Below are 144179 nucleotides of genomic sequence, written 5' to 3'. Positions count from 1 at the left end.
ATATACATGTGTCTAGGAAAGTAGAAAAGCTTCAAATTATACACGAATTCGAATTAAAGACGTTCGATTTATCCAAGTTTGACTGTATTACATCTGGTAAAAAACAATATATTGAAGATGATAATCGATAATGATTGTTGTGAAAATTTTAATTAGTTTTATTTTAATGACAGCTTAGTGTGTATGCATCTTCTTTGTTGAGAATTATGTCATATGATTTTTTTTTTTTGTCCAATGAAAATGCTGTGACAATAATCAGAAATGACGAAAGATTTAGACTTTTATTTTTTCTTCTGGTTAATCAGATAGAGGCTTCCATTTTCCTTTCATGATTGCTGTACATATAAAGCTATACATATACAACTCTATATCATATATGGCAACGTTACTTTTAAAAAGTAACGAGTAAAAGTACAAGTATTTTTAAAAAAAGTAACGAGTAAAAAGTAAAAAGTTCGTATTTTGAAAAGTAACGAGTAAAAAGTACAAGTAAAAGTACAAGTACTAAACAAAAAAAGTAACGATTTAGAAGTAGGGGAGAGTGGGGTCAATTGTAACAATTTTTACTTAACTATTTTTAACTAACAAAAAATCCAATATATTATTAATATTAANAGAAGATGGACAAGATTTTTAAATTTATAACTCATAATGATATATGTATAAATTTTACGATGTTTATTAAAATTTTTTATGTATCCCTAAAAGTTTTAATTTCTTATGCAAAATTTGATATTTTATAGAAAATAGATTTGATGTTTCGATAAAGCTGATGTAACTAAATTATCTTACTACAAGATGATATACATGCTAATTTTTATTATCTAGCATATTTATCCTTATTAAATTTTTATTGGAGTAGTTTATTTCATCAAGAATTTTTTTATGCAATTTTAATGCAAATGTTTGTATTTTGAATGTAGTGTTTGTTTATTTCAAGTACAATGTCAATGTTGGGTTCATGATAAGAGATATCATAATTTTAGAGATTTGAAGCCTGATAATATGCTTATCTCTGCATCTGGACACATTAAACTGACTGACTTTGGTCTATCAAAGATTACAATTAGTAGGCGTAAGTTTTATTTTTGTTATCTGTCGTTCTCTTATGAGATGAATCAATTCTAGTAAAAATGTATCTTGCATGTTAAAGCTATTAATGTTTATCTCTTTAAATCAGGGGTGATTGTATTCTGGGTTTTTCGTATCTTTCTTCTGGGTCTGAAAACTAGAGGCGGGACTTGCGATTTTTGCACGAATATCAAAGAATTACACGTATTTCAAGACCATTGGTCCGCAAATCAAGAGCTTATAATTTGACAAAATTTTGAATCTTTTACTAAATCCCTTTAACGAGACGTTTACATACATTTTTCCGCCTATTTGATTCTTTTGGTTTGGCTAATTTTTGATATTTTGAATATTTGGAACTGCGCTGGTATCTCCTAATATCGCGATACTTATTCACACGATTTAAAAGACGTGCATTGCAATTCCTATTCATGTGATTTAAAAGTTCAATATCGTGATTTAAAAGTTCAATATCGTGATTTATATTTACACGTTTTTAAAAACTAATATCGCGTTTCGTATTTACGCAATTTAAAATATTTGTATCTTCGCGTTTTTTAAATCCAATATCACAATTCATATTCACAAGTTTTTAAAATCCAATAAAGCCCTTTTTGGAAGAAGTCAGTTTTTTCTTGAATTAATTATTCTAAAGGTGTGATATTCTGCATTAGTAGCTAATTTAATTATAAATGTTAATTCAAAAAATTATGTTAAATATAAAGCATCTAAGGTATGTAAATTGATATTGTTTTTTCACATAAAATTTTCAGGGTTTTTCCAATTACCCCTGTTAAATGCTTCGTAGGTTTTAAATTTTTTTCCATGATGGACCAATTCTAAAAAAAAATCTATTTGCTATATTATAGCTATTGAGATTTCTGATATTCTGGGTTCACCATCCTGTTATACTCAAGACTCCAAAGAAGGTCTTCCAAATAGAACTCCCGGGCAGCTGCTGTCTTTAACCTCAACATTTGGTTTTGTATGTTTCTTATTTCCATTAAACACATAGCTGCCAACTCTGCTGGATTTTCCAGTACACTACAGGATTTTGTCAGTTTTGTTCTGGTCTACTGTTTTATTTAAAATTCTCCTGGTTTATGTACATTATAGACATTTTCCTAAAATTGAAAAAGTTTTCTAAAAAATCCCTATTGAAATAGAATTTTTGTGCAGATTATTGCTTGCTTGCTTGAATATTTAAATAAATATTAATAATACATAATGAAGCAAACCTCATTTATCAAAATCAGTTCAAAACTTTTTTGTTCTGAAATTTGTTTTTATACAGAACTCTTTAAATTAATTAAAAACATCTTATAACTATCTTTTATGAATTAAATGTCTATTAATATTCGAATTTATGAGATAACATAATACATAACATTTCAAGTATGTTTAATGTCCATCACAACTGGAAAATATTGTAGTTTTTCAATTTTGATGACAATAAAAATCCCTAAAATTCCTTATGTGTAAAATATTTAGTACATTATGCAACAAATATCATGAAATTTATATTATTTTCTAAAATCTACTTGATTTTTTCTTATCCATTTGGGTCTTATGTAAACTTTTATTTTGATTGAAATATTTGATTAAAAGCAATAGTTTCGAGGAATCTATTTAGAATTTTTATTATCCAAAGTCGGACAAAAATGATATTGTTCAAGAATGACATTTGACTTAAAAAATAAAATTTAAGTCAATCAAATTCTTAGTCAAACTATGTTTAATTAATTTTGTGAATTACATGTTTATTTTTGAGGGCATTTTCATTGTCTGAGCATTGAAAGGCCCACTTAATATTTTCTTCTCATTGACTTTCATGAAATTCAGTTTTCAGTGTTGGCTGGTATAGTTTCCTAGTATAAATTTATAATGTTCGAACTTGGTCACATTTATTATTGCAATATATTTAAACACTGTTTATTCACCGTTTACCGTGGCAGCTCAAAATCCACCCATACATGACTACCTACTTGACAAGGAAGTAAAGACAGCTTGTTTTATAAACAAGACAAATGTTATATTGATCAACCTATCTTAATATTTCAGATTGAATTAAAATGTTTCAACCTTGAAATTTAATTTTTCTCTCTTTTTAAACTTTCTGTTGTTCAGTAATTAGAAAATATAAGAAGCAATTGACATTTCTGCAATAAAAGTGTTATGGCAATAAAATTGAATTGTTTTGAAACTAAAATCTTTTACAGGGTTCCCATAGTCCTTAAAATTTCTTAAAAACTGCTTAATTTTTATTTTGGAAAATAAGAGTCCTTTTAAGTACTTAATTTTGGCACAAGGTTTTTAAAAGTCCTTAATATTTCAGCATCACTATTCTTGATAGGAACAATTTTTTCAGTCTTACAAAAATATTTTTTAAAAAAAAAGTCGTTCTTTTATCACCTAAAATGAGACCATGCATCGAGGGTAGAGCATTTTAGAGACAAAAAGGGATGTGTGTGAGTGGGCTACAGGCAAGTTGAAGAGAGCATGACCTTTCATTAATATGTTGGTTCTTTCATTAATATATTCTTCCTTTTGCCTAGAATGATACTCTATAAGGAGAGTGAAGCATTCTAAAGGAAAAGAATACAGTGTGGACAAGGGAGATATGGCACATGGAAGAGATCATGCTTTTTTTTAGTAATAATTTCAGAATGGTTAAGTTAAATACCGTTTTCAATATGTTCTTCGTAAAATGTTTCATTATTCTTTTGCAAAACGTTACCTGATAAGGTGATTATTTTCTAATAAAAGGATACCACCTTCAGTTTTAAATTGCAAATTTGCGATAAAAATGAAGTATTAAATCAAGTAGAAAATAATATTAAGCATAATAGATGATGATAAAGAAATATTACAAGTAAATGTCTATAAATGATAAAAAAATAAATAATTTTTCAGCATTTGTTAATTATCAGTTTTCGAACCATTGGAATGTGTTGATGCTTTTGAAAATTCTTTTTAGACCCTTTTATTTACATGTTTTACCCAGAACTAATATTAAAAAATATTGGTTCGAAAATTATAAATCTTCTCAAACATAATTGTATTTTTATTCTATAAAAGTTTTTTTAAAAATATTTATTGCAATGAATTTTTAAAAAAATATTAAGTTAAGCTTAGTGAGAAAAAAAAGTGGAATGATTCAAGGTGCTTAGATATTAATATGACCTGTTTTTATTTGAAATAGGACTTAATTTAACATGACATAGATAAGAAAACTACTCTCATGCATAACTTTAATTCAACTTTTTAGTATTAATTCTTTTAATATATACCCTTTTAAATAAAACAATTTATTGATGGAAAAGAAAGAATTTTTTGACATAACTGAATAATTATCATGATTGGCCCACAACTGAATATGTGATGCATGTCTAGCAGCGAATTATGAAAACTTGTTTTAATAATTTTTTCAATAATTTTCCCAAATTTCTTTATTTACTCTTTTTTTTAATGCATGAAAACAATTGCAAATCTTAATTTCTGCACTTAATTTTACAATTCAATTTCAATTAAATAATTAAAAATGGAATACAGATTAGTTTCATAGATGTTGTTAACCCTTAATAATTTGTAAATATTGAAAAAAAAAAGAAAAAAAAAAGAAAGAAAAAAAAACCAATCCGGGTTTGCACAAATTGTCTGGTCTTATTTTGGTGAACCCTGTTAATGAATACAATTATATCAGTACTTACTTTATAATGAAATTGTTTTTTTTTTTTTTTTAATTTATTGATTTTTTTTAAAGGAAGGTAAACAATTGGCACTGTCACTGATGGTATCTGTATATTCAATGATAAACAATCTCACTACGTTTAAGATCCTTAATTTTTTTGAAAAAGGTCCTTAAAACTCCTTAATTTTTGCTTTGTTAAAAGAGCGGGAACCCTGTTTTATCCAACTGTGCATATCTTTTGTTTTATATTGATTAAAAAGAGATTATTTTCGTTTCAGGCATGTAATTCAAGCATTTCTAATTCTGGCAGTCCTTTCACGGATGAAAATATTACTCGCCATGGCACATTTGCTTCAGATTCGATCAATGCTGTGCATAATTTATCGATTGAGAACAGTAGGAATAGGAGTTGTTTCAGTTCTGTTGCCTCTCCACTTGCATTGAAATTTGACACTCCCGACAGATCAATATCTTCTGGAAGTGGGGAAAACTTTGGTGAATAATAATGTTTTTTTCTTCATAAAAATCGTTCACAGTTTTTGTTATTTTTTTTCTATCATTGGTCGGACTGAAAAGAAATTTATATGTTTCTAAATTTTGATCTTGTACTAAATCCCCCTATCTTGATTAATATCATGATCTCTTATTGATTTTTCTTGTGTCTACTCATGCATCTCTAGCAATAAATGGTAAAGATAATAACAAAAATTGATATTTAATTATTTTGTGCTAAGTATTAAAAAAATTTTTTTTTTCCATTGTTACTTTTTTTTGTGATGAGGTAAAGGTTTTAACTTATACAGTAATCCCAAATCTAATTTTTCCTTTTTTTCTTCCTATGAAATGAATTCCTATGAAATCCTGATAAAGGAATTTTCTCTAATCAATCCAATATTTTTGCTTTTTATTTTTTTACATCGATTGACTGATAAAATGTCCTGTGTCTTGAGCATATTGAGCAATTGGTAATAGTTTGCATTATTATTTCATGAAGTATGCTGAATATTTTTCTATCATGTTGCAGTTACGAAGTTACAACTCTGAGTATTTTGATAGTTTAATGCAGAATTCAGTATGAGACAAAAGCAATTTAAGTTTAGATTTTTGAAACTTTATTCGAAAAATTTGAAATAATATTTAGAATGTTTGCTAGTTTTGTCAAAATTTTCTCTAACTGTTCTAGTGTTGAAAGTTTCTCATGCTTAATTAAAAGTTGCAAAGAGTTTTGCTTAAAATTTGGACCATAGGTTTATTTTTGTTGCCTGCAGTTTTTGAAACAGTGACAGAAACTGAATCAATCTTAATAAAATTTATTAATAATTTCATTTTGTAACTGATATATGTAAGTAATTTAAGTTAAATTAAATTTATTCGGGTTGATTTTATACCATTTAATATTTTGTTTACTAATAAATTTAGGAAAATATTGTGAAAATATGAGACTGAAAATTTTAGCACGAAAATTTATAAAACCTGGGGAATGTTGTCCATAACTTTGCAGAATATCCTCTAAATTTCAATATTGCTTAATGAGCAGTGATGGCTCAGGGGATGGTCCACTCTCCTCCTAATGAGGTGAACCAGGTTTGAATCCTAGCGATGACCGATGGATGCGACTTGACTTGCCACAATGCTGTTATGAAATTTTCCCATTGGTACACGAACATAGGTTAGAATCTATTTGCTATCTGTCTAATTGTCGGAGTAACACAAATACAGACTAGTTCCATCAAAAACTCATCCACAAAGTCAAGTTTGTGTTGGCAATTAGTATGCCATCCCCTATATTGGGTAATTCTCAATTATTAATTACTATTAAGTAATTTTCCTATAAGAAACCGGAGGGCAAATATATATAGTTGATAGTATCAGCCAGTATATCAGGAATGAGCTTTTAATTAATTATTTGAAATTTTTTGAGATGACTAAATTTTGATTTGTATTTTATACTAGTCTTCAATCATAGTTATGTTTTCTACTACTCTGCTCTTTTGCCACTAACAAGAAACAGTTTGTCCCAATGCTTAATCTTGAAGCTCCCTTGTTTTTTTTTTTGGTATAGTTCAACACTACAAGACTATGGAGTTGAACATTGATAGACATAAACTCTTAAATGGATGGTTATGAAATAAAATAATGCTGCATGTTATTCAAGTTTCACTGAAATTTTTTCTTCATATGAATTAATATTTTTAAATTTTTATTTTGTAACCTTTGATGTTTTATTTTAGATTTGTCTGAGAGCAAAATAGATGAATCATTTGATCACCACTCTAGCCAAAGCTCATGTTCCAGTTACACTCCGTTAGTTCCCAGAGGGAAAAGAAAATTTCGTAATAATCGATCAGTCCGAAATTTAAGGAAAACTCGGTCACAAAGTTCATTAACATCTCCTGCTTTCATAAATTCCAAAATTAAAAGATTAGGAAAACAAAGCTTAGATTCTGGATTAGAAAAAATTATCAAAAGAAAACGGTCTTCTAGCGGCAGTAGTGACCACAGTTTACGTCATCTCAAAAAATTGAGGTCCACTGGATTAACCACAGTTCTTTCAGAGCTAAGATTCAATGCAGAATCTAATATGTTTGAAGATTCAAGCATTTCTTTGAACCCAAATTCATCCATTGACTCTGATAGAAATGTTTCTGGAGATAGTGTATTTCTGAATCATAGTTTCTCCCCTAAAAACTGCCACCCTGAACTAAGAGAGACTCACTCACTTCCCCAAAGTATTTTGCAAACACCTTTTGCTGGATTGGATCTACCAAAAAAATCTGTTAACTTCTGCTTTAATAGTCAGAGTAGTAAAGCTAGTCCAGCCGATGTGTTACGGTTGAGTTTAAACACGAGCTGTGGGTCTGAGAGAATGCAATTAAAATCTGCTTCAATGTTCTCCACTCCAACAGAGAAGAGGCGTCCTTCCAACCGGATATTTGTAAGTATTGTATGATATTAATTATTTTAAGTTTTGTTCATTGAAATTATTTTCCAAAAAAAAAAGAAGAAAAAAGTAAAATTATGGTAGATGGGTACTTTAATGCTAGAGCTGCACAATGGGCTATTGGCGACGGTCTGGGAAACATCCCTCAGGTTGATCCAAAGACATGCCATTGCAATTTTCATCCTCTACAAAGGGGATGGCTCCCCTGATTTGGTAGCCTGGCGAAGAAGACGAGCACTTTATGGTACAACAGTTTAACAAGGACCTATACCTTGCACCCTCGATCCATCAAGGTGGTCACCCAACTGCTTACTGACCGTGGCCAGTGATACTTCAGTGTTCTATTGGGAGCTGTTTTTTTACAATCAGTCCGCTGTGGGACTGAAAAGGCCATTTACAGAAAAGCTAGTTGATTAAAGAAAATCCTATGTAAAATTATTCAAAAACATTTATTACATTACATTATCTGATATCTAATAAATATCTGGATTACTGATCTAATGCTTTAAACCCTTATTAGCAAAAAAAAAATAATGAACGGAAGCATTGAGTACCCAAAATTCTAGCTCCACATTTTTGGGATTTTAATTGGTAAATACAGTAATCTCCGTTTAATGTGATTACTAAGGCCCGGATTTTGATGACATTTGCATTTTTTTGCATTTTTGGACATTTTTTGTCCTTTAGAGCATTTTTTTAGATTTATAGGGCATTTTTCTTTAAATTTTGGGGCGTATTTTGCATTTTTTAAAGTTTTCGGTTAATTTTTTCCAATTTTTATTATTTTTTTATCAATTTTCATTATTACACTGGCTTCCAAACAATGAAGAAAATCTATAGGATATTAACAGGTGAAGCAAAATCTTTTCAAATTGTGGAAGAATTGTCAGCAAGTGAGACCGTCTTTTTCAAGTACACCCCTATAACATCAGTAGACGTTGAAAGAAGCTTCTGCAGGAATGAAAATTTACTTTCAGGCGCTCGTTTACTTACAGAGACGCTCGTTTACATTTCAAATTATCAAAAAAAAAAAATTAATAATCCAATGTAATTCTGATATTTAGTAATATTATGAGATGGGAGTTGTTATATCCCTCAAAGTTTCTCTACAAAAGAAAAATATTTTGGTGTCAATATATTTTCCTTTTTTTGTTATTTTAGGATATAAAACATATTTTTCAAACTTTAATAAACGTCGAAGAAGTATTGCATTGCTTTATATTTTTTAAATGACTCATAATAATTTTAAAGAGCAAAACATTTTTTAATTCAATATTTTCACTTTATTTAAGGCATTTTTTGCGCAAGTTTTGCATTTTTAAGGGCATTTTTTGCCCTTTTTAAGGGCATTAGTTGAGATTTTTTAGGTCTTCAAAATCCGGGCTCTAGTGATTACGGTTGATGTTATCAACCGCTTTTTGTTTTCAAAACCACTTGGTCAAGGCTTTCTTAATTTATTTTGGTGTTAAAGTTACCATTTTATGTGATCATTACATTGTTTAATGTTATAGGTGTTTTAATTTATTTTTTCAAAAATCATCTTAATCTGAATACACAATTCATAAAGAAATATTCACTATTTATTCAGAAGGAACATGTTTTTTTCTTACCTTTCTTTATTGTTTCAATATCCCGTAGCTCTCACATTAACGAAATCGGAAGTTTGCTAAATTGTTATGGGAAAAAAGATGTATGATGAAACTGACTAGTTCTCAATATCAGATAAAGATTTTGTGCCAGCTCCTTCAAATGCTAAAATGGGGAGAACAAGGAAAGCATTGATTACAACGCCAGTCTGTTTACTTTAAAAAACATTGTTTACAATCAATTTATAAATGGGCTCCTTAGGAAAAATTATAGACAATTGATGATTAATTTTTTTTTAGTTATGTGTAATTTTTATATTTTGAGGGAAACTGCAGTACATAAATATAAGGGGAAGAATTAAAAAATTTTTTTTTGAAGTCAGTATCTATGACTCTATTTTTGCGTTGCAATAAATGTTTATAATAGCTTTTTGTGTAGTTGTAAATCAGATTGATCCATGTTTTAGGCTGATTAGATAAAATTAGAGAATATATTTTTATGTTGCTATAAGTTCTATTTTTGTTTGGCAACACGTATTCTCTATAGTAGGGATGCAAAACCTGCGTCCCACGGGAACTTCTAAACGCAATAAAAATATTTCTTTCAATGTGGTTTTTGTTTAAACATAATAAATTTTCTTTAATTAAAATATTTAGTTCAAATTTATATTACTATAAAATGCCTATATTTTTTGCACTTTTATTCTGTAAATTTCTTTTTGGTTAAAATTTACATCCCCCCCAGTATATATATTTGATAAATTAATTATTGTGAAAAATGGAAAAAGTTTTCTAAAAAAAGTGTCAGTTATTTTTAGTTTTAAATAAATTCAAATAATTAAAAGTATTTAATTTTCTGCAAATATGTTATTAAGTTTACGGATAGAAATATTCAGTGCTTAGAACACTCATATTTATACAAAAATTATCATATTTGATTCTCACATGACTAAATATGCATACGGTCCTTCGTTATTCTACTTGCTGTGAAAGTGGCCCTTTACTCTAAAAGGTTGTGCATCACTACAGCTTATTTTGATGTTGTGAATTGCCTTGATCCATGTTTCAGGCTGAATTGGATAAAATTAGAGTTGGAGATTTGAATTCCTTGCCTGGAAATTTATAAGAAAAACACATTAAATGGAATTAATCAGATTTTCCCACCCCCAGTTTTCATTGGCATGGAAGTGTAATTAGCAAATTTTTTTTCTGTCATTTTAACTTATTATATAAAAGCTGATAAGTTTAATTTTATGCCCTTTCTAAAATTTATTAATAAGTTTGATGATAACTACACTTGTTTAAAATATTATGTTTTAAAGCTAAATTTTTTAAAATTGATTTAATCTATTTGATTAAGATAGAATATTGCTTACAAGCTTATGTTAGTGTCTTTATTTTAGACCCCTCTGCAAAGTGTTCGAACCCCATTTCGAACACCTAAGAGTGTAAGAAGGGGGCCTGAGCCTGCATCAAATGAAAGGATCTTAGGCACTCCTGATTACTTAGCACCAGAGTTATTACTTCATAAAGAACATAGTAAGAATTTCGAATATTTTTTATTATTGTAAATTCATTATATAATATTGAAAAACTTTTATTATCTGAGTTTTATTCTGGTCGATATTTCACAAATGGTTTTTAAGGGAACTATTCTTTCTTCATGGTTAAAATTAAAAAAATAAATTAATGAAGTCGAATCTGGAAAACCTTCCAACCTTAATTTGTAAATTCAATATAGTTTATTTACAAAATATAATATTTTACAGGAAAAAAATTTTCCAATGGATATTTAAACTTTTAATATTACAGGGCTGATTGTGCTCTGGAAAAAATCCGGATTTTTTGCTAGCAGTGATCCAGAAGTTTCCGGAGATCGAAGGTCCAGACGTTTCAAAAAATCGCTCATCGCAGCAGTTTCCGAAAATCAAATTTTCAAAGGTGGAACTTAAAAACACAAGTTATTTGTTTGTGAGGGAAAGCCAGATACTTTATAAGCTTATATTCATGATTAATATTCATTTTTTATCAGTAAATAGTTGTTATAATCATAAACTCAAGAAAGAAAGACATATTTGTAAATTTTAATTACTTCTCCAGGTCATCATTGGTATATGTAAATGGTATAGGTGTGTGTAAAATTTTAAATATATTTTAAGTAAACCAAGAAATATTGAGAAAAAGGGGAAAAAAAAACTTGCTTAAATTTTTTTCAAATTTTTCAATTTAAACTTTTTTTTTTTTTTAAACAAGAAATTTTCCAGAATTTTGACTTGGGCTCACAATCACCCCTGATATTATTCTTGTTTTTAATAATAAAGCAGTTTTTCTGACAGATAAAACAGTTTAATAAGATTGTTTTTTTATGAACTTTTAAACTTATGTTTTTTATATTTTAAAGGTTTCCCTGTTGATTGGTGGGCTTTAGGAGTTTGTTTGTTTGAATTCTTAACTGGTATTCCACCTTTTAATGATGTCTCTGCTGAAGCTGTCTTTAACAATATATTAAGAAGAGGTAAATGTATAGTTACTTATTTTAGAAGTAAATATACACAATCTCCTTGAAATTTTACAGTGTGCAAGGTGTCTCAGAAATATTGCCATAAACTTTTAAAGAAGGTAGGGCTTGTCCCATGACCGAAAACTTTTTGGCAAAATTGTAGCAGTAATAGAAGATTTGAAAATACACAAGAGAACCATTAAATTACGGCTTGGGATATAATTTGTTTAGTTTTCAATGTATTCTATTTGGTTTTTATTCCTATTTAATTAATGGTTATTAAAATTTTGCATTAAAGTAAAATTTATTTTTCCTGAACCAATAAATGTAGTTTAAATGACGGACAATGTGAAACAAAATAACAATATGAAACAAAGGCGGATGGACATTGTGAGTTTCAAACGCAGTTATATTGTTTTTATGAATAGTTTTAAGTTTACTATAGATCTTAATTTAGGTATGTCAAGTGTAAAGGAATGTTACCTGGTGAAATAATCTAGGTACCACACATTGAGAACTGATAACTGTGCCTGGTTTCCAAAAGTGACAAAAATCATGATTTTTTTTTTTTTAAAAACGAAGAAGATTATTTATGTTTTAAATCTGATTTTTTCCCACATTTACTAATAAATGCTATGTTAAATAGTGCTAAATATAATTTAAGAAAAATATTAAATCTAAAATACTTTATATCTCTAACAAAACTGGTAAAAATTTTAAAAGTTTATTACAAACTAATCATGGAATAAATTAAATCATAGCTTTTAAAAATTTTTTTTAAAATTAAAGTTCAATATCCTCATGAATTTGTAAAAAAAAAAAACCCACTTTTCCGGTTAAATTTAATTGAGGAATATGTTTAGATCTTGAAAAGCAAACAATTATTCTTGGTGGAACAATTCTCTCTTTATTATTTATATACACAAACTATTTGTGTAGTAAGTTTGAAATAAACATAAAACTGAGTAAGTATAATTGAAATGTGTGTATTAAGCAACAAATTATTTTCTGTACAACTCATGAATAATTATAATTTAATAGTATCAGGCAATATTTGTTCACATTTAGTCTATTTATTATTTGTATATTTTGAACATCAACTATTATTTTATATACATTCCCCTCTTATTAATTTTTCTGGATAAAATTTGCATTATCAATAAAATCATTATTTAAAAAACTTCGTGACCTTAAGAATATGTGTATAAATTATGCCCCTTTCAAAGAGCCCTGAGACACCATATCTATGTTAGAACTGTTCAGTATTGGTGCAGTTTTAGTTATCACCAATTAAATCAATATAATACTTGATAACTATATTAGTATTGACACTTATTGCATAACTATTCCACATTTGAGTTTTCTGCAAAATATATTTATCTGCGGTAGCAACCTAAAGCTGAAATTTTTACCATTTTTTTTAATAGTGCAAATTTCCCATCAATTTTACTTTTCAAGATATAACTGTTTTTTTTTTTAAAATAAATATTACCTAATTATTCCCTTATATTTAATGTAAGCCAATTTCTTATTCAATACCATTTTGTACATAGGTGGGAATTAAGTTCTCCTGCAAAGTTTGTCTCCTAAAAGTAGTGAAGTAGTTACTACAATTACAAAGTAATTTGTAGTCACTACAAAATATAGTTGAAGTTAACTACATTTGTAACAAAGTAGTTGTAGTGAACTGCAAGTGTAGTTTTCCGACCACTGTGTTTTTGTTTCATTAATTTTTTGTTTCAGAAGAGAATCTGCAGTTTCTATTTGAGGAGCACCCTAAGAGTTTCTTTCTAGAAGTTTGTTTCTTTAATTCGTGTATTCTTAATTTTCCTGAATCAAATTTTTTTAAATTTTTTTTTTAGATATTCCTTGGCCAGAAGGAGATGAAGCTCTCTCAGAAACTGCTAAAAATGTCATTGATCTGTTACTTACACCAGATCCAAGCTCTCGTCCTGGAGTTAAAGGTATATTTTGTATTTATTAAGAACAGTAATCTTGATTAAAAATAATAATCTACTAGGGACTTTTCATCAATTTACTATTTTTTTCCTCACTTTTAGGATATATTCTTGATAGTTAAAAGTAAACGCTTAGACTTGATATGTTAATTTATGTAATCTAATTTTCAACTTAAGTTAGAAAATCAATCAATCTTTTTTCTGAATAAGTATGCTAGCTCACTTTTGAAAAAAAGAAAGGACAGATAAGCCTTATTTTAGAATTTTTTTTTAAATAAGTTCTGCCATCGACAGATTGAAGCCATATGCCATTAAAGTTTATTCTGCTGAAAAAAGTTCAACTTAAATATTATTTTAATTTGTTAAAATGTATCATAATGTTTTAATATGTAAAATATAAAGTTCAATGGCTTTTTATTAATTTAAAATTTCTAAAAAGATAAGAGCTATTTTTGTATTAGCATTAATACTTTGGTGTCCAATAATTTAGTTAAAATACACAACACTTTAGTAAGATTTGAAACTGAACAGTTTTTTTCTTTCTTTTTTTTTCCTTTTTTTATTTTTAAAAAAAGTTGTCTGCTTCATTTTGTATTTGTAAACAAGTGGATCAAAAGCTTGTGGTCAGCATCAACTGTTAGTCTTTCGTTTTGATTTTTGCAGTCTAGAAAAATTAACTTCTGCAGTTAAACTTGTGAAACAATGCTCATTTTTACAGTGTTTGCAGTTAAATTCAATGTCTTGCAATTTTGTACTAATAAAAAGTTAAAAAAAAAAAGATTCAAATTTTGAAGATCATGATGCTACATTAGCAATTTTATTAACAAAATCAATAAATCAAAGTATTATATTTCTATTTTGTCTCTTTATGTACCTTTATTTGTGCTGTAATAAATTGCTCTTTAATCTTGTACCCATATTTCTTAAGACTTATTTGCTTTAAATACTTTAATTATTTATCATTATGCTTTTCTTTTCATTACTTGCACTTGGATGGTGAAATTAGCTATGCATGTGTGTAAATTCTACCAGATTCTTTAGATCCTATTTTAAAATAGGATCTAAATACATCCTACAAATATTAAATCTGTACTAAATACGTCATTTTATTATTGCAAATTTACATACTTTTATTGATACCCAATGATATTTTTTGTTTGTTTATGTGATTTTCTATCAAGGACAAAAAAGTATATTTCTGCTTTGTAATATTTATAAATTTTTTTTTTTAAATCTTAAAATAATTTTAGAGTTGAGAACATGGCCTCTATTTGAAAACATTGTATGGGAAAACATCTTGAACATGGAAGCTCCTTTCATTCCCTATCCAGACAGTAATACAGATACTACCTATTTCGATGGTATTTATTACATATATTTTGCCTTTTATGAATTCTATTTTTCTATATATTGTATATATTTCACATTTAATAATTAAAAAGAGGATACCAGAATGCAAACAGGGTGAGTAGCGTTTTTAAAAAGTGCTTAAAGGTGCTTGTTTTTTATTTACGTTTTTTAAAAGCCCTTAAAGGTGCTTTTTTAATTCTGGGTTTGTAGAAAGTGCTTAATTTTCTATCTTTTAAAAAGAGATTTTTTTCTTTGCCATATCAATTGTCGTTTTAAATTACAAAAGAAATGCAGATCTTCCGAATTTTCTCTGCAATATTTATCTGAAACTAGTTGTTTTATCGTAATAATGTAAAGTTTTTGAAAATATTTTTGAATTTTATTGATTTTATGTTTATAAATTAAGAACTTTAAACAATGGAAATTTTTTTTTTACTGAACAGATCCTAATTATGATTTTTTTGGAAAGTGATTAAAAGTATTTGTTGAGTGCTTAAAATGTGCTTATTTTTTGTTGAAAAATATGCCTACGCACCCTGACAGAAAGGCATCGCTGGAAATGTATATAAATGTATAAATAAAAATATTTCTTATATTATATAGATATAGTAGACCTGAAAATAACAACTCGCCACATAGGAAGTCATGAAAAAAAAAATTTAAGAAATGCCGACTTAAATATAAACAACTGCTCCTTCTTTTTCCATCATTTTTTTGAATATTTTTTAATGTTAAAAATACATCAATGCATTTCATTAAAATGCCTAATGTCTCGATTCAAAATTTAGCAATTCACATATTTCAAAGTTGTACCGTATACAATACAAATGTATGCCGCTCCAAATATTTTTAAATAAAGTTCTTTGGAAGTTAGTATGTTTTATTAAATGTTGTCACATATTTATATTAGTTTTATTGCTGAATTAACTTCTTATAGCTGAATGAACTTTTTATATATTATTTCTAATGTGATTGAATAAAAAACATAATTTATTTCTAGCAGAAATTTTTTTTTAAGAAAGTGAATATTAAGTTAAAGGACCTATCAATATCAGTCTCCGACTCATTAGGTTTGAGGAAAAAACAGCTTCTATGTTATTGTAGTCTACCAGCCATTAACTGCTAATTCAAAATTTAAATGTTCAGGTCTAAGACATGTGCAACTAAGTTCTGATTCCTAAACTCAANATCATTTTAGCATTACCTCTCGAGGAATTGATGCTTTTAGCTCAGTTGTCACACACTGTTACGTTACATCAAGAATAAGAATTTTTTCATAAGGTTGGTTCACAATATGATTATTAATGTTCAAAGTTGAAACGTGCAACTTTGATGCATTGTTCCTGCATCTTTTGTTTTCTCATATGTATGGTTTTGTTAAAATGGTCCGGTCAGAAATGCTATTCTTTGTAATGTTAATCCCATTTAGATTGATTTTAAAAGTGGCAGATTCCTGTTTTTATCAATCAAAAAATTATTTAATTTTGGGGAAGGAAAAAAAAAACAGTTTGTCCTCATGCTAATGATGAAGAAAATGTGGGATTTGTGTTCTTAACAGCTTGAGGAAAATGTCTCAAACAGCATCAGTTGATGAAAATGTTGAAATTTGTGGTGTTGTCACTTAAAGAAATGGTTGAAGAAGTGCAAATCAATACAGATAAAAAGAGGTAATGGAACCACAACCAGTGCCAACATTTGGGAATGCCTTGAAGTCTTTAACCAGACAAATTGTGGCACATGGTGGAGAGATTGATGTCTAAACTTCTAAAAGTAGAAGAGCTGAAGTGAGCTCTTGTTCACTGGTAAAAATGAATGAAGCTATGTTAAAATTAGTTTGTAACTTGATACATTTTTATTTACTGATGTTATAATTATAAAATAGTATACAATATGCAAACTAAAAGTTTACCATTAAACAGCTTCTCATTTTATTTTATTTAAATATACAGTAATATATATTCCACTTTGTTTAAAATTGAATTGCTACTCATATTGGTGAAAAGGAAAAAAATATTGTCTGTAATTTTTTAATGAACTGAGATAGCTAAAAAAAAATTCTATTAAAAATAGAAGGAATATTACATAAAATGTTTCATATAAAAGATATTGTTTCCAAGCAAATTGTCTTAATTTAAATTTTTTTTCTTTTTTAAAAATGTTAATTCTTTGGCGAGTACAATAAAATTCTGCTTATCTAGTTTCAATAAATACCAGCTATTGCAAAAATTGACAAATTACTTGTAGATATTTATTCCTAATTTTTAATATATAAGTTATTTCAAAAATAATTTATTACAACTTCAAACTAATTAAATTTTTTTCAGCTCGAAATGAAGCCCAACATATCAGAGTGTCCAGTTTTGATTTATAAATCAGCATTTCTAATTCTGTACCCATGCCCAGAAGCTTCTTTTAATGTCGCTATAATTATTTTTTACACACACTATTGTTGTACATAATATTTGTTTCATATGTTTTAGATTATTGTATGAATTATAGATATATTTTATTGCACTATTTTTTATTTTTTTATGCACTGTTTGAGTGTGAAAATTATGCAAACAAAAAAAAAACCATATTTATATCGAAATTGGTGTTTGAACTGCTAGTTTCTCTCTAAATTTTTTGTATATATATCCAAAATATAAAATCACAAATTTTTAAATAAATATTTATGAATTTTTGAATTTGTGTTTTTAGTCTAATTTTTTTATTTATTTTTGCCTATACAATTGCTTTCACAAGTATACTTTTTGTAAAACAAAACAAGTAAAAAAATTTTTAAATCAACTATATATTCAGTAATGTACAGTGCGCAAAATGAAAAACGGACCACCATGAATAACTTTTGATCTAATGATCGGATCTTCACGTTCTAGGACTCAATGTCTGGAGAGGGTGACCTCAAATATGCTAATAAGTTCAGACGATATTTTAAGTTACGAAATCAGGTACAAAAACGTGCCTTTTATTCAATGGATTCAGATTTCTGATCCCCAGAATATAGGGGTTAATTTTACTTAATGTTAACTTTTAATGTTAATGTTCTTAACTTTTTAATGTTAATTTTACTTTTTGCGTATTTCGTTATATCTCGAGAACCTTTTAAGATAATTGAAAAAATTATTCACATAATTATAAAATTCGTTTATTCAGAGATAATTCCATAAAAAAATAACTTTTAGTAAATTCTTACTATTTTATTTAATAGTGGTCGAAAAAATTTTGAATTGTAAGGTATACAACTTTTCACATCATTTTAAAGTTTACAATTTTAAATGGCATAATAGGAAATATGAGCGAAATCGGCCGGTTCCTGAAAAATTGAATTTCAAAAAAGACAGATACTTAAAATTCGATTGCTCATAAATTATTCGCCCGATTCAGCTCAAATTTTGTATTTTGCCTTGTAAAATTATATTCTTTAAAATTATACAAACATTTGTATACCTTAAAATTCAAAATTTTTTCGACCATTATTAAATTAAATAATAAAAAATAATAAGTATTTACTAAAAATCTATTTTTTTGCATGGAATTATCTTTGAATAAACAAATTTTATTATTGTGTGCAAAAAATTTTAAATTCGCTTTAAAAGTTCTGGAGATATAACAAAATACTCAAAAGTTAACATAAAGGGGTCCAAGCTTTGAACCGCTCTCCTGACCAAACTATTGGGACCATATTTTCCAAATTGAGGCTACCCCTCATATTTTGGGGGTCAGAAATCCGAATCTGTCAAATAAAAAAATGTATGCCTATTCAGAGAAAGTATATTTTTATGTCTGATTTCATTACTTAAAATAACGTCTGCACTAATTGGCATATTTGAGATCACCCCCTCAAACATTGGAGACATGAAGATCAAAAGTTATTCAGATCATTAGATCAAAAGTTATTCAGGGTGTTCCATTTTTTATTTTGCACACTATACATAAGTGAAAATATGTGGGCTATACTGAATGTACTTTACGTTCAGTGAAGTAAATTATTTTTAGTGCATATCATTATAATACAAAATACAAATTTCCTAAAAAAATTATTTTGTATTATTTGGAAAGCATAGTTAGCAGCATTCTTTTACAACTATTCTACCGTGCAATTGAAGAAAGAAAAAAACACTTAGTGCTTTATGATAGATTTTGAGAAAAATGCCTTGATAACTACTTTCTAGTGCTAATGCTATGAACTCTAATATAGAATCTAAATAAACTGATAAAAAAAAAATTATTTTTGAAAGCCAACGATTACGAGCCAAAAAAAATTTATTTTTGACATCCCTTTTTAGCCATAAGGGTTATAGCTAAAAAGGGATATACTCAAAACAGGCAAACCTTACGATTTATTTAAGTTGTAATATTAATTTTCTTAAACTTATTTAAGATCTTTTAGAATTTTATTACAGAAAACTCTTATGAATGGTAAAATTGTGCATAAATTTAAGCACAAATCACAATATTAAAACTTCCTAGAATATCAAGCGTGTTCACACATCGTAAACGTAACATAAGTAGTGGGATACACCGGAAGTTTTTTTTTGTACATTTCTTTTGGTTATAAGAAGCTTTTGTTTACATTCAACCAACTTTCCATTTCCCCTATTTATTTATTTTTTATTCCTTCTTTTTAGTGTTTCAGAATTAATAAATTATTAAATAGGGTGTGTTTTTGATTTGTCATTCTGTAAACTTTTAAAGAAAGTTGCTATTTTCGATTAGAAGTTAAAATTCGCTTTCAAATTTGGTACCACTTAGTGTTTTTCCACTCTAAGTCTATTTTTGAATAAAACAGAAAGTTATATTAAGTTTTGAATTTTATACAAAATATTAATTGTTAGGTGGATACTTTGTTTGCATCGCGCTAGAGCTGCGCAATGGGCTATTGGCAACATCCATAAAGGACCATACAACTGGAAAACATCCATAAAGATGATCCGAAGACATGCCATCACATTTTTTCATTAATTGCTATTTTAATCGATAAAAAAACAAACGATCCTTTAAAATACGAGAGTTGTCGATACAACGGTGTCAATGTAGCCTAGAAATATGATATCCGGACATTAGAGTGGCGCTATTATCGATATGCTCAGTATGTAAAATCATCCATTCAGTTGAAGGGATAGTTGCGGGCAGTGACGTTTATACTGCTCTAAATCATCTATACAAAAAGTTATCAAAGGTCGTTTATTATTAAAATCGTAGTTGCCTGTCGCAAAGATGCATTGCAGTGCTATAAAGGATTATGTGAAGCTGAGAAAGTATTGTTCCATAAGATGGGTCAAAGAGCTTTGGACTGACAAAACATTCCTTTCTGAGCTACATGTTGACATCGTGAATTCTTTTCATTGACCGTCAAGGAACTGTTCATGAACTATCGGTCCCGCAGTGGACTGATCGTTAAGACACGGTTCCCAACAGATCACCGAAGTCAAGCATCACTGGCTGCGGTCAGTGTGCGGGTGGGTGACCACTTTGTTCAGTCTGTAGGGACCGAGGGTGTGCGGTATTGGTCCTCGTTAAACTGTTCTACTGTAAAGTGTCAACTTCGCGTGCAGGTCGCCGGGCTACCGAAGCGGGGGTGCCATCCCCTCTGCAGAGGATCAAAATTTTGATGGCATGTTTTCGGTTCAACCTCCCAGACCGTCGCTAATAGCCCATTGTTCAACTCTAGTGCGACGTAAATGAACTACAGCAAAAACAACATGAACTATCAATTGAAGTTGGGCTCGGTCATCCAATGGTATGGCACATTCTGAATGGACTGAGCTGGCTGGCTTATTCTATAAGATGAGCCTTGGGCTGGCAGGTCTCAGACTGCGAATTAACACCGATTGGCAGAACATTCCTTTCTCAACTTCATGTTGACATCGTGAATAGTATTCTTTTCATTGACCATCGAGAACTGTTCATGAACTATCAATTGAAGTTGGGATCAGTCATCAAATGGTATGGCACATTCTGAAGGAATGTCTTAACATTTGAAAAATTGCTTTCAAATGGGTTCATCAACTCACTGACGTGCAGAAATGACACTGGTACTGCACTGACTTGTTCAGCCTGTATAAAAGTGTCAATATAAAGTATATGAACCAGGTTCATGATCAGAAAGTTTTGTTAGGAATCCAGTCGGGTGTAAAGGCTATGCTGATTGTGGCAGGCGGCTACAAGGGTGTCATTCCTACACAAACTATGCCCTCAAGAAGTTGTGAGTTACTTCTTGCGGCATACCTTGCCTAAAACTAATGTTGCATAATCGATTACTATTGTCAATTTCTACAGCATCATTTGAACTAGGATATTCGGAGTACGCAGATTATGGAACTGTGGTACACGCATGACGATGCTCATTGTCTTGTTGCATGAGCTGCAAATGATCGTTAGTGATGGCGTTTCGAGACGCGTTGTAATAATACCTTCCATATTCTTCTAAGCTGAAGGGAACACCTTCGAGGAATACGATTTCCCGATGCCGTCTGTGATCCAAGCAGGTAGACGTTCCGCCGCAGGCATCAACAAATAATACCTTGCCAACCGACTTCCCGACATCTAACAAAAGGTACAAGACTTTATTAGGAAGGAATGTTATGTAATTTTATTTGTACTTTCATTAAATAATGTTTTCTAGGTGTGTTGGTCGTTACTTCATTTATCAAACCTCGTAGATAATTAAAAAAAACTTCCAGGAAATGTACAGCGTTTAACATTCTGAATAACATTTGATCAAATGATCGGATTTTCATGTACTAAAATGATATATCATTGTTCGAAGGGTAATTCAAATATTAGGGTAAACCATAAATGGTTTACCCTAATTTTCTGGAGTGTTGAAGCCTTTTTATGTCAGTTTTTTCTTTTTTGTATTATGACATATTTTTAAAACTATTTTAGCGAATGAAAAAATTATTTCACACAAAATTATGTTTATTATGGTATGATTAGAAAATATGAGTTCGGCAGTTTTCTTAGAATGGCAGTTGTAAGCTGCAGTTTCTTAATGATAATTTTATTTTTTGCGTATTTTGTTATATCTCAAGAACTATTTAAGCAAAAATATAAAAATTAGTCTTTTCGAAACTAATTCTTTGCATAAGTGAATTTTAATGCTTATTTTTCATTCTGATAGTCGAAATTAAATAATGATAATTGAACATTTTCTGTTAGAGTTGTAAAGTATATAAATTTTAACATCATTATAAACTAAGTAAAATATTTCCGCAAATTCAAGGAAATGAATGTTAACGTCTATCAGCTCTATGCTGATTTCAAGCAAGCGTATGATTCAATAAATAGAGAATTGATGCTACAGACCTTGCACGAGTTTAACAACCCTCATAAATTAATCAGGTTGATTAAAATGACAACTTAATCTACTAAAGCGAAAGTAAAGGTACAAAACAAATTGTCCAGGGAATTTGATATTGTGACTGGATTGAGTCAGGGTGACATTCTATCGACGTTGTTGTTTAATGTATGCGTTGAAAAAGTTATGCGTAACACAGTATCAAATAGAGGAGGTACTATTTTTAATGGAACGAAACAAGTCCTTGCTTTTGCCGATGATGTAATATTGATAGTAAGAAGTAAAAATGCACTTGTTGATCTTTTTTAGGACTTAACCAAAGGAGCTAGCCTTTTTGGTTTAGAAATAAATAGTGATAAGGCCAAATTACATGATAATGGATATGGACGCAGAACTACAAATTAATGAAATGACAAAATTTAAAATAGTTAGAGAATTTAAGTACTTGGGTTCAGTTGTCACTGAAAACAGTGTTATTATGCCAGAGAATAAGCAAAGACTAAATGCTGGAAATCGCAGTTATTTCGCAGCTAAGAGATTGCTAACATCAAAAGTAATAACGAGGAAAACAAAGCTTCAGGTTTATAAAACTATAATCAGACCAACCATTATCTATGGATGGATCAGAGACATGGACTCCAACCCAGAAACAAGAAAAAATGCTGACAAACTTGGAAAGAAAAATTCTTAGAACTATTTTTGGACCTGTCAAAGAGGGTGATCTGTGGAGAAGGCGATACAATTTTGAAATTACAAGACTATTTAAAGGAAAAGATATAATAAATTATGTAAAAGCAAAGAGAATTCAATGACTAAGACACCTTGAGAGAATGGAGGAAAATAGAGACACTAAGAAGATATTCAAGGGGCAGGGCCAAAGGAAAAGAGGAAGGCCGACTAAGAGATGGTTAGACGAGGTGGAAAAAGATCTTAAGACTCTAAAAGTCCGAAACTAGAAGCAAAGAGCTAGAGACAGGCGACTTAGGAGGAAAATTGTTATTGAGGCCATGGTCCAACATGGACTGTAATGCCAAGGAGTTAGTTAGTTAGTTAAAATATTTCCGCAATAGCCCGTTTTGGGTCAGGGGTTTAAGATTTAACAATTTCGTGATCAAAAGCATGAAAACGCATGGTTAGTAATGCAAGCAGCTGTTACTTCCCAAACAAGCTGATATTCTTCGATAAGAAAGTGGGTTGATCATTACATATTTTATAATTTCAAAACACGAAATCCAGTATTTGATCGAAATCGGTCGAATAGTTTCTGTGTAATAAAATTTAAAAAAAAAGAAGTAGTATATTTAAGTTCTCATTTTTGAAGAAAAAACAGTTTTGTTCAAATTTTGGTTTTTGTCAATCAAAGTTTAGTTTAAATTAATGCTAAAATTTGTGCTCCTTACAATTCAATAAAAATTCAATAATTCTTAAAATAATAGACAATTATGAAAATTATTTTTCTTTGGGATCCTCTTTGTTCAAACCAGTTTTGTAATTATGTGCAAAAATATTTGATTCGCTTAAATAATTTGAGAGATGTCGCAAAATATGTAAAAAGCATAATTAACATTTAGAAATTCATAATTCCGTCGCTTTCTCTGACAACTATCGCGGCTGACTTTCCGCCTATTTTGAGCTTGGGCAATCACGAATTCGTAGAAAAAAGTATGTTTATTCTGTTAATTGGCATATTTACGTCCTACTTACTAAGTATTAAGATGGCTTAGTAACATGTGAAAATCTAATCATTGAATCAAAAGTTATTCGATTGCCCCGATTTTTTCCTTTTATGCTCCGCATTCATCACTTTTTTAGGGAAACATCGATGATACTTTTGAAGAATGTACTTGAAACTAATATTTTAACGCATTGTTGACCGGTAGAGAGTTAGCTTGTCAGCCCAAACGTTGTAGACTGATGACGAGTTAACTCGATATTTGAAGAATGTACTTCAAACTAATATTTTAATACATTGTTGGCCGGTAACGAGTTAACTCGTCCTTTGATGCCCAAATGTTGTTGACTGACGACGAGTTAACTCGTTATTGCTCTTGCATTATCTACTTCAAGTTATGAAACCCAGGGCGATATAGAATATTGCAATAGTTTACTGCATTGTGTTTAGTCTAAGAGCTTTGCTCATTGTGTATCTGAAATAATAGCGGTTGACGTGCCGGTCAACAAAGGGTTAACAAATAAAGAGAAGTGGACAACATCAATTTCAATACCTCAAAGCATGAGCGAAAAATACTTTAGGGTGATGCTCGGGGACGTCATCACAAAGCTTTTTTCAAAGCTTCTTTACACCTCTAACTGGCCGTTCATTCCCATACTTCTGCAATAGTATGCACACATCACCTCTGCGCATCCTAACGCAAGAATTCGCTACCTGTATGCCTCTTTCTTACAGTTTGCTTCATCAGTGTGTGACCTGTTGCTTTACTTTCAGCAGAGCCCTCTAGTAATAACAAAAAGAAGCAGTTAGTTCCTGTTGAGTTATAGACACCCTATAATTTATTTTTTAGTGTCTCTGTAGGGTTCGTAGTTGTCCTGCTGAAAAACACACTCTACAACAAAAAAATCGACGCACCAAGAAGGAGTTGTTTGATTGAAACGAAAATTGGTGGATAGGAAGACAATGTAGAGAATAGTAAATGATTAAAATTTCAGAACAATTGAATAATTTATTGTGGAGTTACAGTAACAAGTTCAATAAGGTGTTGACCCGTCTCTAGCCTGGATACAAGCTGCCACACGGCGTGGCATGGACCGATAAAGCTCCCGGATGGTCTCTTGCGGTATTTCCTTCCGAATTCGATCCAATTGTCGAACGAGGTCAACATTCCGTGCCAGATGCAATCGCCTTCCCATCATATCCCAGACATGCTCGATGGGAGAGAGATCTGGTGATCTGGCAGGCCAAGGAAGAGTTTGACAAGCTTGCAGACAGTTCATAGCAACACGTGCCGTATGTGGTCTGGCATTGTCCTGCTGAAAAACCAGCCCAGGGCGCTGCAAAAGGAACGGTAGCAAAACAGGTCTTAGGATGTCGTCGACGTACCGCTGTGCAGTAAGTGTACCTCTAATGACGACCAAAGGGGTCCGGCTGTCAAAGGAAATGGCACCCCAGACCATAATGCCTTGTTGAGGGCCGGTGTGGCGTGCAATAGTGAAGGCAGGATCCCCCCTCTGTCCTGTGCGTCTCCAAACACGTCCTCGATGATCGTCAGGACACAGTTGGAAGCGAGATTCGTCGCTAAAGACTATACGTCCCCAGTCGGGATCATTCCAGCATGATCGAGCCATGCACCACTGTAATCTGGCAATCGGATAATTGCTTCTTGGTGCGTCGATTTTCTTGTTATAGAGTGTATTTTGTCGTGATGTTCCTGATTTTTAAGTGTTCTGAATATCACATTTTTTACGAATACAAATGTGGATTTTAAAATAAATTTGTAGAACCGAAAGATTTGGATTTTAGATCCAACATTTTTTATTTTAATTAAAAACTCGAGTGAAAGTTGCAAAATTCGAGAGTTTAAACTTCGCAAGGGTTCCCTAATTATATATAGGATTCAGGCATATAGTCTCCCCCGTATGATTCAATATTTCAAACTTTTTGGGAATACAGTCATTTATTGAAAAAAGGAACACAATTAACAATTTTGCAATACCAAATTTTTATAGAATTGAATTTCGTGGTTATACGCTTATTTATTGATTTCAGCGAATGGAATAGCAAATCTTGAAAGGTGGAGTTCGGTAGTTTTGAAAATATTGATTCGTTTATTTCATTTAATTTAAAATATGTTCGATTTCAATCAATACAGTAATCACATCATGGAATTTTTAAATTGTGAATTGGACGCCTGCAATTGACGTAATCGTCTGTAAATCCAGGCATTTGTCAATTCAGAAGCCAATCAGGTTCGACACACACGCGTGACGTCGCTTACAGATATTCCAATTAAATCTCATAGCTATGTAATATCACTTCACTTCTTTTCGAGTTGCAAGTACCCAATTACAATAAAACAAAGCGCCTAGCGGTTAAAGACAATTTCTTAAATGAAAATCATAAAAGAAAAGGATAAAATTATCATCTAACTAATAACTAAGACTAATGCCGCAGCAGGGCGCTGTGTCCGTGCGATCAGAAAGTCTTGAAAAAGACAAGCAATGACTTTTTACATACTCCAGCATTACAGTTAAAAAAAAATTCTATGTACCATTTTGTGTCTCAATATATAATTCTGTTTATTTGTGTGAAAAAGCAAACTAAAGTTTCAAGCTCTTAATAAACAAATAAGATACAATTCTTTCGGGCTATCATTAGCATAAATTTTATTGAAGTAGAGTTATGTTTTCGTTTTGTCTTTTAAACATGTTCGATGTGTTTTAAAAACAATAACTTGTTTTCATTGACTGTTTCCTCAGAATCAAAGTTTTTAAAAGAGCAGGTAAAAGATAGCTAAATTTTTTTCAATTATCCATCACCATATTCATATATTTTGTTAATGCGATTTTTAGATACATAGTTTTATGAAGCTGGAAATTCTTTATTATGTTTACTCAAATTTAAAAAAAAAAGTATTTTATTAGCAATTAAAAATTTATATATTTGTACATAAAAAAACTACATTTGTCGCCAAGCCTATAACTTTTTCCAAACGAATGAAACTTACATTAGATCATAAAGACTTGTGTGCAGGTACACATTAAAAAAAAACTTTTAGTGCTATTATTATTTGATATCAATTCATAAACTTTCACTATTACTCAAAAGCTGAAAAAAAGCATACTGTCTGAGACATTTTTTGTGTTCTTTGGGGCTTTAGAAGAAAATTTTATTTTTGGAATTAAATTTAAAAAATAAATTATAAGAAAACTGCAATTTAAGGAGGATGAAAGGATACAATGATACAAAGTGAGGTCAATATTTCTCAATCTCCAGCCTTTTACTATTTTTTATTTTTTCTTGCTCAACTGGAGTCAAATTTTATGAATTTGTTTTGCCTTTCAATCTTTTTATTACATTGGTCATGAAAATGTTCTGCATGAATGGAGAGTTCGATCTAATTAATAATTAGTTAAAATAGTTTGGAAAAATTAATTGCATAAAAACTTTATGTTTTGAGAGTAGTTATTTTCAAATACTAATTTTTCACTTGAAAGCATAGCAAATTTTGGCTCTATTTTTTTCCTACTAAGTTTTGAGTACAAATAAGAGTTTGTAAATTTTTATTTAAAATAAAAAATTTAAATTTGCTCAAAATTGTCCTGTAAAAAAAAGAAAAGAAAACTTTTTTAAAATTTTCTGTATGCTGGGATCAAGAATTTAAATAAATGAATACTTGTAAATAAGAGTTTAGTATGTATTGTTCTTATACTAAAATTGGAAATACAAACAACTTATAAAATACATCCTAAATTCGTTTAAAATATTATGTAAAAATGCTCGTAACTTTTAATTGTTTCAAATACTAAGTAGAAATACAGGTAAGTTTTAATTCATTTCGAATATTATTTAAAAATGCACGCTACTTTTAATTCGTTTGGAATACTAAGAAAAAATGCATGTAAATTTGATTTCATTTCGAATATTGTTTGAAAATTTACGTGACTTTTAATTCGTTTCGAATACTAAGTAAAAAGGTGTGTAATTTTTAATTCATTTCGAATGTTACTTAAAAGCTCTCATGACTTTTAATTCGTTTCGCATATTAAGTAAGAAGGCATGCAGCTTTTAATTCATTTCGAATCTTATTAATTCTTGAACATTTTATTAATTCTTAAAAATGCACGCAACTTTTAATTCGTTTCGAATGCTAAATAAAAAAGCGTGTAAGTTTTAACTCATTTTGAACATCATATAAAAATTCTCGTAACTTTTAATTCGTTTAGAATATTAAGTGAAAATGCTCTTGGCTTTCAATTCTTTCATTAAGGTCACTATTTGTCACTTACATCTTCGGTGCCTTGGTTTGTTTTGGAGTGACCAAATATACGATTTCACTTTGAATTGTTCATGAAAAAAATAATAAACTGTGAAATGAAAAAATAATGACTGTTTCATACAACTTAAAATATCATTTGCACTAATTAATTAGCATATTTAAGGTTTATCCCTCGAAAGTTTGGAAAAATTATCACCTCCAGATAAAGCTCTATATCTTTACATCTCCACTTCAAAAACCGAGGTCAGGAACAAGGAAGAAAAAGGCTCATGTAAGCTGTATGCAAGTTAACTTTGAAATATAAGTATGTTTTTGTATTCCATTTTTAAAATCCTGATACATCAAATAGATTTGTTTAGAACATCAAGTATTCATTATCATCAAGTGCCAAAATTAGTTAAAGCTTCCGTCAACAGATAGAATGATTGACGAAAAACATATATTTTTTTTTTGCTGCTTATCAAACCATTCTAACTGAAGTATTTGCGCGAAATATCATTCTAAATATTGTCTGCTCTATGCTGTTGTTGCAAATGGTGATTACTTTAAAAACACTGTTTTAGGGTTTTTCTCAATTAGCAGCTTCATATCTGTTGATGAACTGCGTTACTAAGTGTGAAATTTATTCGGAATAAATGATATGGTTTCCTGAGCAGAACTCAGTAAGCCGTACATTTCTATTACCTTCCGTTCTTCACTCACCTCTCTCATTCCGTTCCAAATTTTCGATCATATTTGGGATACTCGTTAACCATAACCTAGCTCGGTAACAAATGTTATTTATTTTTCTCTTGTAATGTGCTTTGTAGTTAAACTCTGGATGCATGTTCTGTTTAGTGTCTCGCCATTTTGTTAAAAACATTTTCATGAAGCGAAAAATAATACGTGCAACACAAATTACGTCATCAAATATTTCAAGTGTATTTCCAAAATGTTTATGTTTTTGTTTATTACGCCTACCAATTTATTTATTATTTTGAAAAAGCATGCAATTTTTGACAAATTCGTAGTTGTATTTCGCTTTAAAATGACTTCATTTTCTTCTTTTTTGTGAATTCAAGAAAAAAAAGGCATCTTTATTCAAGCAGTAATAAAAGTTTTCTAATTATATTTGCTCGTGTAATTTAGTTATTTATGCGTATATTTCATACATTATTTTATATATATTCATGCAAATAAATAGAACATATGAAATGTAAGTCTTAAAACATACATATTATAAACGTATTACTTCAATTTTCGCCCACGATAGATAAATCAATGTAGAGTAAGTGCAATATTTTTTATTATTATTCCATAACGCGTGGCTCTTAATAATCACATTTATAATAATCTATTTCAATAATTATTAATAATAGGTTGCAGTATTATTTCTTCATTAATAAGAAATTGTAACTATTCGTCCGTGGAAAAATTTAAAGCTCCGAATTTGAGAACACATTGTCTTACATATAAATAGTGGTCTAATAATTCTATTTTATAAAGTGCATTACCGAGCGTTGAGACATATTTTTTCAATCTATTTTGTTTTCAATTTATACTAGGAGGCTTCGCCCCCTGCTCGCTGGCGCTCGCCAACCCCCGGAACTGCTTTCGCAGTTCATTTCGGATTGCTTCGCAATCCAATGCNGACATATTTTTTCAATCTATTTTGTTTTTAATTTATATTTATTCATTTTTAAAATTACTTTTATTCATTTTACACATTATTTTTTTTTCATTGGTTATATTATTTATATCTATGTACACACTATTTATTTAATTTTTTTTCGCTCTTTATGTTTAGTGTACTTTTTGTATTTATTCTTATTTTATGTTTGTTTTTATGTTATGTTATGTTTATTTTTACGTTAGGTTTATTAAATTCAATTTTTCAAATAAAAACAGCAATGATAATTAACCCTCCTGCGAAAGATTCTAGAAAAGAAGAAGAAGATAGCAGGGGATCTCATAATGCACCTATGGAGATAAAAGAACTGCCACCTACAGCTAAACTCTTGGAATCACCTAACAGTATTTTTATTTATTTTTTAAAAATTTATTTAAACCTTTACGTCTGTATTCATCAATGAAGATTATAGTTTGTCTATAAAAAGAACTCCCCTCGTTACGAAGTCTAAGACCGTCTGCTGAAACATTATAGGGCATTTATAAGAGGGAGTTTCTTTCTCCCCTGGTTCCCCTTCTCTCACTGACTCGAGACAAAACCTATCTTAAATATGGACCCAACAACCCTACTTGAAATAATTAAACCTCATAACTATGATCACCGCTACTGCTCCAAACGAATGACGCGAGGAGTTCTTTACATAGACAGACTATACCTGCAGGAATCCGTAGTAATAAGTTAAGAGGACGCTTTAGCAGAGGGAGATCCTGATCTCACTACTCTATTCCTACTACTATGATCACATTACTCTTACTACATCTTGCTTGCTCCATTCCTTTACTTATAAATTGTCTTTCTCATCATATGCGCAATCTTACTTACTCTATTCCTCTGCTTATACTTGTCTTTTTCTTCATAAGCGTTATCTTACTTACTTATGTTCCGCAGTGGACTGATCGTCAAGACACGGTTCCCAGCAGATCACCGAAGTTAAGCATCACTGGCTGCGGTCAGTGTGCGGGTGGGTGTTCACTTGGATCAGTCTGCGTAGGGACCGAGGGTGTGCGGTATTGGTCCTCGTTAAACTGTGCTACCGTAGAGTGCTCGACTTTGCTTACAGGTCGTCGGGCTACCGAAGCGGGGGTGCTATCCCCTCCGCAGAGGATCAAAATTGTGATGGCACGTCTTCGGATCATCCTGAGGGATGTTTCCCAGACCGTCGCCAATAGCCCATTCTGCTGCTCTAGTGCGACGTAAATGAACAACAACAACCTTTACTTATGCGTTGTCTCTCCCTTCATATGCGCAATCTTACTTACTCTATTCCTTTACTTATACGTTGTCTTTCTCTTAAGCGCAATCTTACTTACTCTATTCTTTTATTTATACTTCGCTTCACTCTATTCCTCTTCTTACGTTTTATCTTACTACACTCATGTTCAGTTAAGGAACGAGTAGTGGATAACTTATGAAATAGAGAACGAAATCAAGTAGAGTTTTATATGAAAATTCATTAAAGTATTTCATTCATTACGTAACGAATGAACTCAAGATTATGAGTCAATGTTAATGGGCGTCAGAGCATGATTGTCCAATAGCGATGCAGCAAAACGGCACTTGTAAAAGATTTAATATGGGATAGGACCACTCCCTGACGGAAATGCATGTCTCGCAACAATTTTTCCGATTCAATTATTATTCGTTTTTCCCTATGAATAGCTATAGTCTTTAACAAATGCTGTAAACATTTAATTCAATTCTAAATTTCGGTTGGGAACGTTTCCTTGATCAATGTTTAAACGTAAATTTTTTGTCTGCTTATAGAGTGCTCCTTAACAGCTTAAATATTTTTATAAAACTTAAGTATGTTTCGAGTATGTTTGTTAAAAAATAACTTAATTTGAAAACGTTTCGTTAGAAAGTGACTTAATTTGAAAACTTATTACTGAAATTCAATTTCTATGGATGGTTAACCTTATGAAGCAAAGCGCAAGTAGAGTTGGTTAAAATTCGCATTAAGACTTCTCTTTTTTTAAATTTATTTTTATGTTGAAGCTTACAAAACATGTTATCCTATACTGTTATATCCCTCCTATACTGTTCCTGCACTGTTTAGAATATAGTTTATACTTTTTACCATTCAGTAGGTTAACTTCAGCTCAAAACATAAAAGACCGAAAATAACACTCAAAACATGGTAAACTTTACACTTTATTTATGTCATGATATTAATTATTTTCAGTCGGTATGACTTTCAACATTTTAGATTTTTTTTAAGAAATATCTTATGAATTGCCTAAAAAGTTGCCTAGAAAATCTATTGAAAAGTCTATGCTAAATATTAAAAAAATCTTTTTTTAAAAAGTTAGCTTATCAGTAATAAATATTTGTATTATTTGTTTAAGATTTTTAGACACTTTGATGAATTTTGCTTCTATGAGAACCCACTTACAGTTCAGTAAACATGCTAAAAAAAAGTTTGTTGACGTAGGGCATAAGGCACTGGGGATGCGATTGTTCTTGTTTTCCAGTGGCGCCATCTATGGCAAAGAATTCGACTTCTGCCGCACCCGTTTACAGGGCGGACCCATTCATACAGATCTTAATTTTAATCTAGATCAGAGAACGACCAATCTACAATCCAGATCTCCCAGAGGTATAATTTGTTATGGAAATATGGAGGGCTTTGTGACCCCGCAGATTTAACGTGCGCCAGTCACTATTTACTACACGGGGAGTCCTCGACCTGCTGGATTTGATCTACTCTCACGAAAGTGAGTCAAACGCCTTCCAACCAGGCTATCCCGGCTTTAAGATACTCTTGCTCGGTAAAGACCAGAAACTTTATTTAGTACATGGTTCAAAATCTTTCTAAATTTTTTCCTTACCCTCTCGTTAAAAAGAGTAAAAGTTTATTTTTTTTGAATAATTTTATACCATTAATGGTTTTGGGAATGTTTTTAAATGTGATAATTAACAAGTAGACCTTTGTTAATTCGCGCACTTTTAAGCAAGCATCAAAACAGGTTTACGTTGATGTGAATTAGCTTATTTATTTGTGAATTTTTAGGAGCAGCCGAAAGAACCAATGTGAATATCCGTGGCGAAGGTGGCGCCGATGTGCTCGTTGCCGGGCCAGGTATATTCAATGTGCCTTTCACAAGGTTAAATGTTTCTCTCCTAGATGGTACGTAACGCTTTATTTAATGTTGTTTTTTATTTTTTTTTTAGTAAACATGTCTATTCAATAATGATCCGTGGTAATTTTGATTAATCGTGACTAAAAAAATGGAGCCCACTAGTTTCCTAAATCGGTTTGCCCAGATCTAACAAAAAAAGATAAAGCGTAACAGGTGGTTTCAATTAGAGTGCCTAGAGTAAGGCACTCTAGTTTCAATCATTGTTTATAGAGGGCATAAGTAAACGGGAGTAACTGTACTTTTTTGACAGCATTGAGATAGCCTTATATGTAACAACTAAGTTATTGATTTAAATCAGCTTTGGTTTATATTAGTTAGTAATTGAAATAATGCTTAGAAATTCGACAAAGCGTAGCAGACAGCTTCAATCATTGCTTACAGAGGGCATTACTAACAAAACGGAAGTAACAATATCTTTATGACAGCATTAAGATACGTAACAGATAAGTTATTGATTTAATTCAGCTTTGGTTTATATTAGTTAGTAATTGAAATAATGCTTAGAAATTCGACAAAGCGTAGCAGACAGCTTCAATAATTGCTTACAGAAGGCATTACTAACGAAACGGAAGTAACAATATCTTTATGACAGCATTAAGATACGTAACAGATAAGTTATTGATTTAATTCAGCTTCGGTTGGTATTAATTAGATATTTAAATAATGCTTAGAAATTGTCAGTATCTTAAGGTGCAAAACTTTTCGCCACTGTTTAATCAGATATGTTTCATTTTTCCTTTATTAATATTCTTTTCATAAAAATGACAGTTTACGTTTTATTTTATTCATTTATTTATTCACTTCTTTTCACTTTAGGAATGGTTTCTTTAGACGTTTTGGGTAGCTGTTTTCTTTTCATATTGCAATTAATAATGATAACTATAGGTAAGAAAATTCCAGTGTTTTGACCTTTAAAGTTTAACCGGCACTATTTTTAATGTTTAATTGTTATTTAAAAAACTGTTGACTATGACTTGTTTTAAATATTGTAATTTTTCTTAAAAATAATAACGTAGCCTTGCATTTTTATATTTATCCTTGAATATAAATTTTGATTTGCAGAAAAAAATCTTTGTAAAAAGGAAATTAATAGCTTAATTATTTACTAAACTCTTTCTTAATTATTACTATTATTATGAAATTAGAATCGATATAGATACATAATCGATATAAAAACCAATATACCATAAACCATTAATCTAAAAACAATATGCCAATCAAATCAGACTATAAACCCTTTTTCCTTTACCGCTGTTTTGCGAACCCCAAGGGGTCCTTGAAGTATGTAAAAAAAGGGTTGACGAAAATATGATAGTAATGATGGAATTTTAAATGAAAAATGTAATTGTTGATACGGGCCGATAAATATAGAGGTGGGGTGTTCCCAGAAAACTGTGGATATTAAAATGGGGTAAACTTGACCTACTTATAGTGGTGCTTCGTTTAATGTGGTTTCATATACAGGGAGTTCCAAAAGTGTTCGATTATTTGAAAAATCAAATTAAGAAAGCCTGAAAAAGATGACGTTTTGCTTTGGAAACCAGAAATTATTTTCACCAAATGTTAAAATTAGTTACAAAGCTTTCTAATAGATGGCACAGCAGACTCTAAGAGCTATCTAACTGTACTTCTGCATCATATCTGAACAATCCAAATGAAATATGTTCACGTGTGTCTGTTAACTTTGCCCTCACACTATACCATCTTGCTGCCGCAAACAATAGCTGTTTTGAAGAACATTTTTTCCCCCACAGTTTTTCTTAGTAGAGTCATTTGTTGATGAACTTGAAAAAGAAGCCAAGCTGCCTAACCAAAAAGCAACAAACTATATATTTTGTATATCTTTTTTTTTTTCATTGATTTTCCCAATCATGATCACCTTGTATTCATTATTATAGGGATCGTATTTATACATGATTGTCCGGCTCAACGATATATTCCTATCTTCCTAATTGTTTTTGGGGTGTGTGGTATTATTCAAAAGTGCCTGAGCTTTTGGCCAAAAATGATAGTCTGTTACTACATCGTCGATGTTTTTCAAACGATATGGTTCATTACTGGTAAGTTTCTCAAAGTTCATTTAATATTTTCATAACTATTCGATGAAAGATAACTTTTTCACTTCAGTTATTTTGTTATATAATCTTATTTAGGTATAAACTATTCGCGATCGAAACGCTCTTATGCGCCATCTGGGGAATGGACCGGTTCCGCGGCATGACCCTTCCCACTTCCCTCTCCCCAGTTGTATAGGAATGTATTATGATATTTTACCCTTTCTTAATATTTTTCGTATTTAATTGTCACAAATATTTTTTTTAAAAATTTCTACGACACTTCCTTTTGGAGCTATGTTCAATGTAGTTTTCAGTTCCATATAGTTTCCTAACTTAAAAGATTTTAATCTATTTGAAAATCAAGACAGGAACTAACGTACTTCCTTCTCCTATGACTCTCCACTCGCTAATGGTAAAAACATGCGAAGTGCTGCCAAAGATCGAAAGTTCTGTACTACGCCACCTGCAACCCATTTCAATCACCAATATTGGTTAAAAACGGTTATTTTTTTTATGTTGAAAAAATATTTTTTCTTCTGGTCAAAGCTAAGTAACACCGAGTTCATAACTATGTGGACCGTACTCGAGGAAGGAGGTGAAAAAACAGGGATTGCTCAGGGTTCGGTTGAAAATCTTCTTTAAAAAAGTAAGTTTTATATATATATATATATATATATATATATAAACANNTATATATATATATATAATGCAAAGAATTTTTCTTCCTTTTTAAATGCTTGGTTGTTGTTGTAGTTCATTTACGTCGCACTAGAGCTGCACAATGGGCTATTGGCGACGGTCTGGAAAGCATCCCTGAGGATGATCCGAAGACATACCACGCAAAGTCGAGCACTTCACTGTAGAAAAGCATAATGAGGACCAATACCGCACACCCTCGGTTCCTACGTGGACGAATCCAAGTGGTCATCCACCCGCACCCTGACCGCAAACAGTTATGCTTGACTTCGGTGATCTGCTGCGAACCGTGTCTTAACGATCTGTCCACTGCGGAGGTACCGCTCACTAACCTTGGCTTTTCATTCACCATCATTTCTTAAAAGTCGATATTTTTTTTTAATTTAAAAAAGAGTATATTCTTCATAAAATTTATAATACATTTATAATTATTATAATTTTATGTAAGGACATTTTGCTAATAAACCGAAACTAAAAACGAAAGCGAAACGAAATAAACGATTGCAGAATTTAAAAAGTAACGCTAGGGACCATGTTTTTTGTTGCAAGTTCGAAATTATTTTTGCTTTTAAAGCTACAGATTTTTTGAAAAACTAAATTTTTAGTCTATTTTATGTATAAGTTTAAAAATGTTACACATAACAGAGGATCGCATGAATGTTATGACAAACTTCTAGGGGAGTTAGGGCACATCATCAGGAATGCATAAGTTGTTATCGTGCATGGCTAAAGTTATTTTTATGTTGTGGTCTGTTCAGAAACACGCGAAGAGAAACAGTTTATAAAGAGGAAGCGCCTCTAGTGGCATGTGATGATATTTCTGGGTATGAGTTCTAAAGTAGTTTTAATCCTGGTGGTGCGCACCTAACTCCCCCAGACGTTTGTCGCAACATTTATGCGACCTTTTGTTATATTTGTGGATTTCAAACTGTTACATATCGACAAAAAAGAAACTAAAAATGCTGTTAGAAGTTGTAGTTTGAAGGGAGAAACTGATCGCAGATTTGAAGCCAACGATACGAAAGTATTGTAAGATCTGTTAAAAAATCTAATTAAATCTAAAAAATTGTACCACAGTGTAATCAACTGTACTTGAAAAAAAAATTAAACTTAGGTATATAGATTGTGTGATCAATCTTAATGGTTCAAAGGATTGGCACTAAATATGTTATTAATTAGTGTTAAGGTATGAATTTTTAAAATATAGGATCAGACATAAAAACGTATCTCCTCTTGGTTTCTTGACCATCAAATTATGGGAGATGGCTGTGGTTTGAAAAATATTGCAACCATAATTTAGTTTAGAGTACAAATTTAGACCTCTTTATGTTTTCTTTACAATATGCTAATTTCGCTATATTTCGCGAAATTTTAAAACAAATCGAATCTTTGACTTTGGACCATTAAGATTCGCACTTAAGTGTTTTGCAATTCTATCACTAGAACAAAAGTAATTTAGTGAGATATCTTGCTTTATTTTATTTATTTATTTATGTATTTTTATTTTTATTTATTTGTTTTAGTTCACTGTTTAACTCTTTTCTATCTTACCATTGTAATCTATCTTATTATTTAGCTTATCATTGTAATTTATTTTAATTCCTCTTCCTATTCCATGTAAAATATAACTTTCAGTAAATATTTATTACTTTTTATTATTTTATTAAATCATAGTCGAAAAAATTTCGAATTGCAAGGTATAAATTTTTTACATCATTTTAAGGGATGTAATTTTATATGGCAAAATACAAGTTTTGAGCGAAATCGGTCAAATATTTCCTGAGTAATTGAATTTTAAAAGTACAGTTTCTTTAAAATTCGATCTCTATGCACACTGTACATTTCACGAACTTAAAAAAACATAATATTGGAAAATTTAAAAACTCATTGTAATTCTTTTGCCAGCCCTTCCTTGGGTTTGAATTTCGACTACACACAAACGCATCTGGACACACACCTTCATAATGTTATGGTGGTGTTGTCATAATAGTATGGTGGCTTCATAATGTTATGGTGGTATGGCTGGGTTCCGTAAATTTAGCACGTGACTGGAAACATAGACGCCAGTAGCCCATTGTGCAGCTACAATGAGACGTAAATAAAGTACCTACCTCCCAGCAGGAGTATTTCTCAATTTACACATCAAGACTTGCGCAGTCAGGGTTTGGCGAAATTTGTGCTTAAAAACTGGCCTTCTCAGGGCCCTTATCTAACCCCATAGAGCGCCTTTATAATGAATTAGAACGTAAGATATGTAGCTAGCCAAATCGTCCATCTCACTGTCATGCACCCACTTCAGTTCTAATAATGAACGCCTGGAAGTAAATTCGTACCCAGATCGCAGGCAACCTTTTACGGCAAACATCGTATCTTCATTTGTTTGGTGTAAAAAGATTGGTTAATTAATCATTTTTCAAATTTAGTAGAAATTTTATTATACCGAGCTTGTTTCTTTAACTATTAAACAAATGCATGCAAAACTTAGCAAAAAACATCATTTTTTTAGCTTTTACTGTAAATTTTGTTTTTGTCTTTTTTCATTCTAGCTTTGTCTAGGCTCTCAAATGTAATATTTCATTTGTGTTGAAATCATAATGATTCACTTTTAAAGTGTTTAAGAAAGTATGTAAAAAATATATAAATAGTATATAAAAAGTAAGTAAAGCCTGCTCAAATAAATCTTGTTTCAGTGATGGTCATAAAACCTAAAATAAAACTTGAGAAGGTGAAATCCTCCTAGGTTTGAGAAAGCTGTCAACTTTTGACTTGCGAACGACGATGCAGCCTCTATACCAGAGGATTTTCTAACCTTATTTTGTAAAGGCAGATTTAATTTCGATGTAAAAGGATTGTTCAAGCGAGTTTATAGTGCGAACCTTACAGCAAGTAAGCTACACTAGTTAAATTTAACGTAAGCTTTATTTGCTAATCATTAATAAACCTTGTTGGACTTTGTGATAAAAGTTGTTGTCGACATTAAAATCAATGCTATCTGGGTATGGCCAGCTTTCAGAAACTAGTGGTGTCTTTCATGTGAGTCCAGGTTGTCCTGAGTGCAAAAGGGGGACCATCTTTTTTGAGTTCATACTACTGGTTGTCCGGTTACTTTCACTATATAGTTTATTGCTTTATTTTTCATTCAACTTCTTGCATTTTATTTTTCTGATTTAGGTTGCTATTGGATATACACTGTTCACGCAAGATGGGACAGTGTTGATCACTGCAGTGAGACTTTTTGTGACAAGACAGTCTACTTGTTCGCGTTTTGGTTGGTGTCTGTCATATTATTGATTGTTGGTGTGATTATAGTTATCCTCGTTGTATTGATCATATGCGCAATTATTTGCTCCATTTTTCTAGCTCTCGGTGGAATGTTCGGAAGACGTATGAACGTGCGGGTTATTTCTTGAGCTCTATAAAAGAACGAAATAAACACTGTTTCTTTTTTAATTTCACATTTTTATTGTGTTTGTAAGCAACTCAGAGCGCCAAGTGTTGTTTGGTCCAGGTAAGAAGACGATTGTCCTTTGGCGAGTTCATTTTGGTGAGGGATGTCATTGTGCTGAAGAATCGCAAAATTGGTTCGTTTCTTTTATTTTCCTTCGGTTTTAGTTTTTGGTAACCCCTATTTTAAACGATGGACTCCGTACAAAAGGGTGTACCATTATTTGACCTTCAATCGTCCTCTTACAATGGCCGGACAACTGGAATGAAATCAATTACGTTAAACTCTATTTGAATGACTTATACACCGAAGAGCCATTACATTAGGACCACCTTTAGCCCTCAAAACTGCTAGCAACCGCCGTGACATTGATCCCACAAGGTGCTGATAGGTAGTCTGAGGTATCTGGTACCAAGCGCTCACCAAATGGTCCTGTAATTCCCTCCCATTGCGAGTGGGTAGCGTGGCAGCACGAATTTGGTTTTCCAAGTAGGATCACAAATGCTCTATTGAATTAAGGTCAGGTGATTTTGGGGGCTAAGACATGACTTGAAAGTCACTGGAATGTTCCTTTCGACCCTTATGACATGGTGCATTATGCTGTTGGTAAACACCATCCCCCGCAGACAAAAACTGTTGCCATGAATGGGTGAATCTGGTCTGCAACTATGTTCAAGTAGCTTACAGACGTCAGGGATTGTGGGCCCTAATGTGCCCCATGAAAACATTGTTCCTGGTCGAGAAACCATGAAAACCTGAGCGAGCCCATTGTTATAGATGGAGGGTGGTCATAATGTAATGGCTCTTCGGTGTATATCGTGTTGCAGTAAATGATGCCGCACACTATTCTGTACCTTGTGCATTCTTAGTGGACCTTTAAAATATTAAGAAGTGCCTCTTTTATATTTAATATTTTGCTACAAGTATAATTTCTAAAAATCTCATTTGTTTTCTGTTTATAAATGATACATTTACAAGATACACAAGTCTTCCAATAATTCCTAGTTTTATAAAGTTTGCATTATACATGATGCGAGTTTTCTGTACTATATGTTTAGAAAAATGCGGCAACGATTGTAGAATTATGTACAGAATTGTAAAGAGTAGAACAAAGTAAAAGAATTGACAAATTTTTCTTGAAACTAAATTGATGATGCTGAAAGTTGCAAATTTTATGTGTAGTGATTTTTATAAATTAAAATATATGATCACAGACATGAAAGCAGATGCGCAAAAACATTTACAAATAATTTAAGAATTCTCTTGGGTTCTTCTGGACGATGATGCTCTGTTTGAACGACTGCTTGGCGTCGGACTCGATGAAGTTGGCGGTGGATTCGACATTTGAAAACTATTTACACTTTCAGAATCGGACGCATCTATCATATGTTCGATAATCCTGGATCGTCTTTGGGATCTAAAACTTCCTTGGTTTGACCACTGGAAGTCCACTACATTGCCGTTAATGAGTGGTGTAGGGGGTCTTGTGAGGGACTGGGGTGTAGTAACTCCTAACATACGTTGTTCAGATCTCCTTCTCATTGCATCAACCGCATCTGGATATTTACTCTTTCTTCTTATAGCATTAGCAAATTTCTTGTCTGTAAGAAAATATTCAAAACATGTTACAATAGTCAAAAGAAGCCTAAATATTATTAACTCGTTAGCCAGAAAAGTATACTGGGTGTTCATAAAAACCACCCGTATTGTATATTTTTAGAATGTTTCTCGAAAATGGGGACAAATTCTACATATAGTAGAGTTCACAAATTAATATTTGACCTACTGAGTTCTTAGCTTAAAGAAATGTCGGAAAATATGATTTTCATTTAGAAATATGTAGCTTTGCAGAAAGTAGGCTCATAAATATAATGAAGCATTTAATTAAAAAAAATTCACTTATTAAACTTAATCATTTTTAAATTTTTTTTTAATTTACTTAAAAAATTAATTTTTACCATTTTTTGCATGTTGTAGGATATTTTTTAGTTTCTTCACATTTTAGTCAGGAAACAAAACCAATTTAACTCAAATTGTATGATATTTATTATAAAACCGTCCAAAAATTTACTTGAATCAAGTTTCTTACCTTTCTTAATTTTGTTTATTTATTTGCAGTTAAAAGCACCGTCCAGCGTGTGTAAAACAAATCATTATTCTACATAGACAATCGCCTTGTGCAGCCATACAAACAGAAAAAATATAAAATATTATTTTCTAAGCAGCAAAACTATACTATATATTGTCAAATGTAACAGACGCTGAGTCTTGTGGATTTAAACTTGAAAAGAAATCTGGCAAATCGCAGCGAAAAAGAAGGGATGAAAATTACTGAAACCAGTAACCAGTTTCGTTGCTAGATAAATCTAGAAGGTGTGTAATCGCCTTTCAAGTCTTCGATATTTCCTCTGGTAATCAAAGAGGTTTCAGTGTTATTAGTCCTACCTTCCTCAGTAGTGATTCATTAAATTTCAACAACCATTTTGCAGTTTCCTCACTTTATCTGCTCAGAACCAACGTCCAGTATATTAGACAAATATATAGGAACTTTCAACTGAAAGATTGGTCATGTTTCCCAATATACTGATATTTATCTTGAAGTGCAACCTGTATTAATACTGGCATTCTGATGAGGTTTTCACTCAAGTCATAAATAGATTTTGTATACCCAAGTCAAAATTTTTGATGACTTTCCATTAATGGACCAACATAATCTTGATGGTAACCGTCAATAATTCCATCATGAACCACTATACTTTTCGATGGTAAGCAACATAACTAATCATCACCCCTGTGTAGGAATTCGAACTGATTTATGATGGTCCAATATAAGAATAACAACTTGTTTGTTCATGTTAAACCATCAAAAATTTCCATCATTGTTTCCTAGAAATCTCACGTTGGAATAATCATGGGCCACCATCACCTCAATGTAGGAATTCGGACTGATATATATATAGGAATGATGGACCAACTTTGTTTTGATGGTATATTTCTGCTGAGCCATCAACAAGAATAATTATTAACAAATGAAAAGACATTGTTGTACCATTATGGACTATCACAAATTTCCATCATGGGTTCTTAGAAATCAAATGTTTGAACGATTATGAACAACCATCATTCTAATGTAGGAATTCGGACTGATTTATGACGGTCTAACATTAAAAAAATCTAAATTGTTTTGATGGTATATTCTTGAGAACCAACATGAATTTCCATTAAATCATCATGGAAATGTATAGATGGTACCATCCTGGATTGTTGAACCATGAGAATCGATTTTCTCTTGAAGGTTAACCATCATGGTATTAAAGTATCATTTTCCATCATCGAATGATGGAAGTTTGTGGGCATATCAATAACCATGAATGCATAATGGAAAATGTTGGTAGATGGTAACCATCAAATGATTTTGGACCATTGTGAATAGCACTGAAACCAACATAAACCATCAAATTGTTTTTGATTTGATCATCAAGAATTTTGACTTGGGTATTTAGACACAAGAGAGCATTTACTAGAAATTCTCACAGGTTTCTAATTCATTGGCCAGTGTGTGTAAATAGATTGTTCCATTTTGTTGGTCTAGAATTTGAGCGTAATTTGGTTTAAAAGCAGTGATGAAAGTGTATAAATCAATAATGACCATAAATTATGTAGTTTCCTTTTGTGGTAAATTTAACAAGACAAAATAGACAATGAGATATTTTAGCAATAGAAAGCAAATAATATTGATATGTAGGAGTCTAATTTCGGGTGCTAGGTTGCCAAGGAACCAAAAAAATCGTAGTTGGCATCCAATACTTTTGTAAAATTTAACATTACAGAAAAAATTTGCTTCCCGATTCCTATATCATTACATGCTTGATACTAAGGATTTTTACTGGTTCTTAGAAACTTAGCATTTTTATAGACTTCTTTGATTGATATTTTTATTTTTTCTAAAACGATATTCTTTCGATTATTATAAACTGGAAGAAAATTCCTTCACATTAAATGAAAAAAATAACATTTCCTCATTTAAATAAAAGTTAATAAAATTTGGTTTTCGAAATAAAGCAGACGATTCTGTTTTCATTTGTTGTGCTTAGTCAAAAGAAAGCGATAAAACGCTAAAAGAAAACGATAAATTCAAACTTCGTTGTTTGATTAAACTACTTATTTGTAAACTATTGTGTTGGTGTCAATAAAAATATGTCTTATTTTTTCAATGTCTCACTTTATAGTCTAAATTTAGTATATTTTTTATAAAATTGAAATTCAAAACTTTTTGTTCAAGCACTAAAAAAGTAGTTAAGTTCTAACCGACAAAATAAATAAAAATGAACGAAAGAAAAATTCGATTCAAAAAAGCATGTTAGCGCTTTCTTGGAGAACGGTTATAAACAATGATATAGGAAAATCAGACTTAAAAATATTCTTGACCTGAGAACATTTTTTTCCCCAATTGAACTTTACTGAGAAACTTTTTCTGTACTGGATAAAGTTACATTTCAAAAGGAAATTAACTTTGTTTCAGCCTGAAAGTATGTAAGTAACATTGATTTAATATTTTTATTGAATGCAAAAAAGGATTAAATATCAGTTAAATCTATTATGTATTTGATAAAGATCGTATGCGTTAGTTTTTTGTCTTAAGCAATTTTGATAAGGAAACTTAATCTTAAGAATTTTTTTTTTTTTTTTGCGATCATAGAGATCTGTAAAAAATTAAGATCAAATCAACTGTTTTATGGCGTTTTTGCTTGCACAAAATGTTATATTTTGCTGAAATAGTATTTTATCATACATTCTAATTTAATTAAAAAGAACTTAACAATTCTTTTCTGACAGTTGTCTGTTGTCATTTGACTATGTTACTTTACATGATAAAATTTGAATTCACTGAAAGTAATTAGTGAAAACTACTTTTCAATTCTTTGAAATAAAATTTTCTATTGAAAGCTTATTTCCGTATACCGTATTTTCGTATTTATACAAAATGCCGTTTAAAGTCTGTATTCACCCGCTTAGCTGTATCTATTATGACAATAGTGGTGTCTAGGTATAGTAAAGTAGTTAAACCTTACAAGTCTATGTTTGTTTATTTATTTATGTGTATTATTTTTGTCTACTTAGATTTATTTATATCTCAATATGAATATTTGCTTGTTAAATACTAGTTAAATACTATACTAAATATTTTATTAAAACTTACTTATAAAATTTTTGTAGGCATGATATTACCTGTAAATGTTTTGCAAGTAATTTTTAATAGAAAATTAAAAAAAAAAAAAAGGAAAAACTCGAGGAATTAAAAAAATCAAAGAACGAGTTCGGAAACAATTAAAACTCTATTGGGAGCAGAAAGTCAATCAACTACGAATATTGGGTTATAAATACATTACAGTAATTTATATCAAAATAGAAAAATGGTGGGGCATAATGAAATTTGCAATTTTAATATAAGAGGTATATACAAGATTAATAGCATAATTGTTCGCTATATCTTCTATTTATATTCGTTCACTTATTGATTTAATAATTTATTAAATAATTCATTTTATGATTCATTGATGCTCTGTTTTGCTCATTCATTGATTCGCTAATTAAAATGCATGTTAAATATTTTTTTTCAATAAATTTTCTATCCGATATTGAACAGCCGAACCGATTAAGAGTTTACGACTATCAATGTTCAACTCCGTAGCCTTGTTATTTTGAACCCAGTCCAAAAGACAAGCAAACTCCTATACTAAACATTGGGACAAACTAGCTTTTGTGGAACACTTTTTGATGGAACTAACCCGAATTTGTGTTACACATAGAAGAAAATCACGAAGTCATGGTTAGTCCGACAGCAAGGGGATTCTAACCCACGTCTACCACTGAGGATATTTTACGTCAGATGCATGTTTGAAAAAAAAACCAAATTAAACTTAATTTGAAAATCTTTTAGAAAAGAGGGCGAATGACTCTTTTTGGTTACACCATAGATGTAATTTCATGGTAGAAGAAAATTAAAAATTAAATACCTTTTTTTAGAATTTTAACAATATCATCTTCCATTGCCAAGCTAAGCGACCGAAACTTCCTTGGTCGGTTGTTTTCTTCTATATTTAGATTCGAAGGAGCAACATTTGGATGATCAGGCATCGTTAACTCTTCTTTTACTTCAGCCAACGGTGTTTCGTTGTCATCTTCCAAACCCTGCTTTCGCAACAAATCTGTCAACTTTGAGAAATTGATTTCTTGCGTATCTTTGGAGCTGTACGTAAACAAAGTAGTAGAAGCTAAAATATGGGAAATAGTTTCCGAACGGTGAAAAATCATTCCGACAAACTGAATCACTAAGATCAAAGTGAAAAAGAACACTAGAACTAAATTTATAGGTTCTAGTTGTAGGTATTCCATATCAATTCTGATTTCGTCCAGCGACTGAATGTAGGTAATGTTCTTGTTCTTTCCGTTCATCGGCCATTCAATATGAAGAACATCTTTCTTCATTTGCAATAGGAATACGATTAGAATGAACAGTGCATTCAGCATGAGAACCCCAAAAACTACTTTGTTTCGTAAATCGATAAGTTGGCGAGAAACTTTTGCTTTTTCATCTGGATTTTCAGTCAAAGGATATAAGTATTTGCCTATAAGGTCTTGCCAAAACTGTTTTTCTAAGTTTGTTAGTCGTAGTACAGTACTTTGTCCAACTGCTTTATCAGTTAGCCAGTACTCTATATTACTGTCCACTTGATTATACGTATGTTCCTCTTGTTCACCTGAAAGAAATGAAATTATACAATTTTGCATGATGGTATAAAATCTAAATGTCTGCATATTTAATGAGTAAAGTACTAAAATTAGATATGTCTAAAAATAATGCTTCTGATTAATGTTTTGTTCTCGGTTATAAATTTGTTTTAATTAATTAAATTGTGTAAATTAATCAAACACCTACTGCTAGGTTCATTGGTTATCCTTAGAACGGTAACCTTAGAAAAAAAATTTCTATAATTCTTAACCCTTTGATGCTGATGGGACACCGGTGTCCTTTTATATATATTTTTTTCTAAAGCCCTAATTACAAACAAAAATATTTTTTGGTTATAAAAAACAGTTATCTTACTGTTACAGTTATATTACTTACAGTTATATTACAGTAAACTGTTACATTATCGCACTTACATTTGTACTAAAATTGAAAATGCAAAAAAAATAAAATAAAATAGTTTGATTTTTTTTTCTATTTATATTCAAAAATTTATTAACAATTGAATTTGTAGATTAAAGAAATTTCAAAGATTAGTAACTTTTTCACTTACGTATAAATAACTGCAAATTGGAGAGATTATTGTTTGGAAGTTAGCCGTTTTTGAAAGATTTTACTTTAAAAGCAGAAAAAGACAGTGGTGTCTCATGTTGTAATTCATAACCATAAATTATTAATATGCTAAATGTAATATTTTTCACTTAATTTGACTTTAAATAATACAAAGTAAGGAAAAGGAATTAAAAATATGTTTCTAAAAATATTCTGCTCCAAAAGGTGAAAAAGGGTTATTTTTTTTAATTAATGTTAAAAAAATGAAGAAAAAAATATCATTAACAAAATGAAGAAAAAAAAGATTTCCGAATCTGAGAGATTTTGGCCGGAAATTAACATTAATGCTCTCGAGTACTTGTTAAAAAATATGTAATATTTTCCATTGAAATTTAACAAGAACCATTAATGGAAGCAAATTCTACTCAACATTTCCTCCTTTTTGTTCTCGGGCAGTGTTGGACATTCGTTCTTTAGTTCTATTGGTGGTCATCCGTTCTTCAGTTCTCTCACAGAACATTTTGTGAATTTTTTTTCTTAATGTAAATTCTTTTTTTTTTGTTTGTTTTTTTGTAAATTTTAAACTGCGATCAAAATGAAATTATTTTCGTCTGGAATTATTCTGATACGAAATTAACGATGTTATAATCTACAGTTCTTATTTGATTCATAATTCAATACTTGTTTTTGTTTTGTGGCAACTTGTTGAACTTCGGTCAATTCTGATAAAGGCCGCCCATCCTCCGGACGAAATGCCATGGTTACGTTGTGGCATCTGATTCGGAGGATATTTTCGATTGCTGTCCTCGGATATCCCTTCGATATCCCTTAGTTATACGGATACTTGCAGTGTTATTAAGTTGCAGTATTTAAAAAAAAAACTAGATTAATTAATAAAAATATATCTAGAACTTGAAATCAACAAATACTGAGCTGTCTGTACTTATATCCTAAAATTATGCAACACTTTTTTAAGGAGAACTCAAATAAAAAAAAAAGTTGAACTCTATATGCAAATATATCAAAATACGCAAAAATAATGTGGTACCAAAAAGTTGATGGCATGAATTCGATATTATTTATAAGAAGGCATTACAGCAAAATGACACTTGTGGATTGTTTATAATAGGAATATAATCCTCCTGGACAGCAATTTAGCTCTCGCGACGAATTTTATAGGTTATTATAGGCTACATCTATTTATTATAGGTTACACCAGTGATCTCCAATTCATGATCTTACGCTCGTGCTATGCCTTTTTTGTTATCATCGTTTTCGTCTTATTTTGATATAGCCCTCCGGTGACGCAGTCAGTTAACACGTCATTCACAACGCTGGTGGAGAGCTAAGGGTTCAATCCTGGCAGCCAACTAAACAATAGAAGTGTTTATGTAGCGAGGTGCACGTTGTAGTTGATGTTGTTACTTTTGCCAATGCCAGCAAGCCTGCTTGGGAAATCAAGCTAATTTTTAAGTGTGCGCTTCTTGTTTTTCAGTGGCTCCATCTATATCTAAGAATAGAACTTCAGCCACACACTGGTCACAGCTCGTTTAACCGTGAAGACCTAATCATACTCTATTCAATTATCCACAGATAGTAATTTTGACCTGAACCAGACAAAGATCAATCTCCAATTCAGTATCCTTTGAGGTGTTGATTTGTTATGGGAACTTGAAGGACTTTGTGATCCCGATTGATTTAACGTATACCAGTCATCATTTAATACACCGGGATTCTTCTGCCGGCGAGTTTCGAACTCTTGTTTTCACGAACTCAATGTCCTACCAACCAGGCTAGCCCGGTCCCAGGGTGCACGTTAAATCTTCCGCTAGTAAAAGTCCTCATATTGATTGGGGTGTGAAAGTTTTGAGAAAGGGGTATTAGCCCAAACGCTGTCCACGTCACCTGACTGAGTCAAAAATAAGAGGTATTCTTTCCATGTCCGTGAAGAGATTAAGCCTTGAATAATGGGGGTAGGTACTTCGCCGTATTTGGGTGATTTCGTATATATTGAAAGACATTTTCACATTTTTTAGCATACTATTTGAATTTTCCGCGAAAAGTATCTATTTCTTAATTTTGGAATGTGTTTGTTGTTTTAGTACTATACCCACGATTTAATAAGGAATAAATAGTCCAATTCCTTACAATAAATAAATGGTTCAATGTATTATATTGGATCAATATATGATATTGGAAATAAGTAAGTTTCATCACTTGGATATAAATCATGATTTTAGGTGCGTTTTAGCATTAAAAAACTAAACGAATTATTAGCACGTATTCACCATCTATCCTAAAAAAACAAACAAAAGCTACCCGAAGTCTTGAGGTCCTCTTCTGACGTCATAGCATTAAAAAGACTATTTCTTTTTTAGACGCTCCGGATTTGTTTGTATATACTCTGAATACTTAGTTTTTCTTGATTTAATTTTTGTGCCATGTTTTTTGTGAAATTTTAAAATATCATATAAAGATATAAAAAAAGGTACTTTGAGAAATTATCCTGAATTGATATGCAAATACATGATCATTTAAGATGCAGATTTACGCAATTTGGTTTACAACAGCAGAAATTCTTTTACCTGAATCTTATACCANCCGGAAGTTAAAACAACCTCTACAAATACTACCTCCTACATGAAACGTGGGAGCATGAAACGTGGTCGAGAATAAGGTGAATAATACCTTAATTTAACAAACATACACGGAACTATAAATGAATCTAAAAATCAGAAATGTCCATTCATAGGATTTGTTGCATTTATTATTTTTGATACATTATATTTTATTAAATGTTATTAGAAATTTCCCAAATGATGTAATATTTTCATTTCTGCGCATCGCCATTTTAATTAAGAAAAGAAAGCTTAAAAATAATTTACTTATTTCTGCCTCTGATGAATCATCTCCATCTTCACTTTCCTCTTCAGCTTCTTCTGGTAGAGTATCCAGTTTCAATTCTTTTTTTATGTTATGCACAGAAGATCTATTTCGAGAAATAAAGCAAGTTTTAAATAACAATTTTCGTAGCTAACAAGCATTGAACAAAGTTAAACAATACGAATGAAGCACAAATAATGCCACAAAATTCCAATTAAATAAAAGGAAAGAGAGAATAGATAATATTGACAAAATATGTGACATCATTTATGATGTTTCATTTTCAACTAAATCAGATTGTCAGTAATGTCCTAGAATAGCGCACCTCTAGGCCACTTATTAAAATCTTGCCAAGTTGGTGATTACTGTGATCAACGTTGATTTTTGATTATTAAAAACAAAAAAACAATTTATTCAAACAACGTTAACAATTTATTTATTCAAACAACGTTAACAATTTATTTATTCAATTAATTTAAACAATTTATTTATTAAAATTCCACGAAACCTTCTTCTAGAAACCTAGTTTAGCGAGATTTCAAAACTTGCTTGGCGAGAATTCAAAAAATCGCTACGGGGTGGGCTATTCTAGGATCTCCACCCCAGATTGTCTTACCTTCTGCGCATGCCACGCTTTTGCATAATAGTTGATTCCATTTGATTCTGGATCACTTTAATCTCACTATCTATTTTATTGAGGGCCATTTCTAATTTCACCATTTGTAAGTTGGCAGTGTCTGGCTTTGGGTAAGTGCAACACATGCATCGGAATAAGTTTGCAAAGCTGAACGATATGCTACCTTCTTCTTCTTCTTCTTGATGACCTCTGTTACCAAGAGCGTTTATCCAATCAAACATGCCGCCACTTTTTGTTTTGGTCTAAAAGAGAAAAATGTTTGTATCAAGATGTGTTTATTTTTTTTTTTAAGAAACTTAAGGTCTTTAAACGGTGCAGTGGTGTCAATATTTTGATGAAATAGTCTTAATTTTCATTTTATTAGCTTTTATTTTAAAAAAGTACTCAAAATTCTAAGTTTGAAGAGTTTGGCACTATATAACTCTAAATCACACTTTCAAAATTTTCAAAAATGACTTCGTAATGGGAAAAAAAACGAATTCCATGTAAGCATAATAAGATGTTTCAGTTTATTGCGCTGTTATTTATGGAAAATGCCAGAAACTTTTAGCAAATCTTCATGTGCATACGGTTATTAGAATTAATGATTGATGTAATGCCAATTTTTGAAGAAAAAAAATGAATTTATGGAAATTATTTCATGACCAGATACATTTACTTTGGGTTAATTTAGAAATAATTAAGTATTATAATGGTTAAAACTTTTAATTTTTAATTAAACACTTATAATGTTTGCGATTACATTTTTGTTTTATACTTTTTATGAATCGTAAGAATGCGGCTTTTGTAAAGCACACTACAAAACTGCTGTTAAGGTTCAAACATAGCTAAAAAGAGTAGATTTTTCTTTATAAACCCAGTAGCGTTTATCCTCTATTTAATTAGTCGGATCCTTTTACAAAATAAATGAATAAAAATAAGACTAGTCATTGCTAACTTATCAAAACTGAAATTCATCTTCGAATTTTGTTATATAGGAATTCTTCATATTTTTGTTGTTTCTAATGGCACTTGATCAAGCCAAGCTGTCCTTCTGGGAATTGAGCCAGAAGAGTGCGCCTTTAGCTTGATTAGAGAGCAACGCAAGATTGAAAGTACGTCTTACTTCAGAATCCCTCCCAGATAGATGGCAGCACCACTCATTCGGAAGGTCTTTTCCTCAATTTATAATAGATTTATAGGGGAAGGAAATTTTCTCCATATCCCTGCGCCTATGGTACTGCTCAGTGATCGCTCACATGACGAGTATGTATATCGCCTGTACTCAGTGAGTTAGTGGAGGCGAGGATCGAACTCCAGGCCCACCGGATCGGAGTCCGATTCTCTAACCACTGGATTACCACGATTCTTGAATTCTTCTTTCTCTTTAATAAACGATATGCTACAAATTTTATTGCTCACAAATTCATTGAAATTTAAAACCAATCAAATTATTTGCCATTTAATTTTTTTAAATGATTTATTAACATTTAACTGAAAAAAAAGTGAGTCTTTTTTCGCAAAATTATCAATTAATTTTTGGTTGATTGCACTCTTACCTGAACGGTAACCTGAGCTTGAAGTTGCTCTTCCGCTAGTTGCTTTTTAGTTTNTAGTTGAAGGAGCGATGAATTTCTGTAAGAGCAACATATGTACAACAAATATCTTAAACAGCTGAAGATATGCAATTGTCTGAAACTGCAAAATTTGTACCACAATTATCTGTACACATCCCCCTGTAGAAGGAAAGCCTAGACCAGGTCCAGAAGGCCCCGTCGCGTCAGTTCCCCATATATCTGCAGAAAGTCCCGATCACCCAGCAGCTGCTTGTAAGAAGCGCCAAGGTAAAAAAGGTGATCAGGACTAGCAGGTTGTGAGCAGGAACAAGGTTGGAAAGTCTTCTCCCCATTCTGAAACCTTAAACACTTAAGATGGCCACTACGAAATTATCTGAATCAACTAAAGATGTGCAATTAGCTGAAACTTAAAAATCTGTACAAAAAATATCTGATACAGTTAAAGATGTGCAATTATCCGAAACTGAAAAATCTGTATAACAAATATCTTAAACAGCTGAAGATGTGTCCTGAAATGTACCAAGCATACTTGGGAACTAAACACTGGGGGTTCCGCGTTCGGCTGACCACCTGACCGGAACATCTGCTCCTGCACCCCAGAGCCCAAGGTTAAGAAAACTGAGATGGGCACAGTAGGCCTTGGCCCTCTAGGGCTGTCTCGCCACTGAGTTTAATTTAGTTTAGTTTAAAAAATGTGTCCTTATCTGAAAATTCAAAATTTGTACAACAAATATTTGAAATAGCTAAAGATGCGTAATTGTCTGAAACTGCAAAATTTGTACAGCAAATATCTGAAAACGGCTAGATATTTTGCAATTATCTGAAACTGCAAATAAGCTGCTACAAATATCTGAAATATCATTCAAATTTAAAACTACTTATTGAAAATGTTTTTATTTTTCCAAAAATTATTTTCTAATTTACAGCAGTAAAATTTTTGTTTAATAACTAAGATGCAGATAACGAAGGCAATGTAATATTTTTAAAAAAATTCTAATAATTAACAACCGTATCCACCAGCACGAATTATCCCTAGGTAATCCATAGGTACGAGTTAATCCAAGGGTTAAACCAGCACCTCCTAGAAGAAAGAAGGCCTCAGCATGGATCAGTTTTGTAGTCCGACGTAACGAACATAAACTGCACAGTGGATAAAACATAAGAAAGATGTCATCACGTTCGGGATACTAAGATGTGCAGTGGTGGCGATACGATAGATGTCATTACATTTGGACTGCTAAAGGATTAAATTTTTTGCTGAGACCTTCTCTATTCCAGGAGGTATTGGTTAAACACGAAACGTTATTTTCCAACCAACATCCGAGGACAACCCGCGGGTTTAATCGACGAATCTGTAGACTACCTGGCGAGGGGAGATCTTTCTATAGACAAACTATATAAACTCCATTGCATGAGGAATTACCAAAAAAAAATGTTTTTTTAGCTCACCTGGGTGTCGTTTTTAGCATGGAAACAAATCAATATGAAGAAAACAATCGGCACCATGTTTGCAGTTAATGCTTGCCAGTTGGAGATATTGAACGCCGAAACCATTGCTCCTACGAGCATCAGAAAAATAGTTCCGGGACCTAATATTGTTCCGACCATTAGGAGAACCTAGTTTGGAACGAAAAACAAAATGCGTGAGAAATCAACTATTGTAGTTGTAGAACACAAATGATAGGTTTAGAAACTTTTTTCTCCCAATGATATTCATTGATTCGAAGATTTATTTATTGACTGATGCTCCAAACCAATATTTTAATGGCTTGCCGTCTCTTATCTTCGTTTATTCACTAGCTACATCAAGATACTTTCATATTAACTGTTACTAGAGGGACGCGATAATGTGGTTTCAAACTAAATAAATAAAAAAAAGCGTCATATTAACGAAAGGGTGTTTGTGTAAAATCCCATCGACTTCGACAGTTGGAGCAAATTTCGCCTAAATGGCACGAAATTATTTCACATTGCACCAAAAGCATGACTAAAAAGAATTTAAACAAAGCGTTAATTGCTTTTTTTTTCTTTTTAAATGCTGAAATTAATGTTTTAGAACATGCGATTAAAAACATTTGTGGAATAGTTTATTCGCAAAAACAATTAAACATAAAAGTTTTTTACGTTTATTATATTTTTACAGAAAAAAACTACTTCAATGAAGAACTTTAAGGAAAAAAAAATCACGCTTTTGGCATATTGTTTTCTATTTTGGCGAAAATTCCATTTTTTACAGCCATTTTTTTTTCTTGCGGAAGTTGGTGGACGAGACTTTGAGCTAAGTATCAACGAAAATATTTAAATAATCGCGAAAATAATTAAATGAATGAAAAAATCACGCAATGATCGTTGCTTTTAAACGAAACTATTTTAGTTGCTAAATTAATCCACATCCCCTCTCTTTTTTAAATAATATAAACTTTACCTATAGAACCTTACGTACAGCAAAATATTTTCATAAAAAGCAGTTGCTGCAGAAACATATGTGTCAAAAATTCTTCGCATATAATTTTATTTTATTTTAAAACCCTCATTGAACAGCCGATCCAAATTTTGGGTTTACGACTACTAATATTCAACTCTGTAGCCTTGTAATTTTGAACACAATCCAGAAGACAACGGAACTCCTGGATCAAGCATCGGGAGAAATTTGCCTTCGTGGAGGACTTTTTAATGGAACTAACCCGCATTTGTGTTACATAGTGAGAGAAACTACGAAGACCTCCCACGATTATCTTGACGGCAAGGGGACTCCAACCAAGGATCCGTCTACCACTGAGGATATTTTACTTCAGCACCGTGGTCGGTGCGAGCATGTTGCAGAATTAGAATCGATCAGCCATCAATGAGATTCGAAACCCGTTCACCTCATTGGAAGGCGAACGCTGCATTCCCTGAGCCACTTCTGCTCTCTTCGCATATAAAGTTAACAGCAGATACATTTTAAAATAATCCGTATTACATTGCTAATCATCTAATTATAAAGTATCGACAAACAGAGTAGCGCATGCCTAATATCAGTCCTCTCAAAACTTGAATTATTGGTATTCTTTTGAAGGTGACAAGCATTAATGCTTAATACAATAGAGCAGGCTTTTGTAATGAAAACAATAATATTAGATTGGATATCCGCATTCGACGTTATTGTGGGTAAATCTTGGCATTCTTTTTTTTTGCCATGATTCAGTAGCCAATCAAGCTCGACGCACACGGGCGACGTCGCTTACATGTATTCAATTAAATATGATCTGAAAATTGATTCAGAGTAAAAATAAGCTAATCTTAATTGCTATAAGTACATTTATTATTTAAAAAAACGAACCTGATTGGTTGTTGAAAAGCGGCATTTGTTTACGTTAGCAACTGCTCTTTTCATTCTATTTCGAGTGGGCCAAGTTCGTCAAGTATCAAATCTCTTAAATGACGCATTCTATATTCTTTTACACGTATTTCAATTCTTTCACTATATATAACATACTTAACGCAAAGACAGGCACGAAGCCATGTAGAGTATAAATTAATTACGCATCGAAGTCGAAAAACAAAAATATATCTCGTTTACAATAAAATGCATAAACAAATAATAAATTTAAGTTAAGTAAAAGAAGCAGACGAGAAGGAATTATATTTCAATTAATTTGCGATACTGCTCTGTATTTAATTAACTTTACGTTAATTAACGTTACGTTAATTACGTTAAATAACTTTACTTTAGATATTTAATTAACTTTACGTTAATTAAATATCTAACATTATGTGGAGAAACTTAGCTCAACTTCAATACGCCATTTTGCTTATAAGCGATCAGCTGACGCTGACGTCATAGGTCACATGTGTGGGTATCTGTGGTCTTCTTCTTGAAGTGCAGCTACCTAATTATAATAAATTGATTAAAAAATTGCTTTTAAACAAGATTGCATTAAAGCATCAATTCTAGATATGGAAATTGTGAAAATCACTCATAGAAATAGAAATTTAAAAACAATTTTTTAATCCATTTAATATTGTTTTCTGTTTTTTAATAAATCTATTTGAAGACAAATTTTTTGCTTATGCTGCTTTAGCGGGTTCACAGATTTAATATGTATAGGTCATATATCTTGTGAGAGAACATTAAAATAAAACCTGTATTTTAATATGTATACACTGATACGCTTTGACACTCTGATATGAGAATTTAAAAATGAGCTTACTTGGTATGCAATGTAAGGTCTGGAGATGTTGTCATTGCATTCAACGGTTTTTCTGTAATTAATCAGGAGGTCCATGATGTTGGCCATAGTTGAAGGAGCCCATCGTCTCCTCTGAGTGTAGAACTCACCGAAGGTTTCAGGGCAATGGGTGTAGGCATCTGACGCAGCACTGTATTCAACTTTATATCCCCTCTGCAACAGCAACGTGCAAAGCCACCGATCTTCTCCTACAAGAATATAATCGAGAACATTTGTTTACCCACATTGGTTGCATATAGTCAACTTTTTGGTGTGCCAACAGATGAGGTCAATTACGTCACATATCTTGAGCACTTTTTAAACTAACTTAGGCGAAATCCCATATGTCTGCATTAGTACGAGTGCGACGCTTCTGCGCTACCGTATGCTTAAGCAAACGCCTGGGAATTCTTGCTTGCCACGCTTTAGGGTGTCGTTAGCGATAGGGTAGTGCAATCGATAGTTAAGTCAAAATTATTCCGCTTTACCCTGTTTGAAATTTTGGAAAGTATTAAACCATAATAAGGGGCTTAGTAACCTTAATGTGGTGCTATGTTGAATCATAATATCGTAGTTCTTAGACTTGATAGCACGATACTATGGTTCAACTTGATCAGAAACATGGTTCAATTTAATAGAGTTCCCGTAGATTTACAGGTTCCAGAAAATTTTCACCATATTGTTGTTCAAAGTATATTATGGTTAAATGTTAAACGGATGTTTTTCAGAGTACTAACTACTTTAATACTTTATCGCTATGAACTTTAACCCTTTCGATGTAAAGCAATTAAACTAACAAATGTAAAGAGATTAATCTACTTTATATTTCTGCTTTAACGTATCTATGAAATTTGAATAACAGAACTGAACTAAACTTTAGCGGTAAAATTTTGTTAAACAGTTTCTAGAAGATATAATACGAAGTTAATTAAAAGTTAAGAGGAACAGCGTCTTCCTGGGGTATTTACTAAAGCGCTAGTTGCAATCGATTCTATTATTCAGAATTATTTCTAATTGGTTAATGGAATTTTGGGTTTAATAATATACATTATTTAAACGAATTTCTCATCCTTTAAATTTTTGAGAAATCTGCACGTTGAAGGTTTAAATAAACTCGTTCTTACCTTGATCAAATTGTACATATTCAATGGCTTCCTTTGCTATGTTCGCATAAGTTCTCATCGTATTCTTTTTTAATAATGCTTCAGCTCGAAAAAGGGAAAAACATCCAGGGCTACATAACACGCACCCAATCATATGTTCAGTTGACTTTTGTAGCCAATGTCCTATGGCGTACTCAAACTTTTGGTAATATACCATCAAACCTGAAATATATTGAAGTAGATTATTTATAGAAATAATAGGGAAATCTTTCAATTCGCTATGAATAGAAATAGATTAAAAGCTTTCGTGTTGCAAAAACATTTTTCAGGAGCTAGCACAGTATGAAAGAAGTTCACTAAAACTTGGGAGCAAATTATTTTTTGATTTCATGGTCATCTGGAGAGCAGCATTTCTTTCATTTTGTAAAGTATACATAATAAAGTTGAAATTTCAAAGGTATCTTTGGAAAGTTTGTTCAGATTAAACTTAGATTTTAAAAACTGAAAATACCATTCTCCTCCATAGCTTTAATTTCTGTGTAATTGGATAAAATATTTAGTATGATGAAGTACCTGCCACACTGGTCGAAAGCCTTTATAGGTAAAATATTTACTGCTCAAAAGTTTTTGTGAAATGAGGACTAAAAAGTTGAGACCTATTGCTATCGAGCAAATTATACCTTCATCATCTGTATTCATCATCATTCAGGATTCATCATCGGAGGTATCCATTCGGATGCAGTCCAATTACGTCAAGAGCGAAACTACCCCAAACATTTTCAAACTTAATCTTGGTTATGGGGATTGGCTTTATTTTTGATTATGTTGTCTTTCGATCAATCACCAAACATGGATCTCTTCCCATGCTCCTAATTGTCTGTTGGGAAAAATTCAATCACTTTTTAATTTGGCTTTTGATTAGTCAGGTCATGAGAGATTTGTCTCCCATGGCCTGTCCTTATTAATATTATTATGCCAAATTTATTTAACTTAGAAAGTCTTATTCTGAATAAAATATAATATTATATCTCGAGCTCTACAAATATTAAATAAAAGTTTTATTTAAATTATGATCCAGTTTTCCCGGGACAAGCAACAAAAAGACAATGCTTCCACACACAGAAAGGGCCTCTTAGGAATGCCTCCGCCGCGTTTCCACCCTTCCCCAGGACTTCTCAATCCCCAGATTTGTCACCACTTGAGAAGGTAGGTTGGGCAGCCTCCGAGTTGAAGTCAATTTAGTCGTGTTTTTACAGTAACCGTGGAACAAGATGATGTTGAACATTATGAGGGATTTGCTTCCCTTAATGCTAGAATGTATCCTACATTCACGCGAGAGGTGGCCCTAGAAAGTACTATAACATACATTCATTTATATATTTTTTCTTCAATAAATGATCATTTTGTTTTGATTTTTTTATCACTTATTTATAACAACGTTGTTCTTATGTATGTATATAAAATTTCGTTTCATTCTGACAGCTTTTTCAAGGGGCGTTAATTTTTATGGCAATGAATGGTTATTACAAATAAAGATGAAGAGGGAAGAACTGTTTATGTCCATAAGAGCTGATTGTGAGTGAAAAACGACGAAAGTGCGCGGTCAGTATATGTTTTTAAGTAGCACTGTGTAGCAACTCTCGGGGAGAACTTATTTTTCATTGTGATTTATTTGTCAAAACTTAGTAATCCTCAAAATGCAATAGATTTTGATCCAATCGCCATTTTTGTGAAAAATGGACATAAGCCGTTCACCCCTTTTGATTTTCAGATACTTTGATCTTTCAAAAGAATTAACAATTCATTTGTAATGGATTAAAAAAACTAATTTCTGAAGAATTTTTAACAATTTATCTGTAATGGATTAAAAAACTAAAGTTGCTTAACTAATTTGCAATTTTTTTCCAACCGACTCCGAGAAAAATGTCATAATCCAAAATTATAATTTTTAATGATCTTAGACATGCCTATTGTGATGAAAATATGTTTAACTTTAACTGTACCTGTACCAACGGGATGGATTCTGCCACATGCTGCTCCGAGATTTCTGTTTCTTTTCATAAGGTCAACTAATAACATTACAGCACTAGGTCTAAAGTCAATATCACCATCCAAAGCAAGAATAAAAGTATTTTTTCGTAGATTTTCTACGGAAAAATCAGGGTTCCGATTTTGGCACATTTTATACTCTAGTCGATATCCCAGAAGATAATACATGTACATAACCTAAACAAAAATAAAATAAATGAAAACATTGAAATCAACTCAAAAGAATGCATCTATAGTTCAAAAATTATATTAGGATATATTTTGGTTTTTTTTTTTGGATTCCTAATGACTTTTTCAGCGAAAATAGAGATTCACATGTAAACAGTCACTACCCAAGTCAAAATTTTTGATGGTTTTTTTCATTGATGGACCAACATAATCTTGATGGTAACGATCAATAATTCCATCAAGCAGTTATATTTTTTGATGGTAACCAACATACGTAACCATCACCCCAATGAAGGAATTCGGCATGATTTATGATGGTTCAACAAAAGAATAGCTACTTGTTTTGATGGTTTATTCATGTCATGAGAATCAAACTTCTCTTGATGGTTAACCATCATAGTATTAAAGTATCATTTTCCATCATGGAATGATGGAAGTTTGTAGGCATATCAAAAACCATGAACGCATATAGGAAAATGTTCAATGATGGTCACCATCAAATGATGTTGGCCCATCATGAAAAGAACTAAAACCAACATAAACCATATATATGTTTTGATGGGAAATGTATAGTTGTAACCATCATGGATTGTTGGTCCATGAGAATCAAACTTCTCTTGATGGTTAACCATCATAGTATTAAAGTATCATTTTCCATGATGGAAGTTTGTAGGCATATCAAAAACCATGAACGCATATTGGAAAATATTGAACGATGGTCACCATCAAATGATGTTGGCCCATCATGAATGGCACTGAAACCAACATAAACCATTAATATGTTTTGATGGGAAAATCACGAATTTTGGCTTGGGTTACGTAAGATACTTGTGCAAAACTTACGTAAGCATTGCTAATGTACATTGTCAACATCATTGCTAATGTTTACATAAGCAATAACTAGTGTAGATACTTGTGTAAGCATTTCGTAATGTAATAAAAGGCTTTTTTTTCCAAATCTATTTTTTAATTGAAATGTTTTTGCATTTCGTAAAGAGTTTTTTCCTTTTTCTGAGATATAAAATTTAGTGCTTTATGCAACAATCACTTTTAGTCCTCTTCCACTTTAAATTCTCATGTAATAATTTACAATAAAAAAGATAAATCAAAATGTAAATAAATTGCTCATATATATATAAGACCGGGATATCCTGCTTGGTAGGGCACTAGGCCCATATCCAAGAGTTCGTGGGTTCGATCCCCACCGGCCGAAGATTCCCAGTATAGTAAATGGTGACTGAAGCACGTTAAATCTGTCGAGTTGAAAAGTCCTCCAGTTTCCATAACAAATCAATATCTCTGGGGGTACTGATTCAGGAGTTTCCTTGCCTTCTGGATTGGTTCAAAAGTACAAGGCTAAGGAGTTGAACATCAGTAGTCGTAAACCCGAAAATTGGGTCGGATGTTCAGCGACCAAAAAAATTGCTCATATGAAAAATGGGTGTAATGCTGTTTTTTTTATCAATAAGATTATTTAAGAATAGCCCAAAAATTATCCCCCAAAATTGGTTTGCAATTTAAAATACCAATTCTATTTCTATTGGTTCCGCCCTTAATCTACGTACCACGTACCTATATAGCAAATACAGCTAAATAAGCCATTAGTAAAACAATTTTCGGCTATTTTATAATTGCAAAACGGATATGTAAAATGTTTATCGTCACACGGCAATTTTGCATGGCAATTAAAATTATAAATTAATAATAACATACGATATCTTGATGACAAAATTTTGTGTAAAAAAATTACCACCTAGACTTTGCTTTACAGTTATAACAATCCATATTTTTTTAACAAATGGAAAGTTAGTCGGATAAATCTGCATTTATAATGTATTGTAGAGAAATACAGAAACTGAATGAGATTGCATAGAAAAAAGCTATGAAACCACAAGAACTATACTAACCTGACTCCATCGTTTTTTGTGTCGAATCAGTTCTTTGTCTTTTAAATGTACAACGAGAAAACTATCACCCAACAATCTCCAAATTAACTGTCCACCATATGGCGTTGGCACTTTAAAAGGTGGATCTGGTCTAGAACATTTCTTATACACTTTGCTGAAAATAATTTTATTTTAAACGGCAGTTGAGGAAATACTATTTAGTAGAGATTGGAAATTAAGAATACACCAGAGGTACTCAGAGCTGAAGTAGATCAAGTTAAAAAAATTAGAGTTTTGAAATAATCAATTTTAAAATTTGCTAACTAAGCCTAAAAGAAGACAGTCTTCTGATAGGAGATTTTACCTTGATTCGCATGGCAGTAATCTAGTCATTTAAGACAACATAGTTCAAAGTCTTGGTTCACTTGATTTCAGGGAATTGGTTCGCTATGGCTCGGAAAATGTACACCATTAACAAATACTAAACCTCTCTCCTTTTAGCTCTGAGTGCTCATATTTTCCTTATAATAAAATAGTATGATACGATTATGTTGTTTAGCGTAACTTGCCCATTAGGTTTTACCAATTTTTTTACTCCTAGTGCATCATCACAAACTTTTGTTTAATCTGCTGTGCTACAGATATGGTATTTGATCAAGAAAAATAGTAAGAAAGTAGTAACTATATCACTTCCTTAATCATAACTTTATCAATTAGTAGGACAGTGTTTATGAAGCGCCATGATGAAATTGGGTATTTGCAACTGATCTTATGGTGGTGTATAATCACGTGGTGGAGCATGGCGTGTTAACGTATCATCTTTAAGGCTTGGGCTTAATATCATGCTGATTCGATTTTTGGATCAGATTTGATTAGATATCTGCAAGTGTCGTCAGCACGTGTTGAATTGCTGTTGAAACGTGACATTTGTATGCGTTAGAAACTTTTCTTTCCATTACATTTCGAGTAAGCATAGTCAGTCAAATATGACTTTTCTCTTATGTGACACATTCTATGTTCTTTCACAAATAAAGATTTGGCTTATTTCTTACCTAACAAGCAGGCAAGTACGAAACCATGTAGAAAATAAACGAACTAATTATGCAGCAAGTTGCAAGACACACGAAGCAAAAAGAACCATGGTGATAATAAAATACATGAACAAATCTCGATAAAATAAAAGACATATCCAAGAAATAATCATAGTTTAACAAATTCAATATGTCATACGGCGTTGTATTTAATTAACATTCCAACTTTAGTAAAGAAGCATAGTTCGATCTTAGCCAGCAATATCCAGAATATTAACACGCCATCTTGTTTATAAACAACCATCTGGAGCTCTTGTCACGGGTAAGGTGTCTGTTAATCAGTGATCTTCTTCTTAAAATGCCCAATCATGTTAATCAATGTTAATCAGTAATCTGCTTCTTAAGTACCCGATTGGGTACAAGCGACGTCAAACTTTGTGATGTTGAACAACGCGTGTGTGTTAAACTCGATTGACCCCACTCGTGACGTCACTTGCAAGTATCCAATTGAAACTAATTCTGAAAAGTAAGTACAAAGCTAATCAGAGACGTTAAGTTTATTCTTGGTTTTAGACTTGCATATGCTTACGCCACTCCACAGAGAAGCCAAAAGTTAATATATCTTTTGCTAATTAATATATCTTCTCATTATATTGAGATTTTGTATATCGTTCGTTTATATGTCGCCTTATTTTATCATTTGATTGTCTGTCGTGTTTATATCATAACTTTATCCTTTGTTTATTTTGCAAGTTAATATATAATCTGTTTATGTCTTGATCTAATATATCGTTTGTTATGTTGTTAACCATAATTACTTAAAATAACAATATATACAATAACGTAATTTAATATATCGTTTGTTATGTTGTTAAGCATAATTACTTAACAACATAACAATATATAAAATAACGAGGTTTAATATATCGTTTGTTATGTTGTTAAGCATAATTACTTAACAACGTAACAATATATACAATAACGCGATTTAATGTATCGTTTGTTTTAATGACAACTTAAGAAGCATTAGACGACATTAGCTTTGAAAAAATGCACTTTTACCTGCTAAGCAACTTATTTATTAAGTGTTTGTTATTGTTATATTTACCTGGCAGCAGTGTCCACGGCGGCTATAAAATCTTTGACAAAAGAATTAATAGTGCGTTTTTCATCATCTTCGTCACTCACAACAAACGCATCATCGAAGAAAATATGCGCTAGAGGAATGAGGTAAAAAAACTTTTTTTAACGATGATTGTGAAAAAAAAAGGAGAAATTAAAAACACATTTTTGAGAATTATTTTTATAATAGATTCAGAAAAACTATTTTTTGGCAGCTGACTTAAAACAATCACTTAAAGAAATGGATAGTAAAATTATCATTTAAAATTGTACATTCAAAATGTAAGGAGAAAAAATAGTAAAATAATTGAAAAAAAAAAGAAAATCTAACTATGCCACCTGAACGAAGTAGGGGAAAAAAAGACTTACTTTCCAAAAATGATCTCAAATAATATTGGTCTGATAGAAAATAAACATGAGCTGAGCATGAGATGATGAAATGAAAGGCTGAGCAGCTACATTAATTGAATTAAACGAGAAAAGGAAATTAGGTGAATCCACCAAAGTAATGTTGATTAAAAACAACAGTGCACTGTTAAAATTTTCAGGTGCGTCGAACCGTACAATTGAGCAAATTTGCTATAACCTCTATATGGTGCCAAAATGAACCACATTAGCGTACAAATTAAACTATCTTATGATATATGGTTCACCTTGAATGGAAACTTCGTTCAATTCAATGCCATCTATAGATTACAACAAATTTGCACGATATTATGGTTCAAGGAATCGATATTTTGTTCAATACTGAACCAAAATTTATGAGAGAGAAAACGTGAAAGTCTTAAGGGATGTAAGTATTTTTATATTTATTATGCTAATGCACCATATAATAACAAATTTCGATTTAAAAAACAACTGAATTTATGCCATGCATAGCTCATGGAATGATACATTATACTCACGGTTTATTTCAGAAGAATTTTCGAGTGATAGCAAAACTTATAATTAAGTACTTGATTCTTGATTTAAGAAATTCGATATAAAATTATAATAAACAATGCAAACAAACTTTTATAGTCAAGCATCATTGTATAGAAGTGCTGATCACATAAAGTAATTTATTACTTTAATTATTTTACCACCACTGGGGGAAACGTTGAGAAAAAAGAGCAAAAATTAATAAGAATACATAAATGTATTAATTTAAATTGAAATTCATATAAGTCATTATTAATTTAAAGTACATTAACTTAAAATGAATTAATTTCAAATGTAATTCATAGTACCTTCTAATTCATAGTAATCAGGGTTTCTAATAAGAAATCCATGTTGTATCATTGCCTGAGAACACTGGTGAGCATCCATTCTGAAAATATAACAAATTTTCGCTATCAGTTACATCATTTTTACAAAATTACGGTATTAAATTCACTACCTCATATTTATCCGGATTCCAGTGCGTGTAATAATGTCACATGTTTGGTAACTATCAATAGTTTAAGAGGACTATAAAAACAATATCGATGCTTTCGTTTTATTCTTTAAAATACACTCTATAACAAAAAAATCGACGCACCAAGAACGCACTAAGACGCGCAAAATCGACGCTCGATCAGGCTTTCCAGCCTGATCGAGCGTCGATTTTGATGCCGACTGGGGACGTATAGTCTTTAGCGACGAATCCCGCTTCCAACTGTGTCCTGACGATCATCGAAGACGTGTTTGGAGACGCACAGGGCAGAGGGGGGANAAGAAAAAAGTGATAAAATTATTACCACATTATAACACGCACCATAATTTGGAAAAATTTAATACCATAAATTCAATGTAATAATTAGGTGGATTAATTAAAATACGTGATCATTTCACATGTTTGTAAAAAGCGCCGTTTGGGCTATCAAAAAAAATATCGAAGTTCACATGAATAAAACTTATAGTTTACTTACTGGTTAATTGCTTTAAAAGTTTATTTATTATTAAAATTAATTTGATAAAAAAAATAAACTAATATAACAAAAGTTCTTAAATAGTAACGAACTTTCATGTAATGCTCTTCATGTAGTTCATGTAATGTAATGTCATTTCAGTAGTTTACTAAACTCGTAATAAATAATTATAATTATTTTACGTGTTTCTCAAAGGTCCGTAGTGCTAATAAACAATGTCGATGTCAAAACTAAAGTTTAAGAAAAACTTTAAAACTTTAGTTTTTGAGACGAATTGTATCTAACAATATTTTGAAGCAATATTATATTTTGAAGTAATTCACTACCTCATATTTATTCGGGTTTCCAGTGCATGTAATAATGTAACATGTTTGGTAACTTTCAATAGTTTAAGAGGGCTATAAAAACAATATCGATGCTTTCGTTTTCTTCTTTAAAATAAATTTAAAGAAAAAATTACAAATCTAACAAGAGTAATAAAATTACCACATTATAACAAGCACCATAATTTGGAAAAATTTAATGCCATAAATTCAATGTAATAATTAAAATACGTGATCATTTCACATGTTCGTAAAAAAAAGTTTATTTATTGGCTAATTGTTTTAAAAGTTTATTTATTATTAAAATTGATTTGATTAAAAAATAAACTAATGTAACAAAGAGTTCTTAAATAGTGACGAACTTTCATGTAACGTAGTAAATTAATTCCAGTAGTTTGCTAAACTCGTAATAAGTAATTATTTTGCGTGTTTGTTAACGGTCCATAGTGCTATGAAACAATGTCGATGTTAAAGCTAAAGTTTAAGAAAAACTTTAAAATTTTAGTTTTTGAGACGAATTGTATCTAACAATATTTCGAAACAATTCGTTAAATTGATGAAGTTTCTAATTACTTACAATGGAATTCAGTCATTCCATTTTTTCAGTTATTCCATAATTTCTAGAGATTTGTAGTAAATGTTAACATAACGGTAACGTGGCAATAACAATTTTAAAGCGTAATGTTCCCTTTAAAAATTACTTTGAATGAAAATAATTGCAAAAGGTAGTTCTAATTTTTAACTATTTGTTTTTAGCACTTAAATTTGAATAAGATGCAAGCGAGCTCTCTGTGCAAGATATCTTGTTATAGAGTGTTATATAGTATGAAATAGTTTTTAATTTTTGGCAGAAATGTACAGTTATTTACAGTACAGTGTGCATTTCTTTTTTTAAAAGAAAGATATGAATACTTATAAAAGCGCAACAACCTAAAAACTCAGAGAGATACATTTATGAAATGTTCTTTAAAAATGGTCAGATATTTTTATTTGTAAAAGTATAGATTCGGGAATATTTAGCAAACAATACTTAACAAATTTCGATTAAATTTTATTTTTTCAGAACCTTAATATGAATTTCTTTAAAAGGGGTATTATACAATGACCACCTTTAATATGCAATTTAGACTCTTTGTAACAGAAAAGGAGTAACAAAAGTAGCACTTTAGTCACAAATTAACATTTAAGTGAATAGATACAAAACTATTTTCAATATCTTACCAACAACTATTGAGTACTAGGAATGGAAAAGAGAAATTAAAATGATTGAAACACTGTTTATTTGTCTACTGCGACTGGACATAATTCGCCTTTTGCTTTAAGCCTCTTTTCCAAATGAATCTCTCTAATTCTAATCTTTCATTTACTGTTAATGACCAAAATATTAATTTGTTTTTTTCAGTTGAGTCAGAGTTTTTTTTAAACTTAAATATTAGTTTACGACTTTGAATAATCTTTCATTTATTTCACTTCATTTCTTTTACTTAATTTCTCTTTCCCGGGGATTTTATAAACTATTATTAATGATGGCCGTGATGGAATATCCTGCATATTTAGCCTTTTAAAATTTTATCTAGTTTAATTGATTTACCTCTAGGTTTGCTATGAAAAAAGATAAATACGTAAAGTTTTTTACTGAAATGTTGTTGGCTGATGTAAATCAAACAGATAATAATTAAGACATTTTTCTTGAAAATAATTATTATAAAATGCCAGGCTTACCGCATAATAGATTTCAAAAGTTGTTCCATTTCGTCAGGCGTTTCGTGCCACATGGTGGCACATGCAAATATTGTTGTGATATTTTCTGGTACTTCGTTAATCTCTTCCTCCCTATCAATTATTTTCATTGCCTCTTTCTAAAGAAAGTGGGGGAAACAAGACAAAATTTAAAAGAAATAGAATTATATATTTTTATATACTGGTTTTTATATGCAAAAAAATTCATATTTTAGCTAACAAAAGTTAGTGTCATAAGGTAAGGAGAATTTAGTCTTTTTCATTATGTTGATTCAGGGCGATAAGTTTATTTTCCCTTCCAACCATTTAACAATAAAAATAAATTACTAAATGATATTGATCTATTAATAATTACTATATTAATAATTGATATATTGATAATTGATTTATTGATAACTGATGTATTGATATTGATATTTTATGGAGCCGATATATTATAAAAAAAATTTCAAAATCATGAGCTTTTTAATATTACTTGAAGTATCCGACTGCTTCCAATTACAATTTTTAAAAAGAAAAAAAAAGGTTAAATTAAAATTTTAACTTTATATTTGGTAATCAGGGATCCTAAAATTATAAATTTAAAGTAGCATTTAAAAATTTATATAATATTTTTCAAATCAAGTGCAAATTTTAAATTCTTAACCTTAAATTCAAGCAACATAAAGCTTTCATGTGTAATTTTTAGGGACCTCATATTTTCAAATTTTGCCTTATGTATGTTAGAGTCACGAGGGCTGAGGGGATAGAGCTTTCGCCTTCCAATGAGGTGACCCAGGTTCGATACCGGTGATGGCTGGTAGATACGAATTCCGCATCCGGCTTGCACCGATCAGAGTGCTGACGTGAAATATCCTCAGTGGTAGACGGATCATGGGTTAGAGTCCCTATGCCGTCAGGCTAACCGCGGGAGGTTCTTGTGGTCTTCCTCTCCTTCTTCCAAAGCAAATGCGGGTTAGTTCCATCAAAAAGTCCTCCACGAAGGCAAAATTTTCTCAATCCTTGATCCTGGAGTTTCCTTGTCTTCTGGATTGGGTTCAAAATTACAAGGCTACGGAGTTGAACATTAGTAGTCGTAAACTCAAAAATTGGTTCGACTTAACAACAACGATTATAAAATAAAAATTAAATTTATGTATGTTAAATTAAGCTGAATTTTCAGAATAATAATCTCTATCCAATTACATTGAGGTCACGGGCAACTGTAGATTGACTAATACTCCTGAATGACTCAGTAAATTTTGCTACCGGAGTAAGAACCAAATAAGCTATTTAACCTTCTGCTTACTGCTGGTACAACATGTGGACCGCATGTGATGGTACAACATAGCAAGACCTACTCAAAGACCCTAAGCAAAGGGTTAAAGTAAATTTTGTGTTTCATAAAAGAAAAAATTATCTATTCAATAGAGATAAGTTATTTTTCTGCTGTCAGTAATAATTTTTATAAAAAGAAAGCGTCGTAAAAATAAAGTTAAGTCCTTCCTTCGTGCTTTACATTCACCGAACCATACTATAATACTTTGCCTAAAAAGCGTTAATAATTTCAGACCTCAGGTGTCGTATATCATAATTCTCATACTTCATACTTTTCCTAAAACTGCCAGTCATTGTATACAACACATTCACATTTTCTACATTGCCGGTAATGTATACATTTAGCCTGATTCATGGCAAAACGATTTCTTTGTATGCAAATAAAAAAAACACAATAAAAATGTGTAAAATTAAATACCTTTTCAAATTTTCTCCTATTTAATACCAAAGATTGGTCGACGAGAATTGTGCTGTACATGGGATTTACAAATAATCTGCAAAAAAATGATAATTTATCTATTTTTGTTTTAACTAGCTATTCAGTAATTAAACAATTCATATATTAGCGATAACAGGAAAATTGAGCTAATTAACAATGCGCTCTATGCATCCAATGAAATTTATTAGTCAAATAAACATAAAACTATGAGCTTTGACAATTATTTAAAAACCCAGCTATAAAATTCGAAACCAAATTTCAGTAGAACATATTTAATAAATAAAATGAAACAAAATATTTTCACATATATAAACTATAGTTGCTTAATGAATAAGGAAGTTCAGCATATATATTACCACATAGGTTAAGGTAATGTAGGTAATTGAATCACATTTCTGCAAGAAGGGGACACTTAATAATATAACACCTCCTTGCGCTTTTGGGGGACGAGGAAAGAAAAACGCGAATTTTAAAACTTCTTGGTAAAAGATCTTATTTTAGTATTTTTCAATTGTATTATTGTATTTAGTATTGATTTATTTAACCAAGTTTCAAAATTTGGAATCTCAATGCATGAAGAAATTATGTGTTGGTCTTTGGGTGTTTTGCAAGTAGAGGATTTGACAAATAATGGTAGATGACAATTTTAGAAAGACTTTCTTTTGGCAGCATATTAAGACACTAAGAACGTGAACGCTATGATGCAAACAGTTCAAATGACCGTTGGTGGAAATTTATTGATTTCGTCAGTTGGAAGATCTAAATGCAGAACTTTTTTTTTCATTCTTTTTCACACATACAATCGAGAAACTGAAGGTTTATTTTTTTTTTTGAACTTCACTAAAATATCACTTAGAAATCCATAGAGCTTTCATTTGATCTTTTGGAAGAAATTAAAAAAAAAAGAACGATTCATATGAACGCTCGATATAACGAGGAGTACCGATAATAATTATAATAATAATAATGATAATACTAATAAGAATTATTTTAACTTCATCATTATTATTTACCACTAAAATAATATGACTTTTCCACTAAGCTTGTCATTTGATATTTCGGAAGAAAAAAAGAGCAATGTATACAAATGTTCGATATAAGGAAGAATTCCTATAATAATAATAATAATGGTAATAATAAGAATGATTTTAACTTTATCATTATTATTTACTACTAAAACTTAACTTAGAACCGTCCAACAGTGGAGTGATCGTAAAGGTACGGTTTCCAGTAGAACACCGAAGTTAAGCATCATTTTCTGCTGTCAGTAAACGGGTGGGTGAACACTTTGACCAACCTGCGTACGGACGGAGGGTGCACGTTATTTGTCCTCATTAAACTGTCCAACCGTAAAGTGCTCGACTTTACGTGCAGGTCATCGGGCTACCAAAGCAGAGGAGCTATCTCCTCTGCAGAGGATCAAAATTGAGATGGCATGTCTTTGGATCATCCTCAGAGATGTTTGCCAGACTGTCGCCAATAGCCCATTGTGTAGCTCTAGTGTGACGTAAATAAATTATCTCCCTATAGTGCGGCTTTCAGGAGAATTCCTCCAGACATCAGTCTTGGCGGGTACCATGGTTAGGAGGAAAAATACTTCTAATAGAGGTGTGGGGTGAATAGTTTTGTCTTGATCTTTGCATAGGTCAGTGTGAGTAAATCAATCAATGCCTTCATTCCTCCATTACACCCCTATTAGAAATGTGCTCTCACTTGTAACCTTAGCAGCCGACAGCCCCAGACTTTTAGTCTGGAGGAGTTCTGCTCAAAGAATACCTGCCCTCCTACCATAACTTAGAACCTTTATTCTCTAAGCTTGTTATTTGATCTTTCAGAAGAAGAAAAAAGAGCAATGTATACAAATGCTCGGTATAAGGAGTAGTTTCCATAATAATAATGATAATATGAATAGTTAGAATAATAATGGTAATTAATATAATAATAATGATAATATGAATGGTTAGAATAATAATGGTAATTAATATAATAATAATAATAATAATGATAATATGAATAGTTGGAATAATAATGGTAATTAATATAATAATAATAATAATAATGATAATATTAATTGCTATAATAATAATGGTAATAAACATAATAATAATACGAATAATAAGGCGTTAAGGAAGTAATCATAGGATTTTAAACATTCTTACTTGTTCGTGGATGCCATTCTTTCACATTTCGGATACCATATATGATATGTTACAATCACTTGAGACAAAAACCAGAGAATCCAAAAATAACCCAGTTCTTCAACCACAAAGAGCTGCCAGCCATCTTTTGGACAGTCCCAATATAAATAAGGCGACATCCTTGAGTACATGCAAGGATCTTGAGATTTACGATGGCACATAAAACTTAGATGCATTATAGTTAAAGGAATCGTTAAGCACAGTGGCAGGGAGAAACTAAACTGCTGCATACAAACTTTACACACGAATTTGCAGCAAGAATAGCACACGTACGCGCAAATCACGTGGATGCTGCTGACCAGAATGGGAAGTAATCGGTTGGACTTCATGTCCGACAATGTTTGGAGTATCATTTGTGGTTTCAAGTTTGTATTATCAGGGATTGGAATATCATCCACTTTCCAAGTGATGGTAATGTTGTGGTTCACAAAAATATCTTTTAGCATGAAAAAATTCGGTATATTTTCAAGCGTTAGAAATAAATAAACTAGGCAGCAGCCAAGAATTAGTGCTATTTTCCACAAAGAAACAAAAACGTAAATGAAATGTCTGCTTTTTTCGATGTCGTCTTTAACTTTGGCTAAGAATGAGGGTGACTCTTCATCCACGTAATTTTCCCACCAAGTTAGTGAAATTAAAATCACACTGATAACAGCCCAAACGTCAGGATCGCCAAACACGATGGCTTTTGCGCCAGTGTGGTTCAGTTTTTCGTGTACAGTAAGGCCTAGCCAAACCAAAATGCTTCCTTGGAATACCATGGCGATTAAATTTAGAACATTTCTTTTTTGTGATTTGACTTCACATTCCGCTTTGCTAGACTGCCAGAAGTTTAAAATTGACGGGAAGAAACACACGACGTTTGAAAACAAGAGAGCCTTCATGACATGCATCTCTGGTAGCACTACAAATACAAATGAGACTAGTCCTATAACATGAAAGGACTCCACCATGAACACCTAGAAAAAAAATATTACCACTTGTAACATGAAATTAATATCCAGTATATTTCAAAATCACCGCCCTTGAAACATGTTTTTGGAATTCATATTAACATTAAAAAAAACAAGTAAATTATTAGTTGCTTATGAATATTTCAAAGAGAAACCTGCTGACCGGCCTGTATAGGAGGCAGGGAACTGTCCTTGCATCTGAAAGGTCCTGGGTTCGAATCCCGGGCAAGGCATGGATGTTTCTCTCTCTCTCTGTGTATTCTATGTCCTTTCTCCTTTGAGTGTGAGTGTGACCCACCCTATAAACGGGTTGTGTGAATGGCGTGGCAGAAGTCGAATTCCTGGCCATAGATGGCGCCACTGAAAAACAGGAACAATCGCACCCCCACTGCCGAAACAGGCACACGACAAAAAAAAGAGAAACCTTTCTTTTTTTCATCTTTATCTTTTTGTTGTTGTTAACTGAGTTACATTAACTCAGTTAACAACATTGATGTTCAAAATCGACCATTTTCGTTAGGAAAAAAAATATTTTTAAGGAATTTATGAAACAAATTATTACAAAAGTATTAATTTACGTTAATTCCTTTCACTCTTAGAAACTCTGTGAAAAATTACTTTTAAAATTTTGTTGTGTATTAAATTTAAACTTAATTCTTGCCACAGCTTGACCCCTAGATGTTTTGTTGATAGCTAGTCAAGTTAGCTGACAGTTCGGTTCTCATGTTTTGGAAACTTCCCTTATACTATGTTATGGTTCCAATCTGAAAAAAAAAGGTTCAATTTGACATCTTATTAACGTTCTCACGAAAATCGTTGTTATATACTTTAGGATGCCAATATTATGGTTCAGTTCTGAAAAAAAATTCTGAAAGTGTAACGGTAGCTTTAGTGACGCGTTATTCATAAATAACAATGTAAAGTAAAGCATTTCCACAACAGCGTGTTGTGGGAGTTGTATGGGGAGTGATCAATGGTATGATGGCGACGATGAATGGTGATGTCAGCTCTACGCATCGTGAAGCCCTTACTTCCCATATAAACTGGTACTCATCAATTTGAATCTGGTTGTAGTGCTTCATGCTGCCACTTGAGATAGCCTTCACAGGGGCAGCTCATTGCCTTAACTACTGAGCCATTGAGGTTCAATTAACAAACCTACCTGACATCTTTCGAGCGGTGGTGGCTCAGGGGACAGAGTGGTCGCCCCCCAACCAGGTGAACCGGGTTCGAATCCCGTCGATGTCTGGTTGATTCAAATTTCGCTCTCGGCTCGCACCAGTCACTGTGCTGACGTAAAATATCCTCAGTGGTAGACGGATCATGGGTTAGATTCCCTTTGCCGTCAGGGTAACCATGGAAGGTTTCGTGGTTTCCCTCTCCATGTAGCACAAATGCGGGTTAGTTCCATAAAAGTCAACCACGATGGTAAGTTTCTCCCAATACTTGATCCAAGAGTTCCCTTGTCTTCTGAATTGAGTTCGAAATTACAGGGCTACGGAGTTGAACGTTAGTAGTCGTAAACTGAGAAGTCGGTCGGCTGTTCAACGACGGTATTAAAACTTAATAATATAACGTGCAAAAACCGATTATCTAAATACATGATATAAATACATAAGCAGAAAAAAATGATATAAGTTATTTCTAACTGTTTTATTTTTTAATTAATTATTCTCATTATAAACTAATAAAAAACGATATTTACCATTAAGAACGATGATATACGAGGCTTGTGGTAGTTTTTGAATATGCAAATTCTGCAGCTTCGGATAAACGTTAAGATTTCCGGCACAAAAAGTGAAAAAATCAAGCACCATATCCAACTGTATCTTTCATGCTCTGACATCTTGACTACGTACTTGTCATCACTATCTATGTCACATGGAGAGAAAAAAAATTACTAAAACTTCACTATAAAATAAGTAGTGCGAGATTTGAAAACTGCATTTAGTTATCAGAAACTTATTGAAAAATTAATTTTTAGAATCATTTCAAAAAATTACAATAGCATAAAGTTTTAGCATTTCTCAAAAATATGAATGCTTAGAATTATATTTTTAGACCATAGAATAAGAAATGCTTTGATCGAGAGTTAGAATAAAACACATTTGGAATATGAATGAAAATTATGAATAAATGTGTACAATTATTTCAAGGTTTTAGTAAATGTATTAAATCTAAATGCCTCTACATTTGATTTATAAAAGTGCAGTTAAAATGGATAAAAACTTAGTGTCATATAGAGAAAGCAAGACCAACGCCGCCATTTTAAGATGTATAAAATGCAATATACAATAACTTTCAATCGGGAAATTTTTTGAAGTGTAAGACAGCACAACCTACGAGGTTCCGAAGTACAATTGAACCCCTTTATAAAACAAAAGTAGGCACCGCGAAAATCAAACCCTCATTAAATAATCGAATACTCTTGGAATGAATTTGGAAGTTTCAGTTAAATAATGTTTGAGAAGTTGGCTGGAAATACTTTGTTGAATCAGAGTTATACTCTGACTCCTTCCTTCTCGCTCCCGTCAAAATGACAGTTTCGCCCTCTGTTTCTTGTGCCCGTGTTTTTTCTGGACTTCTCTTCTTCTTCGTCAGCGCAACAGCCCCTTGCAGGCCTCGGCCACCTTAACAGCTGACAAATACCAGCGTCTCCTATCCATGGCAACTCCCTTCCAATTTCTAATCTTTAGGGTTTTTAGGTCATTTTCGATGTCATTGAGCCATCTAGTAGGGGATCTACCTCTGGGGCGTGACTCCTAATGGTGACGATTTTTATGGCCCTATTTTCAGGGTTTCTCCATAGATGACGCAGCCATCTCAGCCTATTACTGCGGATGATTTGTGTAATTTGGGGCTGCTTATAGAGTCGGTAGAGCTCGAAGTTATACCTGGTTTGCCAGCATCCCCTTTCTTGAATTGCGCCAAAGATTACTCTGAGGGTCTTTCTTTCGAATGTGTCCAGTGACCACTGTATATCTGAAATTAGGGTCCAAGTTTTGCTTCCATAAAACAGTACAGGAAGTATGAGTGTCTTATAGAGTTTTAACTTTTCTTTCGGCTGAGAAGGTTCGATCTTGTTTACTATCTTACTTCCGGACTGGAGTGTTCAAATTGGCCCAAAAACAGCGGCTTCGTCGCTGTTTACTTAGCTGGCAACCAAATTGGCGTACTGTACAAGCTAAAAGCCTAGTAATTTTATAACAAGAGAACAGCTAATCTTGAATTATTTGTATACAATTTTGGACAGAAATTACTGAAAAGCGTTAAATTAATTACAATTATTTTAATAAAGTACCGTTTCAAATGCGAATAATCTGTTCATTGTGGTACTATTATATTTCTGGCCATGGGTAGCTATGCAATTCTCAATCTTAATATTGTGAATTGCAGTTTGTAACCGAAATAATGAATTACCCTGCATGTAATATTTAAATTTGAATAGAGATTTAGATTTGGTTTCTCATAACCATTTCAGACAGATGGAAAATCGGTGTCCCTATTATGTTTTTTTTCTGTCACTTTTAATTTAAAAATGAAATATATTTCGATATATTTTAATTATAAAAAACAGTCTAATAGTCACTTAAAATCTGTTAGATTATCGGAAATATACTTGTACTAAAGTATAAAATACAAAAAAAAGTAGTTTCAAATTTTTTTTTCATTCGAATTCAAAAACTATCAATAATTGATTTTGTAAATTGAATAACTGTTTCTCTTAGATCTCTAATAAGTACAAATTTGAAGAATCATTGTTTGGAAGTAAGCCTTGTTCGGAAGATTTTCAATTTTAACGCAGTAAAAGCCACCGGTATTTCATGTTGCATTTCTTAACCATTAATTATTTAAATGTAAAATATAATATTTTTCACTTATTTTGACCTAAATCAATGCAAAATAATGACAAAAAGTGTGAAAAGTATGTTTTATAAAAATTCTGCGTCTAAAGTTTAAACGTTTTTTTTTACCTGGAAAGATATCATTTGAAAGATTTTTGCAAATAGGAAAGAGTCTTTTCCTTCTGATGGCCGATGTCATGAGTAGTAGAGATCCTTTCGAGATGACAGCGCTGAACNTCAGCCTATTAATACAGATTATTTGTGTAATTTGGGGCTGCTTATAGAGTCGGTAAAGCTCGAAGTTACACCTGGTTCACCAGCATCCCCTTTCTTGAATTGCGCCAAAGATGACACTGAGGGTCTTTCTTTCGAAGGTGTCCAGTGACCGCTGTATATCTGAATTTAGGGTCCAAGTTTTGCTTCCATGAAACAGTACAAGAAGTATGAGTGTCTTATAGAGTTTTAGTTTTTCTATCGGCTGAGAAGGTTCGATCTTAATTATTATCTTACTTCCAGATTGGAGTGTTCAAATTGGCCCAAAAACAGCGGCTTCGTCATTGTTTACTCAGCTGGCAACCAAATTGACTTACTGTACAAGTTAAAAGCCTAATAATTTTATTACAAGAAAGCAGTTAATCTTGAATTATTTGTATACAATTTTGGACAGGAATTACTGAAAAGCGTAAAATTAATTAAGATAATTTTAATAAAAGTACCGTTTCAAATGTGAATAATCTGTTAATTGTGGTACTATTATGTTTATGGCCATGAGTAGCTATGCAATTCTCAATCTTAATATTGTGAATTACAGTTTGCAACCGAGGTACTGAATTACCCTACATGTAATATTTAAATTTGAATTGAGATTTAGATTTGGTTTCTCATAACCCTTTCACACAGATGGAAAACCGGTGTCCCTATTATGTTTTTTTTCTGTCACTTTTAATTTTAAAAAATATATATATTTCGGTATATTTTAATTATAAAAAACAGTCTAATAGTCACTTAAAATCTGTTAGATTATCGGAATTATACTTGTACTAAAGTATAAAATACAAAAAAAAATTAGTTTGAAGTTTTTTTTCATTCGAATTCAAAAACTATCAATAATTGATTTTGTAAATTGAATAACTGTTTCTCTTAGATCTCTAATAAGTACAAATTTGAAGAATCATTGTTTGGAAGTAAGCCTTGTTCGGAAGATTTTCAATTTTAACGCAGTAAAAGCCACCGGTATTTCATGTTGCATTTCTTAACCATTAATTATTTAAATGTAAAATATAATATTTTTCACTTATTTTGACCTAAATCAATGCAAAATAATGACAAAAAGTGTGAAAAGTATGTTTTATAAAAATTCTGCGTCTAAAGTTTAAACGTTTTTTTTTACCTGGAAAGATATCATTTGAAAGATTTTTGCAAATAGGAAAGAGTCTTTTCCTTCTGATGGCCGATGTCATGAGTAGTAGAGATCCTTTCGAGATGACAGCGCTGAACAGGACAACACAAAACGTGGAGAGGTACACGAGGACCTTAAGTACCTTGACAAGCTTCGGAAAGATGGAATTGTCCTCGGAACTGTCGTCGAAATCCACAGCATTTTCGTCATAGACGTCCCACTTTTCTTTATTCTCTTCCACCAAACGCTCTCTGAAACAGACGAATTGTCGTTTAAATAGATTTCAAATGTTATTGTTGTAGTTCATTTACGTCACACTAGAGCTGCACAATGGGCTATTGGCGACGATCTGGGAAGCATCCCTGGCGATGATCCGAAGACATGCCATCACGATTTTGATCCTCTGCTGAGGGGATGGCACCCTCGCTTCGGTAGCCCAACGATCTGCACGCGAAGTCGAACACTTTACGGTAGAACAGTTTAACGAGGACCAATACCGCACACCCTTGGCCCCTGCGCAAACTGATCCAAGTGGTCACCCACCTGCAAACTAATGCAACCAGTGATTCTTGACTTCGGTGATCTGCTGGGAACCGTGTCTTAACGATCAGTTCACTGTGGGACAAATAGATTTCAGAATAAGGTGCTATTCGTATTTCATTTTACCATGCAAACAGGAAAATAAAAAGTTGCAGCGATATATTTTTTTTCACTGTTAGCATTTATCAAAAAATTAAGATATCACTGTAAAAAATTTTGGTATAAAGTTGAGACGATTTTTAGTGTTGTGGTTAAGCTAAAAATTTTTTGTGTACTAGTTCTTTTTTATACTTTTTCATTGCTATAATTGGGTACATGCACTTCAAGAAGAATAAGAAGAAGATCACATATACCCACATATGTGATCTATGACTCAGTTCCAGATGATTGCTTTATTTTATATTATTTTATAACAGTCGTTGAACAGCTGACCCAATTTAGGGTTTACCGCTACTAATGATCAACTATGTAGCCTTGTAATTTTAAACCCAATTCAAAAGACTAGGGAGCTCCTGAACTTTTTGATGCAATTAACCGGCATTTTGCAATGAGATGTTTCGCCTGTGGTATAGCGCCCTTTTAAATTTCTGAGTGGACAATAGCAGCGATTCTAGTGTTGCGTTCTTATAAAACTTTTAAACGTCTTTATATCTCCCAAAAACTAATTTCAAATGAGATTCTTTTTCCTCTTTTGTCAAATCTGAATTTAATAATTAGATTGATCGATTAATTGATTGATTGTCTTCGATTGATTGAAAAGTCAAATGCCAAACTCACTCTTCTCTTTCAAAAGGAGATTCCATTTGACTTCGTGATGTAGTTGGTTCGACTTGAATTTTAAGAGCATCTTCCGGCCTAAGTGCCGCCATTTTCTCCCACTGAAAATGACTTCGTAATTCTCACACAAACTGAAAGAGAAATAAATAAAAACTCAACATTTAGAATAAATATAAGATAAATCTCGGATAGTCTGCTCACAGTTTAATAAAATGAAAAAAAAACTATCTATAAATAACAGTATCAGTATTTTAGTTTAAAGCATTTCCATGGTTTTTTTATTTTTTTTTGTTGGTGGTTGTTATTTTGCTTCAATTTAATATAGCAATTGCAATAAAACCAAAAAAGCTTTTTATCGCAATCTGTCCTAACATTGCAGAAGAGATTGCTCTCATAGGTATTATAGATTTTTAATTAATAATAATTGCAATTAAATCCAACCAAGGGTCAAGTATACTTTGTGATTTGTAGACTAAAGCAAAAAACAACGTATATATATGTTGTATAAACTATAGTATGTCCATTTATGCACTTTCATTTGTGCTTTATAAACCATAAATGAAAGTGCATAAATGGACATACTATAGTTTCAGTTCTATAAACAAGAACCTTCATTGAATTGCATTGAATTGAAGCATATGAGAAATCTGATAAATTTTAATATCTTTTACAGTTCTGATATTCAGTAGAAAATCAGAGGAAGAGCAAGCAATCAAGCAAAAACATGTAAAACAAGCAATCGCTTTGGTAATATAAAGTAAAATAGCTATGTTTTATACTATGACAGCTTTTGCATTTGAGCATACACTAGGATGCCTCATTTTTAAACTTTTTTTGGGAGCAAAACGTAATATCCGGCTACGTAGACACAACAAAAATAAATTTTTGTTCCTAAATTCAATAATATCTTCTGTGAAAAGATTTGTCTCAAAATTTTGTATTTTTGAATAAACACACCAAAATTGTTAATAATTTTAGTATTTTAGTATGGTTAAAATGGTTTTTGGTTAGGAAATATCACTCCATTAGAAAAAAATGAGTTTAAATCATCAAAATGCATACATATATATATATATCCAGGTGGCCGAGTGGTTAACATGGCTGACTGCGGAGCCATTCACCCACGCTATAAACGAGTTTGTGGTTGTGCGACGTGGGCGACGCTGCTCCACCGCCGTGGCTTTGCCACAGGTGCCCACTGGGTAACGAGAAGAGAGTAGCAGTTCTGGCATTTCTGTGGCCAATGGGACAATCCCCAAGTGCTCTTAAAGTGACATTGAAAAAAATTTTCATAATGCATTATGTCCTTTCGGCCATGGTATATATGTTCTACAGAACAAAAGCACTGCTTCGGCACATTTGTCTCGNCCCTCTGTTTATCATAAACATTTTGCCGTCTCTTTGCCTCCTCGTGTTAATTCTAATTACCCTAACTGTCAGGAAATTTCTTTATTTCATACTTTCGTTTTTCGCGCACTTTGATCTGACTCTTCTTCGTTAAACTCCGCACTTAACTTCCTCAGCTCGTTTGCAGCTAAACGTAGGTTTAACCCTTCTACCGCTGATTCAGCTCTTTCGGAACTCCTTAGACCCATACGCTCCCATTTTTCTAATCCTTACAATGAAAATCGTATTTAACAAGTTTTTTTTCTCCTGATTGACATAAAATTATTATAAAATTAATCTGTCCAGATTCGGTGTTAAATTCATTTTTAGGCATGTTAAAAAATTAAATTTAAGTCTCTTAACCTTTTGCATACGGCGTTTAGCATGATTATGCTATTCTAGTGCACATATTGTACCAGCCGTAATCAAAATACGGTGCTTAGCATGATTATGCCATTCTGGTCCACACATTGTACTAACCGTAAGCAAAAGGTTAAAGATCCTGACAATTTTGAAAATCTCTGGGGCATTAACCACATACTTAACCGGAGCGACCTTGGCTAACAGCATTGAACAAACCAGACGCGCCTTACAACTTTGACATAGGAAGCACAATAGATATAGCCGGTATCAAGAGTACGATAAATCATCGATTGTTGCAAAATGTTGTAATTTGGCTCTAAATTCAATTTCGACAATGCCAAACTTTTTTCCACCCCAGTCACATCAGCTCCTCTTAATGCTCTGCAATCTGATTTCTTCTTTAATGACATTAGTTCCTTACCATATCTCCATAGCGAAAGGAAATACATTTTACTGCTATTTGCCCCTCTCAGTCACAGTGGTTTTCTTGTTCTGGTTTTGCATCTTTATTTTTTTGTCCCGCAGTGGACTGATCGTAAAGATACAGTTCCCATAAGAACATCGATGTCAACCATCACTGGCTGAGGTCAGTTAGCGGGTGGGTAACTACTTTGATCAATCTGCGTAGGGACCGAGGGTACGCAGTATCGGTCCTCGTTAAACTGTTCTACTGTAAACTGCCTGACTTCACACGTATGTCGTCGGGCTACCAAAACAGGGGAATCATCCCCTCTGCAGAGGATCAAAATTGCGATGTCATATTTTCGGATCATCCTCAGGGATGTTTCCCAGATCGTCGCCTATAGCCTATTGTGCAGCTCTAGTGCGACGTAAATAAAGTACCTACCTACCTACCGCATTTTTATTTTTGTTTCACTCTCGGCTATTGCGGTTTTCTTAGTTACGTTTCTCATCTTTATTTTTGATTATTCGTTGGCAACTTTGCGTTCTTATACAGCAAATCACTTTTGTTTCTTCTCATTCACGTCTGTAAAGTCATGAGAATGGGCGCCTATTTTTATACGCTTGAAACTGGTCAACTTTTATTTTCCTTTGCATTTTTTTGTAGCTAATGAAGTTTTTGATTTAGTTATGATTTGTGATAGTGTCAAAAAAACACATTGAGTGTGTTTGCTAGAATTACAGATAGCAATACCATAGCAATTGTTGGATTTTATGAAATTAAGTAAAACGATCACGCCTTAAAATATTTTCATTTGAAGTGAATTTCTAACGATCATTTTAAACAATTTTTATTTTACTTGCAATTTAAGTACTTTTATGCTTTTTTTCAACACTTCTTGGGCTACATGTTTACATTCTATATATTCCTTTACTTAGCTTGTTTACATTGCTTATGGCGTTTTTTTATTTTTTATTATTATTTTGCAAATTTTCAAGATGAACTACTTATTCTAAAACTACTCTTTCAATAAACCTGAAATTTAGCACATTGCATTCATAATACTATTTACTGTAATTTAAAAAGAGATTTAGTTTAAATACTTATGAGAGAAACAAATTTTTTAAACGCAGTTGTGGTGTCTATTTTGTATTTTTCTTTAATTTTTATATATATTGAAGAAAAATTGCTGTACGTTACCAAACAAATTATTCCTAAAAAAATATCCAATCAATTTTCCTTTTCGAAAAAAAAAAACTCTAAGTCAATAAAAGTTTATACTTATCGCTAAAAAAAACGAGTTTTTGTGTGCACTATTTGATTTTAGAGATCATTCCTTAAAAAAATGGCAATGGCAGTAACGGCTTTACTGCCGTGCGATTGACTAAGCAACGAAAGTGCTTTACGATTGATTGATTCCAAGAAAAGTGGCTTGACAACTATTTCCCTTCTACTGTTAATGCTGTGAACGCTAAAATATTTCAAAAAACTATAAAACAAAATTTATTTTTTAAATTTTATTTTTGCGATATATAGCTTACGATATATAGCAAAGATGCCACAGACATAAAATAAATTTAAAAATTTTCATAATCATAAATTTTTTCTGATTACGTTGATTTTTCAATTGCATTGCAGTACAAGGTTTTAGCTGTTTGATCGATTTTTAATTCAAGAAATACACATTCCATTGTAACAAAAAAACAATTAATGAAAATACATAAGCATAATTAAATAGTTAGCGACTCATGAAACCATAATATGTATTTCTAATAATTTAATATTTTTAAACAATTGTGATTATAAAGATGCAATTGTAATAGACAGACAGAAAATACCTTGTTTTTAGATGCCTTTATATATTTAAGTGTATTATTTACAAAATAATTCATATTTTATTGTAAAAATTCATGTATTTTGTTTACTGGAAATTCAAAAACATTACTTTCGTGAAATTTAACAGCTGTCACAATTTAAATAAAGGGAAGGAGAATTTATGTAATAGACTAACATCTGGTAAAACAAATAAACGCTTACCACATTTTTTAGTAAATAATGCAAATGATAATGCCAGATTCTGAGGTCTATGCTTTAAATAAAGACAGAAAAATATTAGATATTTTTCCTAGAAATACGTTGTTTAAATGAAAGTGAATTCGCATGCGCAATATAATATTTTTTTAAAAGAAGTCAATAACTAATTTTAATTAACTTTCTTTTTGTTTTTAATTACTTCTAAAAATGGTAAATTTTAATTTTTAGTCATTTTTGTACATTGTAGTACATTTTATAGTGTATTTCTCCACATTTTGATCATGAGTCAAAGTGCACTATTGTCAAATAATAAGATCTGAATATGTTATACACCATTCCTATAAGTTTACTTAAATCAAATTGCTTAATTTTGCTGTGATTTTTCATTGCAATTAAATACAACAACCTACGACAGTAAATTCAATTATAATTTTACATAATAAGAAAACCTAAAAATAATATTTCTTAAGAGATAAAATTCCCCGAAATGTTGTCCAATATAATGGAGGCTAGATCTTAAGAGATAGAGGTTACTTGCCCGATGAAATCTGCAAATCAAGATGAATTTCCAAAAATAAATTTAACAGCCACCTAGTGTCCAATAGATACTTTATAAAAATAAAAAACTGGCTTTGAATCACTTGCATAATATGACTAAGAAGTTCATATAACTATCAAATTACAGACAAATATACACTAAATGATATTAAAACGTAGTAGCAGTAGTACTTTATTTACGTCAAACTGGGGCTGCACAATGAGCTATTGGCGACAGAGCATTCCTAAGGATGATCCAAAAACATGCCATCATACTTTTGATCCTCTGCACACTGGATGGCTTACCCAACACTTCCTAGAACAAAAAAAGGCCTCAACACGGATCTCCTTTAATCGGGATCTCCTATTAGTAGTCCGACATAACGAACTTAAACTGCGCAGTGGATGAAAAATAAGAAAGGTGTCACTACGTTTGGGCTACTAAAGAATCAAATTTCTTATTTATGATAACCCGTGCTGAGGCCTTCTCTTTTCAAGAAAGTATTGGCTTACCCTGCTTTGGAAGCCAGACGACCTGAGCACGAAGTTGAGCATTTTACGGTAGAATAATTTACAGGTGACCAATACCGTGCACCTTGGTCCCTTCGCAGTCTAATAAAAGTGATCATCCATTCGGTCACTGGTAATAGCCAGGGATACATGACTTCGACAATCTCTTGGGAACCTTGTCTTACAGATTAAAATGCATTTATTGCATAAATTAAAATACAAATTCAAGAAATCGGAAAATTAAAAAAGTAAGAAAAAACCCAAAAGAAAGACAGGCGTTTTCATTCCCAAGTCAAAATTCTTGATGGCCCCATTAAAATAATTTGATGGTTTATGTTGGTTTCAGTGCAATTCATGATGGTCCAACGTTATTTGATGTTCACCATCATGCAACATTTTCCATTATGCGTTCATGATTTTAGATATACCAACAAACTTCCATCATTCCATGATGGAAAATGCTACTTTAATACTATAATGGTTAACCATCATGAGAAGTTTCGTTCTCATGGACCTACAATCCTTGATGATCTGTGGTGGTTCATGATGGCTCTAACTATTCATTTCCATGATGGTTTAATGGAAATTCTTGTTGTTTCTCTGGAATATACCATCAAAACAATTTGTTTCTTTTTTATGTTGGAATATCATAAATCAGTCCAAATTCCTATATTGGGATGATGGTTGTTCATGATTGTTAGAACATTTGATTTTTAAGATACTACGATGGAAATTCGTGATGGTCCATAATAGTACAGCAATGCATTTCTATGATGAATTAATAATAAGTGTTGGTTAAGCAGGAATATACCATCAAAACAATTTTTTTTTGATGTTGGCCTATCATAAATCAGACCGAATTCCTACATTGTGGAAACTATGATGCTAATTATAGACTTCTTTTAAATCCAATAAACTATGATGAAAATTTCTGATAGTTCAATATGAACAAACCATCGAAGCAAGTTGCTATTCTTATGTTGGATCATCATAAATCAGTCCGAATTCTTACATTTGGGTGATGGTTACTTATGTCGGCTACCATCAAAACTATAATAGTTCAAAATAGAATTATTGAAGGTTACCATCAAGATTATGTTGGTTCATCAATGGAAAACCATCAAAAATTTTGATTTGGGATTGATTAGGATATTCTAAATTCTATTTTTATGTTTAGGATATTCTAAATTCTATTCTTATTCTTTGTTCTTAAATAACTGTTATGCAAAATTGAAAATCAAAACAATCAAAACAATTAAAACAAACAAAATTGACAAAGTCGTTATCCAAAATGTTATTACATTTTAACGAATTATACTTTATCATTAAAATTCTAAAATTGCGGTGCAATTTGCGGTGTAAATTCATCATTATCGCAAAGCTTTCGTATCATGCGTCAATGAACTGTTTATGATAGATTATGCATTTCAAAAACTATGCATCATTAAAAGATGAGATAAGTACTAAGAGATGAGATGAGTTAACACCGTTTAACAAGTTATGCCTTTTTATTTTATAATTGAAAAGGATATAATGCTTTTCAGTCGCATTTATGTTCTTGTGTAGTGATATTTAAAGAAATTATTCATGCCTGGCATATATAATAGGCATATTTGTTTTGTTTTTAAACCAATCAGCTCCATAAATTATGTATAAAACTAGTAGTTCATTCTAGTAATTAAACTAATTTTATGTAGTATTTGGGGATAAAAAAATACATAGATAATAAATATGAATTTAAAGTTATGATAAAAGTTTTTTAATTANCATTTGGATCCATAATTAAGGATTAAGTTGACCACTTGTAGAACAGCAATTTGATGGTCCTCTTAGATAAGATGTTAACTCCCAGTAGGGCAATTAAATTGCTTTGCAAACTTGGTACTCGATCGTTAAGATCGACCTATACAGGTGAATAGGGACAGGTTGCCTCGGGTCCTAATTTTTTTAATATTTTTTACTAATATTCTAAAATTATATATTAAGAGTCGTGTTTACAGAACACCCTGTACATATATAAAATAAACTTTAAAAAGCAATTTCGATTTTTACTTTTAAGGACTTAGCATTTAAAAATTAATGTTCAGCGTACTATTAACTTAAAAAAATACAGTTTTAATGTAACGAATGACGCACGCGCATTTCAACCGTCGAAACAAAATATTAGTATCGAAAAGATTATTGCTAATATTTGTAAGCGCATCACTTATGACTTGTCAGGATTGATGTGTTAGCTAAAATGAGAACCTATAATCGAAACCAACGAATCCTAAAGGTGGAACCCTAAGGTTCCGAGAGTTTTTTTTTTTTTGTTTTTAAGTAGTGAGACGATTTTTGAAACCTGATCCAATCAATAATCCGCAACTTATTTGTTTCGTTTAATTATATGAAATTATTTAAATTAAATTCCAATGAGAAAGGAAATAACAAAGTTTAAAAGGTTTTTTTTTAAAAAATAAATTGGATAAATTTTTAAAAAGGATAAGCATTTAAAAAAAAATTCTATCCGTATTTTTCATCAAAAAATTCAAAATAGAATAACCGAATTCAAGTACACACAATTATATTTCTTTCATAACTATTCTCTTAATAATAGTTTTTTCTGGACCACCATAATTCATCTTATTTTATTCAGTTTCAGCTCATAATTTTCTTAAGGACAAATTGAGATGCTAATCCAAAATTGTGAATTTAATTGTCTATCACAAAACCTAATTTTTAGAGAATTATTGATAAAACAATAAATATATTTCATTTATCAAAACAAATCACCCGTTTTTTTTCGGTCTGGTATATTCCCTGCTGCTAATGAACTTTATTTATAAAATCTGGGGATCAGCTATTAGAAATTCGATCATTCAGGGATCCTTAGCCTGAAAAAATTGGGAAGCGTCGACTCATCATCTTCAACCGTCTTTTTATCCTTTTCTATTTTTTATGTCACTTTTACAATGAAGCCTCTTGTCAAAGAACTTTCATGAATAAAACATTTTACTTACTTATTTTACTCGTGTAGAATATTTCGTAAACATGTTAAATCAGCCAGAAATACTTTGCAGATAGACACAATAAAAATTTTAAAAAATAAAACAATCACATTTTAAAACAGGAAAAAACTGAGAACTCAACCTCCAACTTCGCGCAATCTATAAACTGTAGTGAAAGCAGTTCATGTTTTATTTTTAAAACTCTATTGGGAAACTACTGTTGAGTTATCAGCTATTAAAAATCAATCCAAGTTTCAGGTGGCTCCTATCAATATTTTCTTTCGCCAAAATTTCTGATAATGATTTATGTAAATAGCAATTACAAAAGAACTTGATATCTCTCAGCTTTTTGATAACTAATCGATGGAAAAAATTCTGTTATTATCTATTGTATTCAAATTACAAATTATGATCTAATTATATCATTGGCTCTCATTTTAATATTATGTCATTATCTTCCGTGTTGAGATTCAACCGGTATGCACTAAGGCAGTGGTTTCTATCTGGTGTTCCGTGGAACCCTAGGGTTCCGAGAGTTAGGATATTTTTCATCAGTGACGAGTTTTGAAATCTGTCATTAAATTTACAATTAATTAACTATCCATTATCCATTACCCGTTATTTTTATGAAATTATTTAATTAAAACACTTGTGGAGGAAAAATAAAATTAAGAAATGTATTTTATAATAACAATATATTGAATGAATAAGGAATAGTGTCTGCATTTATGAAAAATTAAATCATTATTTTCCATCAATTAAAAAAAAAAATGAAGAAGTTGCTTCGCTGATAACTATTCTCGGCAAATAATTTACGCCATTTTTCATCTTTGTTTCAACGAAAATTATAGTTCAATTCATTTATTTAGTTCATTCTTAGTTATTTAGTTCATTTAATTCATTTATATTATCAGTTTAAGCACAAATTAAAATCAAATTACGAACTAGATTAAATGCCGCTACATATATGTAAATTCAAATTTCTGACATAAAACCCAAATTTAAGGCTAGTATTGATAAAACGATATGATAAAAAAATTTCCTACTTCATACATTTATTAAATATTTTCAAAATAATTATAAGAATTTCTTTGATTAATATATTCACATGCATTAGTGAAATTTAATTTATTTATTAAGTCTGGAGGTTCCGCCAAAAGTAGATCGATCATTTAGGGTTCCATAATCTAAAAAATTGGGAGCCGCTGATATAGACCATGGGGTTCCAGCATGAGTTAAACCCTCTTTCTTAAAAGACTTCTAAGGGGCAGTTACGAATTTCTACAGTCAGTAACTACTTGCAGAAGAAATGTTTACTAAACATCGAGGACGCTTTAAAATTAATAATTTTCTAATTATTTGCGTACGAATTTCTATATGTTACAAAACAAATTCAGTAAAAGATTTTTCACTAATTTAGAGTGAAAAAAATTTTAGGTTCACCGATATATTTTAACGCTTGGAAGTTTGAGGTTATTTATTTAAATTTTTTTTTTCGCTTTTCAAAGCTCAAACAATTATTTTTGAATTTTTAACAAATTATTTCAAACATGTTTGACACATTCAACCATCGTTATAAAAAGAGTTCAAGACAAGCAAAGTAAAAACGTTTATTAATTTTTTTCAGTAATGCTTTTTAAGGAAATTAAGGCAAATTTAAAAAAAAAATCCATGTTTTCATATTTTATAGACATCATAGAATTAAAATGGATTTCGCTTAAAACTTGATTTGTAATTATGTCTTCATGATCAAAAGTATCTCTAAATCGTCAAAATGTTTATAACTAAATATCTCTGAATTAAATATCACCAGGAGGTGGCTCTTGGCTCCGCCTTCATCACGTGGCATGCGACGATACTATTTCGCTATTTTGGGGAGAAGGTTGTAAGCAATCCTGAACAAGGCTGCTATTTGGCGATCATATGGCAAAAATATTTATTTCGCAAACTTTATCTGCATTATTTTTTCATAAATTTGATGATATTTGACGCCATTTTTATGATATTTCTTTGGTTTGAGTGAATAGTTTGTTCTTTTTGAGACAGTTTACTAGGAAAACAGCAGTTTTTAAATGTGAAATATATTTAATGAGCTAGAGTAACGAAAGGTATAATAGCAGATGATAAAGCGAAGTAAGTGACTGAAAAAGAATTCACTGTCTGTGTTTGGCGCGCCTAAGTGTTGTCTCAATTTCAATTTCTCTTCTTACTCCCGCGCTGAAATGAACTCTGCGTCCGAGAAGGTGGAGCCAAGTACCAACTCCTGGTGAACGAACTATACTTTTTGTAACAATTAAAAGACCTATAGACGCTGTATTTTACGCAATCTTATATGGTTTGCTTCGCTAACCAAGCTCGCTTCGCTCGCTACTAACTTAGATACATTGCAAATACACAAAATTCTAAGAATTCAAAACAATCATTCAAANACGAAGAGAAAAATATTTAAATAGCATTTTCATCTTAACCCTACACCCTAAAGTAAAACAAAAATATAAATTCAACTAATCAATAAATCATAGAAGCTGTAACACATAAAACAATAAATTTGAAAATAATTTCTCGAAACATTTCTTATGATAATCAATTCATTGAAAACAAAAATTTCAACAAAAAAAAATTCAGCAGTAAATACGGTTAATGTATAAAAAATAATTATTTCAATTGAAACATCAGGTATGGGGAAAAAATTAAAATCATAATCATTTAAGAAATTGTTTCATGAGAATTGTAAAAGAAAATTAACACAAAAGGATACGGGAAAAAGTTCGAATTAGTCCAAGAAGATATTTTGAAAACCGCGACATCAGAGATGAAAGTGCGTTGAAATTCCATGAACACAATTCCAAAAGCACAGACGAGAGCTGCTAGGGAAAAAATTTGTTTCTTCGTTAAGATGAATCGTAAGTTAACACTGAATGGAGAAATTGAAGTTTATTTTTCTTTGAGTTCTGAGTAGGTGGGAGGGGAATGTCGAACATAAGGAGACCATCGTAAACCATTCCGGGGTGTGAAAACAATTCATCGACGATAAAATCCAGCTCAGCTCTTAAGAGTGGCAAAATCAACGCTTTCTCAAAGGGATAGGGTTTCAATAAAAACATTTTAATTATCAGGAGTTCGATGCAGTTTTTCTTTTTAGTCCAAGGGAAAAAATTGAAGCTCAGCTTTCTAGTAGTCTCAGGAACGTAGACAAAATATGCAGCATAGACATATGGAAAACCGATGATCGCTTAGTTCCACTGGGCGTAGGTATCATTTATAATAAACAAAAAGTTTTGAAGAGTTTTATTTTTTTGATGAAGATACTGGATGAATTAATTATTGCCATAAGTTGAAGAAGAGTTTGACTGCTTATTTACCAAATGTCCATTTGAATAAATGATTTGAAGTTATTCCATATTTTTGATGTACCCTCTTCCGCAGTTGATTTTTTTAATTTCAAATGAGATATTTAATATCTTTAATGTACCGTACGAACTGTACCCTTTTCCGACCGTTCAATCCTGGCGACTTATAACGTCGTTGCCGAGTGGAAGGAATAAAACAGGTCATAGGTCGGGAAGGAGCAGGGTACAAAATTTATTTATTAATTATTAGACAACAGCAGTCATGAGAGTGAGTAAAAGTGCACATGAAAAGTTGCGCTCCTTGGTTATATGTTAGGGAAAATCTTGCAAAGTAAAATCCGTAAAACGTCCTAATTTAGGGAAAGAGGGAAATCTTAGTAGTTGCTATTGGTTTATGAAATAGATCGAAAGTTTCCCACACAGAGCAAAGGGAAATATGTCCTGCTTTTAATTAAATACATACTTGAGCCAAAAATAGATTTAAGAACAGGATGTGGCTTTTAAAAGTGTGAGAAAGTATTTCGATTAGAATAATTAATTAGGATGAAGTTTTATAAAAGAAACTAACATAAAAAGATTAATTGAAGCTTTTTATGTTACATATATATATACTAAGGGTGATGTACGTGAGATAGTTTTTATTTCTTAATTTTAGTTGCATTTATTTATTCTTTGGCCATATACAATTAGTTCTTGATGTTATTAAATCTAGTTTGTATTATTTGCAACCGTTTTTTTTTCTTATTATTCATGTTATTGACAATCGTAGTATGATTTCGAATATATAAATCAAATTATTAAAATCTCTAATGCTTAAAAATGTTCCACATAAAAAGTGAAACTTCGTAAGTTTCTTATCTGAAACCAATTGTGTATGAATTATTTTATCTTCTTTTGTGCAACCTTTTTCCAACAAGGAAGTACTTATTTAAATTGCAAAGCACGTTTTCAAACCATTGTTTCACTTTCGTTTTCGGTACTTTTCATGTATTTTAAGTTATACATTTTTCTCTGCTGTTAAAATAAATTTTTAATATTGAGCATCATATTTGGGTATCAAAGGGATCAATAGATTTTGTCCCCATTTTGAACTATGCTATTAACACTAGGTTGCCGAAAGAAAGTCATTTTGGCTGCTTTTTAACTGCGTTTTCATTTTCAAAAAATGTTCATATTAAAATACATAAATTAAAATTTTCTTTCCAAGTGAAGGAAATTTTTTAATTGTTAATATTTACTAATAACTTGTTATATAACTGTAAACAACATAAAAAATATTAAAAATTAATTAAACAAATTTCGTTACACATTAGTTATTCTTCCACAATTCAGTCATTTTGGGCAATATAGGTACTACATACTAAGTTTCATTCTTTCTAGTGTTAAAATTGACAAAATAAAAAATTTTTGGTCGAATAGTTTTTGAGTTGTAAAAATTTCAAAAATGGTTCATTTTTAAACATTTATTTATCAAGAAATATTCGAGTGATTTCGTTAAACTGTTTTCAATTTGTTATTTAAAATTAATTTACTGATAAATATAATGAAACTATACATGCCGTTCGAATCCAAAATCTTTCGATTTTTTTAGAAAATAATATTTATTAAAGATGATTTTTTAATATGGATATTTCTTTAAACAAACAAATTATATAATTGTGCGCAAACAGTTATTGATTCGAATAAAAGTGGCAATAAAATTGGTAATAAAATTGGTTATTGAATAAAAGAGAGAGAATCACAAAGCAATAGCATAAAAATTTCTTTAACTGACATTGGTGAGCAATAACCTTCTAGGAGCTTGATGGGGGGAAAAATCTGTTTAATATTAAATTTAAAAAAACTTTACTAAATAAATGAATTAATAAAAGATTAAACTTTAGATTATTACAAATTATTCACAAATTATTATTCAAAATTTGAGTGTAAAATATATTAATATCCAAAATGTACAGTGCGCAATATATCCCTGAACGCTCCAATAACTTTTGATCAAAAGATCGAATTTTTACGTACTAAAACTCAATCTCAATGTTTTGAGAGCCTCTTATGCTAATTAATCACTGCAGACGATGCTTTACGTTACCAAAACATACTTTTTCGCAATAAACATACCTTTTTCTTTTACCACGGATTCGGTTTTTTGTTTCTAAAAAAGGGGGGTCTGAAAAATGTCCCCAAAAATTTGGTCGGGAGAGCCATTGAAGGTTTAGACCCCTAAATTTTATTTTATTTTATTTATTTTTGCGTATTTCGCCTTGTCTTAACAGCTTCTAAAGTCAGTGGAAAAGCTTTTGCATCATAAAATTTGTTTATCCAAAAATAAAACCACATACTAAAAAAATTTTTTTAATAATTATTTATTATTTAATTTAATAAAAATTAAAAAACCTTTGAATGGTAAGCTTTGCAAATTTTCAAACCATTTAAAAAAAATGTAATTTCGTATGGCAAAATACAAAATTTGAACGAAGTAGATCGAATAATTTAGGAACTATCAAATTAAAAAAAAGTAATTAAAATTCGATTTTTATTGTTTTCTCTACATTTAAAATTATTATTTATTTATTGAATAACACTTGTAGTAAAATGAGTTGATATGTCTCAGTGGTTAAAGTCACTGACTCATTGTAAAAGATTGAAGTTCGATTCTCGGTGGTGGCTTCAAACCCACCGTGCTTCAGATCGATGGGAACCAGTTTGTCAGGGAAGTAAAGGGGTTTTCCGCAATGCTGATCGCATTATCACAACCATATCGTTGGTCATGAAATGGTCAGCCTTAACTTCCCTGACCCCCCTGGCCCATAACGGAATGCTGTGAGGTCGTATGTTGTGGAATTGAATCAATAAATACGCTTGTCACCTTTATTTTAATATTACTACAAATTCAAATTTCGTTTTTTTTTTTTTTTTTTTTTTTTTTTTTTTTTTTTTTTTTTTTTTTTTTTTTTTTTTTTNGGACGTAATTGTGGTAAAATAAATAGAATCGAATTTATATACAACTATTATAAAAATAATTTTTTGTTTTTTTTTGTTTTTGTTAAACACATTAAATAGCCGTATTTTCTAATGAGTTATTACTAGATAAAATACAAAACGTCTAGGGGAGTGAATTCGGTTTCTTACTGCAGAAGTTAAGACCCAAGTTAAATTTGATTTAACTCTTCGCGGTTCAGCGAATACGGGTTCTTACAACAAGTTTAACAGTAAGTAACCAAATAACACTTAACCCTGTGTTCTAAATGAAGAATTAAAAGAGTTAACAAACCTATAAATTAATCTGTAAATTAATAAATAAATAATTCAATGAAATTATGAATCAATCTGAGAATCAGTGAATCAGAGACTGGATGAAAAAGCAAATCAATGAATGATTGTCATATTAACGAATCAATAACCAGTAAATCAATAAATAAGTGAAAGAATGACTTAACATATCAATAAGAATCATTGGATTATTTATCAGTCAGTTCAGCAGCTAACGAATCAATAAATCAATACATCAGGACATCAATAAAAAATAAATGGCAATAGGGAAAAATAAATGTATAATTGATAAATAAGTGAATTAATAAATCACAGTGTAAATCTATCAATGAATTGAAGATGATCGATTGGCTAAGAGAATAATAAAGAAAGCAGGTTAACAGATAAATAAAATAGCGAATGAATTTTTTAGAAAATTAGTCAATCTGCAAAACAAAGGATAAAGGAATCAATTGAGTAAAAACCAATTAAAGGAGCGTATCAATGATTAGGCTAATCAACAAGATCAAAAATCATTTATTTGATAACTTTTTCACAGAATCCACTGATTGATTTTGGGATTTACTGATTATTCTATTCACGTATTTCATTGATTCGTTGATTTATTGATATCAAAATTTTTCACATTCGCTGATTCGTGGATTTATTTAATCTTTGATTTTTAAATCATTAATTCGCTGATTCATTTATTTTTATTACCATCATTGAACAGCCGAGTGAATTTTCAGTTTACGACAACCAATGTTCGATTCCGTAGCCTTGTAATTTTGGACCCGATTCAGAAGACAAGGGATTTCCTGTATCAAGTAGTGGAAGAAATTTGTCTTCGTGGTGGACTTTATGATGGAACTAACCCGCAATTGCGTTACATGGAGAGAAAAATCACGAAAATCTCCCATGGTTAGCCTGATGACACGGGGTTTTTTACCCTTGATCCATCTACTACTGAGGATATATTACATCAGCACTGTGGTCGGTGCGAGCTGGGTGAGGAATTCGAAGCAACCAGTCATCACCGGGATTCAAGCCTGGTTTACATCATTGGGAGGCGAGCGCTCTATCCTCTGAGCCACCACGACTCTCGTTGATTAATTTTATTTTATTTTATAACCCTTGTCGAACAGCCGACCCAATTTTGGGTTTACGACTACTATTGTTCAACTTCATAGCCTTGTCATTTTGAACCCAATTCGGAAGACAAGGGAACTCCTGGATCAAGCATCGGGAGAAATTTGCCTTCATGGAGGACTTTTAATGGAACTACCCGCACTTGCGTTACATGGTGAATTAACCCTCGAAAACCTTCCATGGTTAGCCTAATGGCAAAAGGACTTTAACGCATTATCCATCTCTCACTGAGGATATTTTTTGTCAGCACTGAGGTCGGTGTGAGCCAGGTGCGGAATTCATATCGACCAGTCATCACTGGGATTCGAACCCAGTTCACCTCATTGGAAGACGAACGCTCTATCCCCTAAGCAACCGCGGCTCTCATTGATTAATTGACGATTCAATGATTCGTTGTTCTTCGATTCGATGATTTATATATTGTTCAAAACAGATTCGCTCACATATTTGTGCAATTCGCTTACGTACACATACATATAATAAGTACGGGTTGTAACTAAAAGTTAGAGTAAATAGTCGAAATAAAATTTTACATAGGGGTCTTCGGTAACTTTAACAATGCGAAATTACGAATTCTCCGAGATACTTCGTATTTTTATTAACTGATACGCATAAAAGCGGATTTCGATTTTTTGCAGTTTTTTTTTTTATACATAACTCGTAATAAAATAAAAAATACCAGTAATACAATACAAAAAAGCATTAATCTCGAAACACATTACCTTTTCTGTCGATGAAAATAATTTCTTTCTCCATTTTTCTAATTAAAACAAAATTTAAAACACTAAAATTACTAGTAGGAAAAAAATTCAGAAATAAAACTTTTTTAAAAAGTTTAATACAATATTTAAAAAAAAAAAAAGAATTCGAAAAGTTTCAACTGCAGACCTAAATGTTAAAATAAACTTCAAAAAAGTCTTAATCCATAAAAAATAATCACTAAATTAACATAATAGAAAGAGGATAGTGTATTTAGTACATGATATTGACTAAAAGTAGTCTTGTGAATCGTTAAAATAAATTAAACTACCAAGATATTGATATGTCAATAAAGAGGATACATCAATCCTTTCCCAATCTTATTTTATCTTATCAATTCATAAGACCACCTAGATTACCTTGCACGTTTTCATTTATTTAAAAGATCATGATAATTTTTTGACATTATCATTTGATACTTGTTACATTCTCCGGTATGGAATGTATTGATTGAGATATGTATGTCACCATAAGGTATTAAATGCTTGCAATCTTTTATTAAAAAATAATCTTAGTTGTAAATCATGAGTTATGGACGAATGGTTGATAAATCTCTTTTCGCATTCATATTGGATAATTACGGATGAGAAAGATGGTCATTCCCATTTTTCAACATTTATATTTAACAATTAAAAAATGGAAGAATGATAACTCCCCTTTATATAGCATTTATAATTTATTATTTAGATAGATAGGTGGTCAGATAGAGAACAGGTGGTCAGATCGACAGATAAAGAAATGGTCATGCTCTAAAATCCTTATCAAGTTCTAATACAAATTCAATTTCTTTAAGATTTTGGCTTTAGTTGGCAGTTACTGACAATTGTATTTTTCAAAACTCAAATGTTGAAGGATTATGTATCAAGTACCAAATATACTAATATAGGTATGAAATCTTATGTTAATAAATTTGGTGATTATTGAAACAGCATCAATACTAAGCTGTTTTAATACTGATACTTTGGAAATAAGTGTTCCACGGCCCCTCGAAAGGGATGTGTACCAGGGAAAATTACATGATAGTGGTAAATTGTGACTATTATGAGTTGGCCTCGAGCAATAGTATCATGCCAAACGGTGCTAAATAATGCATTTAATCTTTATTCTAATGGGATGAACTACAAAATACGAGTTTTGTTTACTTCAATAACTTAAAGCAATCGAAAAGGGCAACAAAAGATACTAAATTAAAAAAACTGACATTATTTTAGCGATCTTAATTGAAAAACTTAGTGGAAGAAACTGTTATGTGACATTTTTAGAACGAAAAAAGGGAGTTGTATCCGTGCTATTTTAATACCAATTAATTTAAAGGCAAGATTAAAAATTTTTGCTTTAGTTTATTTACCATGGCCTGATTTGAAATAAAAATCATGTAAACATACTAAAAACTGATGGTGTTATATTTGATAAAGTGAAGGCAAAAAAGTTCTGTTATATTAAACATACCTGTAGAGTATCTACCACTGCAAAAATACAATTCCAATTCACTAGTATGTAAGACATATTAACTCGATTATAAGTTGGGGTACCTTTTCATAGATGAAGGTTGACATGGTCTATATGACTGTCCCCACATTGGTGACCTTCGGACGTGATATGAACACGCCTACCTTGGCAAAAACGCCCACTGCAATCTGAGCACACCTACTTCGATGGTTCACATTGAACAGTTGACTTGCTACTTCTGACTGCGACATTATTCACCTCCTCGTGCTGTTGCTTCTCAGTCTCGATCAAACACAGCGTCGGCCTACATACACTCGACTGCTAATAGCGACACAGGAAAAATCACGCATCTGAACTTAATGCAGCTATCACGATCAGCAAAAGTACGGTGACCTTAATACAGCTCTCCCGGCTTCTCACAAAACACATCTCATTCATCTGTACTGTAGTGTATTTACCACTACAAGAATACAATTCGAATTCACTAGTATATAAGACTAGTGAATTGGAATATTGGTATTGTTATGTTAACTCGATTCGATGTTGGGGTACCTTTTCATAGATGAAGGTTGGCATGATCGATGCGACTGTCCCCACAATACCCATATTGATGCAACCCATATTAACGCATTAATTGCCCTAAAAATTTCACTTTCCTGGTTCTTCCACCAAGTTCTTTAACAGTATCGGTATATGATTTTCAGTTTTGAGCATGAGTTCGTTGTGTTTCTCAGTACTGACTTTTTTATTCTTTACTTATTTTTTATTCATCCCGCGCGAAGAACGGGTATTTAGCTAGTATATATATATATATATATATATATATATGAATAANGAATTGGAATATTGGTATTGTTATGTTAACTCGATTCGATGTTGGGGCACTTTTTCATAGACGAAGGTTGGCATGATCGATGTGACTGTCCCCACAATACCCATATTGATGCAGCCCATATTGACGCATTAATTGCCCTAAAAATTTCACTTTCCTGGTTCTTCCACCAAGTTCTTTAATAGTATCGGTATATAATTTTCAGTTTTGAGCATGAGTTCGTTGTGTTTCTCAGTACTGATTTTTTGATTCTTTACTTATTTTTTATTCACCCCGCCATTTTATATTCATTATATATATATATAATGTATTGATCAATATTTGTAGCACAACACCTGTGCTTACCTTCAGCAAAAAATGAAAAAATTTTATGATAGTGTTTACGTGAAAATGATTTATATTTGCACTTTAGTACGTTAATATTGTAATGTTTTTTATTTTAATTATTATTCAGAAATACAAAGTTATATAAAACACATTTGTTTGAGATAACTGTCCAATTAGCATTGAAAATTTTAAAGCTTTCAAAATATTAGTGGAGGGCACTTTAACAATACTGTGCAATAGTACTTTAACTATATGTTGCAATAGCACTACTGATATTTAAGAAGTCTTTGTGAAACTGAATGACTTGCAAAATAATATATGTGGTAACATGATATAACAAATGACTCAAAATAAAAAAAAAATATTGATTCACCTCCCTCCATTAAAGATAACCACAAGTCTAAGTTGACCATTAAAACAATGCACCGAAATCGGTCAAATTAAACAGTTTTCAATGTATTTGTAACAATTATTATTAGATTGTGTTACTAAAATACTGTTATTGAGAATAAAAAATAAGAAACAATGCTTTTGCTTTCTTTTTAGGAATACCTGATCGATTGGAATATTTGAGAGTAAAAACAAGAAGCTTATCTTAAGATGTCAATCAAAATTCTTAACCCTTTCACAAATAATATTGATCTCTAGATGTCAAGTCAACATGAAACATGTCAGACAGCATGACACCTTGTTTCCTTTGTTTTGTTAACTCATGACGTCATACTTGCAATCAACAATATTTAACATCCGGATATTATGAAGTTCTTTGTACTCTTGAATTTTTTAATTAGCATAATTGCTCCTTAACTTGCCATATTAATTCTACGATCTGAAAAAAAAATAAATAACATACGAAATAAGTCAGATAGTAGTTAGATTTATATATTTTTTTTTGCTTCGTGTTTTCTCGTAATTTGCATTAAAATTTATTTTTTCGTTTTTTTATTTGTTTTTTGCCGTTTGAACTTTTTAAAATTATTTCATAACTTAGGTTCCATAAATTGTGCAAAGATGCGGAAAAAATCTTATAATTAATAAATACCCGCATAATTGCCAAACCGCATTATCTTTATTTTCAGGAAATTATTTTCATTAACCAGATAAATTTGCCCTGTGCCTGATTTATGATAAGGCTTCAGAGGACTCGAATTTGGGTCTCAACATTCTAACTAAAGACAAGCTTAAATGAATGTACAACTTCTGGACTAACTTCACTTCCCCTTAATAGATTTAATAGAATCGTAATAAAATCGAATGTGAATTGAAGCAACTTAGTTAAAAAATTTTACTAAGAATAAGACATAAATACTTAATAATTAAAAATAATAAAAAATAGAATATAAGATATAAATGTGTGTTTGCAGAACAGTACTTCATCAGGGGACACACTGCCTGCAAAGTACTGTCCCCTGATTAAGTACTGTTCTGCAAACACGCATTTATATCTTATATTTTATTTTTAAGTATTTTTAATTATTAAGTATTTATGTCTTATTTCTAGTTTATATTATACAAATTTGGTTTCATCTGCCTTGTGCGCTTTTCCAATTTGAATTATTTTAGTAAAGTTTCAGTGTGTTTTTTTCCTCTTAGTTATCATTATAGACCTAGTAAATTGTATTGATTTTGTGATTAGATTAAAATTTTTACTGTAATAAATGAAAAAATTTAATTAAAAAAAAGGAAGAAAATAAAGACTGTTTTTTTCTCTCTTTTTTCTTAGGTCATTTGCAACTTGTCGGCATAATTTAAAAATGAAAAAAGAAATGCCGCATTCGTCCCATTTATCAAGTGTTTAAAGATACGGATATTTCCCAGAAATCTCTTACGTAAGTGAATTTTATTCATTCCCCCCCCCCGTTTTTTGTCGTTTCCCCTAGAGGCACAATTATGGGCCCTCATATTGGACCAATATTCACAAATCTTCTCTTAATAGGTGTTCAAAAAGCCGTTATTTTCCAGATATTATCCCTACATAGAATTGTCGAATTTACCCGATATTCTACAGCCACTTTACAACCAATATCGACCCCATATAGAATTATCAGATTCAACCGATATTTTATATTCATTAACCAGCCAATATAGGTCTTACACTGGCTACCCTCTTCTCCTCCCAACCACTCAGCAGGGATTGAGGTGAAGAAGAAATTTTTTTTCTTGTTATTTATCATAGGTTTGCTCTACATTTTTACGCTATTGATAAACGGTACTGTACTGTTAATAAATATATTCCTTTGAGAATTCATGTTGATTGAATCTGCTAACACATTGTGACATAGAAAGAAGGAATAAAACAGCCGTTGGCGGGAGGCAGCGTACCTAATCATACATTTAGAGTTGCCCAACAACCGGTTCACAGGTGACGTTACATCCTGATAGTCACTTTGCTTCTTATGCGCATGCGCTGGATCTTAAGTACATATGATGTCTAATAATATGATGTGTAATATGAGCTAAATTTGAGTATGTTGCGTTCCGCAGTCGACTGATCGTTAAGACACGGTTCCCAGTAGATCACCGAAGTCAGGCATCACTGGCTGCGGTCAATGAGAGAGTGGGTGACCACGTTAATCAACCTGTGAAGGGAGCTAGGGTGAGGTGATTCAATCGTAGAGTGCTCGATTCACTCGCAGGTTGACATGCTACCAAATTAAAGAAACCATCTCCTATACAGAGAATTGAAATTGTGATGGCATGCCTTCGGATCATCCTCAGTGATGTTTTCCAGACCGTTGTCTCCAATAACCCATTGTGCAGCTCTAGTGCGACATAAATGAGCTGCAACAACAGTATGTTGCCCACCCAGTAAGTTGTTTTTCTGATATAGCATACCGAACCTAGCAGTTCTCTGCGACGTATTCTAAGAGCTGGACTGCTTCTCCTTTCTACATTCTTTATTCGCACTCCTCCACAATGACGGTCCACAATGAACGCATAAATATTTCAATCCTCGATAGACAGCAGCACTTACTTCGCCTTGTTACACAGTTCGTCTTGAATCAATAAACAAATCACCTGGGTCACGAGCTATGCTAAGGTCCAAACTGCACTGGAATGACAACTTTCCTCACTGCCATATGGCCTCTTAGTCTGGAAAATCCGTACTTAAGGGGAGGGGAAAGAGACAATTGTTCCAGAGCACAGTACTGCTGAGGGTCAGACCAATATTTCTAGCAAAAATAGTGTTCAATAGCTTAAAAATAAAAATAAAAATTATCAGAAATTTTTTTAATAGAAAAACTACAATTTTTTATAAAGTGTACATAAAAATTCTACAAAATATGAAAATCAGGTTATTGTGCTTTAAGGAAGGGAAATGCAACCCATTTTGTTCTGGAGCCCGTTCAACTTTTGCTCAGCCTAGAGTGAAACGCTCACGAGTCACGATGGACAACGAGTCAGATTTCTCGTTCATTGAAGAAGTGTGCTGTGCGGCTGTCACTTATTATTTTTCCTAACTCCTTCTGTACAGGGATATACACCTTTTTCGATAGAGGTTAGAGTTTCTGGCTACGACAGCGTAGGTCCTTGGTTCGAACTCTGCCGACACCTAACATCTCTTACTCTCCCACCTCCACCTAACCATTTTTGTGTCCTTAATTGTGCTTGTTTTACTATCGTTTCAGCCGTAGCATGGGCGTGGCAAGGGTCAAAATTTTGAGACGGACGAAATTAAAATACACAGTCACAATGGCTCTCTAAATTTCACATATAAGGAAGAAAAATTCTTACGTCTGTTAAATATTTCTTCAAAAAGATAGATAATTTTTATCTCCTTCTCGTTTTTAAGTTTTATAGATTTAAATCGATGATGATTCATACATTTTTTCTTTATTTCTCTGAAATATTGATCGTAACTTTTTGGAGATTCTAATTATTGAAAGGGACATATATCCACAGTCCCCAACCCCGCCAACGACTCCCTTAGTATAAAGTATATTCTGTTTTCATTAAAGCGTCATCTATGCTCTAAATGTTGCCTATTTTAGCCTAATATTAAAAACAAAAATATGGATATTAGTGGAAATTTTTAATAAATATGATACCAATTCTTTCATATGAATCCAGTTCCAAAGGAATGGCACTGCGCAAATTTTTAAAAAAATCGCAAAATGTCTTTCGAGTGTCAGGAAATAGTCAGACGCTATTTTCCTATAAATTAAAAATGCTTTAACGACGTCCTCTTCAGATTACTATGCATTTGTTCAGATTACTATACATTATTTATATACACGACGCTCATTTCAGATTATTATACATATATTCAGATTACTATACATCACTATACATACATGACGTCCTATTCAGTTTACTATGCATACATTCAGTTTACTATACATTACTATATACACATGACGTCTTCTTCAGATTACTATATATATATTCAGATTACTATACATGTACGACGTCCTCTTCAGAATACTATTTCTTTTGAAAAACAAAATGAAACCAATTATAAAATCATATCATTGTTTCAAATTTTATTTTATGATAAGTTGCATCTTTTATTTGAGTTTAATTCTGAAATTAGATTACTATACAGTAAAAGTCAATTAGGGGGTAGTTGAGAGTTTCTTTCGCAAGAATGTGAAGAGTTTTCTGATTTTCTTCCTTTTGCTGACTTGGGGGAAAAGTTCAAAATTGGCAAAATCATGCCTGCGTAATAGTCGAATCGCCTCAGTGGTAAAATATGACACTGGTGATAAAAGGGAACATAGTTTCAATCCAGAAGATCTATCATGACACATTTTAAATTATTATGACTAAAAATAATTTAAAGCCATTAGAATTTTTATTGAACTATATCATTATGTAGTAATTTGGTATAGGAGAAATTTGTATTTAGGATTCGTAATATCTCATACTTCGTTTAAAGATCATAATTTTTTTTCTTCTTAAAAATGTTAAAAAAAATTAAAATATACCAGGAAAAGGCTTTTTGACTTTGAATTTTTAAGTAAAGTTTTTTTAAATATTAATTTTCATATTTTCACCTATTGTGCGTACGAAATTAAATTCTTTCTTTCGGCCTTACATTACTACGAAACCGAAAGATTCAATTACCAAACTGGACAACATACAATGTCAGGGGTTTAAAATATTGACGATCGAAATGGGCTACAGGTGACGCAGAGCAGAACTCTCTGTCTATGGCAACACTTCACTTGCTTTCACCATTAGCGTGTGGATAGTCATGGGTGAAGGAAGTCCGTTAGTTTCTGTCTTGATTTTCAAACATGTTAAAACATTTTTAAGTTGAGATACTACATGGAACTCAAAACTCCACTAAAAGAAAGCCTCATGAAAATTTCAGAAAATATTTAGGGCAATTAAATGCGAAAAATATTACTGATGGAGAGAGTTTTGATGTGCATTTTCCTACAACTGAGCAGAAAAGGAGACAGGAGAGGAAAAGGAGGAGGGCCAAAACATGAAACCGATCTTCTTGGCATATTCGAGTTTTGCGATAGCGAATAATGCAAATTTCTGATTAAACTCAGCAATTATTTTTTTGATTAAAAGAAATTAAGGGTAACGGTATGGTAATTTTATTTACGTCGCACTAAAGCTGCTCAATGGACTATTGGCGACGGTCTGAGAAACATCTCTGAGGATAATTCGGAGACAACATACATTATGTCACATCCCATTTTACAGGGAAGACACATTCATTCTCCTGCAGATGGTAATTTCGATCTGAACCAGAGCACGATCAATTTCCCATCCAATACCCCCAAAGGTATGGATTTGTTATAGGAACTTGGAGAACCTTATGACCCCGACAGATTTAGCGTGCACCAGTCAGCGTTCGGTGATTGGTGCACTGGTGTAGGAGTTTGGGTGACTGGTGTAGGAGTCTTTTGCACTCGGGAAGTCTTCGGCCGGCGCGGATCGAACTTAAGACCTCTCGGACGTGGGCCCAAAACCCTATAAGCCAGACTATCCCGGCCTTAAATAAGTATAACAAAGATTCCTTCGTTTCTCTTGAACTGTAGGCATTACGCTGGGATATAAATTAATTATGATGGAAAAATTGCTGGTTGGAATGTGGGGTCGTTCTTGGTATATTTAAATTTTTGTACATAATAAAAAAATTCTTTTACACCCCTTCTCCTCTCCGCTCCTCAAGTGAAATTATTATTTTGGGATTTAACTGGTCCTATGATTCCAATGCGAGCCACCATCAGAAAAAGCTGAACTAATTTGTGAATCTGTAAATGGGAAAAAGATTTTTATAAGATTTAGCTGTTAAATTTAAGATTTTTTTCATAATAATTTCTTCAAAATTGTATAAAATGTTATTTATCTAAACTTTTATTTTGTATCAGTTGTAGTTCAGTTAGCTCCAGATTATGTAATAACGTTCACGTTTGTCGCGATGTAGTCTTTGACGCATAAGTGTCAGTTCCTAATTTATCATAAGGCGTCAAAGGCACGGATCTAATTGGCGATCGAAATGGGCTGCAGGTGGCGTAGAGCAGAACGCTTTTCCTATGGCAACACTTCACATGCTTTCCCCATTAGCGTGTGGAAAGTCATAGAGGAAGGAAGTACGTTAGTTTCTCTCTTGATTTTCACATAGATTAAAATCTTTTAACTTGAAAAACTATATGGAACTGAAAACTACATTAAACATAGTTCTAAAGAAAAGTATCATAGAAATTTTAAAAAATATTTTTATTAAATAAAAAGGAAAAATATTAAGAAAAGGGAAATTATCGTAGTACATTCCTATACAACTGAAAAAAGGAGGAGAGGGAAGGGAGAAGGGCTAAAGGCATGAAACCGGTCTCTCCCCAGATGGCGTATTCGAGTGTTGCGATCGCGAATAACATTTGGGGTCCCTCTAAATAATGTAAATTTTATTAATATTCTGCTTGTTTTTCCTTAAAGCTTATCTCTTAGAATTACGAGTTAATTAAATCTGAAGTAAATATAAACTCAAATTTATTAATATATTCCATAATTTACTGTCCCCGGATTTCTAAATCAGGCCGTTGGCTCAAGCGATTCTTCTAGCGAGTTTAGATTGGTTTACAATAAAGAGAAATGAGAAAAGCGTTGGTAAGAATAACCATGGGAACTATGGACTTCACCATGAGACCATTAATCAACCGGTTGTTAAAGAATAGACAGCTTTGAAAAGGCCTATGGTGGGCGTTCATTATTGTCAACAACACGAACTTCTGGATAAGTGCCTCAAAATGCCCACCCATAGATTAGTCTTTGGTCAACAATTTGAATCTTTTAATGTATTCAAGCCAACACAAAAGTTATTATCTTATAACAATGTTTCCCAAAGTGTGGTACGCGTACCCCCAGGGGTACGGGAACAGCTTAACGGGGGGTACACGCTCTTATGCGAAATATCTTACAACTAACGAAAATTTCAAAAACTTATATTTAAAAACAAAGCTAGACATGAAAATTAACGATTACATATTTTTCTATTGGCTATTTATTTTTGCAGAGTTAACAGTTAATAATTAGTGGTGTCAACAGCCAGTTGTGATTTTTAACTTTTGGGCATTTTTTTTTACAGTAAAAAATACATTCATTTTTTTTATTAATGGTACACAGCGTTACAAAATATTTAGAAAGGGTACACAAAAGTCATAAGTTTGGGAAACACTGTCTTATAACAACACTTTATTATTTAAATGTAGCTTATTAAATATTTTTAATAAGCTACCGCTTAACCCGCATAATATATTTTAATACATGAAGTACTCTTTAGCCTGATGAATTTTATACATGAAGTATTCCGATGCTTTATGGTTTAGAAACGATCTTTTACACTCCTAAAAGGAATAGTCTCCTGAAAGGAAATGTAAACGTATGTAGGTTTGGGATGTAGGTTTGTAGTTGGAAAATAATTAATCACTGTTCATGAACTGCCTGCCACTCATAAAAAAGAATGAAAGAAATCCTGCCCAACGATTGCGTAATAGAGCTCAAGTGCTGATCATCTAAACCAACCAAAACTACTATTGACTCACAATGCTTCTTGGAATTAATTTTTGTTTATTATTTGAGGAAGTTATTGAATTTTTTTTGTTTTCATAAAATGAAATTTAATGTTTTAAAAATCAATCACTTTTGTCCCTGTTGAAAGCTCCAACAGAAGTTCTTAATAAAATTTTAATTTTAAGTGAATAAAAAGGTTTAGTTTGAAAGTTATTCATTTCTTTTAAAAAAAAATTTCGTTGGAAAATTCTGGAAACGTACACAATATTTTTAATTATCATTTTATTTAAAAATTTTCATTCGTTTTTGTGTCAGCCGGTCCGATGTTGCGCGCGCTCACTTTGCTTACGATGCCATGTGGAGCGCGATAAGCTAGAATTGCCGGTATTTCTGCGGATGACGAGACTCATTCGTATATGTTTATGAAAATACAACATTCCTAATGTAAAATTGTTTTTACCATATTTTATTCGCTACACTCATCATGGATTTAATCAGCATTTTGGAAAAGACCGTTTCACCTGGTAAGTTGAGAATAAAATAGTATTTTCCTTTGTGTTTCTTGCAATTAAAGGGCCATTGCAAATCCGTTAGGTTAGGCTTAGGAAGTAGTGTTTTATTTAAACCAAGATTTTAATCGCTGTTTGTCATTACATAAACTTTTACAATAATATTAATTATGCCTTTTACTTTCTAATGTCGGGACTCCATGAAGAAATATGTTTTCCATTTCTTAATTTTATAATTAAGTTTATAGTTTTGTATGGAATCTGTTTTATGACGTACATTGTGAAATCCCTCTATCACTTATGTAAAAACGGTTAAAAAAAGTGATTTATAAATCTTTTTGGGAAGAATTTGTGCGTATTTATTAATCCCATGTGTTGATAATTGTGTGATGTTAAATAATTGGCGAAACAAGTTCTCATATATCTGCGGATCACATTTTTTATTCGTTGTGTATTATGAACGTATTAAGTTTGAAAAATATTCTCCTACATTTATTTTAAGGAAAAAACGCTTTATCTTTTCATTTTTAAATTGTTTAAGTGTATATTTCTTAATTTTGTATGTCAGTCAACAATCGCAATATTATTTTCTATCTTAACTAATAACCTAATTAAAAGTACTAATCATAAGAAATTGTTTCACTGTGGTTTGTGTTTAAAAGGATACAATGTATTTATTTACTTGATCTTTAGATTTTAACTTGGGGTAAATTCATAGTGAGTTTGCAATTGATTGTGACATATGATCAAAATTAAACTTGTAATTAAGAGTTTTACCTGGGGGTGGCTAAGAGTTATACTGCTTGAGTTGTTCCCTTTCAGAGTTGTTTTGCTTGGAAAGTGCCAAAACTTGGTGATTATTCGGCTTCAAATTTCAATTGAGTGCTGCAAACACGTAAATATTAGTACTTATTTGCATAAATTAATGTTTTCAATATTATGTTATAATACTTCATATGCAATAATTTGTGATTTTATTTTTAAGTCTTTGATACTTATGTTGTCGAAAACAAGTTAGACATAAAAATCCATAAATTACCTATATAATTTCGATTAATGAAAGTTCTTAAATGTCATGCTGGCCAAGTTAGCCTACAAAGCTGCATGTTTGAATTAAATCATGTGTCTAAACTTTTAGTATGTTTGTATAGTAAGTTTGTATATTATTAGTTCACATTTCCGTAGCGATAGCCTACAAGCTGCATGTTTGAATTAAATCATGTGTCTAAACTTTTAGTATGTTTGTATATTATTAGTTCACATTTCCATAGTGATATCTGTCCTTACCCGCTAGCTTAACAATCGCCCCAAAAGGTTTTTTAACTTACTAAAATATATTATATAGTAGTTTGCTCAATGTTATTACAAGTAATATCTTTCGCATTGGTCTCATTCTGTGAATTGTTTCCTAGCTTCTTGTGGCTATTTTCCAAAAATTGCTATAACTTGGCAATCTTTTGGGTGTAGATACTGATACAGAAATTTTTGCTTTAAACTGAAAACATATGAAGAAACTTGTTATTGCATAATCTGTTTCACTTACGAGAAAGACAAGGGGATATTTCCGTGTTGTGATCTGTCATGCCAACTACAATCTACAAGGCGCCAAATTGATTTTAAACTGAAATTTAAAAAAACCCAAAAAACCTGTAGACGTTTGCCCTGAGGTGGCCACGAGTTGTTTCCTTCAAGCTGGTTCATTTCTGTGATGGTTTTTTTTAAATTTTTTTTTTTAGTTCCTTGTGGGCTGCTGCCTGAAAGAAGGAGTTCTTAATTTATATTTTGGCTGTATTTTATATTAAATATTAACATGCACGGCTAACATGGGTGCAAGTCTTCCGTCCCCAGGACGGATTTCCGTCTTTCGAAAATGTCCGCGGACGGATTTCTGTCTTTCGAAAATGTCCGTGGACGGATTTCCGTCTTACGAAAATGTCCGCGAACGGAAACAAGACTGGCTCGAAGGCGGAAATCGGAATTTTTTTTTCTGTCCATAAAAATATTTTTTAGGTCTACGTTATTGGTCTAATGTCCTGTTGTTATTTTATCAAAAAACAGATGAATAAATATTTTTTGTACAGTATTTAATCTTGATGTATTATGGTAAAGCTTTCTTAGATAGTTTGCATATGTCGAGGGGGTATCGTGTATGTTAGGTATTTCAGTCAAAAAATTTTCCGTCTTTCCCTTTTTTCCAACTTGCACCCATGACGGCTAATCATGTAAAGGTAAAAGTAATGCGTGGCCAAAATTTTTATATGGTCAAATAAAACAAAAAATTTTTGGTTTTATTTGATTAAGTCCTAACGGTTTCAAAATAAAATATTCTTTACATTAATTTACTTACTAACATATTGATTATTCTATTACAGATAAATCTGAGCTAGAGGCTGCACAGAGCTATTTGGAACAAGCTGCTCAAACTAATTTGGTATGTGGTCTTGTATAATTTGTTTCTTTCTGTGTATATCTGAATGTAGTTCAAGGTTTAAAAAAAAGTATTCTTTGAGGTCTGATTATATGTTTTAAGTTGTTGACTTTTTAAACATGAATAAATATTTGTTAAATGATAATTATTAAAAATATTAAACAGAAATAGTTCTTGTAATGGTAATTATGGAGTAATGCAAGAAAAAAATGGTATGTATTCTCATTTCTATTGAATAAAAATATTGTGTGATCAGTTAAGTTTTCTTTATGAATAAAAAAAGTTAAAATTTTGATGCTAGAAAATATGGATGAGATTTTTCCGCTTTTTAGCGGATTTTCACTTTTATCTCTAGAATTTCAGCTTTTTTTTTAAATCAAAAATTCAGATTTTCTAAAAATTTCACCTTTTTTTTATAAGTATTCCGCTTTTTCAGAAAATTCACTGATTTTTCAAAGAGAAACAGAAAATTCAAACTACATAGCTACCAATCCTTTCTCATTTTCACTTATTTTAGCTATTTTCTCCCCTTTTACATGCAGCAGATAAGATATTCTGAATTTTCTACCCCGCCCTCCAGATAGATCCGATTTTCGTAGTTCAAACGACGGTGCTTCTGGCAAGCCTTTTAGAGGTCCCAAGCCTGGAATCTGCTAATATCTCGGTTCTTATTCACACGATTTTAATATCAAACATAGCTTTTCATACTTGCGTGTTGCGATTTTTAATTTACACGATTTGAATATTGTACGTTACGATTCTTATTTACGAGATTTAAAAATCTGATATTGTGATTCGTATTTACGCCTTTTTAAAAACTTATGTAGCGATTCGTATTCATGTTAGTTTAAAATTCAATGTCTTGATTTGCTCATGCGGTTTATAATATCAAACATTGATTTTCGTATTTATATGTGATTTTAAAATAAGGCATTGGGATTCACATTCACGCATTCTAAAAATTATGCATCATAATTCCTATTTATGCAATCTAAAAATTACGCATCATGATTCATACTCACGCGATCTAAAAATTATGAATACTGATTTGTATTTACACGTTTTAAAAATTCTATATCCCAGTTTGTATTTTCTCATTTTCAAAATCGTTTATCTAGTTTCATATTCATGTGATTTCAAAATTCATAATTATTCATATTCACGCAATTTTAAGATCAACTATCGCGATTCTTGTAAGAAGTAAATTTTTTTTAAATATTAGTTACTATAAAAGTGACTGTTTTTCTAACGACGATTATTAGTATATGTAAGTGTTACAACATCAGAGAAACTGGAAGGGAATATATTCAAAACTTACATTCTGTGCTTGCAAAGAAGAAAAAATAGGATTTGTCACAAGATGTTTGAAGATGGACTAACGACTAAATATAGCAAACATAAAAGATATAGCAAACAAAAGCAATCACTTAAAAAGGGATTTAATTAAAAAAAAAATTTGGGGGAAAAAGAGTTAATTAACTCATCATCAAAATTTTATTTATAATTGCTGTTATTTATGCTATAAAATGCAAAATTCTTATCAAATAAAAAACAATTATCTAAACAGTTGCTGATTGTCATGTAATTTTTCAAACTAAAATAGCAATTTTTGTATGTTAAGGAGTTACTATATATTTCTACTTCACTGTTATTGATATGTTTCAGAGGGCTGTAGTTAGATTAGACTATAATATGAACATAATGATTCGGTCCATTGTTAAAGTTTTTTTTTCCAATATAATTTAAAAAGTAATATTACTGATATATTTGCTATAAATCACATAACAGTATTTATTAAAAGAAATGAAATATTAATGTATATTCTCAGTAGTTTTAATTTGCTAAACCAGGTAGTTTTTCAAGTAATAATTGTCTCTTATGTGAACTGAGGAAAAATATAATTTCCAGCTTTATTTTTTCAATTGGTAATTTTTATTTTCACTAAATGTTAAGTATCAATGTAATCATTTATATAATAATAGATTAGTACACAATTGTATGTCAACACATTATTTATTACCTTAAACTGTCTGGAATTTATTATTAAAGGGTTTCACTTGCGTAAAATTTACTATCGTGGAAATTCAGCTTTTTTGGCTAATCTCATCCCTGTAGAAAAATAAAATTTTATTACATTTTTTGACTTTTTAACATATTAGTAAAATAATAATGGTAGACAAAATATGATCAAAATGTGTTAAATTTAAAGCATTTATCCAATTGCTAAACTTAATTTTTTCAGTGACAATAGTTATTTTCAATTTAACTGTATTTTTTAGCTTCTAGAAAATGGTTGGTAGTAGTATAATATCATGTCAATTATGAAACTTGGTGTAAATTTTTTTAAATATAAATTGGCATCAAAATATTTCATATTGTAACCAGTGCATAATCAAAATGAATTCTGTGTTTTTAAAAAATAATGCTGTTATAAGAACATTTGAATAAAAATATTATTGCATTATTTATTTTCAAAATTAACATTAAAGTACTTAGTTTAGCAAAAATAGTCAACTAGATTTTACACAAGTATTAAACATCTAAAGGATATTTCCCTATCGTGATCTGCGGCAGAATAAGTGGCAAGTCTTGTCAACTTCTGGACAACGCCCCTCAAGAAATTATGAAAAAACATTACAGAAAGGGACTAACTCGAAAGGTTGCATATTTAAAATCTATATGGCACCTTGGCTATTGTAGTTAGTGCAACAGATCACGATATGAAAATATCCAACATCTGTCAGTTTGTCTTGATATTTACACTAAAGATTGCTTCTTTTTTTATTCTTGTCTGCTTATAATTTTAGTATTATAAGTTCTATTGCCCTCTAAGTTAAACTATTTTTTTCATGATTCTCAATACTATTATTTGCAAGTTTATAATTATTTATAAGATAACTAAATTATCAAATTATTGTTGAAAACTTTTTATTTTAAAAAAAATAAGAAAATTGTCTAATATTCAATTTCAATATTTTTCTATTTTTAGCCTGAATTTCTGAAGTCATTGTCCAATGTACTTCAACATGCCAATAATTCTCCAGTTGCACGAATGGCTGCTGGCTTGCAGCTCAAAAATGCGCTGACTTCAAAAGACCAAGAAATCAAGCTTAAGTATCAAGAGCGTTGGCTACAATTTCCTTCAGATGTGCGGAGTTTTGTAAAACAAAATGTATGTATTAATTAGGAACCACATTTTATTGTGTTTTTGATAGTATAAATTTCTTTTGCTGATCATTTGTTGATTAGCAAAAGATCATTGATCCCTAATCTATTTGTTTATCAACTGTATAAAATTATTTTCATAACACTAAGCAGAGTTGTACGTTAAATTTAAAAATAATTCAATTATACTTCATTCCACCTTAAGTTGGCACTGTAGAGAAGGGTAACCGGATTACAGGCATTGTCATGGAAACTGGGTTACTCTTATAAGTCGGTTGAGGGATGAGGTAGCAAAAAAAGTAGAGAAAGTGGCCAGTATTGGCTTTAAAGAAAACATAATGAGATATTTAAAAAAGAAAAAAAAAAAACCAAGAATCTTACTAAAATTTTGAACAGAATACAGAAAAGAACATGGTTTTTTAGAGCATTTCTAATAATTATTTAAGATACTAGTTGTAAGCTGATTTTTCTTATTATGGTTTTTAAAAAGTAGATTTTCTTATTATGATTTTTAAAAAACAGATTTTCTTATTATTTTTTAACTAAACGAAACTAATTTTAACAACAGAAGAAAATATATATTTAAAAAGATTTTTTTTTATTGCTTAAATCTAATAAAAAAAAAAGCTAAGATGCTCATAAATACTTTGTTTCATATATTTATATGCAACTTTTTTGTGTGGATTAATTTACATTAATTTATCCCACTTTGGTGTTTTGTGAGGGAAAAAAAGTAAACTCAGGCAGGAAATCATTGTAATCATTGTCAAGTAATTTTTTTCTGAAATATATTTAAACAAGCTAAAGATGAATAACTTACAAGAGAAAAAAAAAGCTATCGATTAATAAGTAACAAAATAATACAAACTAACCAGAAAAACATGCTGACATTTAGTAATTAGCAACAAAAAAAGAAAATCTAACAAGGAATCACAACAAAAAATTAACAATTAATGCAACAAAAAAATTAACTATAAAAATCGAGCTAATAATAAATAACTAGTAAAAAACAAGAAATCGTAGATTAACAATTAAGTGATGCGCGTGAAGCGAAATAAGAACTACGCAAGAGATAGGACACTTAAGCAAAGGCAAGGATAATGGAAAGAGCTGGCTGACCAGTGTAAAAACATAGCCAACGCATTAATTTCCTTGGCCTTGAAAACTAATTCAGCTCCAAACTAAAACACCTTCTTTGTACATTCGCTTTACTGAGAAGGTATTTATAAGTTAAATTCATTTAAACATGAAAAACTTTTCAATATTTCAAGATAAACTTTTCTTATTATGCAACATTTATTTATATTTGTACACGCATTTAAACTGCAATTAATTCCAAAATAGCGAAGAACTACTTTTCAAAGGCGGAGTATTACATTCCCTACCCTTCCCTGCAGTGCCAACTTAAGGGGAAACATAGTATAAAAGATCTAAATTAACACATTGAAACAGATTTGGTTTCAGCTTTTGAACCTATGAATCTAATAATTTGAAGTTTGTTGCTTTTGTAACTTCACCCAAATTTTTTTTTTAAATTGTTAGGTTGCCTTTTTTGTTAAATATTTTTAACCAAAAATTTTTTCAGCTGTAGGACAAAAAACAAATTAATTGTTTTAATTTTCTGAATATTTCGTAAAATATTGCATATTTATTAAAAATGTTATTTAATAATATGATACAAAAAACAATTTTAATTTATAAACATTCAAAACAAAAAAGTAACAACAAAACAAAATTAAGAAGTGGTGATAAATATTATTTGTAAATATTGTTGGATGAGGTACAGGTAAGAACTTTTAAAAACTTTATTTCATTTAATGAGAGCCAATGATATCTGGTTTTTTATGCATTTATTATTTCAATGAGTATGTTATGCAATTTTTCTTTTTAGTGAGAGTGCATGAAAATAGCATGATGACTATTATATTTTTATGATTTGGTGTATGCATTCTGATTTTCTCGTTTTGAACAATATTGGAGTAGTTTTTTAAGAACAGAAACTAATTTTTATATGTTACTTTTTTTAAGCATACTTTAAGTGTTTACAGGTTTTTTTTTATTAAATTTTATTCTCAATTTTAGAGATCTATATTTTTGTTTTGTGACAAAAAAGCGAAGTTGGGAAGGGGAAAAAAAAAACTTTTGTTTTGTCCACTGGCTTGACTATTAAAATTTTATCTAATTCAGTTTTGATTGAAAAAATTTATCTCCTTAGAGTTCAATGTAGTTCTCACTTCTTAAAAGATCTCAAAATCAGTGTTTTTTCTTAAATTTGAGAATAAGTAGTAGCACTGGGCGATGTTTAGATTTCGGCATTGTGATGTATCGTTACACTAATATTTTACATTTGGTGTTGTGTAATTTCAAATTCTTGGACTTTTTAATTGATAAATTGAGGCAATTATATTGTAATAAATTCAATAATCAGTTACCTTACAAAAAATGCCATAAGTTATCTAATTATCAACAATATATATATAATATATATTTTTAAATGATTAAATCTCAAGTCGACATGATACATTAAAAATTTTAATATCTTGTGAAGGAGGGCTTGCAACCAAAATTAGTTCACCTCTGCTTATGTCATTAAATAAGTAATCATGAATATAAGAACCAAAATTAAAATGCACATTGAGATCATTTATAAATGTCTTCATAAACAGAAAAATAAAAACTTTTCTGGTGAATTGAGAAATTGATAACTTAGGAATAGCTGACGCTAAAATGCACGAAACTTCCCAGTCACCCCTTCCTATCTTTAATTTAGTTCATTACTATCCATAATGAAAAAAAGCTCTGTGCACTGAGCTTGCAGTTATGGATTTAATGGCCAGGAGAAGTGCTCATCACATGCACTTGAAACCATCGTTGTACTATACGAAATAATGCTTAACCTGGCACGTGTTGTCGCCGTTGCCAACAATACATCTGGAAACATTGTTTATATTGGTAAATTTCTGAGGTAATGATGTATCGCTCAGTATTAATGAATGGGGCCTTATAAATTATGCAAATCAGCAGAAAATCAAGTAATTTGCAATTCAATTGCATCAAACATTTACACTGCCTTATGTTTTCGATCATACCCTTTAAGTTCCGTTCGTTTTCATTTGAAATTTTGCAATGATCTATTGTCAGGGCAAATCTTTGCTGTTATTATTGAAAAATTATTATTAAAATAGAATTTTTTTTCTGTTTTAGTTGTTTTTCTTAGATTAACTGCAACTGGCCTACATAATTTAAATTGCCATGTTAAAAATATTTGTTTATTCCTCAGTGTAGTTAATTATTTTTGTTTTATTTATTATTTTTGTAGGTGCTATCTGCCTTAGGAACAGAAACTCTCAGACCTAGTTCTGCTGCACAGTGTGTAGCTTATATTGCTGTTGCAGAGTTACCTCGTGGGGAATGGCCAGATCTCATTTTATTACTTACACAGAATATAACTAACATAAACTCCACTGAAATGACCAAAGAGGCAACACTAGAAGCAATAGGATACATCTGTCAGGATATAGTAAGCTTACCTATTGTATTATTTGTATATAGGCATAGAAATGTTTGTAGACTAACCAAATAGTTATTTTTACAGGCTTTCTTAAAATTTGTTCTATTTTTTACAGCAGTTCTTTTTGACAAGGCTTCGAAAAGTATTAAAAACCCAAAATTTTTGCTAAAGTCTATTAAAAGCTATCTAACTTTGTATGATAATTTAAGTCAATCAAAAGTTAAATTTTTGTCCTAAGTGAAAAATCGATTTTGTTAAATTATTTAGTTGTGATGGTTTCAAAAAACTTATTACAGTTTCAGGCGGAGAAAATTGTCTTCTGTAAAAATACTAAGTTTTTAATGTTGCTTTTAGCATAGTGTTAAACTATTTGCAAATATATCTATTTCAAATATTTGATTGGGATTCTAAAAACTTATTACTATTTTAAGTAAAGTGAAAATATAGTCTTTAAAAATTGAGTCTTCTATAAAAATATTAAGTTTGCTATGGATTAAATGGTGAAAAAAACTACACCTTCTATTTTTTTCAAACGGGGAGTTCCTTGAATCTATGGTACTATTTTTGTATTTTGAAACATAGTTAAATTTTTAACGTGAATTCAGGCTTGCAATTCTTCAGCTGTTTTGCAGAATTCTGTGAATCTCAAGACTGTTGATTCACAGACTTCCGCAATCAAAATGTTATATTTCAACAACAAAGTTTTATCACAGTTCCGCTAATCTGAAATTTTAATTTTGCTAATAGCGTAAAATCTAGTTAACTATTCCAAACTTACCAGCACCATATTTTTTTCTAAGTTCTCATGCACACGCAATAACTACTTTTTTTTATGCGGATTTGTTCGAGAAAAACGTAACTTCATATTTCATAATAGCTTTGATGCATTGATTAACTACTAATTAATTGAACTGATTTATTAACTAGAAAAATGGTGTTTTCACTTTTTTTTTTAAATTTAGGTTTTAATGAGTAGCAATTTTGTTTAATTCTGATGTGTAACAGAAGAATTATTTAATCAATGTGATACATTTATCCCCCTTTTTTATTTTGCTCCAATTAATTTTTAATATGATATTATGTCATAAATCTTGAATCTCGTATTTCAGTAATCCTTTTTCAACACAATTAGTATCGTAAATATGTATTTCAATCTTATTAGATAACAAAAAATTTCTTTTCTCTTTAAATCTTGTATATATATGTGTTTTTTTTGTGCATAAAAATTATATCTTTTACGTTCAAGAGAAGAGGGAAAAAAAATAGTAATAAATTTAAACAAATTTCAGATAGTTTCTTCCTATAATCACATGTGTATAAGTTGCTTTGTTACCGTGTACATAATTTCATATTTGTTGTTTAAGTTTACTAGCTCTTTTGACAATTACTATTATGTTTTCTATAATTGTAGTTTGCCTTTTATCTGTATTTCTGACTCTATAATTATGAAAAAAAAAATATATTTAAGTTATTTTGAGCAAAATTATATTTTAGTTATTAATTGATTTTTTAAATTAAAGTAATTTATAAAATCTATAAATTTTATTAATGATAAATAACTCAAGGATGAATAACTGTTTCTCTTAGTTTTAAATTACAGCAAATAATCGCAAATTAGAAAAATTATTGTTCAAGCTGTGTTTAAAAGATTTTACCCTAACGCAGAAAAACACTGGTGTTTAATGCTGTAATTCGTAACCATAATTTATTGAAATGCTATGTATAATATATTTCACTTATTTTGACTTAAACAAATACAACATAATGAAAAAAGTATGAAAAATATATTCAATAAAAATTCTTTTTCAAATATATCTTGCTATTTTAATATAGGAACCAGATGTTCTTGTTTCACAATCAAATGACATCCTGACTGCAATTGTTCATGGGATTAGAAAAGATGAACCTAGTGATCATGTTAAGCTAGCAGCAACAACTGCACTTCTAAACTCTTTAGAATTTACCAAAGCCAACTTTGAGAAGGAATCTGAGAGGCATTTCATCATGCAGGTCGTGTGTGAAGCTACTCAGTCTGCTGATACTAAGGTGGGTTTAAAAACATGTTTTGATAATTAATGTAGTTAGTGTTTTTGATTGTTGCTTTTTTTACTATGCTAGAATGTTTTATTTTTAAGGCAAAAGGGTAAAATAATTTTGAAATTTTTTAGAATTAGTTGAAATAATTTAACCATAATACAGTGGTACCTCGAGATACATGTGCTCTAACATATGAGTTATTTGAGATAAGAGCTGGCGACCGAGCGAAGTTTTGTTTTGAGATACGAGGAACGGCCATTCTCATCCTCAACAATGCTCCTGCTCACCCATCGAACATGACATCCTCGAAGAGTTCAAGTTTATAAAGGTCCTCTATCTACCATCTAACACCACTCCTATCCTGCAGCCCATAGATCAGCAGGTGATTTCTGATTTTAAAAAGCTATATATTAAGGTTCCGGCGCTGCTTTGAAATGAGAGAACACAAACCTCACCCTTCGAGAGTACTGGAAGTACCACTTTAACATTGTGATATGCTTCAGAATTATTGATCAGGCCTGGCTGAGTGTTACAACGAGGACCTTGACCACTGCATGGAAGAAGCTGTGGCCTGAGCGAGTCTGTAGCCGAAAAATTGCACTGTGGCCTGAGTCTGTAGCTTCGAAGATTCAAACCCGAGGTGCCAGTGGAGGAAGATATTGTGTCTCAGGGAAAATCCATGGACCTGGTGATGGGTGAGAGAGACATGAATGAGCTTGTCGAGGAGCACTCTCAGGAACTGACGACCGAGGAATTACAAGAGTTGCAGTCGCAGCAGCATTCGGGGCTTCTGCGAGAAATTGGTTTCGAGGAAGAGTCAGAGGTGGAGGAGGTTCTTGCAAATGAGGGAGAGAATTTCACAGTTCATGGAAGAAAAAAACCCCGAAAAAGTTGCAACTGGTCGTGCATCGGAGTTATTTAATGACACTTGCCTAACTCATTTCTGCAGCATTCTGAAACGGAAGAAGATACAAACCCCTTTGGACAGTTTTTTTAATCCGGCTAAAAAAGCAAAGACCAGTGAAGAGAAAAAGCAGTAACTAAAATTAAGCGTACAGTAGCATTTAAGTTGTGTGTAAGTTGCATTTAAGTGACCAAAATACAAATATGTATGTACACTTTATAAAACCAGNTTTTTTTTTTTTTTTTTTTTGCTTTACATTCTCTTTTATTATGATTTTATGCAATATTTGTCATTTATAAATACATTTTTCTTATTCAAAAACACGTAACAAAAACGATCGGGTGTAGCATTTTTGGGGCTGGAGCGGATTAATGGCATTTCAACAGGAAAAATTGTTTTGAGATATGAGCAAGGTTACATAACGAATTAAACTCGTATCTCGAGGTATCACTATATATATATATATATATTGTGTAATTATGATGTGTTTAAATAAATGTGTGTGATTGAAAGTACATAACTTTTTCTTATCTTTTCTGTAAAAGAAAGTAATCTATTTTCACAATGAAAATTGTTTCTTCTCCTAACTTAAATTTTTGAGTGAAAATATTTCTTTTTAATCAGGGCAATAACCTATTTATTTCAGTTGACCTTTTTAGATGAGGATTCAAATTAAAAGATGACAAGTTTTTTTACTTACTGGCTAGTTATTAGACTTGAGACAGCTTTTTTATAATTAATATCAAAATTTTCTTTAAAAAATTGCACGTGAAAGAGAATGGGGTATGGCTGGGCACCTCTTGGGTCAAAATTAGTTTTTTTTTCTAAGAGAAACTGAATTTTTTAGCCAAGAAGTATATACCATATTGGTGTTGACTAATTCACAATGTTTGTGTAGATATGTTTTACTTTGTCAATTTTCTAATGTTCTTTTGTTTTTAAGCTAGGCTTATTTATTGGTCATAATAATTATTTTAGTCCAGCTTGTATGTATCCTAAAGATTCATACTTTAACTTTATACTCATACTTTTTAAGATCCCTTTTACAAAATTGCAGTTTTTATGTAGATCTAATTAATTTTAATTTTAGCATAAGTTATTTTTGTTTAAGGTCCTGTGTAACAAAAGATAAGTAGATTTTTCTATTAGAAAGTTCATTTTTTACCTTTTAGTTAATGTATTGATAAGAGGGTGGAAAAATATAAAGTATTCACTACAGTGCCCAGACCTGTATAATATAGGTGAACATTGCTCACCTATATTGTACAATTACAATCAATGTGTGCAGAAAGTTTTTGTTTTTTTGTTGAGATTTTCTGTTCGCAAAAAGTTCTTTTATTTAACTTTGACAGTGCCTGTTGCTTATTAAAATCCCACTCGTTCTGGAGATATTTGATTTTCCTATGGTAACTGATTTTGAGAATCTGCATGTTAATAATTAGAGAAAAAACTAAAAGGTTTCCAAATTACAGTAATCAAGTAAACCAGTGTTTCCCAAACTTATGGCTTTTGTGTTCCCTTAACGCTGTGTACCACTAATTAAAATAAAAATGAATGTATTTTTTTAAAAATATGCTTTTTCTTTTTTGGTACAAGTTTTGTTAATAAGCTTATTTGTATCAGTGAGAAGGATGTATTGTTTTTGCTGTGATAAAAAAATTGGACGAAAGTTAAATCACAACTGGCTGTTGACACTGTTAACTCTATTATCAACTGTTAACTCTATTATTAACTCTGCTAAAAATAGCCAATAGAAAAATATGTAAACGGAATTTTCATGGCTAGCTTTGTTTTTAAATAAAACTTTTTAAAATTTTCATTCGTTGCAAGATATTTCACATAAGACCGTGCACCCACTAAACAGTTCCAGAACCCCTGGAGGTACGTGTACCACACTTTGGGGAAACACTGAAGTAAACTAAAATCTGAATTATTATATTCATATTTTATTTTAAGTTATAATTTATTTTCTACTTTGATTTAACATCCGCAGTATATTAAAAAAAAATTGGCGTAGTGTTATTTTGATCAACAAAATTTGAATTTAAAGATTTCAACATTGCTTGAAAATGTATGGCAGTTTTACATTAAATTGTTTAGTTTATAGGTTTCGTTTCAAATTCATCATTAATCTCTTAAATCTTTGTTTAGGCATGTTGCCACTACAAAATTATAAAATGTAAGATTAACTATACCCTCATTCATTTAGTTTTTTTCCCTCTCATTTCAGTAGATTTTTCCAACTATTTTCATTTGCATTATTTTCCAGTTGTATATTTAATTTATTTTTCTCTAACTCTACAATTTATCCAAGAGGTGGTATTTTACACTTGTAGCTTCATTTCTTTAGTTCAAGGTTGGCAAAAGACAAACTGAAATTTGATCTATATGCTACACGTCTTTCAGAATTTAAGAATTAAGAAAACTCAAAAATTTTCAGGGAAAAGAGCACTATGAATTTATAGATGGGTATTTTGAGGGTATGAATTTTTTTTTAAAAAAATCATTCACTCCAAAAGCTTTTTTTTTTATTTTATGAAATAGTGATACTGATTTTAATGAATTTTTGCTATTGTAGTTTTTGATAAATGGCTGATTTTTGTAATGCAATGATTAGTGCCATATATTCCGTTGCAATTATAGAACAATGTTTGTAGCAAATATTAGCAATGTGTATTGTTTTGTGCAAAATGTTTTGTCACTGTTTGAGTACAAACTGTCAGATTTCTTTGTTTATGATTTGTCAAATTTTTTTTATTGTGTTATTGTAAGAGCTACATTTAACATATGTATTTTTCTTTAATTTTTTTAGGTTAAAGTTGCTGCTCTTCAGTGCTTAGTAAAAATTATGTCTTTGTACTATCAGTACATGGAAGCTTACATGGGGCCTGCTCTTTTTGCTGTAAGATATAAAATAATTTTTGTATCTAAAATTATTCAAAAGTACTTTTGTCTGTTTCTGCACAGTTTCTTCTTGACCTTATGTTTTTTTTATTTATTATTTTTTTACTATTATGTTTTCTACTCTTATTATGTTGCTGTGCAATCTTTTTGTGCAACCAAAATTGTTTAGATGTTTGTTATTTTCATTATTTAAGATAGTTTAGATTTTGTCACTTTTTTTCTTTAAACTGTGTAATCTTAGATATAAGGGGATGGGTGGGGTAATGGTGATGGAAATGATGCTAATGTAACTTTTTTTCTGTCATCTATATTCTTTTTCTGTCATCTATATTCATAATCTTTATTCTTTTCATTCTTAAGTATAAATTATTTTTTGTGGCTTAAACTTTTGAAAATGAGTTTTGACATGTTTCAATGCATTTATTTAATATATATATATAAATATATATAATTTTTATTTTTTTATTTTATTGGTAGGATATTTATAGGCACATACTTAATAATATGAAGTTTTTGAAAAGTTGTAAAAAGCCTGTCTGCTTATTTTATTTAATTTTCTTACAGTGAAGCCTGTTTATTAACCACTTTTAATGTCTAAATAGACAGAAGTTTTATCTGTTAAGATAAGTGGTCAGCCTGAGAAATTTTATTGTTTGTGGCACCCAAACATTAAGATCAACCTAGACAGATAATTAACATAGAAAGCCCTGTAGCATAATTATTTTAAGTCTGTCTTTGACTAAGCTCACTTGCACAAATATCTTTTTGTATAATACTTTTAATAATAACAATTACTAATTTAAAGTAACTGAAGCATTGTATTTACAAAAGTAAAAAAAAAAAAATTGCCTACTCATACAAAACCATATACAATTTTTTTAATTGTTTATGTAACATTTTTTTGATTTTATGGGAGATATTCTTGCATATTATAAAATATAAAAATGGATAAAAGAAATGTTTTCTTTTTTGTCTTATCACTTAGTACAATTTAAAAAAAAAAAAACAGTACAATTTAAAAAAAAACGTTCACTTCACAGAATGAAAATATAAAAGATAATTCAATAAATGCATATTTTGATGATTAATACAAATTCAAATACAAATTTCAATTGATCAAAATTTATGGGAAAAATCACTTGGACTTGAGATGAAATTGTCTATTGGATATTCACGTATCTTAATATTGTATTAAAAGTATTGAATCTTTTAAAAACCATGTAAAATTTTGAAGCTATTACAGTGAAGTAAAAGATCGAGAAACACAGATTTACTTGACTCAAATGTGGGATTCAAAATTTTCGAAATTTTTTATATTTTTCAAAAAAATAAAAAGCTTTTGTGGGCCGCATTTTACCCTCGGGCTCTCAAGCTTTCTGCACCCCTACTCTATAGTAATAACTGAGCGATAAGACATTCTGATTTTAAAAAACCTTATGAAAATTAGTAGTAATAGTTGCGGGAAGATAACAAAACATATTCATATAGTTACACACAACATAATGCAACATATATTTACAATGGAATTGGCTCAAGTTGTGAGGGATAAGGGTTAAAGTAGAGACTCAAATGAGCATTTTAAAATATTCATGCTAGTAATATTGTTTTAAAAATATTGAATCTATTTTATTTTAACCAAGTTTTTAAAAAAAGCAAAGTACCATACTTTTTTCTGCTACGAATATGTAATAAAATCCCCAGTCAAATATAAAATATGGTGTCTTTAAAAAAATTAATGAGAGAACATAGTTTCTTGGAGTGAACTATCTTTTAAACTTTCGCGATTTTGAAATATTTTTTTTATATTACTTAGAAGTTTTTGTTGAAGCCAGTTACATCCAACTTTTTTTTATTATTCTTAAATGAGAATTGAAAAATCTTGAATTTTTTTCTCTTCGATGCGCAAAAAAGGCATATTTGTTATTTAATTCTGCAGAGAGGGGGGAAAAAGGCAAATTTTTCTGAAAAGAAAACTAAAATTTTTATTTCCCAAGTAAAACTCCACTTTGACGTTTAAGGAACTACAAGTACTCAGCAATGAATGTTCTGTAACAATTTCGCCAAGTCGCTGTGATTCTGCCACAGGGATACAGAGGTCATTTTAACAGGTTTCACTGCCTACAATTCGTTTAATGTTTAGCTCTACCCTCCACAAAGGTTTTAGTCCTCTTTCAGGGTGCTTTTCAAAAAGTGCTTAAAGGTGCTTAATTTGGATTTGTTTTTTAGAAGCCCTTAAGGTATTTTCTTTATTTAGATATCTTTTAAAGAGACATTTTTTCTTTGCCATGTTGATTGTCGTTCTAAATTACAAAAAAATACATGATTTTTACAAATATCTCTGCAATAACTAGTTATTTTATCATGATTCTGTAAAGTTTTTGAAAATGTTTTTGAATTTTATTGATTATAAATTAAAAACTTTAAACGATAGAATTTTTTTTTTTTAAATTAATGCACAGATTCTAATTATAATCCTTTTTTGGAAAGTGATAAAAAATATTTTTTGAGTGCTTAAAGGGTGCTTATTTTTTGTTGAAAAATCTGGTCTTTTAAGTTTCTTTAAAATAAAAATTTAACTTGTCTGTTTTAATCATTGAGTGAAAAATCTTTCAGATTACAATGGAAGCCATGAAAAGTGATATTGATGAAGTTGCACTCCAGGGTATTGAATTTTGGAGCAATGTCTGTGATGAGGAAGTTGACTTGGATATTGAAGCATCCGAGGTAAATATGATTAAAATTAATTTCAATTACTAATAAATAATTTTTGTTATGTGTTAATTTGTTATGTTTTTTTCCCCCGGTCAAATTCAGGCTTCTGAACAAGGTAGACCTCCCGCTCGAACATCACGGTTCTATGCTAAAGGTGCACTGCAATATTTAGTACCAATTCTAATGCAGACTCTGACTAAACAGGTTTGTTTCACTTTTTTGATAACTAAGTAGTTATATATTAATGAATTTCATTAAAAAATAGAAACCAGAAATGTTATTTAATTGCAATTTATATTGAAATTTATTACAAAATTTTCAGGAAGAGCATGATGATGAAGATGATTGGATTCCCTCTAAAGCTGCTGGTGTATGTCTTATGCTGATGGCTGCTTGTTGTGAAGATGATATTGTTTGTCATGTTTTGCCATTTGTTAAAAATAATATAAAAAATCCTGATTGGCGCTATAGAGATGCTGCTGTTATGGCATTTGGTATGGCTTTTTTTTTTTGTATTAATTTCTTCTTAACATCTAAAAATATACACTTTTTTTCTATTCAAATAAGGATTTTATTAGTTGTATAAATGCACATGTACGTTTGATTTAAATCGGTCTCATGTAACTAGTTTTTGTTTTTGCTTCATTTTACTCTTCATTCATCTCTGATGTGTTTTATAGTATTTTAACCAGTCAATTTTAGAACCTGCTCAAAGCATTTTCTGTAATTTTTCAGAAAAAATAAAAAATATTCAGTTATTTAAATTAGTCTGTATATAAAAAAGTGCTCCTAGTAAAAGAAATATTGCAATTTTAAAAGCTAATTTTGATTTTATTAAAAAGTTTAATACATAAAAAAATGCATGGGAGCAATCATTTTTATCGTAAATATTGTTCATTTATATTTTTGCTTATTAATGTGACCCTGGTGCTCATGTCAGTGTTAAAGGCTAGTTCGTTTTATCTTCATTGACCCCTTTATGCACAGATTTTTTGAAAAAAATATTTTTTTTTTAAATGTAAAACATTTTAGAGCAAAGTTTCCATTGCTGCTCCTGGTTTAATTTTTCTTTTGGTGGACAATTTTGATATATTTTCCCTTTTGTTCCATGGAAAAAGGCTATATTTTATTCTTGAATAAATAAGTGTTATAGCTTACAATCCTATGTAAATGATAAATATCAATAAAATTATTATTTTTTACTTAACTTTCACATTATTTTCAATTCTCGATTATATTCAAGTGTGAAAAATTATAGCAGCATAAAATACAATGTGGCGAAAATTATCTCGAATGTGTACAGTTTGGCCTGTTTAGCTTGCTCGAATTAACTTGAGCACACAAGTTAAGGAGTTAATTAGCAATTATAATCAATTAACACCCCCCCTCCCAGTCCTACTGAACTGCGGGGTTTGGTGTGATTCTTGCCCTCTCATGTGCAACTCTGCTGCGTTTTGCAAGATATTCTCAATTTCAGGCTTTATTTTCCACCCTCTGATATCGAACTGAAAAACCTCTTCATCTTTTTATAATGGCTAATATAAGCAAGAAGCAGGGTTGGGTTTTTGACGTCAAAAAGTGTTTTTTGACTTGACAAGGGTATAATACTGGTTTAAACCGTCAAAAACTGAAGTTTGCCAAGAAAATATATAAACTTCAAAACTACCAACCATGCATTATATTGAAATTTAATTATACTATAGGTAATCAGCAGGTTTTAAAATATTTTTAATTAAAATTCAAGTGAAATAACATATTTAAAATCTCAGAAATTTATATTCAAATGCATGTGCAGAAAAATTTTGCACAAAAATAGTTTAAATATTTATATTTTGAAAAAAAAATGTTTTTTTTTTTATATTTAAGAAAATTAAAAGTTTATTACTATGCATTTTTGACATATAAGGAACATATAACTAATATTTATAAGGAACTTACAAGTTATGTTGTATAAACACAAACTTGATACGAGTGTATAAAAATTTTTTTTTAATGTTATGCCGAATATCTTTATTATCCAGTATGTTAATTTGAATTTAAAAGTAGTTATATTTATGAATAATGATAAATATAATTCATATTGTTTATTATATTTATTTATAATTATTACACTTATCATTTTAAAACAATTTTTATCTCTTAATTTTTTTTTCTCCACTTGTATTAAGAATACAAATAATGCATATCTTGAAAGCAAGAAGTAATTATTCAACAGCTGAATATTTAGATATTCAACAAAACTATATCGTATTCAGCAAAATGAAATTCACAAGTATTTGGATAAACTAAATTTTCAGCATAGTAAATGAATAGGCTGAATATACTGTAAATCGACACTAACTACTCTGTGTATTTAACAGAAAGCACTTAAATTTGTATTGTCTTATGTTAATTATGAATTAAAAAAAATTGAAGATTTAAAATTTAGAATTACTGATTTTTCTCAAACTAACAACCAATCACAAAAGTCAAACTAAACAGAAGAACATTACAGTCACTGATCCTTAAACAAATTATTATGGAAATTTTTTAATTATCCTAATTAAATACATAATGTCTAATTTTTAATATAATCTATACTATACACTAAATTTGGTTGTAAATAAATTTCTTAATATCACTGCAGATTTTCAATAACACATGAAAAGGAATATATAATATTACAAAAGATGTGAGTTTTCAAAAGTACAAGATCTTGGTTACTATTCAAAATATAAGTGTTTCTTCAAAATTTTAAATTTATTTTTTCTAGAACATATTTAGAAACACTATCCTTTAAAAAATATATAAATTTTATGTATTAATTAAATTTCACATATGAATATAGGTTTTTGACATTTTCGACATTTTTGACAGTGAGGTTTTTGACGTGACGGTTTAAACCATGGTTTAAACTGTCAAAAACTGTCACATGTCAAAAACCTGCCAACCCTGGCAAGAAGGGAGTTCTTAGTCAGAAACTAGCTATTTTATCATGATCATGTAAAGTCATGTTATTAATGTATATAGTGCTTAAAAATATTTTTTGAGTGCTTAAAAGGTGCTTATTTTTTGCTGAAGGATTTGGCTATGCACCTTGAACTCTGTATTTTTGTTTTCTAGGTTGTATTTTAGAAGGACCAGATCCTACGAATTTGAAACCAGTTGTTGAGCAAGCAATGCCCATGTTCATAGAACTGATGGCAGATGAGAGTGTGGTTGTAAGGGACACAGTAGCTTGGACAATTGGAAGGGTTTGCGAACTCAATCCTGAAGCTGCAGTAAATGAAATATATTTAAGACCTCTTTTAGAAGCTTTGGTTAAAGGATTAACTGCCGAACCTAGAGTAGCTTCGAATGTTTGCTGGGTAAGTTTATATTATATTTCTATTTTGTTCCTAATCAGGGATCTGTCCAGTGCAAATTTACTACCGTTTAACGATACCTTCACAAATTCAACTTAAGGAAAAACGTTATTTTAAAAAAAGCAAGTTCTAAGATTTCCCACCTCCTTAAAATTTAATTGTTTGTATCGCACCATAAATATGAGTTTTTTAAAATGAAATGACGAGGTTGCCCCTGCTAGTAGGAAAGTCGAAGTTCAAACTATTATTTTAAACATTATTCTTACTTTATTCTGATAGACCTTTTTTTTTTTAATGAAACATTTTTTTTTCTGTGAACCTTTCTGTATGACCCAGTCTAAAATGTTCCCATAATGAAGATAACTTTTAGTGCTAGTACTGTTAAATGTATGTTTTTATTAAATTCAAGTTGAAATTTAACTTTGGACTATGAGTTTTTTGGTTTTTTGAATTAAGATACAATTTGAAGCCAATTAGCAAAACTGTTTTTGAACATATGGGAAAAATATATGTAGAAATTTACCAGTAATAAATTATTTTTATTTGTAGTATAACAATTTTTGAAATATTTTCTTATTTTACTATATTTTTGTGTTAATTTTTTACTATAATTTTTGTAAATTATTTCTAAATTTTCACAATAGGTACCTCTTGAAAAAAAAACTAGGCAGACCACTGCTAATGCTTTTGATTTTTCTTATACATATTTACATATTTATTTAAAAAATTTTAGGCTTTCAGTAGTTTGGCAGAAGCTGCGTATGAGGCTGCTGATGCAACTGATGAAAATCAAGAACCAAATACTTATTGTCTATCTGGATACTTTGAAGTGATTGTTTCTAAATTACTGGAAACAACGGAAAGGTAAAAAATCTTGAACTTACCGTTGTGATCATATGTATTTTTGTTGATGTAAAATCTTAGGTTAAGAGTTATTTACTCTATCACATTGTTGGCCCCCTAATTGACCTAAAATAATTTCCTTTGGTATGATACTATAATATATGGCTGAGTTTGATTATTATGGGTTAATTGTAAGGGTATATAGGAAGATAGGTTTATAAGAAGTAAAATATCACGCCATGTATGAATGCAGTGTATTAAGCAAGAATTTCTTCATTTTGGTATACTTTATTTAATATAACATACTATTATATATCTACATACATAGTTACGTGGTATATCAGAGATTGTGCTCCTGAAAAAAAAACTGATTTCTGGGTTTTTTGCTAATTATACTATTTTATTTAAAAATATTAGATCTAGAATTTACACTTGACATCGCTTTCATTTGCAAATATTTTTTTTTTTTTTTGGTAGAGTAATAAATGTGATTTGAAATAAAAGTAAACTTACACGTAATTATTCATTCAAATTATGATGCATATAATTTACTTCGAATGTCATGTTTTAACAATATTTGTGATTTAAATTTGTAAAGGTATTAATTTTTTGAAATGGGTTATTAACGATTTTACTCAATAAATTTTCCAGATTTTTGCGTTGGGCTTATAATCACCCTTGGTATATACTCTGGTATTTAAATATTGCTTGTTTACTTTTCATGCAAAAAATAAAATCCTGATATTGTTAAACTCTTATGGGTGGATATATCAATTTCAAATTTATTTGGAGAAAAAATAAAGATATACTTTTTTTTTTATTAAATTGTACAGTTATATAGAAAGTTATATTGAAAATTTCATATGGATTACATCTTTAAATTGGGGACATGTAATTTTAAAAGTAAAATATTTAACTATATATCTAATTTTAATGTTGCATCTTAATTTAGTAATAGTCGCTAGACCAATAAATTAAAATTGGTTAACATATTACTAAATTTTTTGTAAATACTGAAGTTTTAAATTGTGCTATTTTATGCTGAAAAATTCTTAAATTTGCATTCAAGGTTAGTACTAAAAATTAAACATGAATAATTAAAATGTTTCATTCAGTGACTTGCTTCATTTTATGTATACTAATTTCATATTTCAACATTTTATCTTTTTATGAAAGTAAAAAAGTATTTTATACTCAACTTCTTTTTTTAATAAAACATTTCTTTCAGACATTTTAAACAGCCAAAATGAAAAGCGTTTAAAAAAAATGAGGTTATCTTGCTGGTGACTAAAACTGAAAATATGCTCGAATATTTCTCTTGTGCTCAATTTCTTTCAAAATTCTTTCCCTATTTTCTGAAAACTGATAATACAGTTACGTAGACTTGTTAGCCAAACTGGATAGTATTTTACTTTCCTTGAGGGCTTCACTTGTTTTTGATTGATAATTTTAAAAATAATCCATCTAAAATGACAGGCTTTTCCCAAAAAGGGATTTATTACTGTTGCTATTCCCTTGCTTCAAAAATTATTTGTCTCGTTAAAACAGGGGGCGGTGGTCGTTCGTTTTCGGAACACATTCTACATACATGATTCTGATGCCATTTATAACCTATGACACCAAATAAAGTATCCCATTTTGCTCATTCAGTCCAAAATCTCTAGTGCGAGTATAAGTAGTTTGTGTTGGTATATGACTGTTTTAATATAAGTTAGTAAGATTTTTTTCTTATTGTCTTACAGACCAGATGGAAACCAAGCTAATTTAAGAAATGCTGCTTATGAAGCTCTCATGGAATTGGTTAAAAATAGTCCAAAAGACTGCTATGTATGGGTTCAAAAAACTACAATGATTATTTTAGAGCGATTGAATCATGTGTTAGCTTTAGAAGGCCACATTCAAAGTACATCAGATAGAGCACAATACAATGATTTGCAATCTTTGTTGTGTGCCACATTGCAGGTAAATTTATACTTAATTGTTTTTCTTGTTGAGTAATACCACTCAACAAAATAAATTATTTGTATTAATGTCTGACTTTTACTTAAAGAGTGTTCTTCGAAAAATGACTGAAGAAGACGCACCTAAAATTTCTGATGCCATAATGACTGCATTGTTGCAAATGTTCAGTTCCTCTAGTGGTAAATCTGGAGGTGTACAAGAAGATGCTCTGATGGCTGTGTCAATGCTTGTTGAAGGTAAGGATTTTATAGTTATAATTTTGCTTACATCAGAGATGATTGTGCGCTTGAAAAAAAAATCCGGATTTTTCGCTGTTTTTGAAATATTGATTATTTAAATTTATGAAGACATAAATTTTTTGAAGTGCGTTATTAATGATAATACTCTAGAAATTTTCCAGGTTTTTGAATTGGGCTTACAATCACCCCTGTTACATTAAGGAAGTATATTAAATTTATCAAGTTTTACATAATTTTGTTTTAACAATATGGTCAGTTATAGTATATATAATGATAGCTAGGTGTAGACTTAGATAAAATAAAAATCTTTCTGCACACATTAACTCTTGTAGTTTCTACCCTTTTGTCGCTACCTAATTTTGCGTAATTAGTTTGGCAATTATGTTTCTTTTTTTTTTTTAGAAATGTTTATTTTTTACAACTATATGCCGCATGGATGAGTTTAGTGTAAAATCAAAAAAGCTGAAAATAGAAATATAAAAATGTTATCTGCAAAAGCAATTTTTTAATTATTGGAAAGATATGTAAAATTTGAGCAACAAAAAAAAAGTGTGTAGGACGAATTTATCAACAGAATGTTATCAACGTTTTAATCAAAATTTCAATTCATGTACTTTATTTATTTAAAATGTGTGATTTTAAAATTACGTGAATATGAATGTTTGACTTTAAAATAAAGTGAATACGAGTTTCAATGTTCCATTTTAAAATCACCCAAATATGAATTCTGGTGTATATTTGCGAATCTTAGATCATGTAAATAGGGGTCGCAATGTACTATTTTAAATAAAGTAAATGCATTTTGTAATCTTGTTTGCACTGTTGGAAAAAAACATAAAAATCTTATTCGGGAATTTAAAAAAAAAAAGACTAACTCTCTCTAAAGGCGCTTTTTTTAAATTTTTTTTTTTCAATAGTTAACTAATTTTCCGAGGTGACAAATTATCAGCAAATGGAGTTTGTGTATATTATGCAGGTTGGGTTATTTATTTGATAACTCAAATGTCGTAGTACTAATTGTTTATTTCTAATTTTCAATAATTTCCATTATTGTATTTTCAAATTTTTTGTCACACGTTAGCATTTCACTTTGATCATAAAGACATCTTTCTTTTTGAATTACTGGTTTACTTAACAATTACTTTTTAAAATTGTAGTAAATTCAATATTTTGATTAACTTTTAAAAGCTGATAATTTTGCAGTTCTTCTAGTTGAAATTTAACTTTATTTAATAATGTAATTGCACAAGTATTTTATTGTTATGAGTCTAGTCTGTTTTCTTGCCATTCATCTGTCGGGGACTATGAGGTTGCATCATTTAAAGTAAAGGTGTGAGGTGAACATTTTAAACTAGATTTGTCAAGGGTCAACAGGAAAAGCCAAAAATTCCTCTCATTAGATGTTTAATGTTTTCTTTGTTTTCATGGTAGCAGATAACTGTGGCAGAAGGAATTCTTTAGATAAGATAAATAAACTATAAGATACGCAAACTATATTTTATGTTTATACTTAATTTCTGTTGAGATGAATATACATTGTTGTAATTAATTTAATACTAAAGTGTTTTATTGGAGTGACAGGTAAGCTCGTTAGTAAATGACATTTTGTGATGTAAATTATTTTCTATTAAAAAAGTTTGACACAGTTAAGTATCAAAATTAAGTCAGATAATTTTAATTTCACTAAGAAACATTTTTTGTTTAAGACAAATTCGCAAAAAGCAAAAATAAACGTATAGAAATAAAAGTTTTTGAAAAAATATTAGTGAAATCATTTATTATTTTTGCTGTTGACTGAATCAAAAATAGCTTAAGAAAAAAATCTTAAACACTAATAATGAGAGATTATGTCTAATATAATTTTTCAGAAATATTTTTAAGCACAAAGTAGATTAACCTTTATAATTAAATAAGGTATCATATAGCCATATCGTATCTTAATTCTTGATATTGAATAATAAACGTTGTATAGTAAACTATTGATTTATTTCTTTGAAATATTTTGATAGAAAAATACTTCTCCAACCGTATAAATTATTCAGTAAATGAGTAGTTACCTTATTTATGTAGAAATAGCTAATAATTAAGTGGAAAAACGTATAATTTAATACTTTATTTTTATTCCAGTTTTGGGAGAACAGTTCTTAAAATATATGGAAGCTTTCACACCATTTCTTGCTCTTGGGTTGAAAAACTTTGCTGAATATCAAGTAAGTTTGTCTGTGCATAATTCTCTAGAAATGTTTATGTAATCTATTCTTTTTTTTTTTTCTTTTTTTTTTTAAGTACTAAAACAGTTTATATGGGTGGTATTACATTAAAGACAACTGAATTTCCTGAATTATTTTAGAAAATATAACTTTAAACTGGAAAAGGGTAATTGGTTGCTAAAATATGGAACGGACAAAAGGATGGATAGACTTTAGATTGTCTATTTTTGATTGAAAGTTTATTGGGATAAATGTTTTATAATTTCTTATATTTATTTGTTTAATCCTCTGTCACCTAGGCTTGATAAAGTAGACTTGTCATGAATTTACTGTTTAATTACACTTTACACTGGTCACTTCTTAAGAATTCACTGAAGCATGGGGATTGCTGTTTTACCTGGAAATTATAAAGCAATAACTTTAATATCCAGGTTTTATTTTTGAGATAAAATGGAAATTGTTTTTTTTTTTTTAAATGAAGAAAATTCAGTTTTGGCATTCATTATTTTTCCGATTACTTCCCTTATATTTCATGCGTTGTTTCAATATTCGAATTTAAGTCATCACGTTTCGTTAAGTCATCACGTTTTGAAACGTTCGATTCGTGATGATTCCTTTATGATTCTTCATCATTTGATGGTTTATCTGCAATTCTTCAAGTTTTCGGCTCATTTTACATTTTTTCCTTGATTCCGCTGTTTTTATTAAGATGTTATGACATTTGTATTTTAAGTTATCGTTTTTGACGTATTTGATTCCATTGTAATTTTAATTATTTTGGTGGTAGTTTTTTAGGCAGTTATTATATTTTCAGTACTTATCACATGGTTTTTCAAGTCCTTATTATTTTCTGATCATTTTTTAACCTTTTCATCTCTTATTCCTCAACAGATGGTACTATTGCCAATACTGTAATATGTTGAGTGTTTGTAGTTAAAGTAATTATAAATAATGGTTTAAAAAAATCTTAATTAGATTAGGATTTATATATATATATATTTTTTACTTCGCCAAATGTTAGTACTACTTATATTATTTCCAATTTTGAATTTCTCTTTTTGACTTACAAGATCAAGCCTGATGTATCAAAACTTTACTCGTAGCCTAAGAAAGGTTGCTAGTAAAATCTGTTATTTTATTTCTTCAATGTTGGCAGGTATGCAAAACAATTGTTTGTGAAAAAGAATTCACAATCATTTTTATTAAGTGAAATGTTATGAAGTTGCTGTTTTTACAAATTATTTTATGGATTGGCTGTTTTTATAAATGGGAAATTTGTGAATGGGCTGATTTTTAGAATTTAAATGTTGTGAAGGCAGCAAAACTGCCATTATATGCACCTGGATCAACCCCTAATATCTTCCGAAAATGCAGAGATATATTTCTTTTTTTTTAAAAAATCCTTTATATTTATTTTATTTTATCATAGCATTTAAAGATAGTTGGAAAATGGTTACATAATTTACAAGTTCTTTTATTTCCCTGTATGTTTTTGCCGTCTTGTTTTCACTCTCAATTATGTTTATATCTCTAATTTATTTTTCGTTTTACATTAGAGTAAAAAAAATTGTGCTGTTTTTAATATTTTGTTCTTGTCTTATTTACTGTTTAATATATTCTATGTCTGTAAGATTCGAAGTTCATAAGCTTATTTTTTGTATAATTGATATTTTAAGTTTGACTGGTTTTAATTCCTATTAGTTGTAGCATTAATTTTATATTTAAATGAAAATTTTCAGAATACTTCACTGCATATTTTAACCATCACATTTACAGTACATACTGCAATATCAGACTAAGATTAGAATTTTTTTAAAAATATATCTGGAAAAGTCAGGGAATTGCATTCTATTTGAGTATCAGCCCTGTCTCAAGTTTTCAAGCCTAAACTCAATTCTGGTTGTTAGCAATTAGAAGTTTTACTCAATTTTTTCTTCTAAAAGTTTCTGTCAAATTTCCATTTTTTGCCCTTAATCCTTATAATTTGATGGTAAAAATACATATTTAAAAAAATAAAATTAATTATTTATGCAATTTTCTTTTCAAGTCCTAAGTAGTGGTTGGACAATTTTTTAACATGTCAACCGTTAAGTCTGATCTCACTATTTTAAACTTTTCTAAACTTTAATTAATTTTTTATTAAGGTTTTTGTCAAGAATAAATAAAATAAAAAATATTAAATTGATAGCTGTTTTTGTATATTTAATAAAATTGTTCTACTATCAAAAAATATTATGAGCTTGCAGATTCTTTTGGATTGTGTGCTTTCATGTTACTATGTATATTTGATTCTTCATTTAACAAGATTATGTTTTGATTAAGATTTTATAACATATTAAATAGAAATAATTTAAATGCACAGTTAATGATATTAACTGGATTTCTGCTTGATTTGAATGTCATTTAGCTATTACTAATAAATAAAAAATCACAAAAATGGAGTATCCCTGGAATATAATGTTCAGTTAATGAAATGCTCTTTTGAATTATCAATTCATAAAATGGATATCCAAGTAAATCATTTTATCATTTATCTACTCTTTTTAATTTTAAAGGTCTGCAGTGCTGCTGTAGGATTAACTGGAGATATTTGCCGAGCCTTATCAATAAAGGTTCTCCCTTACTGTGATGAAATTATGACAATGCTTCTAGAAAATTTATCAGTAAGTATGCAAGTTTGAATTAGTTAGTTTTCGTTTAAAAAATTTTTTTGATAATATAATTTCTGGATTAATAATTTGAATGAAATAATTACTGCTAGAGATGAAAAATTTTATTTTCAAAAAATAAGCGTAGTTTTGTTTGATATCAAACCCCATGAAATTGTCTGGTAAAAGTATCTGCAATGTTAGTTCTAACCAAACATTTGATGAACCCCTGATATCAATTTCTTGTGAGCTATTGATGCTGGTGTGGTCCTGTTGGGTGTCAAACATCACGAAATTGTCTAAAAAAAATAATGATAATGTCAGCTTAGACCAAAAATTGGTTAGACCTCTGATGTCTATCTCTCTGAAACTATGAACGGTGGTATAGTCTTGTTTGATATCAAATCTCATGATATTGTCTGAAAAAATATCTGCAATGTCTGTTAATGTTGCTATCTTAAATTAATTATTTTGTGAATCTTGGAGATTAGTAGCAATTTTATGTATGTTTAAACTCAAATTTATGTCAAATCCTGAGGGGGAATGTCAATATTCTTTTTCTCGACGATAAAATTTTGAATCATTCAAAACTTTTAGTTAGCAGCTATCATTTCATTACACATTTTATTTACCTATAATGCTGTACTTTTTATAATTAAAGAAAAAAAGAACCAACACTAAAAGATGAAGCATATTTGTCACTGATGCACAAGAACGGCAGTGTATCTATTAATAGAAGGTGACAAAAAAAAACAGGAATTTAACTAAATTTTACTATTAAACTCATTTACAAATTTTAACAGTTATAATTTCAGATTTGCTATTGGTAAGAGTTTAATTCATTGAAATTTCAATCTATGTAGCAATTTTGAAAGAGCCAACAGAATTCTTCATAAATTAAAAATTTTTTTGTTTGAACTAGGTTTTCTTTACCTAATCAAAAATTATCTAAAGAAATCTGGTATTTGCATTAAATCAGAGGTGCACAATAAATGGCCAGCAGGCCGAAAGATATTAAAGGATTTTTTTATAGTGTTTTGTAACAGTAAATTACTGATCTAAATCTAATTCACAGCCTTTAGGCAAGTAACAGAATGTGAGTTATGCAGTAGAATGTAATTACTTAATTAGTGGAAATACTCTAAAATAAAAGAAATTTTTAAATAAAAGCTTACCTTTAAAATTCATGTAAGTTACCTTTTTTCATATTCAAATATTTACCATAATTTACTTTGTAATCTAGTAAGTATGTTTGTTTAAATTTATTTGCATTATTTAATTTTATTATCTACACCAGGAAAAAAGATTCTATTATTTTAACTCATGCATATTACAGTACAGAACCTGTTATCCGGAAATCAGAAAACCGGAACGAAATTCGATAAATTTTCCTGCCAATTTTAAAAAATTTTTTTTTTCCTCATAAGATTTTAGGCTTTTTCTTTCTTTTTTGAAAGATTTTACCTTACCATCATTTTAGAAATAATCATTAGTGTATTACTTCACCGTTTTTTCTTCTTTTTAAGATTATTTGTAAATATTTNTTTAACAATAAAAAAACTGCTTTTTGTAGCGATTCAGAAAACCGGAAAAATCAGTTATGTGGAATAGCGATGGTTCCGATCGTTACGTATAATCGGTTCCCTACTATACTTTCAAACGGAATTTAATTCTTTCTGCATTTTCATAATTGCAGCATTATATTTATATTGGCCCCAAACACTGTTTTGTAGATTTTGTGGCAAGCTACCCAAAAATGGTTGTGCATCGATATATTAGATAGTATACTTTATAAACATTTTAGCCACTGCATCACTAGAAAAATTATTAATAAAATGAACTTTGATATTTGGTAATTGAGTTTAGATTTTTTTTTTGAATGAATAAAAATTAAGGTGGTTTTTTTTTTATTTAAAAAAATATCTAAGAGTCTTGTAAAATGTTTCTAAAGTACTGTAGAAATATTAATTGGATTTATTTTACATTGATATTGTAAACCATACTTTTGTTATATTTTGGCTGTTAATATTTTTCTTTAATTATAATAGTTTATCAATTTTAGAAATTTTAATTGTATGAGCTTGTCTGAAAAGTTTAGTTGGTGAAGGTATTAGTTGAAGTATCCAATAGTCCTTCTGCATAATATTTTGCTAAATATCATTTTTTGAACTTGTATTATTTTGCCTTTCAGAACACTGCTGTGAATCGCTCTGTGAAGCCTCAGATCTTATCAGTGTTTGGAGATGTAGCTCTAGCAATTGGAACACATTTTCAAAAATATTTAGTAATTGTTTTAGAAGCCTTGGCACAAGCCTCACAAACTCAAGCCGAGAAGGTATGCAGTTCCACCTTTTTTTAAAAATATATTTGTATAAGGCATCCAGTTTTAATGGAAGAATTATCATAGTATCATTTTAGTTTGTAGTAGAGTGTGCAGAAAAAAAAAAAAAAAGCCACCCTGAATAACTTTTGATCTAATGAACAGATCTTCATGTTCTGGAACACAATCTTAATGGTTCAAAGGGGTGACCTCAAATATGCTTATGAATAAGTGAAGACTATATTTTAAGTTACAAAATTGGGCACAAAAACTTTATCTGAATAAATAGACATTTTCCCTACAGATATGGATTTTTGACGCCCAAAATATCGGGGCTAGCTTCAATCTGAAAAATATGATCCCTATAGTTTGGTCAGGAGAGTGATCCAAAGTTTAGACCCCTTATTGTTAATTTTACTCTTTGCATATTTTGCCATATCTCTAGAACTTATGAAGAGAATTGAAAAAATTTTGCACCCAGCTATGAAATATTTTAAATTACATAATTTTACACTGCAAAATACAAAATTTGGGTGAAATTGGTTGAATAGCTCCTGATAAAGCTAATTTTTAATATACGACTTTTATAAAATTTGATTTCTCAAGAACTATTCAACTGATGGCTCAAATTTTATGTTTGGCCATGTAAAATTAGATACTTTAAAATGTAAAAAAAAATTTGTATGCTTCACAATTCAAAATTTTTCTCTTAGTATGTTTATTCAGAGAAAGTACGTATTTGTGTCTGATTTCGTAATTTAAAATATTGTCTGCATTTATTAGCATAATTGGTGTCACCGCTTCGAAGCATTAAGATAGTCCTAGAGCGTGAAGATCCAAAGTTTTCTTGCTTGTTTTCCACTGTAATACAACAGTTCGAAAATTGCAAAAAATTGATTTCATAAACTGATTGACAGTCCACAAATTGTGCTAAAGTTGTGCAAATACTTTAAAGAAAGATAAATAAATTTTATTAAATTTTCCTATCCTAAGTTAAAAACTTCGTAGCTATTTTTTTTGATAATCAAACTTTGGTTTGCTAATAATAAATAACTAGTTCAATCAATTAGAATTTTTGACCTTAAAAAGAGGAGGGTTAGTCACAATCTGGAAAATATGATCCCAATAGTTTAGTCAGGAGAACAGTTGTAAATGAACCATTTAACGTTAATTTTACTTTTTGCTTACACTGTTCGTACTTCAGATTTTGTGCGAAATTAAAAAATTTTTTTTTATCGAAAGATAGATCACTCATGGAGGTTAAGACTACTCAAATTCAGTATTCAATTCGAATTAAGGCTCCACAATTTTAATTTAATACCTGTATGTGTTTTTTTCCTCCTATTTTTCGGTAAATTCAATCATAATTTTTTGCGTGTTATATACCATATTGCGTAGTGTTTTTAAAAAGTACTTAAAGATGCTTATTTTCGATTTTCATTTTTTAAAAGCCTTTAAATGTGCTTTTTCTGTTGGGTCTTTTTAAAAAGTGCTTAATTTTCCCCTTTCGAAAATGAGATTTTTTTTCCTTTACCATGTACATAAGTGGTCTGTTGGTCTATAACTTATGAAAACTCCAATCATTTTACAGGTTTGATAAAATACTTGCAAGTTCGCGTGTGCGTATAGGCAGCTGGGTTCGGTGAGATTATTGCACTGTCATGTGCAACTCTGCTGCTTTTTGCAAGATATTCTCAATTTCAAGCTTCATTTTCGACCCTCTGAAATCGAACAGAAAAATCTCACAATAATTTTTTAATAATCAAGGAAAGAGTTTTGTCAAAACTAGTTATTTTATCATGATCACATAAAGTCTTTGAAAATTATTTTGCATTTTGTTAATGTTTATAGTGCTTAAAAAGTACTTAAAAGGTGCTTATTTTTTGTTGACAGATTTGGCTACGCACCCTGTATACCTATGTAAAGTTAAGGCATATACACCTTAAAATTGCGCTAATTTAAATTTTGTAAATGCTAACTCTTTATTTCTGTTTTATTATACTCCTGGTCCCTGATTGTTAGTTAGGAAAATAAACTCTCCTGAAAATATTTTATTCTGATTCTGTCTCTTAATATAAACATTTGTGCTGATCAACTATTGAAGGTTATGTCCTTGAAGCATTGAAATTAAGTTTTTGTGTGTGAAAATCTAATTTAAAGATCGAAAAATATTAAAGGTATGGTGTTAGCTTCTTTTTTTTGCAATAAAGAGTTGAGCTGCTTTAAAAAAATTGATAGTCTTATCTGAAATGTAAAAACTCTAGGTAGAATATAATTACTTTTCTTTCTCTAGAATGATTATGATATGATTGATTATGTTAACGAGCTTCGTGAAGGGTGCCTTGAAGCCTATACTGGTATTATTCAGGGATTGAAAGGTGATCAAAATACAACTACACCTAACAGTAAGTAAATATACTTCTGACAGTTATCTTGAAACATAAATTATTTCCTTACACATATTTGATTATTTATTCTGTGGTTTCAGGTGAAGTGAACTTAATGCAACCTCATGTTCCATATATTATGCAATTTATTACCCATATAGCACAAGATCCAGACCATTCTGATGGAACAATAGCTGCTAGTGCTGGTCTTATAGGGTAGGTTTCATATCTTTAAAAATGTCATTTTTTATGTTTATAGTACAGGAATCAATGACCTCCAAAAAACAGAAATTTAATTTTTTCTACCCTCTTTCTTAATTTTCAAAATTTCCAAAACTTAAATTTTTGGGGTGTCAAATTGGAGAAACCCCAAGCCGCCCGAATGATGGTCGGACTTGGGGGCAAACTTTTCCCTCTCAGCAGTAGCCTCCTGAGAAAATGGGTGGAGCTTTGGCAGGTACGCAGTTGCCTAGATAACAATTTCTGTTATAGAGCAGAAGGAGTTCTAAGCAGTTTCGACCGTCGATACTTAATTTATTTTGTTTGACTGATTTTCGGAATTTCAGATATTAGGGACTGCGCCGGAATCTGCTAAAATCGTTATTCTTATTTACTTGATTTAAAATTTCTATATCGCAGTTTGTATTTTCCATGATTTTAAAGTCCAACGTCGTGATTCATATGCACACTATTTTAAAATCCAACAGCGCGATTCATATTAACGCAATTTTAAAATCCAATGTCGCAATTCCTATTCACACGGTTTTAAAATCCAATATCAAGATTCTGGAAATAAGTAAGTGTTTCTTGAATTAGTTACTATAAAGATGTGATATTCTTAATTAGTAAGTAATTGACTGTCACGGCTTTCTTTAATTGCTTAATTTTCTTTAATATAGTGATGGTCAAAATTTTGAAATTATATTTAAGAAAGATTTAAATTTCACTGTCTAAATGCTTCTGCCACTTTAAATATTAAATAAAAATCTCCCAGCAGAGTTAAAAGTTGCTTTTATATATCTCAGCAATATCACAGTATTATATAGAACAATTCCCCTTCCTCCCAGTGACTGTGTTGTAAAAGTTCAGCTTTCTTTTCAAAGTCAAATTTTTTTCTTCTCTTTATGCCGATTATCTTTCGACCCAGGCGGGTTTGAAAACTAGAAGGTCATGCAATATCGCGATTCATATTAACAATATTTTAAAATAAAGAAAATTGAGCAATATTACAGTTCTTCTAAGAAGTAAGTTTTTTCTTGAATTAGTTACTATAAAGGTGTGATATTTTCATTAGTAAGTAATTTAATTGAAACTGTTAGCTCAAAAAAATTTTGTTAAATGTAAAACATGTATGGTTTATAACTTGATATTTTGTTTATTCACTTAATCATAATTACTCCCTGATTGACTTATGCTTTGTGTTTCTATTTTTACTTTTGAGAAGTTGACAGTTATGAATTGATGTGTTAAAAATTGTTTTCTAAATTTTTATTTCTATGTTCTAGTGATTTGTGCTTGGCATTTGGACAGATAATGTTAAGAGATGTAGATAATGAAGTTATAAGTGAACTATTAACTAAAGGCAGACGCTCAAAAACTAGTAAAACAAAAACATTAGCAACATGGGCCTCTAAAGAAATAAGAAAATTGAAAAATGCTGCATCATCGTGGTAAGTGTTTTGTAAATGTTGATTTTTACTACATTCTAATTATAATCTACTCAGAAAAAAAATCTGATTGCAGACCAGTGACTTAATTTTTAGTTATTTATTTTGACCCTTTAACGCCTTTTTTGCTCTTCTGTTTAATAGAAGGGACAAAATTTGAGTTTCAGTTTTATTTGTTATCAACCTAAACTTTTTATGGAAATTTCTTTGAAAAAATTAGTAAATAGATTTGAAAGAAATCTTGAATTGTCATGCTAAATGACGAGAAAACAAAATATCTCTTATACCAAAAAGGGAATTAAAGAAAATTCATTAATTGTTTTATTCATTAATTGTTCCGTAAGCGTGAAAGGGTTAAGATCAGATTATTATGGCACTCATAATCTAATGTTTTAATGTAACATTGCATGTTATTATAAAAAAAAACAACATTAAAAGCAATTTATAAGAAGTATGAGTTATATGTTAATTAAATTATAGTTAAAAGGTAGATTTAAGAAAAAATTAGCTTGTAAGATCTTAATAGGTGGTTATGAGAACTGGTTCCATCAATCTAATCAGTACTCCAGAGTCAAGTAACAACTGATTAGTTAACATTACCCCAGTTATTAGAGAAATTAACATTACCCCAATTTTAATTACTTCCTAAGTCAAGTGAAGCCTATGTATATATTAGAAGATAAAAATAATCTGATAGATCACTAGCCCGCTTTAATAATTAGCTTTCATACAATCTTGTTAAAAATGTTTATTAAAAGAGTGTTTGTTTTCAGATTTCCATATGGTTGACAGTACAGTTAACCCAATAATTCTGTGCTGTCGTGTGAAAGTTTTAATCTTATGGCTGTCGCAAGAATGCGTTAATGAGAAGCCAAGCGCAATTAGTGTTTGACAAGAGAGAAAGAGCGAGCGCGTGAAAGTGTGCGTGTGTGCTCCATCTTTCACACCAGTATGATTCGTCAGTCTCTTTCCGTAAAAACTTCCAAGCCTGCCAAGCTTCTTCATCCATAGCCAGCAACAGTTCTATTGGAGATTTCCTCATTCAAACAGCAATGTAGAAAACTTCTCAACTCGGCCCTGTGCCAGACTCATTTTAGAAAGTGCCCGTCGTGTCATAAGTGAATTTTTCACCTCGGTGTCTTTCTTACCTTTGTCATTTCTCCGCTTGGGAGACAGGCTGCTGCATCTGTGATGTAATATCAAAAGTGGGTGTTTTAAAACAAAAATGAAACCTACATTGATTTTCTTTAGGAATTAACCAAAAAAAAAAAAATAATATATATGGCAACTTATGAAGTTGTTAATTTTGGGAAGTGCCTTTGTACTGAGGTGTGTTTGACTGTTTAGGTCCAAACCTCAAAATGCTTTTTAAAAAGCCAAATTCTGTTATCTTTGGCTGATAAAGTTGAGCAATTTGTCTGCTCTTTATATAATGCTGATTGAATAGGAGTTATTGCTGTTGAAGAACAAGGGTAACCAAGAGTGTTGTATTTTAATATGAATTTAAATTGTTACATAGCTTTACATTTAAAGTGTTCTACAGTATTTGAAATTATTTTTGGCAGCTTTATTTTTTGAAACAGTTCCTGTTTTCAGAAGAAAATAATGCGGTTTAGTTAAACATATTAAAAACAAAATATTTTAGGCCATAAGTGCCCAACATTGCCATTTTTATTGCAAATTTTATACAGTTACCCTTGTTTTTGTGCAATTGCTGGGATTATATAAGTTGTGAATAATTTTCTGTATAAAATTGTAATTTTTTTAAAAAAAAACTTTAAAAATCATTAGTTGACTTTAACATGCATAGTTCATTATTGCTTTATATTGGGACAGCCAAAATTATCATAGTCATTTGTTCCCGATATTTTATTGCTGTGATGTTATATATTTCTAATTATACATTTTTCATTCTGTCTGTATCTTACGTTGGTGTGAATATTAATTTTCAACAATATTTTCTTTTTGTAAATTCTTACTTTGTTATTGTAATTTTTTTTAAAACTTCTCAGGCTTATCTAATCATTCATGTGTGAGTGGTGTGTATGTAAAAATGTTTTCTTTTTCCACTTCCTAATTCCATATTTGAATATGTGACCAATAAAAAAAATTAGCTCAAAAAGTTTCCATATTTTTTCCTCACACATATAAAGAATTATGTTTCATTTCAAATTGGATTCTGCAAAGCAAAAATTGAAAAATAACTTCTAAAAAACTGATTTATGAAAAGAAATTTAAATAAAAATTTATTTCAGAAATTAAAAGAAAAGAAATATTAACTAACCTTGTAAAATGAATGTGCTTCTTTTACTTTAGCTGGACTGCAGAAATAGGGTACAACACTGAATCTTAAAAT

At 30.7% G+C, this 144179-nt stretch overlaps 4 protein-coding genes across 10 annotated transcripts in view; 3 read left to right on the top strand and 1 right to left on the bottom strand.

The window, feature by feature from the left end:
* Window positions 1-17784, top strand: part of LOC107447836 (serine/threonine-protein kinase greatwall) — a 33167-nt gene extending 15383 nt beyond the window's left edge. For 2 of the 5 annotated variants that reach the window (XM_043041882.2, XM_071183179.1), the window contains exons 6-14: window positions 987-1075; window positions 1941-2056; window positions 5041-5257; window positions 6994-7697; window positions 10693-10828; window positions 11691-11804; window positions 13652-13753; window positions 14998-15108; window positions 17422-17784. In XM_043041882.2, coding sequence (XP_042897816.1) covers window positions 987-1075; window positions 1941-2056; window positions 5041-5257; window positions 6994-7697; window positions 10693-10828; window positions 11691-11804; window positions 13652-13753; window positions 14998-15108; window positions 17422-17468 — 1636 coding nt within the window. In that variant the 3' untranslated portion in view covers window positions 17469-17784. Of the gene's footprint in view, window positions 1-923; window positions 1076-1940; window positions 2057-5040; window positions 5258-6993; window positions 7698-10692; window positions 10829-11690; window positions 11805-13651; window positions 13754-14997; window positions 15109-17421 lie in introns of all 5 variants that reach the window. The other 3 variants (XM_043041880.2, XM_043041881.1, XM_043041883.2) reach the window with 2 other exon arrangements.
* Window positions 17785-26787: 9003 nt separating this feature from the next.
* Window positions 26788-40029, top strand: LOC107447832 (transmembrane protein 272-like). 2 transcript variants are annotated; one of them, XM_016062864.3, is made up of 7 exons: window positions 26788-26857; window positions 28518-28658; window positions 30242-30367; window positions 33034-33150; window positions 33980-34048; window positions 35062-35223; window positions 39088-40029. In XM_016062864.3, exons 3-7 carry the CDS (start codon window positions 30244-30246, stop codon window positions 39324-39326), a joined length of 711 nt encoding a protein of 236 aa, XP_015918350.1. In that variant the 5' UTR covers window positions 26788-26857; window positions 28518-28658; window positions 30242-30243; the 3' UTR covers window positions 39327-40029. The 2 variants fall into 2 exon arrangements, with proteins under 2 accessions (XP_015918350.1, XP_071038991.1); XM_071182890.1 differs by having other exon boundaries at window positions 30209-30367.
* A 479-nt stretch (window positions 40030-40508) lies between these two features.
* LOC107447831 (chitin synthase chs-2) lies at window positions 40509-87180 on the bottom strand. The gene is made up of 20 exons (XM_043041906.2): window positions 86963-87180; window positions 78731-78861; window positions 77405-77664; window positions 73875-74041; window positions 71178-72175; window positions 68998-69073; window positions 67245-67381; window positions 64540-64619; window positions 63297-63405; window positions 61179-61332; window positions 59058-59280; window positions 57076-57276; window positions 55934-56160; window positions 53190-53357; window positions 52523-52590; window positions 51723-51798; window positions 50164-50426; window positions 49550-49653; window positions 45379-46122; window positions 40509-40962 (listed from the first exon to the last, which is right to left on the bottom strand). The coding sequence occupies exons 2-20, from the start codon at window positions 78820-78822 to the stop codon at window positions 40613-40615; spliced, it is 4497 nt and encodes a 1498-aa protein (XP_042897840.1). The 5' UTR covers window positions 78823-78861; window positions 86963-87180; the 3' UTR covers window positions 40509-40612.
* An 18986-nt stretch (window positions 87181-106166) lies between these two features.
* LOC107447827 (Importin subunit beta Fs(2)Ket) lies at window positions 106167-143945 on the top strand. Of its 2 annotated transcripts, XM_043041885.2 has the most exons (20): window positions 106167-106557; window positions 108915-108973; window positions 111960-112142; window positions 115455-115655; window positions 117480-117692; window positions 121400-121489; window positions 124105-124215; window positions 124306-124407; window positions 124526-124697; window positions 127306-127550; window positions 128281-128411; window positions 130133-130352; window positions 130441-130588; window positions 132719-132801; window positions 135357-135464; window positions 137641-137784; window positions 140063-140174; window positions 140258-140372; window positions 141662-141826; window positions 142597-143945. In XM_043041885.2, coding segments are annotated over exons 1-20 (2643 nt in total). In that variant the 5' UTR covers window positions 106167-106517; the 3' UTR covers window positions 142598-143945. The 2 variants fall into 2 exon arrangements, with proteins under 2 accessions (XP_042897819.1, XP_042897818.1); XM_043041884.2 differs by lacking the exon at window positions 142597-143945 and having other exon boundaries at window positions 106334-106557; window positions 141662-141830.
* The last annotated feature ends 234 nt before the right edge of the window (window positions 143946-144179 follow it).

The sequence above is a fragment of the Parasteatoda tepidariorum genome, chromosome 7 (genome assembly GCF_043381705.1).
Source record: "Parasteatoda tepidariorum isolate YZ-2023 chromosome 7, CAS_Ptep_4.0, whole genome shotgun sequence".
Classification (NCBI taxonomy): domain Eukaryota; kingdom Metazoa; phylum Arthropoda; class Arachnida; order Araneae; family Theridiidae; genus Parasteatoda; species Parasteatoda tepidariorum.
Note: the sequence above shows the minus strand (reverse complement) of the source record. Positions and strands in the feature narration are given on the sequence as shown.

Excerpts from the sequence above, each read along its gene's own strand:
- LOC107447832 (XM_016062864.3), top strand. The coding sequence starts at position 30,244 with ATGATAATTAACCCTCCTGCGAAAGATTCTAGAAAAGAAGAAGAAGAT. Across the intron at positions 30,368-33,033 it reads ACTCTTGGAATCACCTAACA|GAGCAGCCGAAAGAACCAAT; the intron begins GTATTTTTATTT and ends GTGAATTTTTAG. Across the intron at positions 33,151-33,979 it reads AAATGTTTCTCTCCTAGATG|GAATGGTTTCTTTAGACGTT; the intron begins GTACGTAACGCT and ends TTTTCACTTTAG.
- LOC107447827 (XM_043041884.2), top strand. The coding sequence starts at position 106,518 with ATGGATTTAATCAGCATTTTGGAAAAGACCGTTTCACCTG. Across the intron at positions 112,143-115,454 it reads GGAGTTTTGTAAAACAAAAT|GTGCTATCTGCCTTAGGAAC; the intron begins GTATGTATTAAT and ends TTATTTTTGTAG. Across the intron at positions 127,551-128,280 it reads TAGCTTCGAATGTTTGCTGG|GCTTTCAGTAGTTTGGCAGA; the intron begins GTAAGTTTATAT and ends AAAAAATTTTAG.